The sequence below is a fragment of the Oenanthe melanoleuca genome, chromosome 3 (assembly GCF_029582105.1).
Source record: "Oenanthe melanoleuca isolate GR-GAL-2019-014 chromosome 3, OMel1.0, whole genome shotgun sequence".
Classification (NCBI taxonomy): Eukaryota; Metazoa; Chordata; class Aves; order Passeriformes; family Muscicapidae; genus Oenanthe; species Oenanthe melanoleuca.
This window is the reverse complement of record NC_079336.1, coordinates 806,432-947,252: the sequence shown is the minus strand read 5'-3', so window position 1 is coordinate 947,252 and position 140,821 is coordinate 806,432. Positions and strand designations below refer to the sequence as shown.

General features: G+C 50.7%; 4 protein-coding genes, 1 long non-coding RNA gene and 2 pseudogenes across 6 annotated transcripts in view; 5 read left to right on the top strand and 2 right to left on the bottom strand.

Moving 5' to 3' along the window:
- The window catches only part of LOC130250762 (interferon-induced very large GTPase 1-like), a 10,667-nt pseudogene extending 3,845 nt beyond the window's left edge, over positions 1 to 6,822 (top strand).
- Positions 1 to 21,326, top strand: part of LOC130250764 (interferon-induced very large GTPase 1-like) — a 30,471-nt gene extending 9,145 nt beyond the window's left edge. Inside the window, exons 2-4 of the mRNA XM_056486791.1 lie at positions 12,770 to 12,958; positions 14,009 to 14,111; positions 14,211 to 21,326. Coding sequence (XP_056342766.1) covers positions 14,213 to 18,823 — 4,611 coding nt within the window. The 5' untranslated portion in view covers positions 12,770 to 12,958; positions 14,009 to 14,111; positions 14,211 to 14,212 and the 3' untranslated portion in view covers positions 18,824 to 21,326. The remainder of the gene's footprint in view (positions 1 to 12,769; positions 12,959 to 14,008; positions 14,112 to 14,210) is intronic.
- Positions 21,327 to 27,725: 6,399 nt separating this feature from the next.
- Positions 27,726 to 28,345, top strand: LOC130250767 (uncharacterized). Its single transcript, XR_008840040.1, has 2 exons — positions 27,726 to 28,073; positions 28,164 to 28,345. It is a non-coding gene; the product is annotated as an uncharacterized LOC130250767 (long non-coding RNA).
- Positions 28,346 to 61,799: 33,454 nt separating this feature from the next.
- On the top strand, positions 61,800 to 70,258 carry LOC130250760 (interferon-induced very large GTPase 1-like). The gene has a single exon (XM_056486789.1). The coding sequence runs from the start codon at positions 61,917 to 61,919 to the stop codon at positions 69,222 to 69,224; it is 7,308 nt and encodes a 2,435-aa protein (XP_056342764.1). The 5' UTR covers positions 61,800 to 61,916; the 3' UTR covers positions 69,225 to 70,258.
- A 1,597-nt stretch (positions 70,259 to 71,855) lies between these two features.
- On the top strand, positions 71,856 to 89,604 carry LOC130250758 (interferon-induced very large GTPase 1-like; annotated as a pseudogene).
- Positions 89,605 to 92,370: 2,766 nt separating this feature from the next.
- On the bottom strand, positions 92,371 to 120,593 carry SELENOI (selenoprotein I). 2 transcript variants are annotated; one of them, XM_056486794.1, is made up of 10 exons: positions 120,420 to 120,593; positions 106,594 to 106,662; positions 106,231 to 106,339; positions 104,248 to 104,322; positions 103,215 to 103,477; positions 101,282 to 101,390; positions 99,818 to 99,866; positions 99,245 to 99,425; positions 98,276 to 98,458; positions 92,371 to 96,365 (listed from the first exon to the last, which is right to left on the bottom strand). In XM_056486794.1, exons 1-10 carry the CDS (start codon positions 120,465 to 120,467, stop codon positions 96,249 to 96,251), a joined length of 1,203 nt encoding a protein of 400 aa, XP_056342769.1. In that variant the 5' UTR covers positions 120,468 to 120,593; the 3' UTR covers positions 92,371 to 96,248. The 2 variants fall into 2 exon arrangements, with proteins under 2 accessions (XP_056342769.1, XP_056342768.1); XM_056486793.1 differs by having other exon boundaries at positions 96,300 to 96,365; positions 120,420 to 120,564.
- Positions 120,594 to 122,876: 2,283 nt separating this feature from the next.
- Positions 122,877 to 134,955, bottom strand: LOC130250763 (interferon-induced very large GTPase 1-like). Its single transcript, XM_056486790.1, has 3 exons — positions 134,892 to 134,955; positions 133,465 to 133,649; positions 122,877 to 129,941 (listed from the first exon to the last, which is right to left on the bottom strand). The coding sequence occupies exon 3, from the start codon at positions 129,937 to 129,939 to the stop codon at positions 123,796 to 123,798; it is 6,144 nt and encodes a 2,047-aa protein (XP_056342765.1). The 5' UTR covers positions 129,940 to 129,941; positions 133,465 to 133,649; positions 134,892 to 134,955; the 3' UTR covers positions 122,877 to 123,795.
- Between the last annotated feature and the right edge of the window lie 5,866 nt (positions 134,956 to 140,821).

The following is a 140,821-nucleotide window of genomic DNA, read 5'->3' as shown; positions in this document are numbered from 1 at the left end:
TGTGAAGATGTGTGAGAGCTTCTTCAATAGGTTTGGGTCCCACATAAATCAGGGTCCCCTCCACTTTGGGGGGATATTCTGGTGGAAGGCATCCACAGAAGGATTCCGAACTGAGCAGCAGGAAGAGGTGAAGCAACAAACGTCTGAAGCGCTGAATGGGTTTGTTGGGGCCAGCTGCAGTGGCTTCGGGGCCAGTGGAGGAGGGACCCTGGATGTTTCCAAATCCAGGTCAAAGCCTTCTGTCCATGGAAGAGCCACAGAGAATTCCCTTGCAGCCATTCAGCTCTATGTGGTCAACACAGGGGGCCCAGCAGACACAACTTCTCTTCCTCAGTGGAAAACAGGGCTCGTGTCTGATAACACAACGTGGTGCGTTATCGACCGTGGCTTTCAGCTGATCCCAGTGTGGGATGTCATCCAGTACAATCACTGTGGGGATTTTAAGTCTGTTGGTAAGATGAGAAGAGCCCTCATGGATGCGTACGAAGTGCTGACGAATCAGAGTGTCGGCACCATTTTTGGAGAGGATCTGGGCAGTGCAGTGCAAGAGGGCAGAGATTTCAATGCAACTATAAAAGGCATGGAAATGGAAGCGGCACATGAGGAGTACGTGAACCTGAAGGAGCAAGATGCTGACAGAGCTGAGGCCTCCCTTCTGCTGACAGGTCTGACTGTGACACCAGAAAGTCAAAAGCTGTCCCCTGAGCAGAAGAGGGAGCGTTTAGTTTTCATGGAAGATGACACGAAAGGTTTGTGGTCCACACAGATAAAGAACCTCCTCCAAAAGCATCGTGCTGGCACAGACTGGGAGAGGCTGGAACAGGACTTGAATTCCTTGATCAGTGGCTGCTTGGATGACAAATGGGATGAACAGAGGATGCAAAATATACTCAGAGATCTGGATGATATTTTTACAACCCATGAGCCAGCCAGTCAGCCTCAATCCAAGTCAGACAGCAGCCAATCTAAAGCAAATGAAGCCATTGCGGACCAGGAGTTCCTCCAATTGCTCAAGCGCCTTGGACTCGAAAATCACTATCCAAGAAAAATGGGTATGGGTGATTTCCACACCATCTGCAAGATCTCTCTCCAGGACAGCCAGCCCAGCAAGGACAAGGAACTGCCATTCTACTTCTTGCAAAAGCTGTTAAGTGTGGATTACCAGGTGAGGTACCTCACTTGTTGGGACGACAACAAACCAGGCCTTGCACACCTCCCAAAAATCAGGGAGCAAAAGGACAAACAATCAGACGCCTTTGAAAACGACCTTCATAATCTGTTGGGAGGAGCCTCAGAATGTGCAAGCTGGGACTGCCATGTGCACCCGATGGACCTGCAGATGGCCATTTTCCATTGTGCTGATGACTTCCTGAGACAGACCCTTGCAACCAAGCTGGCCTTCTGCCAACTGGCACTGCCTCTGCTGCTGCCCAACCCCTGCACTTCACACATCGAGTTCCCGCTCTACGCCCTCAGCCAAATCCAAAGGAGCTGGAAAGAGACACAGAAGTCAGGAAACCAGGCCCAAACAAAGAGTTACAACAACAAACTCATCTTCCAGGCACAGACTCCAATCGTGTCCTTCATCCGCATCGGCAGCTCGGCCTCCTCTTCCAAGTCTCAGCTCCTGAACGCTCTGCTGAGCAAACGCAAACACGACACTTTCTTTCACCGACACTGCAGAGGCAGCACCAGAGAGCGTTTGCTGATGGAAGGGGTGGTGGAGATCGCCTGGTACTGCCCTCGTGGAAGCCCTGATGACACCTTTGAGTGCTGTGTGGCTTTCTGTAACCTGCATGGAGATGCCAGGCATCACGGAGCACAGCTGCAGTTCCTGCAGGACATATCTGCTGTCAATGTGGCTCTTGTGTCTGATTCAGAACAGATGGACAACAGGGGGAAAAAGCTTTTGGAGGACCTTCAGCAGTCACAAAGGCCTTTGGTTTGTCTTCTTACAGAACAAGAGAACGCTGCAAGTGGACAATTCAGCAAAACCATAACAATAGGGATCAAGAACAGAAATGAAGCAGAACTGATGGACCAGATCACCAAAATTATCAGGGATCTCTTGGAAGGGTATAACCCATGTTTCAGCCTGGACACCTGCGCAGACAAAGCTCGCCAGCACGGATTCGTGGTGGATGCAGATCAACCCGCGTGTGTGACAGCCAAAGCAAAGGCAAAGGAGCTGGTGGACCTTCTGAAGAAAGAGAAGCTGTCTGAGATCAAATCCCAGCTGCTGCCACTTCAAGGAAAACTGTGGTACCAGTGGTGCAAAAAGGACAAAGAACTCACTCGCCTGGAGGAGAAGGGGAACAAGAGCATTGAGCATCATCGCAGCCAAATTGAAAATGAGAAGAAAGCAATAAGAAGAAAGCAACTTGACCAAGCTTTCCCTCTCAACCCGCTGATGAAATCATTCCTTGGCTTTCTCCATGCCCAGCCAGCAGATACCAAGAAATACTTCCTGCATTGGATGAAGGTCTTTATGGATGAGCTGTCCTGTGGTCGCCTTGAAGAACTGAGGAGAGACTATCACAGGTTATGGACTGAAATCGTGACAGAAAAGAAAAGCAAGAAAAAACCTAAGGTGAATGCTGTGTTTCTGAGCAGCTTGGCTGCCATCTCTGACGAAATCAATGATTCATCCATCGGACTGGAGCACCTCCTGAGGGAAACAGGGCAGATTTATGAAGCTCTGGAATTAATGAAGTCCAAGAAAGACAAATTTGCCAAACTGCCGGAAATTGCAGCAGAGCTGATGGTTTTGGGGTATCCTGTGGAGCTGATGGATGGGGACACTTCTTACCTGCCCTTGCGCTGGGTGGGAGCAATCTTTGACAGCTTAATTGAGAGGCTGGGGGACAAACGAGTGTTTGTGCTCTCTGTACTAGGCCTCCAGAGCACAGGCAAGTCCACCCTGCTGAATGCCATGTTTGGTCTGCAGTTCAACGTCAGCGCGGGGAGATGCACCCGCGGAGCCTTCATGCAGCTCATCCCACTGGGCGAGGAGCTGCAGCAGGACTTGGGCTTTGATTTTGTGCTGGTGGTTGACACAGAGGGACTTCGTGCCATTGAGATGGCCAACAAACAGTCCCTGAACCATGACAATGAGCTGGCCACCTTTGTCATTGGTGTCGGCAACTTGACTGTGATCAATATCTTTGGAGAAAATCCATCAGAAATGCAAGATGTTCTCCAGATCGCTGTGCAGGCTTTCCTGAGGATGAAGAAAGTCAATCTTTCCCCAAGCTGCCTCTTTGTGCACCAAAATGTGGGAGATGCAACTGCCAAGGAGCAGAACATGGAAGGACAAAGGCGTTTGCAGGAAAAGCTGGATGAAATGACCATGTTAGCAGCTCAGCAGGAATTCTGTGACATCTCCTCCTTTAGCGATGTCATTGGCTTTGATGTGAACACCCACATTCACTACTTTGCTCACCTGTGGGAAGGAAACCCCCCAATGGCACCACCCAACCCCACTTACAGCCAGAACGTTCAGCAACTCAAGAGCAAAATTCTCCAGGCTGCCAAGCAGCAGCCGTGGCGCAGCATTTTGAAGCTCTCGAGCCTGAAAGATCGTATTGGTGACCTGTGGAATGCTTTGCTGAATGAAAACTTTGTTTTCAGCTTCAGGAATTCCCTGGAGATTGCTGCGTACAGGAAACTGGAAAGTGCCTTTAGTGAGTGGACCTGGTGGCTGAGGAGCCACTTTTTGGATGTCCAGATGCGACTGAACAACAAAATTCAGAATGGGGACTTGCAGAATGTCACTAGAGAACACCTTGAAGGGCTGGTGCAAGAGACAAGTGATGCCATTGAGAAAGAAGTGGAAAAGTATTTCAGGGAAGACAAAGACCGTGAAACACTGGTCCAGTGGAAATCAAGCACAGAGCTGAAGATGAAAGAACTAAAAGAGACTCTTCTTCTTGAAACAAAAAAGAAATGTGAGAATCTTATTGACTTCCTGTAGCAGCAGAGGAAACTAGATGCAAGGAAGTTGGAATACGAAGATGAACTTTTAAATAGGAGTAGGGAGCTGGCTGTGAGTCCAAACGGGAAGAGCCTCAGTGAGAGAGAACTGAAGAACTACTTCACTCGTGTCTGGAACACCTGGATTGCTGAAGTCTCCCGTGCTGCTCGTCCACCTGAATGGGTGGATATCGATGCAGAAATTGAAGATGTCCTTCTAGAGCACTTTAAGGAGCCAGGTTTCCATGAACGGATCAGGTCATTTTCCAAAGACAGAGGATTTTCTTTTGACATGAAGAAACACATCATGCATAAAAAGTATTTAGACTTTATCCCAGATAACAAGAGCATTTACACTTCTCATGTGAACAGATTTCAGCACCTCAAACTGAAGGAGTTCCTAGACTTGACTGAAGAATCCAGGAGCATTTTGAATGCTGATATCATAAACCTTCAGCACATCACAGATGACATCATAGCGCGTGTGAAGGCAAATATTGATAAGAAGGAGCAGGATAAACAGGATTACAGTCAACATTTTTTTCATGAAATACTCAATATAGTGCAGAGAAGTGTGGAGTCTGTCCCCAGCAATGAATAATGGACTTTTAACAGAGAGTACAGTATAGATTTGTCCCTGTATCTGTGCAGAATGGCAGCTGAAAGGTTCAAAGCCATGCACGAAGCATTCCAAAGGGAAAATGATCCAGTTGTGTACCTGAGCAGCAAAAGAAATAATTTCTTCCAATGTTTCCAGATTTCCTACCAATGAGCTGCTTCAATCACTACTTTTGCTGGTTTCCTTTGTGACAAAATTGAACCAGCTCTTTGCAAGGCAGTCTTTGAGAGGACAGCTAAAGACATTGCTGAGGACATGGAGAGCAAATTCCCAGACTTCAGGGGCAATAGAGCCAATCTGGAAGTTTGCATTCTGAGATACCTGGCAGAACAAGAAAATTTTGAGGATTTCAAGTAGTACCTTATGTCTCCAAAACAGTTTTTTCAGAAATACATTGCGATACAAGTTCAGACTTATTGTTCACATGGGAGCAGGAGACTGGAGAAGTTTTTAGATTCCTCCCTTAATCTTCTGTATCAAAAAATCCTGTCAGCTGTTTCTTTATCAACCCAAATTGTCAAAGACAGGAAAGACAAGAGAAAATCTCTCTTTGGCTGGATGAATTTTGCAGGGAACTGACAGAGGTAATCAACTTGCCCAGAAGGGAGCTGAAGGTCATTGAGCACCAGGTGGTCACAGACATTAAGTTCCTGAGCAGTACCATGGTAAAAGCTCTTCTTGACATGAGGGACAGGCTCAAGGCAGAATTTCCTGGTAATGACTTGAGCTCATTTTCAAGGCAGCCTCACACCATCCTAGCAGAGCATTTTTCAGGGTGCTGGGAGCAGTGTCCCTTTTGTGGAGCTGTCTGCACAAACACCATGCGGGATCACAAAGGAGACCATCAGCTTTTCTTTCATCTCCCACAGGCTTTGATGGGAACCACATGGCATGGGACAGACCACCTGGTCATTGAAAATTGTTCCAGTCTTCTTGCAACTAAGCTCAAGTCCAAGTTTGATGACAGCAAATGGATCTCTTACAAGAGATACCCTGATACAGGACATCCCGTTTCCACTTGGAACATTCTTCCTGATTCATCCACGCAAGTGTACTGGAAATGGTTTGTGTCTCATTTCAGGACACAGCTGGAAGATTTGTACAATGGGAAATTTCACGGCAAAGGAGAAATCCCTGAGGATTGCCGGAGAATTACCAAGCAGGAAGCACTGTCTGAGCTGGAGCGTAGTTTGGTCACATCCATGGGAAGGAAGAACCACAGTGGCTTTGCAGTTTAGGAGAATTTTGTAACCATGCTCTCCACATAATGCAGTTACAGTGACAACGCTCTCAAGCTCAATGAAGACAATGGTATCCAATTGTTCACAAATTTGTTGAAACAAGGCACAATGCTACAGCAGTCACTCAGCAATCTCCTCGCTTCATGAGAAAACCAGAACCCTTCTGCCTTCTTGCCATAAACATTTCCCTCTGCTTTGTCCTAGAGCCAAACCAAAATCCCTCCTTGCGGCGATTGACCTTGTGGCCAAGCCTGAGCACAAGGGCCAGGGCAAAGGCAAAGGCAGCACTGAAAGCACCCCTTGGCTCAGCTGCTGTGAGACAAGGGACAGTGTCCCAGAGACAGTTTTCCTGCAGCAAGGAGCTGTCCTACTAAGAGAAAGGGCTGTGGGACATGAGGCCAGCTTCATGCTAGCTGCAAGTTGCACTGCTTAGCTTTTGGGTGTCATCCTTCCCTCCCTCATTGCAGCCTCCTGGATCAACTGAGGCTGTTCTCCCAGCAGGAGCTGTTGTGTCTCTGGTCTCAGGAAAGCAGTAACACGACCGCCCCAGGGCTCAGGCAGTGCTTTCACTCCCTGTCTCCAAGGTGCTGTGTCTGTGCCCAGGGCAGCCGCTCCTGCTCAGGTGCCTGGGGCTGCTGCCCTTCCCTCCAGCCCTCAGCCCCTGCAGGAGCTGTTCCTGCCCTTGGCCTTGCTGATGAGCAAAAGCCTTTGGAATGCCCCATGTGCAGAATCCTGTGTGCCAGCACCTTCCTCAGCAGCCCTCGGGGCAGTGCTGGTGCTGTCCAGGCAGGCTGGTGGCACCAGAGCCGTGCTCTGGAGAAGGTGGCACCAGCTGGCTCTGCCCCAGGGAGGTGTGAGGGGCTTTTTCTGTGCAGGTGCTGCAACCCCGCTGGAAATGCCAGGGCCAACCCTCCTGGAGAACTTGCTGAAGGGCTGCTTCAGCTTCATCCCCTGCATGGTCTGCTAATAAAGGAGTTCATTTGGACTGTACTGCTCTGTGTCTCCTTTGTGTTCAGTGGAGTTACAGCTGGGGCTGAGTTGAGCTTTGTGCTGCAGACAGGCAGGGGACAGGGTGGTGGTACTGGAGCAGGGAGTGTGGCAGCAGAGGCTCTGCTGCATTCAGGGTCGCTTCTCTAGGAATGGATTCACTGTGTGCAGGGACAGCAGAGAGGGCAGGAAGCCCTAAACCACAACATCTAAGGAAACCAGTGGCAGTGGCAGGTGCCAAGGGAGGCAGCACTGGGAACCAAGCCTGGCCTGTCACACTCACAGAGGACTGGGAACGTTGACCCCAGTGAGGTTCTGTGCTCTGGAGCTGCTCAGCTGGGAACCTGCAGGACCAAAGGGGACAGGGCCAATCTCTGCCAAGCCCAGCCCTGGCCAAGCAGACCCAGAGCCAGTGACAGGAGCCAGAGCTGGGCCATGTGAGCGTGTGCTGCAAGGGCTGAGTGCCAGGGACTGGGGACACCTGGGCTGGCAGAGGATTTGGGCTGACTCCCCCAGCCAGACTGGCAGTGGAGGTATCCCTGGCCATGGTGTCACCTCCTGGACTCCATGGGATCAGTTTGCTGCTATAGAAGTATAGGGGTCCCAGTTCAGTCTTTGGGCTTCTCAGTGAATTTTTTCCTAGTATCATCATAAAGTTGTTTGTGGGGGGGGGGGGAATAATGGATAGCCAGTTGTTAATTTTGCTAGTTTTGAATTGAAACCAAACCACAGAAGTGATTTTTCTGAAAGAAGCTGCTGATAAATCCTTACAAGACCTTGTAACCCTAAGTCTTGTTGCCGCTGTGCAGGGAGTCCAGTGCCGGTCTCCCCAGGCTGTCCAGGGACTGTCCTGGAGAAGCATCCAGCAGGGGACAGCTGGGAAGGCTGAGATCTCCTTCTCTTATAGGCAGCTCCACACAGTACACATTCCTCCACTTACAGCACCTCCACATAGCACTGACTCCTTCTTTCCAGTCTGCATCATGAATATACATGCATATACATGGGGATGTACCCAGTTGATGGATGTGCATAATTGGTGAAGATCTCTGAGGGTACTGGGGTCATCCTTAAGGGTAAGCTGCTGGGGCACAATGGTTCTGTCATGGATCTGGAGACCGAGGTAAGTCCAGAGGCTGGTGTACTGAAATTTGTCTTCACAAATCTCAAACCCAGGGTCCTCTAGGGCCTTAATGGTTTTTGGTATAGTCATCTGAAGATAAGTTTTCACCAGCGCACAGACCAAGATGCCATGCATATAGCGATGGATTGCGGCATCTGGGAACAGGCTTCTGATGGGGGACAGGATGTGGGTGACGTACCCTTGGCATATGGTTGGGTTGTTCTTCATGCCTTGAGGAAGGACAAGCCAATGGTATCTTCTGAGTGGGGCTTGTCTGTTAAGGGAGGGAATGGTGAAAGCAAATAGAGGGGCATCCCGGGGGTGGAGCAGGATATTGAAGAAACAGTCTTTGATGTCTATGATGGCAAGCATCTGGTCCCAGGGGAACATCACTGGTGAGGGAAGTCCGGGCTGGAGGGGACCCATGCCCTCAATGGTTTCATTGATCTTGCCAAGGTCGTGGAGGAGCCTCCACCTTTCCAACACAAAGACAGGGGAGTTCCAAGGGCTGGTGGTTTGTGTTATGTGGCCTTTGGCAAGATCTTCCTCCACAAAGTCTCCCAATTCTCACAGTTTTACTTTTGAAAAGGGACACTGCTTAACCCACACTGGGTCCACATGTTTTCAGGCGAGCCAAGAAATAGATGGTTGTGTGCACTCCTCAGTGACCCCAATCAGAAATCCCAGTTGGGGACTGAGATACCCCATTGGGATAGAAGGTCCCTGCCCCATAGGATGATGGGGGCCCTTACCCATACTCGTGTCTTGTTCCCAACTCAACAGAAAAAGAGAAAAAAAGCAAAAAATACCCAAAAACAAGTGCACAGAAAGACTGAGTGTAACTTACAATCCTCGGTTGGTTGGGCCGTAAGAAAAGTTGCTGGGGCAGGGGTCAGGCCTCTGGTGCGATCCTCAAGGCTTTTCTCCCAGGTGGTAACTGAGGGTCTTGGAGTGCCTTCTTGGATAGCTGCTGCTACAATGCCGCGGGTCTCCAGAGGAGTGACAATCTGATGGTGACTCAGTCCCGCCCCTGTTATGGTGCCACTTGTAGGCGGCTAGGGGATCCGTGGCGGGCTGTTGCTTCATCCCAGAAAGCCACAACCTTCCCAGAGAGAGGGTCCCGCAAGGGGCGGTCTTCTAATGGCGGTCTTCTGGCAGGTCTCCTAGCCACCAAATAAACCTCAACAAGTGGGCAGCGCGTGACTGCTACTCATCAGGTCTCAGTGAGATCAGCTCAGTGATTTCAGCTCTGCTTGTATGGTTATCCCAGGCCAACTCAGGGAGAGAGAGGCATCGTATGGCAAATTCAACAGAGCTTCCTTTATTACCCAGCAGCTCCGTGAAGGGGTCCAGGGATGACAGCTCCCTACTGACCAGGGCAGAGGCTGGGGTTTTTATGGAGGAAAGCATGGCTGGTACCAAAGGGGGAAAGACCACTGGGTTACAAAAGATTAATATTTGTACTAAGGCATGGTGGGATAACTGAAACCCTTGGGATAGCTCACCATGATAAGAGAGGATGTGCCTACTTAAGGAGCATCTCTCCAGGAACTTTGAGATAAACCAATCACAGCCCATTCAAGGGACATCCCTCCAGGGCACAGCTAGGGCAAGCTTACCTGCCTCCACAGCTTCCTACAACTTGGTAATGTAAGTCCCTATCAGGAGGAGCAAGCCTCCTGATGGGGCTTCCCAGGCTTATTCCCCATACTGGCAATCCCACTGCCTTACACACCAGAGAAATAGAAAAGAAAAGCAGAAGACCAGAATAGAAATCAGCACGCAGAAAACCCCAAGTTGAGAATTTACAGTCTTTTTTGGGAAAGGCTGGGGCCCATAGAGTCAATAGAAATCAGCAAGGAAGAGGTCAGCCTCGCCACAAACTGTAAGGAGACTCATTTCAAAGGTGTATCTCTGAGGAGACTTATAGAACCTTTTCCCGCTCAGGCCATGCTCCTCCAAGGGAGTGCAGAGTTCCTGTGTACAGGGCTTATTACCCTCCACATCTTGTGAGTTCTGAGCCATGCTGCTCCCAGGGAAGAGGGACAGGATAAGGGGAGATGGGCTGAGGCTGGGCCAGGGCAGGCTCAGGTTGGACAGCAGCAGCAATTTCTCCAGGGAAAGGGTGCTCAGGCCTTGGCAGGGGCTGCCCAGGAAAGTTTGGAGTGCCCATTCCTGGAGGTGTCCAAGGAAGGGCTGGATGTAGCACTCAGAATCTCTGGGCTGGGGACAACGTGGGGACCAGGCACAGCTTGAACTCCACGTTCTAGGAGGCATTTTCCAATCTCAGTGATCCTGGCATTCTGTGCCTGGAACCCGCCTGCAGCAGGGAATTCTCTGGGTGTAAGAAATATCCCTTTGGAGCCAGGCTAAGCTAACCTGGGCAGGGAGGGACCAAATCCATGCTCTGCAGCTGATGTGTCCCAGCCCTGCCTGGCAGGGGCTGAGGCTCCCCCTGAGGCCGGACAAATGCCACCTGTGTCTGCTCCAGCACTTGTGACTTGTCAGCCTGGGGCAGGGGGTGGCTGGTCCTGGCAGGCTGGAGGTCTCCATATCCAAACTCCAGAGCTTGTTTGGAGGCTGTGGAGTAGGATTTGTGTGTCCACATCCCAAGGGAAAAGCACTGCTCTGGTTGGGTGTTGAATGTCCTCTGCCAAACCCCAGTGCTCTGTTACTGTCAGGTGAGGGATGTTCCCTGCCAAGAAAGCTGCAGCCAGGCACTGTTGCTGTTTTTCATCCTCTGCTGGAGAGCTGTCCAAGGAGGGTCAAGGTGGATGATGTGGGGAGCCACCTGGGACAGTGGACGGTGTGCCTGTTATGGAATAGGGCAGCCACTGCTTCTCTGGGAATTCCATTCTCACAGATCTCCCAGGGAACAATTCCTTCATAATATCTCGTTCCACCCTTCCAAAGGGCAGTGCACATTCCTTCATGTTCTATCTCACGAGGCCCTTGTCCAAAGCCCTGCTCCTACTTTTTTTTACATGTATGCATATCCAATTATCACAGTTTACAATATTATAACCTGCAATCAGCAAAGAGGTCTTCAATAGACGAATGGTGACTGTGAGGCACCTGAATCAGAGCTGGCGTAGAATTTGGACCATACTTCGATAATCTGACTCCAGAAAAGTGGTTCCACTTTCAATTTCTGCTGCGTTCAAAAGCCTGATTGCCGGGAATTACCCCGCTGGATCTGGAGCCATTGAAGCCGCACCCACCGGAGAGCCAGGGCTGCATAAAGAGGGGCTCTGCTGGACTTGTCCCATCGCAGGAGCTGCGGGACACAGAGGAAAAATGTAACTGCTTCTGCTGTCTCTCATGGACTCAAAGAATCATTAACGTTGGAAAAGACATATAGCACCATCAAGCCCACCTCGCATCAAAATATTTTTCTCCCCAAACCAGGCAGCAGAAGTTTCACTTTCACACTGCTGCAGGAAAACACGTGATTTCCAGGAAATCAGTATTTCCTTCTGCGATGCCCCAATAAAAGGGGAAACAGCTCATTCTGAAATAGCCAGGCAGGGTTAACTGTTCTGGACTTGTGGCATCGCAGGAGCTGCGGGACACGCACGGACAAGGTCGGGCCCTGGGGATGAGCTGTGGGCTGGGAGCCGGGAGCAGCAGCGAGCGGGATCTTGTTGCTCTCCTGCCTCCTGTTGCGTGTGTTTGCCACGGCTGCGGAGATGGGCGGGCAGGAGAAGAGGGCTCTGAGGGCAGCGGGCGGGCGGTGTCTGCTCCGAGCGGGGGCTGCAGGAAGCCGCCTTTGCTGGAGCCGCTTTGGGGCAGCTCGGGGGAGCCGTGTGCGCTGCGGGGGGCTGAGCTGGGAGGGGGCCGGGCTCAGAGCTGGGGCCGGATGGCTGCGCTCCCCGCATGGCAGGAGCCGTGGCACTGATGCCGGGGGGCTCCTGGCCCCCGAGCCGCTCCTTCGGGAGCAGGGCAGCTCCGTGGGGATGAGGGGCACGCACGGCACATCCTGCTCTGTCCCCAGCCCAGAGTCACTTCTTCCTTTTCCTCCCCACGCACGGAGGGTGGGATTCTCCTCTCTCACAGTCTGAGCGTCACCACCCAGAGCGCTCTGGTCCCTGGGACAGCCCCACAAAGGTGTCAGTGTTCCCAGAGCCCCTTTCCCTGGGGCAGGGCTGGGGAAAACTCTCTCGGGGGGCTGTTCCCATGAAAGGGGGTGCGGGCATTCCCATGGCAGGTCCTGCTGTCAGCCTTGCGGCTTCCCTCGTTTGCTTCCAAGGAGGAACAGGATCCCGAGTTATGCCCTGAATGTGCTTAGTGCCTCTCTGCGGGCACTGACACAGTCGCTCGGGCTTTTTCCCTGTTCCTGCAGCAATGGGAAGCTGTGCAGGGACTGCCAAGGGTGCCTGGGGGCAGGATCAGGGTGTGGCAGGGTTGGATTTAATGTTGTCCAGGGCAGCCTCTGGCGCCTGAGACTGAACCAGTGCTGGCAATTCTCCAGTGGGAGAGAATTCGGGAGTGAACAGGGCTGGGACAAAAGGCTCAGGTGGACAAGCTCCAGCAGTGACCCTGAGCCAGCAGTTCCCTTCCTGAGCAGCTGCCCCACACTGGGGCTCTGCTGTCCAGGGAGCAGCTGGACATGTGCCCACCGAGGGCACTTGGTGCCCAAAGTCCCTGCTGTGCTCTGCCAGCACGCCCAGCTTTCCTCTGCTGCTGAACTGCCCTTCTCTCGAGCCAGTGGCTGTTCCTGTCCTGCTGTCCCCAGTGGAGGAGAAGGGTTGGCCTCCAGTGCTCCCTGCAATGAATCTGCCGTGCTCATGGGCTGCCTTCCCCTGACTGGCTGCTCTTCTCCTTTAGGATTTTGGGCCTTTCCTTTGTGGTGCTCTTCCTCCTGAATTCTCGAGTGGTTCCCATCTTCTTCTCCACACCCTGCCGTGTGCCCCAGGCCTGCCACTGCTGCTGTGCTGTGTCCCCCTGAGCTGGGGCCCTCGGCTGCTGGTGTCTGCTGGAAGCCAAGGCTGGGAGAACAGGACCATCTGCTGTGAGGTGGGTGAGGGGAATCAGAGTGCACAGCCCTTGCTCAGATTGCCCAAATCAGCAGGGATTCCCGAGGGAATGCTGACTCTGAAGTCTCTGGAAGGTTTCAGGAGCCCTGAGATCTCTAGCTGAGTCCAAGCCCCTGGAATCAATACCTGTGCAGGTAAGACGGTGGTGCCCTTGGTGGGATGGAGGCTGAATGCTCAGAAGGATTTTTTGCAAGGAATTAATGTCTCCAGTATCCAATGAACTGAGACTGGGACAATTCTTGCAGTTTTGTGACGCTATCAAAAACCTCAAGTGTTTCATTGTAGGTGCACAGTTGAAGGTTTGGAGGCATTTTTCCTTCTGTCACCAGACATTTTAAGCTCATTAGCTCCACAGTGGCTGTGGCTGAGATGGCCACCAATGGTTACTTTGCTGATGAGACCCTCTGTGGTAACGATCAGCAGATCACAGAGGGCACCTCTCTGAGTCAGTTGCCAAAGGCTCCAGTCTCCCCTGAAGGGCCACCAGGCTTCCCCAGGCACAACTGTGGGGAGGGACAAGGTGGGTTTCACCCCCAAGTGTGCCAGGAAGCAGCTCCTGGGAAGAGGCGTGAGTGGGGTGAGGGAGGGGCTGTGCTGGCAGCTGGAGCAGGAGCAAAGGTCAGAGCCCCTGTGGTCATGCTGAGTGGGGGGGGGAGTGTGTCTGGGGAGTGTGGGGTGCCATGGGGGGAGTGGAGTGTGTCAGCACTGCCCCTGGGTGCTGGGAGCAGCAGGCTGGGCCAGACAGAGAGCAGGGCAGCCTTGGGGCTGGGCAGAGGGTGCAGGATGCAGGCAGGGCTGCTGGGTGGGCAGAGGGGCTGTGCCAGTGCTCCAGGGAGCCAGGAATGCCCCAGGTGTCTGCTCTTGTGAATTAAGGAGTCCAGCTGGGAGGATGTGGATGATGATGAAGGCAGCATCTTTTCCATCACAGGTTGTGAGATTGAGTGGCAGTGTATGTGTGTCTCTGCTCTGTGTGTGTCTGTCTGTCTGTGTGTCTCTGTGTGTCTCTGTTGCCTCTGGGATCCACCCTCAGCTTCAGGGTCGATCCTGCAAACAGGAAAGCAGCAGGCACATCCAGGCTGCTGGGAAGGACACCCTGGCTCTTGTGCCAGCCCAGGCCAGGCTCCAGCAGCTGGGTGAGAACCAGCCCAGGGCTGCAGCTGCTGCAGAGCCTCTGCCAGGAGGCCGGGGCCTCTGACAACACCTTAGGGAAAGTCTCTTTGCTTCCTCCACAGCCATGGCCTCGCAGAAGGACACAAAAGAGGAAGATGCAAAAGCCCAGCTCCTGGCAGAGGCATTTCAGAAGGAAGGACTGGATGCTGGATTCTGGCTGCCCAAAATGTCAGAGATCCTGGGAATCAAATGCAGAGAAGCCCTGCAACATGTGGAATATGAAGACTACCTCAAGCTGGCGTGTAAAGCACGGAAGCCTTGGGAGAAAAAGGCGCTCCGGAAACTCCTGAACATAACAGATGACAAAACAGCCTTTAAAGAGCTGCAGAAAGAGCACGTGGAGAACACAAAGCAAAGGCAAGAAGTGGCCAAACAAGCCCTGAAAGATTTGACAGAAATGCTCAACAGTCGCAGCCACAGCCAGGATGCGCTGAGGAAGAAAGCAGAGACTCTGTGGCAAGCCATGGAGATTCCCAAAGAGTTCTGGCCATCTCCAAAGAAACCCTTGGCAGAAATGCTGGAGAGCATCCATAAGCAGCTGGAGCAGCAGCAGGAGCTGTCAGCAGGCAGGAGGGAGAACATCCCTGACACCGAGGTGCTGAGGCGGGCGTCGGGGGGACTGGCCCTGCAGGGCATCTACAGAACCAGCAGAGCTGGAGATGTGCTGGCAACACGAGAGCAGCTTCTCAGGGTTCCTGAGGGATTCCAGCTCGCTGGTCCAGAGCAGGGATCGCTGCTTGAGAGGAGGGAGTTCTCCTCCTCTGCAGAAGAATCCACTTTCACCAAGTCCATGGAGCAGCTGGGCTTCAGTATGAGTGTTTCTGCCAAATTTGCATTCTTGGGCATGAATCTGGGAGTGGGTGTAGATCACAGCAAGTCCTCACAGTCCCAGGTCACCCACCAGTCCCACTCTGAGCAAAGCTACTTCTGCACCACCAAGTTCCAGTACATCCCCCTGGCCTCCTGCTACTTCCAAAGGCATCAGCTTTGTCTTTCGGATGCGGCTCTGCGGGAGCTGCAAGACATGGAGCAGATTTTGGGGGTCACTGGGAAAGAAGACAACCCCAGCTTTGTGAAAATGTGTGAGAGCTTTTTCAGCAGGTTTGGGTCCCACATAAACCAGGGTCCCCTCCACTTTGGGGGGATATTCTGGTGGAAGGCGTCCACAGAAGGATTCCGAGCTGATCAGCGCGAAGACGTGAAGCAACAAACAACAGAAGCACTGAACAGCTTTGTCAGGAGGAGCTATGGTGACTTCCTGGCAAGTGCTGCAGCGGCCCTGGATGTTTCTAAATCCAGCTCACAGGTTTCTGTCTTGGGAAGAGCAAGGGAGAGATCCCATACAGCCATTCAGCTCTATGTGGTCAACACAGGGGGCCCAGCAGACGCAGCTTCTCTTCCTCAGTGGAAAACGGGACTTGTGTCTGATAACACAACGTGGTGCGTTATCGACCGCGGCTTTGAGCTGATCCCAGTGTGGGACATCATCCTGTGCAATCACTGTGGAGATTTTAAGTCTGTTGGTCAGATGAGCAGAGCCCTCAGGGATGCGTACAAAGCGCTGAAAAATCAGAGTGTTGGAACCATTTTTGGAGAGGAATTGGGCAGTGCAGTGCAGGAGGCCAGAGATTTCATGGAGAATGTGAAGGCCTGGGAAGCTACGGTGGTTGAAAGAAAGCTGTTCATGCTGATGGAGTTAAAAGACAATCTGAATGCAAAAACCAGGAACCACAGTGTGTGGATCAACATGTGCCTGTCTCACAAATCCCTGCAGGACTTCCTGGTGAACACCGTGCGGAGCTGCCAGGAGTCACCTCCAGAAAACACCACATTTATCAAGGTAATGTTGAGAAGCCTCCTGGATCCTCACATCTACTCTGTCAAGGACTTCACTGAGGCTTCCTTCATTATGCAATGGATCTTCCAGACTGCGCAGCCGCTTCCCAGACCTCCCAAAATCTCTGACCTTGAAGAACTCACTAACACACGGCGACAAGTGAATGATGACTTCCTGACAGAGACCCCTGCAACCAAGCTGGCCTTCTGCCAACTGGCACTGCCTCTGCTGCTGCCCAACCCAGGCACTTCACGCATCGAGTTCCCGCTCTACGCCCTCAGCCAAATCCAAAGGAGCTGGAAAGAGACACAGAAGTCAGGACAGCAGGCCCAAACACAGAGTTACAACAATAAACTCATCTTCCAGGCACAGACTCCCATCGTGTCCTTCATCCGCATTGGCAGCTCGGCCTCCTCTTCCAAGTCTCAGCTCCTGAACGCTCTGCTGAGCAAACGCAAACACGACACTTTCTTCCACCGCCACTGCAGAGGCAGCACCAGAGAGCGTTTGCTGATGGAAGGGGTGGTGGAGATTGCCTGGTACTGCCCTCGTGGAAGCCCTGATGACACCTTTGAGAGCTGCGTGGCTTTCTGTAACCTGCATGGAGATGCCAGGGATCACGGAGCACAGCTGCAGTTCCTGCAGGACATATCTGCTGTCAATGTGGCTCTTGTGTCTGAGTTGGAGCACATGGACAACAGGGGGAAAAAGCTTCTGCAGGACCTGTGGCAGTCACAAAGACCTTTGATTTGTCTTTTTACAGAAAAAGAGAATACTGCAAGTGGACAATCCAGCAAAACTATAACAATAGGGATGAAGAACAGAAACGAAGCAGAACTGATGGACCAGCTGACCAAAATTATCAGGGAAATCCTGGAAGGGTCTAATCCATGTTTCAGCCTGGACGCCTGCGCGGACAAAGCTCGCCAGCATGGATTTGTGGTGGATGCATATCAACCCGTGTGGGTGACCGCGAAAGCAAAGGCAAATGAGCCAGTGGATTTTCTAACGAAAGAGAAGCTGTCTGAGATCAAACCCCACCTGAAAGAACTAAAAGAGACTGAACTACAGGAGGAGCAGAGGGAACTGGATGCAAGGAAGTTGAAATATGAAGACGAGCTCTTGAGAAGGAGTAGGGAGCTGGCTGTGACTCTGAAAGGGAAATGCCTCAATGAGAGACAACTGAAGAGCTACTTTACTCTTGTCTGGAACTGCTGGATTGCTGAAGTCTCCTGTGCTACTGGTCCTACAAAATGGGTGGATATCGATGCAGAAACTGAACATGTCCTTCTAGAGCACTTTAAGGAGCCAGGTTTCCATGCAGAAATCAGGTCATTTCCTAAAGACAGAGGATTTTCTTTTGACATGGAGAAACACACCAGAAAGAAAAAGTATTTAGGCTTATTATTCCTAGATCTCAGGAGCATTTGTGATGCTGATGTGATCAAGTTTCAGCACATCTCAGATGACATCATAGCGCGTGTGGAGGGAAACATTGATAAAAAGGAACAGGATAAGCAAGATTACAGTCGAAATTTCATTTATGAAATACTCAATGAAGTACAGAGAGGTGTGAACTCTGTCCCCAGCAATGCAAAATGTATTTTTAACAGAGAGTACAGGATGGATTTGTCCCTCTATCTGTGCAAAATGGCAGCAGAAAGGTTTAAAGCCATGCACAAAGCATTCCAAAAGGCAAATGACCCAGTCATGTACCTGAGCAGCAAGAGAGAAGATTTCTTCCAATGTTTCCTGATTTCCTGCCAAGGAGCCACTTACATCACAACTTTTGCTGTTTTCCTTTGTGACAAGATTGAACCAGCTCTTCGCAAGGCAGTCTTTGAGAGGACGGCTAAAGACATTGCTGAGGACATGAAGAGCAAATTCCCAGACTTCAGGGGCAACAGAGCCAATCTGGAAGTCTGCATCCTGAGATACCTGGCAGAAAAAGAAAATTTTGAGGATTTCAAGCAGTACCTTACGTCACCAAAACATTTTTTTCGAAGTTACACTGAGAGGCAAGTTAAGAGTCAGTACTTAGATGGGAGTAGGAGGCTGAGGATGTTTTTAGATTCCTCCCTTACTGTTCTCTATCGAAACATCCTGTCAGCTTTTTATTTATCAACTCAAATTGTCAAAGACAGAAAAGACAGACAAGACAAAATCTCTCTTTGGCTGGATGAATTTTGCAGGGAGCTGGCAGAGGTGATCAACTTGCCCAGAAGTGAGCTGAAGAGCATCGAGCACCAGGAGGTCACAGACATTGAGTTCCTGAGCAGTGCCATGGCAGAAGCTCTGTATGACATGAGGAACAGGCTCATGAAAACACTGGCTGATGCTGACATGAGCTCGTTTGCAAGGAAGCCTCACACCATCCTGGCAGAGCATTTTTCAGGGTGCTGGGAGCAGTGTCCATTTTGTGGGGCTGTCTGTGCAAACACCATAGAGAACCATGATGGAGACCATCAGCCAGTCTTCCATCGCCCACAGGCTTTGACAGGACTTACATATAGGACATATTTATCTCCTAACATGGAAAATCCACTATCGCTGATCACTGATACTTGTTCCAGCCTAGTAAAAAGTGACGCCTTATTCAGAGCTCATGGTTGCCCATTGACCCCTTACAAAAAATACCGGGATGCAGGACCTCCTGTTTCCAATTGGAACATTCTTCCTGATTCATCCATGCAGGTGTACTGGAAATGGTTTGTGTCTCATTTCAGGACAGAGCTGGAAGCTTTCTACGATTGGAAATTTCAGGGCAAAGGAGAAATCCCTAAGGCGTGGCTGAGAATTACCAAGCAGGAAGCACTGTCTGAGCTGGACAGGCTTTAAGCCACATCCATGGGGAGGAAGAACCACAATGACTTTGGAGTTTAGGAGAGCTTTGTACCTGGGTCTCCACAAAATGCGGTTACAATGACAACGCTCTCAAGCCCAATGAAGAGGATGGTATCCAATTTTTCCCAAATTTGGCGCATTATGCAGCCATCACTTAGTAAATCCCCCGCTTCAGTAAAAATCCAGAATCCTCCTGCCTTCTTGCCATAAACATTTCCCTCTGCTTTGACTGAGAGCCAAACCAAACCTCCTCATTGGGGCGATTGGCCTTGTGGCCAAGCTGAGCCCAAGGGCCCGTGTTGGAGTCCAGGGTGTTCCTCTTGCTTCCCTGATCCTGGCAGGGATCTCAGAGGCCCAGGCATGGAGCCCAGGGATCCTGGGGGCTGGACTTGAGTCCCTGGAGAAATTTGCCAACATTGCAGGAAGAATTACAAGTCACAAAAAATAAGTAGAGTACAAATTAGACTGTTAGAAGATAGAAATGGTGGATTTCTAGGAATGTTTATATTAGAGGGTTCTTAGCTAACATGGAAGATTTGGGGCGTGGTATGTCTCTTCCTTCTTCCTCTCCATGCCATCCATGTTGGATGGCATGCTGGCGTCCTTGGATTGCATGGGGACAAAGTTAGACAGTGCAATAAAATTGTAGTGTACTGGAAAATAATTGTAACTATTAGGTATGTGGTTTGGAGTATAAAAGCATTTTCTTCAGCCCTAGGGCTGGGAAGAACACAGACTTTAAAAACCACCAACATGTCCTGCTGTGGGGATCTCAGGATCAGAAGACCACACAGACAGTGACAGGCCAGGGCAAGGGCAAAGGCAGCACTCAAAGCACCCCTTGGCTCAGCTGCTGTGAGACAAGAAGGGACTGTTGGAGTGTGAAACAGAGGCCTGTCTTAGTTGCTAAAGGAGAGAATGGTATGTAGGAATTGAACTAAAGTTTTTAGAGAAATTAAAGCATTTTAAGACACACAGGCATAAAGTAGAAGTGTAAGCTTTAGTTTTAAGTAAGTAGAAGTATTATTACGTTGCATAGATACAAAGCAAAAATATAAATCTTAGTTTTAAGTAAGTAAAAATATGTTTTAAGCGCCTTAAAGAGCAAAAGCCTTTGAATCTGGTGCAAAAAACAAGCTTCAAAATCAAGCTTCACTGTGAGCTCAAAAAGAAAAACAAAAGATTCAAAAAAAAGTTTCTGTGAGAGCTCAAAAACATAGTGTTAGACATTAAAAAAACATAGAAAAGGTATTGCTAACAGATAGAACTGATAGGATATATATGCAAATTAAATGTAACTTTGGTATTATAGAACCATAATTCTAATAGGTTTAGAAGAAATGCTTCATGTTTGTGTTTTTTAGCTAATTGGGTAATTTGTAAATAAAAATCTGTGCATTGGGGGAAGGCTCGCTCTCTCGCTCTCTCTGTTCCTCCAACATCATCATCATCATCACCACTACCAACACATGAAAGAAGAAGACGAAGAACAAGAAGAAAAGAATAGAAGAAGAACGACAGAAGCATCTGCCTCTACTCAGGACTCTGTATTAGATTGCAGCTTCTGCCTCAGCTTGAGACTCTGCACCAGGCCACAGCTTCTACCTCTACCCAGGATTCTGTACCAGAGAACTGCTGCTCCTGCCTCTGTCCAGGACTTTGCACCAGAGAGCTGCTTCTGCTTTCAAAGAGACACGATGCTGAAAGCTTTACCACAAACTTTATAGCTTCAGACTCTTGTAATTGAGTCTGATGTGCTCCTGTAATAAACAACTTACAGTAACGAACAACTGCTCTGCTCTTTTGAAAACACAAACCCATAACAATCCCAACAAGGGAAAGTGCCCCAGAGGCAGTTTTCCTGCAGCAAGGAGCTGTCCTGCCCAGAGAAAAGGCTGCAGGACCCAAGACCAGCTCCATGCTGGCTGCAAGCTGGGCTGCTTCGCTTTTGGGTGTCATCCTTCCCTCCCTCATTGCAGCCTCCTGGATCAACTGAGGCTGTTCTCCCAGCAGAAGCTGTTGTGTCTCAGGGCTCAGGAAAGCAGTGACACGACTGCCCCAGGGCTCAGGCAGTGCTTTCACTCCCTGTCTCCAAGGTGCTGTGTCTGTGCCCAGGGCAGCCGCTCCTGCTCAGGTGCCTGGGGCTGCTGCCCTTCCCTCCAGCCCTCAGCCCCTGCAGGAGCTGCTCCTGCCCTTGGCCTCACTGCTGTGCAAAAGCCTTTGGAATGCCCCATGTGCAGAAACCTGTGTGCCAGCACCTTCCTCAGCAGCCCTCGGGGCAGTGCTGGTGCTGTCCAGGCAGGCTGGTGGCACCAGAGCCGTGCTCTGGAGAAGGTGGCACCAGCTGGCTCTGCCCCAGGGAGGTGTGAGGGGCTTTTGCTGTGCAGGTGCTGCAACCCCGCTGGAAATGCCAGGGCCAACCCTCCTGGAGAGCTGGCTGAAGGGCTGCTTCAGCATCATCCCCTGCAGGCTCTGCCGATAAACGAGTTGATTTGGACTTTGCTGCTCTGTGTCTCCTTTGTGCTCAGGGGAGCCACAGCTGAGGATGACACCAGCTCTGTGCTGCAGAAAGGCAGGGGACAGGGGGGTGGACACTGGAGGAGGGAGTGTGGCAGCAGAGGCTCTGCTCCATTCAGAGTCTCTGATTCAGGAGCAACTTCACTGCCTGCAGGTACAGCAGAGAGGGCAGGAAGCCCCAATCCACAACATCCAGGGAAACCAGTGCAGTGGCAGAGGTCAAGGGAGGCAGCACTGGGAACCAAGCCTGGATTGTCACACACAAGGAGGGCTGAGAAGGTTGATCCCAGCAAGGCTCTGTGCTCTGGATCTGCTCAGCTGGGACCTGTGGAACAAAATGGAAACAAACCCAAACTTTGCAAAGCCCAGCCCTGACCAAGCAGACCCAGAGCCAGTGACAGGAGCCAGAGCTGGGCCATGTGAGCGTGTGCTGCAAGGGCTGAGTGCCAGGGACTGGGGACACCTGGGCTGGGAGAGCATTTGGGACGGCTCCCCCAGCCAGACTGGGAGTGGAGGTGCCCCTGGCCATGGTGTCACCTCCTGGACTCCATGAGTTCGCTTTGTTGCCACTGTAGTGTAGGGGTTCCAGTCCTGTGTTTGGGCTTAGCAATAAGTCTTTTCCTGTTATCACCATAAAGTTCTTGGCAAAGGGAATAATGGATAGCAAGTGGTTAAGTGCGCTGTTTTTTTATTGAAGCCAATCCATAGAAGTGATTTCCCTCAGAGAAGCTTCTGATAAATCTTTAAAAAGCTTAGCAACCATAAGTGTTGAGTGTCACGGTGCAGGGGACCTGGTGCTGCTCTTTCCAGTTTGCCATGACCTTCTTGCAGAGGCATCCAACAACGGACAGCTGGGAAGTCTGAGATCTCCTTCTCTTACAGGCAGCTTCACACAGTACACATTCCTTCTCTTACAGCACCTCCACATAGCACTGACTCCTTCTTTCCACTCTGCATCTGCATCTGCATCTGGCTCATCTCAAGCTGTCCCTCTCCCGGCCACCTGACAGTCCCCACACATCATCCTCTCACCATATCTGCCCCTTGCACGGCCGCATGTCCCTCACCTCCTCACAGCACAGCCAGCACACTCCTTCTCTTACTCCAGCAACTCTCGCTCTCATGCACCAGCTCGCTTACCGAGCACAAAAACAGAAAAGAAAAGCAGAAGACCCGAACAAAATTCAGTGCACAGAAAACCCCAAATTAAACAACTTACAATCTTTCTTCAGGCAGGGCCGGGCCCACAGGCTCAGAGGAAATCTGCTGGCAGGTGCTCAGCCCCATCGGCCGCTCCTCAGAGCTCCTCTTCTGCTCTCCCACGGCAGCCGAGGCTCCCGGGCTCTCCTCACATCGCCTCTGCTAAAACGCACAGGGCTCTCCTGGCACAAGCAGCGTCCCAAAGGCGGCTGAGTCCTGCAGCCACTGCAGCAGACGCTTCTCCAGGGACTCCCTGGCTACAAGCCCGAGGCCTTCGGGGGCCACTTGCCGCACTCCGGGGCTCCGCTGCTCTTCTTCCCGGGCTGCCGCCACCTTCCTGGAGAGGCGTCCAGCAGGGCATGTCCCAAGGGGCACAGGCACGTCCCTTAGCGGCGAGTGACTTCAGCTCTAGGCATTTCCAGCTCTCCTGTGGAGTCACTCTTACCGCGACACGGGGATAAAGGACAGGAGCCTCCGACAGGGTTCCACACACAGCAAAGCCTTTATGACAAGAGGCCACTCTGTGAACGGTGCCAGGGTGACACCTCACCCAAACTGTGGGGAAACAGAGATTTATATGGGATAGGCAGGGGGAGGGGAAGAGCAACAGGGCAAATAGTCTGAGGGCTCAGGAACCAAAACAAGGGCAAGGAACCAACGGGGTACAGGCTATTTACATGAAGAAACAGAGCACGGTGGGGGGTACTTTCATCTCTCTGCAGCCTCCTGGGGAACTCTCTGGGAGGTAAATCTCTGGAGAGGATTGTAGTTCCTTTGGGCCCTCAGGCCTTGCTGCACCAGGGAGCACAGAGAGTTCCTGTGCTGAGGGATTATTGCCCTCCACATCTTGTGACTTCTGAGCCATGCTGTGAAGGTCTGTAAGACGAGCTGGCACTTTCTGCCTGTGTAGAAGGTCATAAAAATAAACCACACTTTCTAAAGACGCAGAAGTCCCATCTATCTGCTTCGTGGGAACAATAAAACCACAGTTAAAATATGTGACATGGGAGCAGGAAACCCACAGGTAAAAAGCCTACTCAAATTAAACACAGGCTGTCTGTGTCATCTCATCTGCAAAGGGGCCTTGCAATCAAAATGACAAAGAGCAAGTTTAATCATTTTAATCTAAAAGAAACCTCTGATTATCACAGAAGAAGCTGAGTTGTAGCTAGGCAATTAATTCAGCCATAGATAAGAAATGCAATTCCATTAGCCTGGTTCAATAAACACACCCCTGGGTGTACAATGATAAGATATATTCAAACCCAAACAGATATTTCACCCAACTACATTCCATCCTAAACTGCACACACCTCACTGGTCAGAGAGCTGAGCAGCCTGAACTCCAAACCAATCATCTGTCGTGAGCCGGGAAATTTAAACCCTCTATTTAAGAAGGGTTCAGAAAAATAAAATGGCTTTCATTACATGAATCACAGAGGGTCCTGTTTTTGTCTCCAACCATGACCCCACATAATGACATAGGAGCCCAGGTGTGCCCAGGTGGGCAAGAGGCCAGTGGCCCCTGGGCTGTGCCAGCTCTGGGGTGGCAGCAGGGCCAGGGCAGTGCCTGTCCCCTGTGCTGGCACTGCTGGGACACCTCCAGTGCTGGGGGCAGCTCTGGGCCCCTCCTGACAGGAGAGCCCTGGAGGGGCTGCAGCGAGTCCAGGGAAGGGAACGGAGCTGGGGAAGGGGCTGGAGCCCCAGGAGAGGCTGAGGGAGCTGGGAAAGGGGCTCAGCCTGGAGAAAAGGAGCCTCAGGGGGACCTTGTGGCTCTGCACAACTCCCTGCCAGGAGGGGACAGCCAGGGGGGGTCGGGCTGTGCTGCCAGGGAACAGGGACAGGACAAGGGGAAATGGGCTCAGGCTGGGCCAGGGCAGGCTCAGGTTGGACAGCAGCAGCAATTTCTCCATGGAAAGGGTGCTCAGGCCTTGGCAGGGGCTGCCCAGGGAGCTTTGCAGTGCCCATCCCTGGGGGTGTCAAAGGAAGGGCTGGATGTGGCACTCAGGGCACTGGGCTGGGGACAAGGAGAGGATTAGGCACAGCTGGGACTGGATGGGCTGGGATATCCAAAGGAAGGTTGGATGGTGCTTGGAGCAATCTGAGACAGTGGAAGGTGTCCCTGTCTTGGAATGGGGCAGCGGCTGCTTCTCTGGGAATTCCATTTTCACAGACCTCCCAGGGAGCAATTACTTCTTAATATCTCATTCATCCCCTCCAGAGGGCACTGCACATTCCCCCTTGTCCTGTCTCTCCAGGCCCTTGTCCAAAGCCCCTCTCCTGCTTTTTTTACATGTATGCATATTCAACTGTCACATTTTACAATATTATAACCCGCAATCAGCACAGTAATTAAGGGTCAGAGGTCTGCAATAGACACATGTTGATTTGAGCCACCTGAATCAGAGATGGTGTAGAATTTCGACCATAATTCGATAATCTGACTCCAAAAGAGTGGTTCCACTTTAATATTGTGCTGCATTAAATTGCCTTATTTCCTGGAATTACCCCGCTGCCTCAGGAATGGGTGAAGCCGCACCCGCCGGAGAGCCAGGGCTGCATAAAGAGCCGGGGCTGTGCTGGACTTGTCCCATCGCAGGAGCTGCGGGACACGCACGGACAAGGTCGGGCCCTGGGGATGAGCTGTGGGCTGGGAGCCGGGAGCAGCAGCGAGCGGGATCTTGTTGCTCTCCTGCCTCCTGTTGCGTGTGTTTGCCACGGCTGCGGAGATGGGCGGGCAGGAGAAGAGGGCTCTGAGGGCAGCGGGCGGGCGGTGTCTGCTCCGAGCGGGGGCTGCAGGAAGCCGCCTTTGCTGGAGCCGCTTTGGGGCAGCTCGGGGGAGCCGTGTGCGCTGCGGGGGCTGAGCTGGGAGGGGGCCGGGCTCAGAGCTGGGGCCGGATGGCTGCGCTCCCCGCATGGCAGGAGCCGTGGCACTGATGCCGGGGGGCTCCTGGCCCCCGAGCCGCTCCTTCGGGAGCAGGGCAGCTCCGTGGGGATGAGGGGCACGCACGGCACATCCTGCTCTGTCCCCAGCCCAGAGTCCCTTCTTCCTTTTCCTCCCCACGCACGGAGGGTGGGATTCTCCTCTCTCACAGTCTGAGCGTCACCACCCAGAGCGCTCTGGTCCCTGGGACAGCCCCACAAAGGTGTCAGTGTCCCCAGAGCCCCTTTCCCTGGGGCAGGGCTGGGGAAAACACTCTCGGAGGGCTGTTCCCATGAAAGGGGGTGCGGGCATTCCCATGGCAGGTCCTGCTGTCAGCCTTGCTGCTTCCCTCATTTGCTTCCAAGGTGGAATTCGATCTCAAGTGTTGGTGGCTGGCTCTTTTTTTTTTTTTTTTTTTTTTTTTTTTTTTTTTTTTTTTTTTTTTTTTTTTTTTTTTTTCTTTTCTTTTTCTGTCTGTGAAATTTAATTTTTCCCATTGTGATGCTAAGGACTTTCTGGCTACACCCTAGCAGGGATGCGGGGGCTGTGGGCAGGTAAAGGAAGTGGGAGGTAGCTGGACTCCCTTTGCGCTCTTGCTCTTTTGGCTCAGAGGAGAACCGTGGCTGGAAAAACCCCGCTCTGCCACACCGACACCGAGAGCTGCCTTCCCTCGGCTGTGGAACCCCGCAACCCCCTGCCCGTACGCCCTCCCACCTCCACTCCATTCATTGTGTTGGGCACCAGAACCGACACTGCCCCAAGACCCGTGAGCAGCGTCTCTCCCCCACCCTTCCCATTTGAGAGACCATCACCCCCAGTGCCCTCCAGGCATGTGGGATCACCGCACCTCCTCCTGCTACCGGGAGCTGGCCGGTGCTGCCTGCTAGCTGGGATGGTAACGGCTCCGGAGGGAAAGGTGTCCACAAGCAAAAGAACTGTTACTGGGTTCCTGTTCTGTTTGCTGGCAATTTCCTAGCTGTTATAAATTACTCACCAAAATCGAGTAGGCCAATCAATAAAGCAATTTATTAGTTTGTTGATAAGGAACAGATAAGCAGCAGTGGGGACACGGAGAGTCTGCGCTCCACCAACGCCTCTATCTCGCCTTTGGTCACTGCCCCTTTTATGGGCAGTTTCTGGTGGGGCTGTGTCTTGCCTACTGTGCTGGGGTACACGTCCGAGCAAGCCCTAAAATGTTAGCCAGCGCTTAAGTAGCAGTGGCCACAAGCCTCCACCAGGTCTGGACAAGGCTTGAACATGTTCTCAGGTTACACTCCTAGCAAGCAGGTGAGAGCAGTGACAAGTTTGCTCATGTCTACACAAGTCTACGTTTTCCTTATACATAAAAGTGGATACAATTCATAATTATAGTGACAAAATAATAAAAATACATGTAAACAAAAAACCAACAATTTACAGCAAAGTGATTTAAACAAATATAACGAAATCATTAGATTTTCCTGAGTCTCATGTCCATGCTTTACTTCGGATTTATTACTCTTGTTTATATTGTTATAAATGCATGACATGTTGTTGGCTCTTTGCAAGTATTGGTATAAATGCTATATGTATAATGTTAAAATAACATTTCTCTATGGATATAGTCTTGGTTAATAGTAAAAGTTAGACATAAGTTTTTTAGAGATAGTCTGCTTAAACTACCCGCTTAGTCAAAGATAACAGCCCGTGAACATGTGATGGGGACCCCTGCAGCTGACAAGACAATTATCAACACTCACCGGCTAGAACCACTACCCAAATTAAAAGGGATAAGGAGAAGAATAAAACCACAAGCCAAGAAACACGCACGCTCTAAAAAGGCGGACCCGAGGTGTGGCCGTGCTAAACAGTTCCCAGAAACAGTTGACTATGCATGAAGGTCTATGAATATGTAACAAATGGATGGATTGTAAAACGTATTTAAAGGGGTGTTCTCCAACACCCAACGGTGTTGGCCGATTTTAACCCTTGGCTTTATGTATGTCTCCTATTGTCTTTTTTATTAAAGCCTTTAATTCTCCCAAAACAGTGAACCGTGTTTTTCACAATATTTATCCCATGGTGTATTTTCATAATGACACGAATCACGATGTAGTATCTCACATAGCTGTTGTTATTTTGTTTGCCTTGTTTTACACACACACACACACACACACACACACACATATATATATATATCAGTAAAGAACTGATATTCCTGCCTGACAGCTCCTGATTCCAAAATTATGATAATTTGGAAGGATGGGGGGGTCTGTACTCTCCATCTCAGGGAGAAGCTTCTGCCTTTCTTGGCTATTGGGGGTTGGAGCTTGTTCCCTTACTGTCCCAGTTTAAAGAATTTTTCCCGTTATTATGCTAAGGAAGCCTGCCGGGTTACGCCCAGGTTCTTTTTAGGACCTGAGACAAAGGGGTAGGTGGGGGCTGGCTTCCGGGGTTTTTCACTCTCGTCGGCGGGGTTTGAGGGAGGTCAGGACTGCTTGTCTCCAGCCCACGCAGTCCGAACGCCGCGGAGCGAGGTTCTCCGCGGTGGGACGTTGCCCTGCATCTCTTCAGCATCCAGCCTACTGCCTCTAAGACCACAGCTGACCACCAAAAACCCAAACAGTGAGCAGAGAGCCCTTCCTCCACCCTTTCTCCTATGTGGGACGCAGCTGCCGCTGCCGCCTTTCCGCACACCATCTTCCACCTCCGCAGCAGCGCGGACCCTGCCCCGCCTTCCACCACCGGGACCGAGAGCGGGGAGAGTGTGGCTGCGGCTGGAAGAAGGACTGGAACTGAGTTATTTGTTCTGTTTTGTTTTTAATTTTCATAGCTGCTGTTGTTTCTGTTTGTCCAGTTAGATATATTAGTAAATAGCTGTTTATCCTACGCCCTTATCTCTGCCTGAGAGTTCCTGATTCAAAAATTATAATACTCGGGAGGGAGAGGATTTACATTCTCTATTTCAAAGAGGAGCTTCTGCCTTTATTGGCAGACACCTGTCCTTCAAAATAGGACATTGGCAAATACCTGTCTTGCAAACCAGGATCCCGAGTTATGCCCTGAATGTGCTTAGTGCCTCTCTGCGGGAACTGACACAGTCGCTGGGGCTTTTTCCCTGTTCCTGCAGCAATGGGAAGCTGTGCAGGGACTGCCAAGGGTGCCTGGGGGCAGGTTCAGGGTGTGGCTGGGCTGGAGTTAATGTTGTCCAGGGCAGCCTCTGGCTCCTGAGACTGAACCAGCGCTGGCAATTATCCAGTGGGAGAGAATTCAGGAGTGGATAAGGCTGGGGAAAGTGGCTAAAGTGGACAAGCTCCAGAGTAACCCTGAGCCAGCAGTTCCTTTCCTGAGCAGCTGTCCCACACTGGGGCTCTGTGACACAGTCCAGGGGTTTGGTGCTGTTCTTCCTGGACAATCCTGAGGTGCCACAACCTTCCTGGAGAGGCGTCCAGCAGGGGATGTCCCAAGGGGCACAGGCACGTCCCTTAGCGGCGAGTGACTTCAACTCTAGGCATTTCTCGCTCTCCTGTGGAGTCATGCTTCGGGCGACACGGGGATAAAGGACAGGAGCCTCCTATAGTGTTCCACTGAGAGCAAAGCCCTTATTACAGGAGGCCACTCTGTGGGGGGTGACAGAGTCAGAGAGCTCCCCCAAACTGGAGAGAAACAGGGATTTATATGGGGAAGGCAGGGGAAGGGGTAGAGCAACAGGGCAAATAGTCTGACGGCTTAAAACTAAAACCAGGGAAAGAGACCAACGGGGTACAGGCTATTTACATGAAGAAACAGAGCACGGTGGGGGGTACTTCCTTCTCACCACCAACTATAATGGGACTCGCTTGGCAGCTCTGTCTCTAGGGAGAGTGATAAACCCTTTTGCCCCTCAGCACTTGCTCCTCCGCAAGAGCGCAGGGAGTTTCTCTGCTGAGGGACTATTGCCCTCCACATCCTGTGACTTCTGACCCATGCTATGAACATCTCTAAGATGAACTTACCCTTTCTGCCTGCGTAGAAAATAAGAAAAATAAACCACATTTTCTAAAGCAACCCAGAAGTCTTGTCTGCTTCATTCAGATAAAAGAAAAAATTTCCGCAAGATGAGGTATCTTGGGAGCAACAAGCCCACACTTCAAAGATGTCACATGGGAGCAATAAATCCACGGGTAAAAAGCCTTCATCCAAATTAAACACAGGCTGTCTGTGTCATCTCATCTGCAAAGGGGCCTTGCAATCAAAATGACAGAACAACTTGCATCTTTTAAATCAAAAAAGAAACTGGGAATTGTCACAGCACAAGCAGGCTTGTGGCTAGGTAATTAATTCAGCCATAGATAAGAAATGCAATTTTATTAGCCTGGTTCAAAAACAGCCACCTGTGTGAATAATGATAAGATATATTCAAACCCAAACACAGATTTCACCCAACTACATTCCATTCTAAACTGCACACACATCACTGGTCAGAGAGCTGAGCAGCCTGAACTCCAAACCAATCACCTCTCATGAGCAGGGAAATTTCAACCTCCTATTTAAGAAGGGTTCAGAAAAATAAAATGGCTTTTGTCATATAGATCACAGAGGGTCCTATCTTTGTCTCCAACCATGATCCCAGTTAAAGCCATAGGAGCCCAGGTGTGCCCAGGTGGGCAAGAGGCCAGTAGCCTCTGGGCTGTGCCAGCTCTGGGGTGGCAGCAGGGCCAGGGCAGTGCCTGTCCCCTGTGCTGGCACTGCTGGGACACCTCCAGTGCTGGGGGCAGCTCTGGGCCCCTCCTGACAGGAGAGCCCTGGAGGGGCTGCAGCGAGTCCAGGGAAGGGAACGGAGCTGGGGAAGGGGCTGGAGCCCCAGGAGAGGCTGAGGGAGCTGGGAAAGGGGCTCAGCCTGGAGAAAAGGAGCCTCAGGGGGACCTTGTGGCTCTGCACAACTCCCTGCCAGGAGGGGACAGCCAGGGGGGGTCGGGCTGTGCTGCCAGGGAACAGGGACAGGACAAGGGGAAATGGGCTCAGGCTGGGCCAGGGCAGGCTCAGGTTGGACAGCATCAGCAATTTCTCCACGGAAAGGGTGCTCAGGCCTTGGCAGGGGCTGCCCAGGGAGGTTTGGAGTGCCCATCCCTGGGGGTGTCAAAGGAAGGGCTGGATGTGGCACTCAGTGCTCTGGGCTGGGGATAAGGTGGGGATCAGGCACAGCTTGGAGTGGATGAACTAGGATATCCAAACTCCAGTGCTTGTTTGGAGGCTGTGGAGCAGAATTTGTGTGTCCACATCCTAAGGGAAAACCAATTCAGGCACCCTTCTCTGGTTGGGTGTTGAATGTCCTCTGCCAAAGCCCAGTGCTCTGTTACTGTCAGGTGTGGGATGTCCCCTGCCAAGAAAGCTGCAGCCAGGCACTGTTCCTGCTTTGCTTTCTCTGCTGGTGAGGTGTCCAAGGAAGGCCAGGTTGGACGGTGCTTGGAGCAATCTGAGACAGTTGAGGGTGTCCCTGTCTTGGAATGGGGCAGCCACTGCTGCTGTGGGAATTTTATTCTCCCAAATAACCCACGGAAGTTTTCCTTCCCAATATTATATCTATCTCAACCAGAGGGCAGTGGGAAGCAATCCACCCTTTTCCTGTTTGTCCAGGAAAATAATTCAATCATCTGACTCCACAGGGATGTCTCCACGTTCCCTTTATGCTGCAGTAAAATGCCTTATTTCCATGAATTATCCTGCTGCCTCTGAACAGGAAAAGCCGCACCCACAGGAGAGCCAGGGCTGCATAAAGAGCCGGGGCTGTGCTGGACTTGTGGCATCGCAGGAGCTGCGGGACACGCACGGACAAGGTCGGGCCCTGGGGATGAGCTGTGGGCTGGGAGCCGGGAGCAGCAGCGAGCGGGATCTTGTTGCTCTCCTGCCTCCTGTTGCGTGTGTTTGCCACGGCTGCGGAGATGGGCGGGCAGGAGAAGAGGGCTCCGTTATAGATAATAAAGAGATTAAGCTGAATTAAGTGTAATCAAAAATAAACGATAATTTATTTCTTGACCAGGATATGGTCCACAAAATCCACAATCGTAAGGGACGACGCCGAGCCCGGGGTCGTCACCAGGTGAACACACTCTGATCTGATCTCTATGGCACCAGATCCCCTAATGTTCACAAAACCGCTTTTGTTAGCCCAGTTTTTATACATCTTTTCTTCCCCGGAGTGGAGGTCTTTGTCTTCTTTCCTCGTTTCGCATATTCATGTGGTTTTCTTTCACTGTGTTGGGCTGGACAAAACTATATTCTGGGAGACAATGAATTCTGATGGAGGCATGTCCTGGCTTTCGGGAAGGTGGTATTGAGATGTAACTTGCCGGTCTTAGTTTATGGGAAACAGGGCATTCAGATGTATTTTTCCCCATGTCTCTGGGTATCTAGGTAGTGGGTGCTTATCAACTTCTGATTGCTTGGGTGGTCCCTGAAAGAGCCATCTCCACTTCGGCTAGGACCATTTAGTTCTTAATCTGGGCTGCCCTGTTTTTTTTGGAGGTTCCAATGATGTGATGAAGTCATCTGTGTCCTTTTTGGCTGGTCTTTTTTTTTTTGTTTCTGAGCTTTATTATTTCGTTCATACAAACATTGCTTATTCTACATTATGGTACAACTTTACACGAATTACATTATATCATATATCACAGGCTGTGTGGGGAGTGGGCAGGCAGTGTCTGCTCCGAGCGGGGGCTGCAGGAAGCCGCCTTTGCTGGAGCCGCTTTGGGGCAGCTCGGGGGAGCCGTGTGCGCTGCGGGGGCTGAGCTGGGAGGGGGCCGGGCTCAGAGCTCCGTGGGGATGAGGGGCACGCACAGCACATGCTGCTCTGTCCCCAGCCCAGAGTCACTTCTTCCTTTTCCTCCCCACGCGGGGAGGCTGCGATTCTCCCCTCTCACAGTCTGAGCGTCACCACCCAGAGCGCTCTGGTCCCTGGGACAGCCCCACAAAGGTGTCAGTGTTCCCAGAGACTCTTTCCCTTTGGCAGGGCTGGGGAAAACGCTCTCGGGGGGCTGTTCCCATGAAACGGGGTGCGGGCATTCCCATGGCAGGTCCTGCTGCCAGCCTTGCTGATTCCAGCATTTACATTCAAGGAGCACCTGGAACCGGAGTTAAGTCCTGAACGTGCTTAGTGCCTCTTTGCGGGCACTGGGGCTGTTTCTCTATTCCTGCAGCAATGGGAAGCTGTGCAGGGACTGCCAAGGGTGCCTGGGGGCAGGTTCAGGGTGTGGCTGGGCTGAAGTTAATGTTGTCCAGGGCAGGCTCTGGCTCCAGAGACTGAACCAGCGCTGGCAGTGCTCCAGTGGGAGAGAATTTGGGAGGGCACAGGGCTGGGACAAAAGGCTCAAGTGGACAAGCTCCAGCAGTGACCCCGAGCCAGCAGTTCCCTTCCTGAGCAGCTGTCCCACACTGGGGCTCTGCTGTCCAGGGAGCAGCTGGACATGTGCCCACCGAGGGCACTTGGTGCCCAAAGTCCCTGCTGTGCTCTGCCAGCACGCCCAGCTTTCCTCTGCTGCTGAACTGCCCTTCTCTCGAGCCAGTGGCTTTTCCTGTCCTGCTGTCCCCAGTGGAGGAGAAGGGTTTGTGAGGGTTTGTGAGAGTCGCTGGACAGACTCAGGAGCTTACTATTTTCTGTTCTTCAGGTTTGTATTTTATTATAAGGCATGGGTGTAAGAGAGAGTGTTGAGCATGGAGAGTGATAAGAGCAAGGGGGTAAGAGAGAGCTTAAAGAGAGAGGTAAGAGATTAGAGGTAAGAGAGCGATTTCCCGTTTACAATACAATAAGTGTTCTTCTATGGTGAATATTCTAATATCCAATAACCAATCTAATACAATATACTAATTTCCTAATATTTGCATGCAACCTTTAGGAACTACTAAATTACCATGTTTTATGGCTTTCTTATCTGTAACCCTTATCTTCAGATCTTTCCTGCCAGGCTTGGGACAGGATGTCTGTTGGTTCTTTGGTATTTGTGGCATTTGGTATTATCTAAACAAAGGAAGAGGCCTCAAGCCTTCACATGTATGTTTTCAGCGTCTATGTCAAAGTATGCTAACATCTCTATTTCAGAACTACTTGCTAGGCACTCGTAAGATTTTTCTATTCCCTCCCCAACATCTCCCCCATTTCATTGAACATCTAAAATGCTAGAAACTGTTTTACTCATTATTTTCCTTATACACTGGAGTATGCAGGGTAAAAACACTAATAACACAACTACTACTAATAGAATAAACAAGCCTATTTTACAGAGTGCTTTTAGCCAAGAGGCAAAGCTCCAACCTTCGAACAAACTGTCCAGCCACGTTTGATTGCTTGTAGTAATTTGGTTAGCTAAATTCTTTAAATTGTGCAACTGTTTATGAATGGAAACAGAATGATCTGATAAATTAATGCGTCACAACCCTTGAAAATCCTCACAGCCATGCCCATGAGCTAGTACAAGCAAATCAAGGGCAGCTCTGTTTTGTAAAGTGGCATGTTTGACTGCGTCTTCATCTGTCAACAAGTCACTAATTGTAATTGATGTTGCATTTACTTCTTTACTGAGCCAACATCCCAACTTGTTTAACTGTTTCAGAGCAAATGAAGAGCTCACCTGAGGTAAAAAAATGCTTGTGATAATTGAAGTTCCAGAGTTCCGTGGGTGAAAGTTACTGTCACAGTCACATTCAAACTGATGTCCTGTGGAAGATCTGATTTTTCTACTTTTCTTTTTGACTACCTCTTTAACGCTGGGGGCTATTATGGTAAGTTGTCCAAGCGCACAGGGGCCACCTTCTATATATGAAGGTATGCCCTGCCAGGCTCTGTCTCCACAAATGAGCCAAATTCCCTTGGAAAATCATATTGGAAGTTTGCTAAATCGACTTGCGTGTGGCTCAAAATATGTGATAAATTTAGTTTGATTACACCAAAAAGTCACATTGCGATAAACTGGGTGATATGGGGTAACATTTAAATGAGGACTGTCTCCTTCCATGAGATGAAAGAAGCAGCAACTGTTCATATTTACTGAACCTAAGATTTCAAGCTCTTGGAGATCAGATTTACCAACTTTAAAATTGTCAAAGTAAGTTTGATGTTTTTGGCTGGGAGTTGGAGATGCATGATGATCATCGTATGGCCAATACCTTTCAAGGGTAACATTGCTGAAACCCTCTGGAAAAGGTACTCCTACTAAGCAGGTTGAAAAAGATTTGTCAGGACTTGTGTTAGATATGAAAATGGTGTCAGAGCCTGCTGACTTGGCTAAAGTAACCCAGACATTTGTCTTGGGTTGATTCACTGGTAACGCTTCACTAAAAAAACTAAAGCAAAGGAAGAAAAACAACATGTATTCATGCAAACAACGAAACTCCATTCTTTTCTTGAACTGCTTCTGGCAGATCACTTTCTCTCGATGATTCTGCACAGTTCAGGTCTGGGTGCTTGCTTCCTGGCTGCTTCTTCCAGGATCACCAGCTGATGTGGAGGCTTCAGCAGGCTTCACAGAGCAGTAGGGCTTCACATTCTTCGCTGGAACCCTTGAGGCTTCCATCAGTGGAAACACACGCAAACCCTTTTCCCCATGTTATGAGGTTGTATGGTCCCTCTATTTGTCCTGTTTCTAAGTTTTTAACCAAAACTGGGGGGTGCACCTTCAGTTTTGCTTTTTTGTTATTTAAAAAGTGTCTATAAATAGGAGGATCTGGCTCTTCTGCAGAGCTGTTCAGAAAATTGTAGACATATAATGCTTTATTTAGCCTCCTTTGAGGTGAAGCCTGAGTATCTCCCCCTTTCTGTTGATCTAAAATGCATTTTAGAGTTTGATGTGTCCTTTCTATTATTCCCTAACCTGTGGGCGAGTGGGGAATGCCAAATATATGGCAAATACCCAGTCATTTAAAAATGCAACCAATTCATGGGAGGTATAAGAAGGACCATTATCAGTCTTGACTTCTTGGGGGATACCTAGATAAGAAAAGGCTTGTGAAAAATGCTGGTAAACGTGTAAGAGTCCATCTAAAAGCCTCTCGTTTGCTCTGCCCAACGACCCTCGCCTGAGGCCTAAGAAGACCCCTCAAACTGCAGTTTAAAGGCACTGGCCAGGGATGGGAGGAACACCAAGCCATTGTTCGCAGGTGGTGCCCATCGGACCAGGACTGGTTTCTCAGGAGACTGGTTTATGGATAGTCACGGTGCACTGAACTGTGTTTAGTCGACAAGGCTCCCACAGGTGCGAGAACAATGAACTGGTCAGAGATGGAGTGCCCTGTGTTTGTTTCATTGACAAGGACTCGCTTGGGCTTGTTGTGGGTTTGTTCCCCCCACGGAACCCAAAGCGTCCATGAAAGTTCTCACCTGTTTGGCCAGTCGCCCAACGCCTTGGAAAAGAGCATAATAGACACCCTCAAACTAAAGACCCCCGAGATCTCCCCGGACGGCAACGGACATCTATTGGCTGGTTCCACGAGGATCGTCTGCCCGTCTTGGTAGCTATAATCCCAAACCCTTTTCTCTCCCTCTGTCTCTCTCCGTCCCTCTATCGCATTTTGTTGGCACTAAATAAAAGTGCATCTTTTGCAAAAGTAAACTGGTTTTGTCCCCTGCTGTGTCTTTTGCACTTTGAGATCCCTAAAAGAACCTATCAGGACTCCGCATGTGGTGTGGACCCTGACAAGCCCCTGAAGGTGCAAGCAGGGATCACCCTGTTCATCCCATGGATCGGCAGATGGCCATTTTCCATTGTGCTGATGACTTCCTGAGACAGACCCTTGCAACCAAGCTGACCTTCTGCCAACTGGCACTGCCTCTGCTGCTGCCCAACCCGGGCACTTCACGCATCGAGTTCCCGCTCTACGCCCTCAGCCAAATCCAAAGGAGCTGGAAAGAGACACAGAAGTCAGGAAACCAGGCCCAAACAAAGAGTTACAACAACAAACTCATCTTCCAGGCACAGACTCCCATCATGTCCTTCATCTGCATTGGCAGCTCGGCCTCCTCTTCCAAGTCTCAGCTCCTGAACGCTCTGCTGAGCAAACGCAAACACGACACTTTCTTCCACCGCCACTACAGAGGCAGCACCAGAGAGCGTTTGCTGATGGAAGGGGTGGTGGAGATCGCCTGGTACTGCCCTTGTGGAAGCCCTGATGACACCTTTGAGAGCTGCGTGGCTTTCTGTAACCTGCATGGAGATGCCAGGGATCACGGAGCACAGCTGCAGTTCCTGCAGGACATATCTGCTGTCAATGTGGCTCTTGTGTCTGAGTTGGAGCACATGGACAACAGGGGGAAAAAACTTCTGCAGGACCTGTGGCAGTCACAAAGGCCTTTGGTTTGTCTTCTCACAGAAAAAGAGAACCTTACTGCTAGACAATCCAGCAAAACAAATAAAAATAGGGATGAAGAACAAAAACGAAGCAGAACTGATGGACCAGCTGACCAAAATGATCACGGATCTCCTGGAAGGGTCTAATTCAGGTTTCAGCCTGGATGCCTGCGCAGACAAAGCTCGCCAGCATGGTTTCGTGGTGGATGCAGATCAACCCGCGTGTGTGACAGTCGAAGCAAAGGCAAAGGAGCTAGTGAACCTTCTGAAGAAAGAGAAGCTGTCTGAGATCAAATCCCAGCTGATGCCACTTCAAGGAAAACTGTGGTACCAGTGGTGCATAAAGGATAAAGAACTCACTCACCTGGAGGAGAAGGGGAACAAGAGCATTGAGCATCATCGCAGCCAAATTGAATATGAGAAGAAAGCAGTAAGAATAAAGCAACTTGACCAAGCTTTCCCTCTCAACCCGCTGATGAAATCATTCCTTGGCTTTCTCCAGGCCCACCCAGCAGATACCAAGAAATATTTCCTGCAATGGCTGAGGGTCTTTAGGGATGAGCTGTGCTGTGTTTGCCTTGAAGATCTAAGAAGAGACTATCACAGGTTATGGACTGAAATCCAGCCAGGAAAGAAAAGCAAGAAAAACCCCAAGGTGAAGTCTGAGTTGCTGAGTTGCTTGGATGCCATCTATGAGGAAATCAACCATTCCTCTTTCGGCCTAGAGCACCTTCTGAGGGAAGTAGGGCAGATTTATGAAGCTCTGGAATTCATGAAGTCCAAGAAAGACAATTTTGCCAAACTGCCAGAAATTGCAGCAGAGCTGATGGTTTTGGGCTATCCTGTGGAGCTGATGGATGGGGACGCTTCTTACCTGCCCTTACGCTGGGTGGGAGCAATCTTTGACAGCTTAATTGAGAGGCTGGGGGACAAACGAGTGTTTGTGCTCTCCATGCTTGGCATCCAGAGCACAGGCAAGTCCACCCTGCTGAATGCCATGTTTGGTCTGCAGTTCAACGTCAGCGTGGGGAGATGCACCTGCGGAGCCTTCATGCAGCTCATCCCACTGGGCGAGGAGCTGCAGCAAGATTTGGGCTGTGATTTTGTACTGGTGGTTGACACAGAGGGACTTCGTGCCATTGAGATGGCCAACAAACAGTCCCTGAACCATGACAATGAGCTGGCCACCTTTGTCATTGGTGTTGGCAACTTGACTGTAATCAATATCTTTGGAGAAAATCCATCAGAAATGCAAGATGTTCTCCAGATCGCTGTGCAGGCTTTCCTGAGGATGAAGAAAGTCAATCTTTTCCCAAGCTGCCTCTTTGTGCACCAAAATGTGGGAGAAGCAACTGCCAAGGAACAGAACATGGAAGGACAAAGGTGTTTGCAGAAAAAGCTGGATGAAATGACCGTGGTAGCTGCCCAGCAGGAATTCTGTGACATTTTCTCCTTCAGCGATGTCATTGGCTTTGATGTGAACACCCACATTCACTACTTTGCTCACCTGTGGGAAGGAAACCCCCCAATGGCACCACCCAACCCCACCTACAGCCAGAACGTTCAGCAACTCAAGAGCAAAATCCTCCAGGCTGCCATGCAGCAGTCACAGCGCAGCATTTTGAAGCTCTCGAGCCTGAAAGATCGTATTGGTGACCTGTGGAATGCTTTGCTGAATGAAAACTTTGTTTTCAGCTTCAGGAATTCCCTGGAGATTGCTGCGTACAGGAAACTGGAAAGTGCCTTTAGTGAGTGGACCTGGTGGCTGAGGAGTCACTTTTTGGATGTCCAGATGAGACTGAACAACAGAATTCAGAATGGGGACTTGCAGAATGTCACTAGAGAACACCTTGAAGGGCTGGTGCAAGAGACAAGTGATGCCATTGAGAAAGAAGTGGAAAAGTATTTCAGGGAAGACAAAGACCGTGAAACACTGGTCCAGTGGAAATCAAGCACAGAGCTGAAGATGAAAGAACTAAAAGAGACTCTTCTTCTTGAAACAAAAAAGAAATGTGAGAATCTGATTGAGCTACAGAGGAGCAGGGTAAACCGGATGCAAGGAAGCAGGAATATGAAGCCAAGCTCCTGAGATGGAGCAGGGAGCTGTCTGTGAGTCTGAAAGGGAAGAGCCTCAGTGAGAAAGAACTGAAGGATAACTTCACTCTTGTCTGGAACACCTGGATTGCTGAAGTGTCCTGTGCTGCTCGTCCACCGGAACGGGTGGATATCAATGCAGAAATTGAAGATGTCCTCCTAGAGCACTTTAAGGACAGGGATATGGGTAAAAAGATCACATCATTTCCCAAAGACACAAAATTTTCTTTTGATTCAGAGAAACACATCATGAATAAAAAGTACTTACACGTCATCCCAAATCCCTGGAGTATTTTCACTGATGATGTGGACAACTTTCACCACACCACAGAATACATCATAGCGTGTGTGAAGGCAAACATTGAGAAGAAGGAACAGGAGAAGCGGGATTACAGTCGAAATTTTATTCATGGAATACTCAGTGAAGTACAGAGAGGTGTGGACTCAGCCCCCAGCAATGCAAAATGTACTTTTAACAAAGAGTACATCATAGATTTGTTTCTGTATGTGTGCAGAATGGCAGCAGAAAGGTTCAAAGCCATGCATGAAGCATTCCAAAAGTCAAATGACCCAGTTCTGTACCTGAGCAGCAAAAGAAAATATTTCTTCCAATGTTTCCGGATTTCCTGTCGAGGAGCCACTTCAATCACAACTTTTGCTGATTTCCTTTGTGACAAGCTTGAACCAGCTCTTAGCAAGGCAGTCTTTGAGAGGATGGCTAAAGACATTGCTGAGGACATGCAGGGCAAATTCCCAGACTTCAGGGGCAACAGAGCCAATCTGGAAGTTTGCATCCTGAGATACCTGGCAAAACAAGAAAATTTTGAGTATTTAAAATGTTACCTTAAGTGCTCAGGGGAATGTTTCCAAAAATACATTGGGAAACATGTTCAGAGTTACTGTTGAGATGGGAGCAGGATGCTGGAGAAGTTTTTAGATTGCTCCCTTAGTCTTCTCTACCGCAACATCCTGTCAGCTGTTTATTTATGGACCCAAATTGTCAAAGACAGGAAAGACAGAGAAGACACTCTCTGTCTGGATGAATTTTGCAGGGAACTGATGGAAGTTATCAACTTACCCAGAAGTGACCTGAAGGGCATTGAGCACCAAGCGGTCACAGACGTTGAGTTCCTGAGCAGTGCCATGGCCACGAAGGACAGGCTCAAGGCATAATTTGCTGATGCTGATATGAGCTCATTTTCAAGGCAGCCCCACACCATCCTGTCAGAGCATTTTCTGGATGCTGGGAGCAGTGTCCCTTTTGTGGGGCTGTCTGCACAAACACCATGCGGGATCACGATGGAGACCATCAGCTGGTCTTCCATCGCCCACGAGCTTTGACAGGAACCACGTGGCGTGACACAGACCACCTGGTCGTTGATATTTGTTCCAGTCTTGTTGCAGCTAATCTAAAATTCACATTTTATAACAGAAACTGGATCCACTATAAGAGATTCAAAGAATCAGAACCTGTGGTTTCTACTTGGAGAATTTTTCCTGATTCATCCATGAAGGTGTACTGAAAAGGGATTGTGTCTCATTTCAGGACAGAGCTGGAAGATTTGTACAATGGGAAATTTCAGGGCAAAGGAGAAATCCCTGAGGCGTGGCGGAGAATTACAAAGCAGGAAGCACTGTCCCATCTGGACAGGCTTTAGGTCACATCCATGGGAAGGAAGAACCACAGTGGCTTTGCAGGTTAGGAGAACTTTGTGCCAGGGTCTCCACAAAATGCTGTTACAATGAAAAACACTCTCAAGTCCAATGAAGACAATGGTATCCAATTGTTCCCAAATTTGGTGAAATAAGAATCATTACAGTGGCCATCTCTCTGCAATTCCCTTGCTTCATGAGAAAGCCACATTCCTTGCCATGAACATTTCCCTCTGTTTTGTCCTATAGACAAACCAAACACCCTCCTTGGGGTGATTGGCCTTGTGGCCAAGCCTGAGCCCAAGACCCAAGGACAAGGGCAAAGGCAGCACTCAAAGCACCCCTTGGCTCAGCTGCTGTGAGACAAGAAGGGACTGTTGGAGTGTGAAAGACAGGAGTTTCTGAGTCCTACAAGAGAGAATGGTATGTAGGAACTGACTTAAAATTTTTAGAGTATTTAAAGTATATTAAGCCACAGATGCATGAAACAAAGGTGTAAGCTTTAGTTTTAAGTAAGTAGAAGTATTATTATGTTGCATAGATATGGAGCATAAATCTTAATTTTAAGTAAGTAAAAATACGCTCTAAATGCCGTAAAGAGCAAAAGCCTTTGAATCTGGTGGAAAAAACAAGCTTCAAAATCAAGTTTCAGTGTGAGCTCAAAAAGAAAAACAAACGCTTCAAAAACAAGTTTATGTGAGAGCTCAAAAACAGTTTTTAGACATAATAAAAACATAGTAACAATATGGCTTACGTTTTCAAAGAGAACAGATAGGACATATAGGCAAATTAAATGTAAACTTTCGTATTATAGAACCACAATTCTAATAGGTTTAGAAGAAATGCTTCATGTTTGTGTTTTTAGCTCATTGGGTAATTCGTAAATAAAAATCTGTGCATTGGGGAAAGGCTCGCTCTCTCCCTCTCTCTGTTCCTCCAACATCATCATCATCATCACCACTACCAACACATGAAAGAAGAAGAAGAGGAAGACCAAGAAGAAAAGAATAGAAGAAGAAGGACTTTGGAGCATCTGCCTCTACTCAAGACTCTGTATTAGACTGCAGCTTCTGCCTCAGCTTGAGGCTCTGCACCAGGCCACAGCTTCTACCTCTACCCAGGATTCTGTACCAGAGAACTGCTACTCCTGCCTCTGCCCAGGACTCCGTACCAGAGAGCTGCTTCTGCTTTCATAGAGACAAAATGCTGAAAGCTGCAACATGAACTTTATAACTTTAGACTCTTGTATTTGAGACTGATGTGCTCCTGTAATAAACAACTTTACAGTAACGAACAACTGCTCCGCTCTTTTGAAAACACAAACCCATAACAATCCCAACAAGGGAAAGTGCCTCAGTGGCAGTTTTCCTGCCGCAAGGAGCTGTGCTGCCCAGAGAAAGGGCTGCAAGACCCAAGACCAGCTCCATGCTGGCTGCAAGCTGGGCTGCCTGGCTTTTGGGTGTCATCCTTCCCTCCCTCATTGCAGCCTCCTGGATCAACTGAGGCTGTTCTCCCAGCAGGAGCTGTTGTGTCTCAGGGCTCAGGAAAGCAGTGACACGACCGCCCCAGGACTCAGGCAGTGCTTTCACTCCCTGTCTCCAAGGTGCTGTGTCTGTGCCCAGGGCAGCCGCTCCTGCTCAGGTGCCTGGGGCTGCTGCCCTTCCCTCCAGCCCTCAGCCCCTGCAGGAGCTGCTCCTGCTCTTGGCAAAAGCCTTTGGAATGCCCCATGTGCAGAATCCTGTGTGCCAGCACCTTCCTCAGCAGCCCTCGGGGCAGTGCTGGTGCTGTCCAGGCAGGCTGGTGGCACCAGAGCCGTGCTCTGGAGAAGGTGGCACCAGCTGGCTCTGCCCCAGGGAAGTGTGAGGGGTTTTTGCTGTGCAGGTGCTGCAACTCCGCTGGAAATGCCAGGGCCAACCCTCCTGGAGAGCTGGCTGAAGGGCTGCTTCAGCATCATCCTCTGCATGGTCTGCTAATAAAGGAGTTGATTTGGCCTGTACTGCTCTGTGTCTCCTTTGTGCTCAGGGGAGACACAGCTGAGGATGACACCATCTCTGTGCTGCAGACAGGCAGGGGACAGGGGGGTGGCACTGGGGGAGGGGGTGTGGCAGCAGAGGCTCTGCTCCATTCAGGGTCTCTGCTCCAGGAGCAACTTCACTGCCTGCAGGTACAGCAGAGAGGGCAGGAAGTCCCAAACCACAACATGCAGGGAAGCCAGTGGCAGTGGGAGGAGCCAAGGAAGGCAGCACAGGGAACCAAGCCTGACCTGTCACACGCTGAGAGCTGAGAAAGTTGATCCCAGCAAGGCTCTGTGCCAGAGCTGGGCCGTGTGAGTGTGTGCTGCAAGGGCTGAGTGCCAGGGACTGGAGACAACTGGGCTGGGAGGGGATTCACACAGTAAAAATTCCTTCTCTTACAGCAGCTCCACACAGCACTGACTCTTTCTTTCCACTCTGCATCACTGGCTCACCCCAAGCTGGCCCGTTCTCAGCCACCTAACCCTGACAGTCCCCCACACATCATCCTCTCACCATATCTGCCCCTTGCACAGCTACATGTCCCTCACCTCCTTTTGGCCCTCAGGCCTTGCTGCTCCAGGGAGCACAGGGAGTTCCTGTGCTGGGGCATTATTGCTCTCCACATCTTGCGACTTCTGAGCAATGCTGTGAATATCTATAACATGAACTTACAATTTCTGCCTCTGTAGAAGATAAGAAAAATAAACCACACTTTCTAAGGGAACCTGAAAATCCCATCTCTCTTCTTCATTCAAAAAAAAAAGAAAGAAATAAATTTCACAAGAAGATGTATCGTGGTAGCAATACGCCCATACTTTAAAGACGTGACATGGGAGGAATAAATCAACAGGTAAAAAGCCTCATTCACAATAAACTCTGGTGACTGTGTCATCTTACCTGCAGAGGGCCCTTGCAAGTAAAAAGACAGAGAACAAGTTGAAACATTTTGGTAAAAAGAAACTGGTGATTGCCACAGCACAAGCTGCCGTAGCTAGGCAATTAATTCAGCCATAGATAAGAAACACAATTTGATTAGCCTGCTTCAATAAACAGGCACCCAGGAGAACACTGATAAGATATATTCAAACCCAAACAGATATTTCACCCAACTACATTCCATCCTAAACTGCACACACCTCACTGGTCAGAGAGCTGAGCAGCCTGAACTCCAAACCAATCATCTGTCGTGAGCCGGGAAATTTAAACCCTCTATTTAAGAAGGGTTCAGAAAAATAAAATGGCTTTCATTACATGAATCACAGAGGGTCCTGTCTTTGTCTCCAACCATGACCCCAGTTAAAGCCATAGGAGCCCAGGTGTGCCCTGGTGGGCAAGAGGCCAGTGGCCCCTGGGCTGTGCCAGCTCTGGGGTGGCAGCAGGGCCAGGGCAGTGCCTGTCCCCTGTGCTGGCACTGCTGGGACACCTCCAGTGCTGGGGGCAGCTCTGGGCCCCTCCTGACAGGAGAGCCCTGGAGGGGCTGCAGCGAGTCCAGGGAAGAGAACAGAGCTGGGGAAGGGGCTGGAGCCCCAGGAGAGGCTGAGGGAGCTGGGAAAGGGGCTCAGCCTGGAGAAAAGGAGCCTCAGGGGGACCTTGTGGCTCTGCACAACTCCCTGCCAGGAGGGGACAGCCAGGGGGGGTCGGGCTGTGCTGCCAGGGAACAGGGACAGGACAAGGGGAAATGGGCTCAGGCTGGGCCAGGGCAGGCTCAGGTTGGACAGCAGCAGCAATTTCTCCATGGAAAGGGAGCTCAGGCCTTGGCAGGGGCTGCCCAGGGAGCTTTGGAGTGCCCATCCCTGGAGGTGTCCAGGGAAGGGCTGGATGTGGCACTCAGGGCTCTGGGCTGGTGACAAGGTGAGGATCAGGCACAGCTTGTACTCTGTGTTTGGGGAGAGCTTTCCCAACCTCAGTGGTCCTGGGATTCTGTGCCTGTAACATTCCTGCAGCAGGGAATTCTTTGTGTGTAGGAAATATCCCTCTGGAGCCAGGCTAAGCTAACCTGGGCAGGGAGGGACCAAATCCATGCTCTGCAGCTGATGTGTCCCAGCCCTGCCTGGCAGGGGCTGAGGCTCCCCCTGAGGCCGGACAAATGCCACCTGTGTCTGCTCCAGCACTTGTGACTTGTCAGCCTGGGGCAGGGGGTGGCTGTTCCTGGCAGGCTGGAGGTCTCCATATCCAAACTCCAGTGCTTGTTTGGAGGCCATGGAGCAGAATTTGTGTGTCCACATCCTAAGGGAAAAGCAATCCAGGCATCCTGCTCTGGTTGGGTGTTGAATGTCCTCTGCCAACTCCCAGTGCTCTGTTACTGTCAGGTGTGGGATATTCCCTGCCAAGAAAGCTGCAGCCAGGCACTGTTCCTGCTTTGCTTTCTCTGCTGGAGAGGTGTCCAAGGAAGGCCAGGTTGGACGGTGCTTGGAGCAACCTGGGACAGTGGAAGGTGTCCCTGTCTTGGAATGGGGCAGCCGCTGGTGCTCTGGAAATTCCATTCTCACACATGTCCCAGTGAACAATTCCTTCCCAATATTACATCTATCTCAGCCAGTGGGCAGTGGGACGCCATTCCCCCTTGTCTTATCCCTCCAGAAAAATAATATAATCATCTGAATCCAAGAGTTGTTCCACTTTCAATTTCTGCTGCATTAAATTGCCTGATTTCCCGGAATTGCCCCGCTGCCTCAGGAACGAGTAAAGCCGCACCCACCGGAGACCCAGGGCAGGATAAAGAGGGGCTGTGCTGGACTTGTCCCATCGCAGGAGCTGCGGGACACGCACGGACAAGGTCGGGCCCTGGGGATGAGCTGTGGGCTGGGAGCCGGGAGCAGCAGCGAGCGGGATCTTGTTGCTCTCCTGCCTCCTGTTGCGTGTGTTTGCCACGGCTGCGGAGATGGGCGGGCAGGAGAAGAGGGCTCTGAGGGCAGCGGGCGGGCGGTGTCTGCTCCGAGCGGGGGCTGCAGGAAGCCGCCTTTGCTGGAGCCGCTTTGGGGCAGCTCGGGGGAGCCGTGTGCGCTGCGGGGGCTGAGCTGGGAGGGGGCCGGGCTCAGAGCTGGGGCCGGATGGCTGCGCTCCCCGCATGGCAGGAGCCGTGGCACTGATGCCGGGGGGCTCCTGGCCCCCGAGCCGCTCCTTCGGGAGCAGGGCAGCTCCGTGGGGATGAGGGGCACGCACGGCACATCCTGCTCTGTCCCCAGCCCAGAGTCCCTTCTTCCTTTTCCTCCCCACGCACGGAGGGTGGGATTCTCCCCTCTCACAGTCTGAGCGTCACCACCCAGAGCGCTCTGGTCCCTGGGACAGCCCCACAAAGGTGTCAGTGTCCCCAGAGCCCCTTTCCCTGGGGCAGGGCTGGGGAAAACACTCTCCAGGGGCTCTGTAACTATCTGCTCAACCCGAGCGGGAGTCGTGATGGTTCGTTCGACCCCAGGGTGCAAAAGACAAAAGCAAGAGACTCAGGTTAGTTTAGCAGAAAGCAGTAATGCAGTTTATTGAGTGCCAAAGAGAGAGAGAGAGAGAGAGAGAGAGAGAGAGAAAGGGAGAGAGGGTGAGAGAGAGAAAGGATGGGATATAGCTACCAACAGACGGGACGCATCCTCGTGGTCGGCTGGCCAAAAGGTGGTGAGATTTATGGACTATTGTATGTGGAGATCGTAGCCCCATGATGCAGGTGCAGGGACAGGGTGCGATAACCAGTACCCTGCAGCGCACCATGACAAGCACCAGGCACAGCTACAAACAGTCCTTGGCCCGCAAGCATCCACCTCGGCCAGGCCAGAGCTCCGGTTCAGGGCAAGTGGTGCAATCTCAGGTCCCAGCATCTGATGATGGTCGTGAGGCAGATACGAGAAAACTTTACACTACCCTGTGACTCACGATCATCGGCAAGAGCACTTTCTTTCGTGGTGCTGTTACAAAGTCTTCAGGACTCGTCCGAGTTGATAGCATATCCCAGAAAAGAGATAGAAAGTTGGACGGAGTAGGAAAGTAAGAAAAAGATAAGGGAAAGGAAAAAGTAGAGAGAAAACAAAACAAATAATCAATTTAACAATCAATTTTTAATTTCAATTTCTGATTACAAAAAGATAAATAAACAATCTAAATCAATGTTAATAAATTTTCAATTTCAAGTTTTTTATTTGATTAGAACCTAATAATCAATTTAACAATCAATTTTCAATTTTGATTTAATAATAATAATTTCTTTGTTAAAATATAATAATCAGTTTTAATCAATACTTTAAAAAATGCAACATAATTAAATAATAACTAAAAATCAATCTTAATCAATATTCATAATGCAATACAACAAAGATAAGCAATTTTAAAACTAGCAGTTTTTAAAATTACAAATCAAATAATCAATTTCATTTAAAAATATAACACAACTAAAATAAGCAATTTTTAAACAAGCAATTTTCAAATTTAAAACAGCAATTTTAGTAAAGTTACAGACACAAAGATTTAAATGATTTTTAGTACTCACTATCAAAATCTTCTATGAAAATACTATCACAGGCAGTTCTAACGCATGCACACCCCAGTAGTGTCAAGAATCTCCTTTGGATAACTTTCAAAGTTACAGACATTCTGTTCTATGTCTAAGCAAATAACTTGAGCTCTGATTGCATTACTTTCACAGATAAACCCTTGTTGTTCCCCGACAATGTAAGTTTCCAAATTAATAGTTTGTTACTTTTCACCAATTTGACGGACCCATTCTCTATGCTCAAAAGGATAGAGAATAGCTCCGTCATGATTCAGCCCTGATGCAATGAGAGGGAATATTGAATGTACTAAAGCATTACATATGGTCAGTGCAAAGGCTGTGGCTGTGTTTATGCTGGGGTAGTAGTTTCACTAGGATTGGAATTATTTTTCAAAATCATGGGCATTATCCCAAATTATTCTCCGAATTTCAGAAGGAAAAGTGGTTTCTTCGACTTCTCATATTATTGAGGCAGCAACTGACTGCATCCACAATTGAGTCTTGATACAGCAGAGAGCTAAAGAAATGTTAGCCAATTTATTCATTAATACTTCTAAATCAATACTATTCAAAATTCCCAATCTTGTTCCCACAACACCAGTTATGTCTCTTGTTTGTTTCTTGAAAGGATCCTCCTGGTTTTGCAACCAGGTTGTCCATCCCTAGAAAAGGTGAACAAGCCGGCTAAATTACTGAGACATTGTTTTGCATTGGCAATTTGACTTGTCTAAAAGACCATGCCGAATTAAACAATATTTGTTTTTGGCCAGTTTTCCGAATTACCTAGAGTCCAATTTCAAACATTTTCAGGCTCAGTATAACCAGCGGTTGGGTAGTAGGTGTTAAAACATTAACATCAAGTTCCCCTCAGCATTTTATATTGTTTTTACCACACATAATTTTATGGGAAAACTGTACAACAGCTCAATTTTGATCTTGAATTTTCACAAAATAAAGCTGTAAGGTCCTGTGCCATAACTGTATACAGGTTTGATGAAGGATTCAGCAATAAATCTTCATGTTCCATGGCGTTATTCTGTGAAAAGTTAACACAACAGAATCTGCCACAAAGAGGCAGGAGGTTAAAATGATGGAACTATTCAGCATGTAATGCAGACTGGAATTCTGTTAACTTCCCAATCATTTTGCTGCCAAAAAGGAAGCCACACTGTACCTCCTTTAAACACAGGATAAGGGTCAGTGTAGTTGCAAACAAAGGAGGCACTCCACAATTCAAGCTGGAAAAACAGTCCAAACAATCATCAACGCCCCAAGCCAAGAGCCCCCCCGTCCCCCAGCAACTGTGAACAAAGAATTGTTTGGGGGAGAAAGCAGAGGCTACTTTAATTACCGAGGCAGGTTTGTCGTAGCTGCTACCCAAGCTCTCAGTTTCTGATATTGTCAGATTTTTTACAGTTCCTTTTATTACTGAGAATTTCTGGGCCACCCCATCGGGGGGGGCAGTCCCAGTAGTGGCTGTCTTCAAAAACTTCACTTCCTGAGAAGGTTTTTGAATTTTCTCTGAGTCAATTTGCAAGTTAGGGCTTTCCAAATGGGAGATTATTTTTTGTTGGGTATCCCCCCCTACTTCTATTTCATCTCCTCCCACAAGGGTATCATCAATATATTGATAAACAGCCACATTGTCAGGTTTGGGTTTTTGGATTGGCCATACAGGAAAGTTTCGCAAGCCCTGTGTAACCAGTTTGATCCCTTCATTGGCACCAGAAGGAAGAGGGTATTGTTTTATATTTACAGGTGATTGCATAGGTGATTTATAGCCAGCAGTGAGTTTTATTTCATGTATAATTTGCATGCAAGCAGCTTTTTGAATGTTTTCTAGGAATTGGTCGGGAGTACCAACTAAAGTTACAAGGTCTCCCCTTTCCAAAGGGTTTAGCTCCCCTGCCCAAAAAACAGCATGCTGAGTTGGAGGCCATAAGTTAAATTTGTCACCCATTGTTAAGAGAGCTCCAAGGCCTCAGTGCTCACTAGCTTCTTGTTCTGATGATTCAGTAGCAGTGTACAGGATTTTTGTAGTGGTTATTTGTGGGTTAAAATTCTCATCATTGATAAAGCTGTATTCTGTTTTAACCAAAGGTCTCAAGCTAGGGTAGCAATATTCTCCATTATTTTTTGGCCAGAGTTACTTCCTTTTGAGGATATATTTGATTAGTTTCTTTCTCTTCTGTTTCTTTTGGTAAATCAGTGTCTTTTAAAGTGTTGGTGTGTTCTTGTCTTAGGGCAGCTCTTAAAGAATGATTCTCATTTCTTAAAGAATGAATCTCATCTCTCAAAGCATGATTGTGATTCCTTTCTTCATCTAATTGTTTTTGCAAAATTTCCACTAAATTTTGTGGGGAGTCAGTAATTGCTCTTTCTTCACTTCTTTGCGTAAAGCGAGTTTCTATAGCTGCCGTAAGACAGGCCCCCAAAACTGAGCAGAGAATGGTCTTATTTCTGCCCAGTTTGAATTTTGTTTCATGTTGCAAAGAATGTATCCTATCAATCACATTTTCTAAATTAAACCAGTTACTGTGCGCTTATCTTCTCCCTGTTGGGAGGATCTGGCATTATACTTAACTAGCAAAGCAAAAAATGCAGCTTTATCTTTAGTATTATGATTTTCAGTTATTTTGAAAGAAGGAAAGTAAAGCCACTCAAGGGAGATCAGCACTTAATTACACACACAGCTGTCTACAAGCCCCTTATTTCAGGGAGGGCAGACACACAGCCTGTGCAGTACCCCTTCCTAACTTCTTAGGAAAAGTTAGTACACATGCACACACACCCTACGCAGTTTTCCCCTTATTTCAGGAAGAGTAGACACGCAGCCTGCACAGTTTTTTAGGAAAGGGAAAAGTACACATGCACACACACCCCACGCAGTTTTCCCCCCCTTATTCAGGGCAGGGTAGACACACAGCCTGCACAGTACCCCCTCCTAATTTTTTAGGAGAGGTAAGTACACATGTATACACAGCCTACGCAGTTTTCACCCTTATTCAGGGCAGGGTAGACACACAGCCTGCACGGTAACCCCTTCCAACTTTTTAGGAGAGGTTAGTATGCATGTATACACACCCTACGCAGTTTTCCCCCCCTTACTCCAGGGCAGGGTAGACACACAGCCTGCACAGTACCCCCTCCTAACTTCTAACGAAAGGTTAGTATATATGCATACACACAATGCAGTTTTCCTCCCCTATTTTCAAGAAAGGCAGACACATAACCTGTGCAGGTTTCCCCCCCCCGCCTAATTTTTAGGAAAGGTCAGTTCACATATATACAGTAATAGATTAGAGTTACACACGCACTCCTCAGCCTGCACAGTATTCTCCCTAACTCAGGGAGGTCAGTGCACATTCACACACAGTAATAGAGTTACACACGCACTCCTCAGCCTGTGCAGTATTCTCCCTAACTCAGGGAGGTCAGTACACATTCATACAGTAATAAAGAACAAGAACAACGCAGTTCTGCCTTTTGCACCAAGAGATCATTTGTGAATTTCTGAAGACAGAATCCTCAAACGAGTGTAGGGATGCTTTTTACCTAGGTGTGTGCAGTTTGCAGGAAATCTGAAATGCCCCCATTGCTTTCTAATCTGGCTCACCCTGTCGAGGTGGCCAGCTAGGTGCAGCTGAGGCAAGACGTCCTTCCCCTGTTACAGACTACACACAACCAGCAGCCCTTCTGTCTGTCAGAAACCCTTCTGTCTGTCCGTGACACCAATTTATGTCACGATTCGCTCAACCCAAGCGGGAGTTGTGATGGTTCATTCAACCCCAGGGTGCAAAAGACAAAAGCAAGAGACTCAGGTTTGTTTAGCAGAAAGCAGTAATGCAATTTATTGAGTGCCAAAGAGAGAGAGAGAGAGAGGGTGAGAGAGAGAAAGGATGGGATATAGCTACCAACAGACGGGATGCATCCTCGTGGTTGTCCAACGAGACGTGTCCTCAATCTGTTGGGGAGAAAGAGATCTCCAAGTCTTCTCTAAGAAAGTCACTTTTTATAGTCCTTTTCCAAAGTGAGTGGCCTCTGGCCAAATGGTGGTGAGATTTACGGACTATTGTATGTGGAGATCGTAGCCCCATGATGCAGGTGCGGGGACAGGGTGTGTCACGGTGTGATTTGGGTTTGCCAACCTTAATATATTTAATTTCTTTTAGAGACGGGACCCAGGAGTAGAGACAAGGCAGGCTTAAAACTTAGAAAGGTACAAGAAGAAATTTATTAATAATACAAAAAAAAATATTCAGAATAAGATCCCTAGATTGTTCCCTCCTCCCCTTCATTCAACATTTCTTACCAACAAACATACAGAGAGCACTTCAGTCAGTGATACATTCAAATAATCAGTTCAGTTCACTTAAGAGAGAAAAGTCCCTTTTTGGTTATGGCTTAGGGGGCGTCTTCACCTTCACAATCCACATCCACCCGGGAAAATATTGCAAATGATGACTTTCCTCCCATTCTGTCACAGTCCTTCCAGAGCTGTGCAATGGGTTATGTTACACACATGGGGTATTACTTTTAAAGGCAGGCTGTTGAAAAACAAGATTCTCTTCATCTCCTTCACTATCAAATGTCTCTGTCCTTATTCCAGTCCCAGAACAGAGAGAGCTCCAAACCTCCAATGCAAAAAATTCTTCTTTTCAAGCACTCCAAACCTCCCCAAGTATATTTCACAGTTTAAAGGAATTTTAGTGAAGTCACAATCCCCTTAGCCCACAAAAAAGGTTTTCAGCTACTTATCAGTTTGCATCTTTTCAATCTCTTCCCACCAGGAACTTTATCTTCATTCCGCTGACTTCTGTAGTCTCCAGGCTTTATTTCTTCTCATTCAGGAGAGCTTAGAAAAAATCGAGGATCTTATCCAGGCATAAAGAAGTTACAATTGTATCCAGATCGTGAAGAACAACATGGGCAGCTAGAGGCCTCTTCTCTCAGAACGAGGAGGGGAGGGGGGAAGGGAGAGCCTTTGGTGGCTCCCCGATCCGCCCCCCCCCTCCCCCAGCTTGGCTATGCCACGTGCAGAGGGGAGCTCCGGAACTCCATGCGGTCAGGAAGGCGGGGGGAGCCGAGATCATGCGGCCGGGCTGGGCCCCCCACCAAGCCGAGGCCAGGGTCCCAAGCTGGGCCCCCCACAGAGCCGGGGTTGCGGGCTGGGCCCCCCGCAGAACCGGGGCACCGGCACGGACTCCAGGCCAAGCCTGGAGCCGAGCTGTAGCCCCCAGCCAGGGACCACCACCCCCAGAGACCGGAAGCTGAAAGAGAGCCAGCAAACCTGATCCACTGTGATTTGTGAAAGCGAAATAACTTTTCATTGGTTTTCTGAGCTGTCCATCACCAAATCAGCTCTCTGATTGGTGCCAGCAGCTCACAGGGGAAGCTCTCAGAGACAGGAGAGCCCCTCCCACTTCCTAGCCTCATGGAGCTTGCTCTGAAGTGAATCTACCCCTCCCCCCAAGCACGTGAAACCAACACAGGGTGAGATAACCAGTACCCTGCAGTGTACCATAACAAGCCCCAGGCACAGCTACAAACAGTCCTTGGCCCACAAGCATCCACCTTGGCCAGGCCAGAGCTCCAGTTTAGGGCAACTGGTGCAATCTCAGGTCCCAGTCTCTGATGATGGTCGTGAGGCAGATCAGAGAAAATTTCGGACCAACTCTTACAGGCTGTTCCCATGAAAGGAGGTGCGGGCATTCCCATGGCAAGTCCTGCTGCCAGCCTTGCTGCTTCCCTCGTTTGCTTCCAAGGAGGAATTGGAACCCGAGTTAAGCCCTTAATTGTGCTTAGTGCCTCACTGGGGCTTTTCCCTGTCCCTGCAGCAATGGGAAGCTGTGCAGGGACTGCCAAGGGTGCCTGAAGGCAGGATCAGCGCATGGCTGGCCTGGAGGTAATGTTGTCCAGGGCAGTCTCTGGCACCTGAGACTGAACCAGCCCTGGCAGTGCTCCAGGGGGAGAGAATTTGGGAGGTGCCAGGGGGCCAGGGCCGGGAAAAATGGCTCAAGTGGACAAGCTCCAGCAGTGACCCTGAGCCAGCAGTTCCCTTCCTGAGCAGCTGTCCCACACTGGGGCTCTGCTGTCCAGGGAGCAGCTGGACATGTGCCCACCGAGGGCACTTGGTGCCCAAAGTCCCTGCTGTGCTCTGCCAGCACGCCCAGCTTTCCTCTGCTGCTGAACTGCCCTTCTCTCGAGCCAGTGGCTGCTCCTGTCCTGCTGTCCCCAGTGGAGGAGAAGGGTTGGCCTCCAGTGCTCCCTGCAATGAATCTGCCGTGCTCATGGGTTGCCTTCTCCTGACTGGCTGCTCTTCTCCTTTAGGATTTTGGGCCTTTCCTTTGTGGTGTTCTTCCTCCTGAGTTCTCGAGTGGTTCCCATCTTCTTCTCCACACCCTGCCGTGTGCCCCAGGCCTGCCACTGCTGCTGTGCTGTGTCCCCTGAGCTGGGGCCCTCGGCTGCTGGTGTTCACTGGGAAGCCAAGCTGGGAGAACAGGACCATCTGCTGTGAGGTGGGTGAGGGGAATCAGAGCGCACAGCCCTTGCTCAGATTGCCCAAATCTGCAGGGATTCCTGAGGGAAAGCTTAACCTGAAGGCTCTGAAAGAGCAGGAGCTCTTGTATCTATATCTGAGCCCAAGCCCCTGGGATGAATACTTGTGCTGGTAAGAGTGTTGGGTGGGATGAAGGCTGAATGTTCAGAACGATTTTTTACAAGGAATAAATGTACCTAATGTCCAAATGAACTGAGAGTAGGACAATTTTCAGGGTTGTGTGACATTGTCAAAACCCCAAACGTTTAAAGGAAGTGTCCATTGAAAATGCCAGGTCCTTTAGTGTGAGAATCATGGAATTATAGGATGGCCTCAGTTTGAAGGGACACAGTAGGGTCCAAGGAGACGCAGGATCAAATCTTTACTGAAATCCAAAAAGCTCCAGTTAACTGGCTGTCCTTGATCAGCTCCATAGGTTAATATGTTGTGAAAAGAAATTTAAGGTGACGAGCAGCACTCTCTCTCTTAAGTCCATAGTGGCTTTGACCCATGACTGCCTTGTCCTTCAGGGGTTTTTCCATAAAAAGTGACTGGCAGTGATGGACCTGTACTAGTTTAAAACTCAGGTGTCTGCCAAGGAAGGTGGGAACCTTCGTGGAATGGAGAATATGACCCCCTTCTCTCCATATTTTTGTAACTTTGAAATTATTTCAGGCAAAGACATGGGAAAAAGAATAGCAGGTATTTACTAGTATACATATATATATATATATATATATATATATGTATGTATGCAGAGCAAAAAACAACAGCAGCAGTAACAAACAAAGCCAGAAACCCAATCCCACCCTTGTCTCACCCATCAGGTGCCCCTTGGTGCAGTTCCAGGCACAGCCAGCAGGGGTGCTGGTGGCTCCTGGCTGGGCAGGGTGGGTGTGATGATTCCTCCACGCCTCCAGGGGGTGCTGTTGCGCCTCTCCACTGACAATGGCGCCTCTGGCACAGGGGAGAGGAGAGCTGGCTTCCCCTGCACAGCCCACAGAGAGCACCGCTCTCAGTGCCACTGCAGACCTGGGATGGCGAATTGGAGTGTAGCAAAAGGAAGTGGGAACTGGCCTGGGAATCGCTGCTTTGCACAGCTCACTGGCAATGGCTGGTCCTGATGTCAGGCCTGGTGGGGCTGGGGGTGCTCCTGGCTCTGGGCTCCCAAGCAGCAGACTAGCAGAGAAGTAAGCTGCAAGCCCTGGTCACTGCGGTGAAGGGACAAAAAAAAAAATCCAGGAGGGGAACAAAAGAAAAAACCATAGGGCAAGAGGATCTCAGGTCAGACCCACTGTGGTGCACGGTTCCTGTACTGATCACCCCGGCTGGAGGGAAGAGCAGCCCCTGGTCTCCAACCACACACAGAATCCTCAGCCACTGTTCATCCATTGTCATATTCTTCAGTCAGTCGGGAAAGAGTGACAACTCCAGACACAAAACAAAACCAAAATCAACTTGGTTATGAGATAAGAACCGCCCCCAAGACAGGACACCAGCATCTTCCAGAGCCGTTTCCCTTAGGCCCTCTGTAACTCGCTCCTGAGCAGTCTGAAGTCTGCTCCTCTCAGGGCTGAAAGTTTGCAGGCACGTTTCCTCCTTTCACCAGACATTTTAAGCGCAGTGGCTCCACAGTGGCTGTGGCTGAGATGGCCACCAATGGTTACTTTGCTGATGAGACCCTCTGTGGTAACGATCAGCAGATCACAGAGGGCACCTCTCTGAGTCAGTTCCCAAAGTCTCCAGTCTCCCCTGAAAGACCATCAGGATGCTCCAGGCACAGCTGTGGGCAGGGACAAGGTGGATTTCCCCGCCGAGTGTGCCAGGAAGCAGCTCCTGGGAAGAGGTGTGAGTAGGGTGAGGGAGGGGCTGTGCTGGCAGCTGGAGCAGGAGCAAAGGTCAGAGTCCCTGTGGCCGTGCTGGGCATGGGGGGACTGTGTCTGGGGAGTGTGGGGTGCCATGGGGGGAGTGGAGTGTGTCAGCACTGCCTCTGGGTGGTGGGAGCAGCAGGCTGGGCCAGACAGAGAGCAGGGCAGCCGTGGGGCTGGGCAGAGGGTGCAGGATGCAGTCAGGGCTGTTGGGTGGGCAGAGGGGCTGTGCCAGTGCTCCAGGGAGACAGGAATGTCCCTGGGTGTCTGCAGCTGTGGATTGAGGAGTTCAGCTGGGAGGATGTGGGTGATGATGAAGGCAGCACCTTGTCCAGGCTGAGTGAGTCTGTGTGTGTGTATGGGTCTGTGTGTTCCTGTCTCTGTGTCCATGTGTGTCTCTGTAGCTGTCTCTGTGTCTGTGTGTCCATGTTGTCTCTGGGATACACATTCAGCTTGACAGTTGATCCTGCACACAGGAAAGCAGCAGGCACATCCAGCGTTGTAGGTAATAAACGAATCAAACCAAATTAAAAGGTTAAATTGACAAATTAACCGGAAAAAACAACACCGAGCCCGGGTTCGGAGTTGGGTGAACACACGATGTTACCCAGCCTCTATCGCACTGGGTTCCCCTGGTGTTCACGTCGCCGTCTTGGTTGGCCCCTTTTTATACTGTTTTTCATAGCCTGGAGCGGGACAGTCCTTTGTTTCTTTCAAATTCAGCTCTGGTGTCCACACAAGACAAAGTCCTTCCTGCTCTTTGACGAGATTTTGTGTCCGTTGTGTATTGCTTTTAGGTGGTTGATTTCATCTTTATGGGAACCAGAGTCGGGGAATGCAGTCCTGGTGATGGGTTTTTCGGGAAATGCTGCTCTCCTGTGAGTTTCCAGGCTTCCCCAGGAGATAGGTGCTTATCGGTAGCAGTCCGGCCTGTAGATATGTTAATTTACCTAGTTCTGAGGCAATCACTGCCTTTACCTGTGGCTCATTTATTTTGCAGACTTATTTTATACAAAACACGAATTACAATATGGTATATATATATATCACAATCCCTCCCCTTCTATATAAATACATTAATTCGTGTTCCCCTTTTTAATCCTCTTCAGATTCTTCACTGCCATTTTCTACTGACTCTTTTTGATAATCTGTATAGGGGAGCTGATTTCTTTCTATCTGTTCTTCAAATTTTGTCAGCGCCTGTATTGCCCTGGTGTTCATCTCCCCTCTCCCTAATTTCATTATTTTGGGGGCTCTTCCATTCACCCTTCCTGATGCAAGTTCAGGATCCATGGGCATAGCTGCAATTTGCATGCCCTGTACCATCGAATGTACTAGTCTAATAAAACAAGGTATTAAACATGATATGAATATTATTCCTGCCAATGAACACACAATAAAGAACACTACCTTTTTCCACCAAGCTCCTGATAATAACTGGTCCCACCAAGATGCCTGGAGAATGGAATTCCATTTTTGGACTGGAACGTGTGCTACCCTCTTTATCTCTGCTGCAAGACCCTTTATAGTTTCTCTGTAATCATCAATTTTGACACAGCATTCAGATTCGTTAAATTTCCCACAGACTCCCCCTTCTTCAGCTAACAAATAGTCTAATGCTATTCTATTTTGGTATACAAAAGCTCGCATCTGGGAGTGCTGTTTAGCCAACAATTCGAGGGCATCTGAGGTGTGATTCGACACAATCTCTACCACGGCCTGCAGCCTTATCAACCTATTCAACAGGTAAACTGGAGTCCGGTACCCCCAACTTCCATCTTGTGCCCATGTTGCAGGACCATAGTATTCTATTATTCTTTCAGCTGGCCACTCTTCCCCTCCCCAAACTTGGCTGCCACCCACATCGGGGAGCTTCTTCCTTAATTCCCTTTTTTCTCTATTCAGTGTCTCGTAGAGAGGTGCCCCCAGGAAAGTACTGCCGGACCTTGGTAAAGTAAAGAAGACCGGCTGAATGATCCCCAGAGTGCATGACCCCTTTCATTTTTGTGGTAATTCACTGTATGCTTTCTTCCCACATACCCAGTATATCCCATCAGGAGCTTTCCATGTACTTTTTGTTCTCCCTGGTTCAGCCCAGTAAGTACTTAATTCTCCTAGTGACTGGTAAGGGTTAGCTCCAGAGCCTTTATTCCAGCAAAGTCCAACCTTGTCACTCCACTCACAATTGCCTTTCTTTTCTAGGCTCCAGTACCCAGCAGGGGACTCTGGCTGCCAAATTTTACTTTTGTTATCTGAATTTACTGCTAAGGTGGAAACACACGGGGTGTATCCCACTACCTCAGTATATTCTCTTCCCTCCCGACTGATACAAATTGATCCAATTACTCTTTTATCTAAGACCCTGCCCTCAGGTCTTTGAAGTGTCTTTGAAATTTGGGTTTTATCCTCCCTTAGGAGTTGCTCTGGAGTTAAGCTCTCACCCTTCCAGGGCCATTTTTCTGCTGATTTAAGTCCTCCGCAAATCCAGCAGTTGGTCAATCCTAATTCGGTTGCAAGTATTAGAATTCGGTCAGTCAGAGACAGCTCTTTCTCAAGGCACTTAGTACAGAGACCTCTAGGCCTGGTTCCCCATATACAATGTGTGACCCAAACCTCACGACAAATCTGGCACCTGAAATGAACAAAAGGAAAAACACCTGCACTCAGGAACTGAACACTTTATCTGATCTAAGGTGCTCATTTACTTGTCCGACGCAATTTTAGCTTGAGGTTTCCAGGGTGGGAGATCACTTTCCACTCGGGTGTCTCTTCTCTTGTCTCGATCTTTTTCACTCTGGAGGCGTGTGTCCAGCCCTTTTCTGCTGTCCGGACTGCTGTGTCTGTGGTCAAAAGGACAAGAAAAGGACCCTCCCAGTGAGGAGAGAGAGAAACCTCTTTCCAGGTTTTTATGAGAACGTGATCCCCAGGTTGGATTTTGTGTATGGCGAACCCTAGAGAAACATTTTGTGTGACAATTCCCTGCTTTCGAAGATCCTGTAAATTTTTATTTATGGTTATTAGGTATGGTTGTATTTGTCCATCTTCTATTTTTGGGTGTCCCATGGGCATCCCATGATCATAGGGCATACCGTATAACATTTCAAAAGGAGATAACCCTGTCTCAGAATGAGGCATAGTCCTGATATTTAATGCTAAGGGGAGGCATTTTGGCCAGGACATTTTAGTTTCTATCATTAATTTTGATAACTGGGCCTTCAATGTCTGATTCATCCTTTCAACTTGTCTAGAACTCTGAGGATGCCATGGGGTATGGTATTCCCACCGAATTCCCAGAGCCTCCGCTAATTGTTTAATAATTTTTGAGGTGAAGTGTGTTCCTTGGTCCGAGTCTATATGATTGATTATACCATATCGAGGGATGAGTTCTTCCAGAAGGAATTTAGATACTGTCTGGGCGGTAGCCCTAGAGATTGGGTAAGCTTCCATCCAATGAGTTAATTTGTCCACTAATACTAGTAAAAACTTATACCTCCCAACCTTGGGTAATTCAGTGAAATCCACTTGAATTCTTTCAAAGGGACGATAGGCTATAGAGCGACTACCCCAGATTACCTGTCGTGTCCTGGCTTTGTTTACTTTCTTGCATGTTAGGCACCCTTGCACCTCTTGTTTAGCCAGCTCATAAATCCCTTTACACCGAAAGAATCTCAGGAACTGTTCTGCCAGAGCCTGGGATCCCCAATTAGTTTGCATATGCAATCTCCTCAGAATTTTTCTGGTGTAGTCCTTTGATATTAATTCCCTCCCGTCTGGTAACTTCCACTTACCATCTTCTAATGTCCCTCCTATCTTCTTATATTCCTCAACCTCTTTCGGAGAGGGACAAGGGGGATATTCCCAAGTACTGCTCCCCCCAACTTCTGAGGTACTTACTGTCATTAGTGCAGCACTTTTGGCTTCCTTATCGGCCAAATTGTTTCCCCGGATCCGAAATTGTATTCCTGTTTAGTGTCCTTTTACATGTACTACTGAGATTGCCTCTGGCTCTCAGATAGCTTCTAAGATTTGCTTTATTAATTCCCCATTAATTAATCCTCGTCCTCGAGTGTTTATTAACCCCCTTTCCTCCCAAATTTTCCCAAAAATGTGGACCACCCCAAAGGCATATTTTGAATCTGTAAAGATTGTTCCCCTTTTCCCTTTTAATTCATCTTTTTTTTTCATCTAACCGGTTTGCGACTCCTATCGGGTCATTCATTAGATTGCCCATTTCTTTCTTAAATGCTCTTACCTCTGCGGTGTTAATTGGTATGTGTACAAATCCGATGACCCCTGGGGCAATGGGCATTTCCCTTAAAGGAAGGAGTTAATGTCCATCCATGTTATCCCCACTATCGTCATTATATACTCCTTTTGTTTTGTGTCAAGTCCTGCTTGCTGGCGGGGATCCAATTTTTCCAGCAGCAGGAATTGTTACTTTATGTCCCAGGAGGGGGGGAGCAGGGGGTGGGTGAGGCGCCGCTGCAGCCGGTGCCTGGGGAATTGGGGTGGGGGAAGGGTGAGGCATAGGTTGGTATGAGGGGTTCGTAGGTGCGGGAAGTGGGGGTGGTACAGGAAGAGGTTGAGGAGTGGGATTTAGGTACGGGGGTGGGAGATTGTCCAGGGGTTCCCATGTTTCGCTTACAGATGTAATGTCCTTACAGTTCTAACCGGGTATAACCCAGTGCTAGTGTGTTTCCATAATTTAGCATAATCCCTCTCCTCCTTTACCTGTGGGTTTCTCTCATTCACGTGGTTAATCAGGGCCTGACAGACCCATCTTTCGAATGTACCGAAGATGGGCCACACTACATGTTCCTTGATCTCCTTCCCCCCCCAAACCTCTATGCAATAATGTATCAATTTTTCCTTAGACTTGGTTGTTTTATCTGGACCTTGCTCCCAGTATTCCAACATCCAACCCAGCGGACTATCCCTGGGGATTTAGGGTAACTTAGCTTTTCTTATCTTAGCTGACTTCTCTGGGGTTTTTCCCTGAGGTTTGCTCTTTTTCTATCCCATTTTCTCTAAAACGTTTCCTCCCCAAGCTACCTTTGTTATGCCTACTTACCGTGTTTGACGCCGGGACCACCGCCGGGTCTGGGTACGACCGTACTGAAGTTTAAACTTTATTTCAATATTTCTAATCTACTCACCTCACACGGAGAATCGTTCCATGGAGTTTTTCGAAAGGAGGCGAGCTCTCTTTTCCTTTTCCTGGGCTTGTCCTGCCCTAGGATCTGAGAGGTTTACCAATTCCCAATTCCGGACAACGTACCTTCCCTCCCAATCCTCCCCGTGACCGACCCACAAAACTTCCCAAGTTTTAGGCTTGAACCGAGAGAGAGAGAGTTAATACCACGTTACGTTTGCTTCCCTCGCAACCGATCACACCCCTCGCAGGATAATGGAACTGCGATTTTGGGGTCCGCACTTGCTTCGTGATAAAATCACATTTCAATCACGCGCACAGTCACACCTCACTCAACCACGCAATACTTACGGCTCCTTTTCCTGGGTGGATTCTTTGTGCACGTCGAGTTTTATGAGTGAAAAATGTTGCTGCTGTTATCTGAGAGCTCGGGGCCCAACTTTCCCTTTCCGATTGTGGCTTTTCGGATTTTTAATTCGAGATCCGGACTGGCTTCGGGGAACTCCCCAATTCCACCAGGCTGCTGAAATCAGCGAGGCACCTCCTGGTAGAAAAGGGGGACCCCCCGAACCCAAAATCAGGATCACGTCGGGGTCACCAAGATTGTTGTAGGTAATAAATGAATCAAACCGAATTAAAAGGTTAAATTGACAAATTTTATTTTCGTGACCGAAAATACGGTCCTGGAAAGCCACAACCGGAAAAAACAACACCGAGCCCGGGTTCGGAGTTGGGTGAACACACGATGTTACCCAGCCTCTATCGCACTGGGTTCCCCTGGTGTTCACGTCGCCGTCTTGGTTGGCCCCTTTTTATACTGTTTTTCATAGCCTGGAGCGGGACAGTCCTTTGTTTCTTTCAAATTCAGCTCTGGTGTTCACACAAGACAAAGTCCTTCCTGCTCTTTGACGAGATTTTGTGTCCGTTGTGTATTGCTTTTAGGTGGTTGATTTCATCTTTATGGGAACCGGATTCGGGGAATGCAGTTCTGGTGATGGGTTTTTTGGGAAATGCTGCTCTCCTGTGAGTTTCCAGGCTTCCCCAGGAGATAGGTGCTTATCGGTAGCAGTCCGGCCTGTAGATATGTTAATTTACCTAGTTCTGAGGCAATCACTGCCTTTACCTGTGGCTCATTTATTTTGCAGACTTATTTTATACAAAACACGAATTACAATATGGTACATATATATATCACATCCAGGCTGCTGGAAAGGACACCCTGGCTCTTGTGCCAGCCCAGGCCGGGCAACCCAGCCGGGTGGGAGCAACCCCAGGGTTGCAGCTGCTGCAGAGCCTCTGCCAGGAGGCTGGGGCCTCTGACAACACCTTAGGGAAAGTCTCTTTGCTTCCTCCACAGCCATGGCCTCGCCAGAGGACACTCCAGAGGGAGATGCAAAGGCCCAGCTCCTAGCAGAGGCATTTCAGAAGGAAGGACTGGATGCTGGATACTGGCTGCCAAAAATGTCACAGATCCTGGGAATCAAGTGCAGAGAAGCCCTGCAACATCTGGAATATGAAGACTACCTCAAGCTGGAGTGTGAGGTACGGCACCCCTGGGAGAAAAAGGCACTCCAGAAACTCCTGAAAATAACAGATGACAAATCAGCCTCTAAAGAGGTGCAGAAGGAGCACTTGGAGAAGACAAAGCAAAGACAAGAAGTGGCCAAACAAGCCCTGAAAGATCTGACAGAAATGATCAACAGCAGCAGCCACAGCCAGGATGCACTGAGGAACAAAGCAGAGACTCTGTGGCAAGCCATGGAGATTCCCAAAGAGTTCTGGCCATCTCCAAAGAAACCCTTGGCAGAAATGCTGGAGAGCATCCATAAGCAGCTGGAGCAGCAGCAGGAGCTGTCAGCAGGCAGGAGGGAGAACATCCCTGACACTGAGGTGCTGAGGCGGGCGTCGGGGGGACTGGCCCTGCAGGGCATCTACAGAACCAGCAGAGCTGGAGATGTGCTGGCAACACGAGAGCAGCTCCTCAGGGTTCCTGAGGGATTCCAGCTTGCCGGTCCAGAACAAGGATCGCAGCATGAGAGACGGGAGTTCTCCTCCTCGGAAGCAGAAAACAATTTCACCAAGTGCATGGAGCAGCTGGGGTTCAGCATCAGCTTTTCAACTAAATTTGCATTCTGGAGGATTAATCTGGGAGTGGATGTAAATTACAACAGCTCCTCACGGTCCCAGGAAACCCACGAGTCCCACTCTGAGCAGAGCTACTTTTGCACCACCAAGTTCCAGTACATCCCCCTGGCCTCCTGCTACTTCCAAAGGCATCAGCTTCGCCTCTCGGATGCGGCTCTGCGGGAGCTGCAAGACATGGAAAAGATTTTAGGGGTCACTGGGAAAGAAGACAACCCTACCTTTGTGAACATGTGTGAGAGCTTCTTCAGCAGGTTTGGGTCCCACATAAGCCAGGGTCCCCTCCATTTTGGGGGGATATTCTGGTGGAAGGCGTCCACAGAAGGATTCCGAGCCCAGCATAGGGAAGAGATGAAGCGACAAACATCTGAAGCGCTGAACTGCTTGGTCAGGAAGAGCTATGGGGACTTTTTGGAAAGTGCTGCAGGGGCTGCGGATATTTCTACACCCATCTCACAAGCTTCTGTCCTGGGAAGAGCCAGTGCTAGTTCCCATACAGCCATTCAGCTCTACATGGTCAACACAGGGGGCCCAGCAGACACAACTTCTCTTCCTCAGTGGAAAACGGGACTTGTGTCTGATAACACAACGTGGTGCGTTATCGACCGCGGCGCTGAGCTGATCCCAGTGTGGGATGTCATCCTGTGCAATCATTGTGGAGATTTTAAGTCTGTTGGTCAGATGAGCAGAGCCCTCAGGGATGCGTACAAAGCGCTGACGAATGAGAGTGTTTGCACCATTTTTGGAGAGGATCTGGGCAGTGCAGTGCAGGAGGCCAGAGATTTCATGGAGACTGTGAAGGCCTGGGAGGTGACAGTAGATGAACAGAAGCTGCTTATGCTGATGGAGTTCAAACATGATCTTTATGCAAAAATCAGGAACCACACTGTGTGGAACAAAGAGTGCCTGTCAGACAAAGCCCTGCAGGACTTCCTGGTGAACACCGTGCGGAGGTGCCAGGAGTCACCTCCAGAAAACATCACCTTTATAAAGGTAATTTTGAGAAGCCTCCTGGATCCTCATATCTACTCTGTCGAGGACTTTCCTGAGGCTTCCTCCGTTATGCAATGGATCTTCCAGACTGAGCACCCATTTCCCAGATCACCCAAAATCTCTGAGCTTGAAGAACTCATCAAAACACTGCAGCAAATGAAGGAGCACATCTATGCTGTCACGTATGCACCAGGAAGCTCTGCTTCTGAAGTTCACGAAGCAAAGACAGAAGCCACCCTGACCAGCCGCCTCGCCATTTATTCCTTACTCCAGTCTCTCCAGGAACGAGCTGAGAAGGACATGGAACTCTTGGTGCTCTTGACTGTGACCAGCACAGGGTACCAAGTGGAAAGCTGCACTTTTCAGCACCTCCTTGGCCACCCAGAAATTCAGTACATGGCCCAGGAAATGCAAGAAGCATATGAGAAGTTCTTGAAACTGAAGGAGCAAGATGCCGACAGAGCTGAGGCCTCCCTTCTGCTGACAGGTCTGACTGTGACACCAGAAAGTCAAAAGTTGTCCCCTGAGCAGAAGAGGGAGCGTTTAGTTTTCATGCAAGATCACATGAAAGGATTGTGGTCCCCACGGATAAAGAATCTCCTCCAAAAGCACAGTGCAGACACAGACTGGGCGAGGCTGGAACAGGACTTGCATTCCTTGATCAGTGGCTGCTTGGATGACAAATGGGATGAACAGAGGATGCAAAACATAATCAGAGACCTGGAAGACACTTTTGCAACACCTGAGGCTCCCAGTGAGTCCCAATCCAAGCCAGACAGCAGCCAATCCAAAGCAAATGAAGATATTGCAAACCCTGAGTTCCTCCAGTTGCTCAAGTGCCTTGGACTCGAAAGACACTACCCAAGAAAAATGGGGATGGGAGACTTCCACACCATCTGCAAGACATCTCTGCAGGACAGCCAACCCAGCAAGGATGAGGAATTGCCATTACACTTCTTGCAAAAGCTGTTAACTGTGGATTACCAGGTGAGGGACCTGACTTGCAGAGGTGACAGCAACACAAAATCTGCACCCATAGAACAAACCACAGCAAAAGATCGCCTGCACTCAGAGTCCTTTGAACAGTTTTTTTATGATTTGAAGGAAGCAGCCCCTGAACAAGCAAGCAGGGAGGGCCATGTGCACCCCATGGACCTGCAGATGGCCATTTTCCATTGTGCTGATGACTTCCTGAGACAGACCCTTGCAACCAAGCTGGCCTTCTGCCAACTGGCACTGCCTCTGCTGCTGCCCAACCCCTGCACTTCACACATCGAGTTCCCACTCTACGCTCTCAGCCAAATCCAAAGGAGCTGGAAAGAGACACAGAAGTCAAGAAATCAGGCCCAAACAAAGAGTTACAACAACAAACTCATCTTCCAGGCACAGACTCCAATCGTGTCCTTCATCCGCATTGGCAGCTCGGCCTCCTCTTCCAAGTCTCAGCTCCTGAACGCTCTGCTGAGCAAACGCAAACACGACACTTTCTTCCACCGCAACTGCAGAGGCAGCACCAGAGAGCGTTTGCTGATGAAAGGGGTGGTGGAGATCGCCTGGTACTGCCCCCGTGGAAGCCCTGATGACACCTTTGAGAGCTGCGTGGCTTTCTGTAACCTGCATGGAGATGCCAGGGATCACGGAGCACAGCTGCAGTTCCTGCAGGACATATCTGCTGTCAATGTGGCTCTTGTGTCTGAGTTGGAGCACATGGACAACAGGGGGAAAAAACTTCTTCAGGGACTTTGGCAGTCACAAAGGCCTTTGATTTGTCTTCTCACAGAAAAAGAGAACATATCACCTGGACAATCCAGCCAAAATATAAAAATAGGGATGAAGAACAGAAATGAAGCAGAACTGATGGACCAGCTGACCCAGGCAATTGGGAATCTCCTGGAATGGTCTAATCCAGGTTTCAGCCTGGATGCCTGCACGGACAAAGCTCGCCAGCACGGATTCATGGTGGATGCAGATCAACCTGCGTGTGTGACAGCCAAAGGAAAGGCAAAGGAGCTGGTGGACCTTCTGAAGAAAGAGAAGCTGTCTGAGATCAAATCCCAGCTGCTGCCTCTTCAAGGAAAACTGTGGTACCAGTGGTGCAAAAAGGACAAAGAACTCACTCGCCTGGAGGAGAAGGGGAACAAGAGCATTGAGCATCATCGCAGCCAAATTGAATATGATAAGAAAGAAATGAGACAAAAGCAACTTGAGCAAGCTTTCCCTCTCAACCCGCTGATGAAATCATTCCTTGGCTTTCTCCAAGCCCACCCAGCAGATACCAAGAAATACTTCTTGCAGTGGCTGAAGGTCTTTATGGATGAGCTGTCCTGTGGTCGCCTTGAAGAACTGAGGAGAGACTATCACAGGTTATGGACTGAAATCCTGTCAAGACAGGAAAAATACGAAAAACACAGTGAGAACAGTATTATGCTGAGTCAATTGGAAGCGCTCTCTGATGAAATCAACAATTCATCCATCGGCCTGGAGCACCTTCTGAGAGAAGTAGGGCAGATTTATGAAGCTCTGGAATTAATGAAGTCCAAGAAAGACAATTTTGCCAAACTGCCAGAAATTGCAGCAGAGCTGATGGTTTTGGGGTATCCTGTGGAGCTGATGGATGGGGACACTTCTTACCTGCCCTTACGCTGGGTGGGAGCAATCTTTGACAGCTTAATTGAGAGGCTGGGGGACAAACGAGTGTTTGTGCTCTCCGTGCTCGGCATCCAGAGCACAGGCAAGTCCACCCTGCTGAATGCCATGTTTGGTCTGCAGTTCAACGTCAGCGCGGGGAGATGCACCCGCGGAGCCTTCATGCAGCTCATCCCACTGGGCGAGGAGCTGCAGCAAGATTTGGGCTGTGATTTTGTACTGGTGATTGACACAGAGGGACTTCGTGCCATCAAGATGGCCAATAAACAATTCTTGAACCATGACAACAAGCTGGCCACCTTTGTCATTGGTGTTGGCAACTTGACTGTGATCAATATCTTTGGAGAAAATCCATCAGAAATGCAAGATGTTCTCCAGATTGCTGTGCAGGCTTTCCTGAGGATGAAGAAAGTCAATCTTTCCCCAAGCTGCCTCTTTGTCCACCAAAATGTGGGAGAAGCAACTGCCAAGGAGCAGAACATGGAAGGACAAAGGTGTTTGCAGAAAAAGCTGGATGAAATGACTGTGTTAGCTGCTGAGCAGGAATCCTGTGACATTTCCTTCTTCAGCGATGTCATTGGCTTTGATGTGAACACCCACATTCACTACTTTGCTCACTTGTGGGAAGGAAACCCCCCAATGGCTCCACCCAACCCCACCTACAGCCAGAACGTTCAGCAGCTCAAGAGAAAAATCCTCCAGGCTGCCAAGCAGCAGCCGTGGCGCAGCATTTTGAAGCTCTCGAGCCTGAAAGATCGTATTGGTGACCTGTGGAATGCTTTGCTGAATGAAAACTTTGTTTTCAGCTTCAGGAATTCCCTGGAGATTGCTGCGTACAGGAAACTGGAAAGTGCCTTTAGTGAGTGGACCTGGTGGCTGAGGAGTCACTTGTTGGATGTCCAGATGAGACTGAACAACAGAATTCAGAATGGGGACTTGCAGAATGTCACCAGAGAACACCTTGAAGGGCTGGTGCAAGAGAAAAGTGATGCCATTGAGAAAGAAGTGGAAAAGTATTTCAGGGAAGATGAAGACCATGAGACCCTGGTCCAGTGGAAAGACAGCACAAAGCTGAAGCTGAAAGAAGTGAAAGAGACTCTTCTTCTTGAAACAAAAAAGAAATGTGAGAATCTGATTGAGCTACAGACGGAACAAAGGAAACTGGATGCAAGGAAGTTGGATTATGAAGCCACGCTCCTCAAAAGGAGTAGGGAGTTGGCTCTGAATCTAATAGGGATGAGACACAAGTCTGTTTCACTGGAAGACACCTTTGATTCTGTTTGGAGCCAGTGGATTATTGAAGTCTCCCATTCGGCTCATCCTCCAGAAGGGGTGAATATGGATGTGGAAATTCAACATGTCTTTCTAGAGCATTTTAAGGAGCTGGATATCTGTGAGCAGATCACTTCATTTACCAATGACAAAAAATTTTCTTTTGTTTCAGAGAAACACATCATGAAGAAAAAGTATTTACACATTATCCCAGATCCCAGGACCATTTCCAGTGCTCATGTGAACAACTTGCAACGCATCACAGACAATATCATAAAGAGTGTGAAGGCAAATATCGATAAGAAGGAACAGGAGAAGCGGGATTACAGTCGAAATTTTTTCCATGAAATACTGAGTGAAGTACGAAAAGGTGTGAACACTGTCCCCAGAAATGCAAAATGTAATTTTAACCGAAAGTACATCATAGATTTGTCTCTGTATCTGTGCAAAATGGCAGCAGAAAGGTTTAAAGCCATGCACGAAGCATTCCAAAAGGCAAATGACCCAGTTGTGTACCTGAGCAGCAAAAGAAAAGATTTCTTCCAATGTTTCCAGATTTCCTACCAAGGAGCCACTTCAATCACAACTTTTGCTGCTTTTCTTTGTGACAAGATTGGACCAGCTCTTAGCAAGGCGGTCTATGAGAGGACAGCTAAGAACATTGCTGATGAAATGAAGAGCAAATTCCCTGACTTCAGAGGCAACAGAGCCAATCTGGAAGTCTGCATCCTGAGATACCTGGCAGAACAAGAAAATTTTGAGTATTTAAAATGTTACCTTAAGCACCCAGAGGAATGTTTCCAAAAATACATTGGGATACAAGTTCAGACTTACTGTTTAAATGGGAGCAAGATGCTGGAGAAATTTTTAAAGTCCTCACTTGATTATCTCTTCCGCAAAATCCTGTCAGCTGTGTCTTTATCAACCAAAATTGTCAAAGACAGAAAAGACAGAGAAGACAAAATCTCTCTCTGGCTGGATGAATTTTGCCGGGAACTGACAGAATTTATCAACTTGCCCAGAAGTGACCTGAAGGGTATCGAGCACCAGGAGGTCACAGACATGGAGTTCCTGAGCAGTGTCATGGCAAAAGCTCTGGCTGCCATGAAAGAGAGTATCGAGGCGGAATTTGCTGATGCTGATTTGAGCTCATTTTCAAGGCAGCCCCACACCATCCTGGCAGAGCATTTTTCAGGGTGCTGGGAGCAGTGTCCCTTTTGTGGGGCTGTCTGCACAAACACCATGCGGGATCACGATGGAGACCATCAGCTGGTCTTCCATCGCCCACGAGCTTTGACAGGAACCACGTGGCGTGACACAGACCACCTGGTCATTGATATTTGTTCCAGCCTTGTTGCAACTAATCTCAAATTCAAGTTTGATGACAGCAAATGGATCCACTACAAGACATACCGCAATGCAGGACCTCCTGTTTCCACTTGGAATATTCTTCCAGATTCATCTATGCAGGCGTACTGGAAATGGATTGTGTCTCATTTCAGGACAGAGCTGGAAGATTTTTACAATGGGAAATTTCAGGGCAAAGGAGAAATCCCTGAGGCGTGGCAGAGAATTACCAAGCAGGAAGCACTGTCTGAGCTGGAGCGACATTAGGTCATATCCATGGGAAGGAAGAACTACAGTGGCTTTGCAGTTTAGGAGAATTTTGTACCATGCTCTCCACAAAATGCAGTTACAATGACAATTCTCTCAAGATCAATGAAGACCATGGTATCCAATTGTTCACAAATTTGGTGAAATAAGGCGCATTACTACAGTCATTTCTAGGCAACTCCCTTGCTTCATGAGAAAGCCGGAATCCTCTTGCCCTTTTGTCATAAACATTTCCCTCTGCATTTTCCTAGAGCCAAACCAAACCCCCTCCTTAGGGCGATCAGCCTCGTGGCCAAGCTGAGTCCAAGGACCAGTACAAGGGCAAAAGCAGCACTCAAAAAACCCCTTGGCTCAGCTGCTGTGTTACAAGGAGGGACAATGCCCCAGCAGGAGTTTTCCTGCAGTAAGGAGCTATCCTGCCCAGAGAAAGGGCTGTGGGACCTGAGGCCAGCTCCATGCTGGCTGCAAGCTGGGCTGCTTGGCTTATGGGCGTCACCCTTCCCTCCCTCACTGCACAGTCCTGGATCAACTGAGGCTGTTCTCCCAGCAGGAGCTGTTGTGTCTCAGGGCTCAGGAAAGCAGTGACACGACTGCCCCAGGGCTCAGGCAGTGCTTTCACTCCCTGTCTCCAAGGTGCTGTGTCTGTGCCCAGGGCAGCCACTCCTGCTCAGGTGCCTGGGGCTGCTGCCCTTCCCTCCAGCCCTCAGCCCCTGCAGGAGCTGCTCCTGCCCTTGGCTTCACTGCTGTGCAAAAGCCTTTGGAATGCCCCATGTGCAGAATCCTGTGTGCCAGCACCTTCCTCAGCAGCCCTCGGGGCAGTGCTGGTGCTGTCCAGGCAGGCTGGTGGCACCAGAGCCGTGCTCTGGAGAAGGTGGCACCAGCTGGCTCTGCCCCAGGGAGGTGTGAGGGGTTTTTGCTGTGCAGGTGCTGCAACCCCGCTGGCAATGACAGGGCCAACCCTCCTGGAGAGCTGGCTGAAGGGCTGCTTCAGCTTCATCCCCTGCATGGTCTGCTAATAAAGGAGTTGATTTGGACTCTGCTGCTCTGTGTCCTTTGTGTTAAGGGGCGCTACACCTGGGGATGAGTTGAGTTCTGTGATGCAGACAGGCAGGGGACAGATTGGTGGCACTGCGGGAAGGGGTGTGGCAGCAGAGGCTCTGCTCCATTCGGTGTCTTCTGCTCCAGGAGTGGCTTCACTGTCTGCAGGTACAGCAGAGAGGGCAGGAAGCCCTAAACCACGATATCCAGGGAAACCAGTGGCAGTGGCAGGTGCAACAGGAGGCAGCACTGGGGAACCAAGCCTGGTCTTTCACACACAGAAGGCTTAAAAGGCTGATCCAAGTCAGGTTCTGTCCTCTGGAGCTGCTCAACTGGGAACCTGCAGGACAAAAGGCGAATGAGCTCAAACTCTGCCAAGCCCAGACCTGGCCAAGCAGACCCAGAGCCAGTGACAGGAGCCAGAGCTGGGCTGTATGAGCGTGTGCTGCAAGGGCTGAGTGCCAGGGACTGGGGACACCTGGGCTGGGAGGGGATTTGGGCCTGCTCCCCCAGCCAGACTGGCAGTGGAAGTGCCCCTGGCCATGGTGTCACGTCCTGGCTGAGTGGGGAATGTCCCAGTGCAGCTACTGGAGTGAGTGGGGGGACCCAGTGCCACAAATGAGTGCAGTGGAAAGGACCCAGTGCAGCAAAGGGCAGTGGCCTCAGGCCTGGGCTGGGGTATCAGCAGGCTGCAGGGTCTCTCACCTGCTCCCCTCACCTGTTCCAGCTGTCCCAGCTCCCTCTCCAGTTCAGCCAGGCTGTTCTCTGCACCTTTCCTTGTCTCTGCCAGGACTCCTTGGCCAAAGTCTCCTTCAGCGGGATCGTCTGGCACCTCCTTCCTTGCAGGCCCTGCTGTGGGGAGGAGCACAAACAGCTTAAAGGACTTTTCCAACACAAACCTCAATTTTTGGCTGTGGTGCCTTCCAGTGACACCTAATGCAGCAGCTCTGCCAGGCCGCACCAGTTGGGACTGGGGTGCGGTGATCCTGTATAAAACCCACAACATTGAAATGTAAGGGGCTAAACTAAAGTTCCTTTAGTCTTGGCTGGCACACAAGAGAAATATTGAGCTAATATTCCTAAGAGGTCATAATTACACAGAACTTTGGTGGCTAAAGATAAAAATTCAAGGAATTTGATTGACATTTCCAGTCTCTGACCCCCTGCCTGCCTGGGAGCTGCTGTTGCTGCTCTATCCCTGGCAGTGTTCAAGGGCAGGTTTGATGGGGCTTGGAGCACATTGGGATAGTGGAAAGAGTCCCTGCCCACGGCAGGGTGTGGAATTGGATGGGCGTTAGGGTCTCTTCCCACACGGAATCCACGAGGACTTAGGGAGAGGAGAATGGTACAGGGATAACCTTTGAGCATTTCCTGGTACCTAAAGGAGATCCAAGAGAGACGGAGAGAGACTTCTTAGCAGAGCTGGAGTGCCAGGACACGGGGAATCGCTGCACGCTGAGCCAGGGCAGGGCTAAGATGTGTTTTTTGGGATCTTTTTTTCCCGCTTTTTTGCTCCCCTCACGAGTGCGGCCCTCCCGGCCGCCAGGCGGCGCCGTCGCGGCGGGGCGGGGCGGGGCGGGGCGCGGTGACGTCACGGCCACGCCGGGTGGGCCGATGCGGCGGCGGCGGCGCCGGGAGCAGCGGGAACGGCCCCGAGAACACCGGGAACAGCGGGAATAGCGGCACCGGGAACAGCGGGAACGGCACCATGGAGTACGTGAGCCCCGAGCAGCTCGCCGGCTTCAGCAAGTACAAGGTAGCGGCGCTGACGGGGGCCGCGCTCGGGGCCTGGCGCCGTGAGGGGAGCGCTGAGGGGCGGCCGGGCCTGCGAGGGGCGGCTGGGGGAGGTTGGTGCGTGGAGGAGGGGAGGCTCCAGCAGGGCCTGGGAGCCGGGGTGGGATCTTCGGAGGGGTGTAGGGAGAGCCGGAGTGTGGAGAGGGGATGTGGAGGGAGTCCCGGGGTTTGGGGTGTAGGGAGGGACCGCGGTGAAACCCGAGATTTAAAGGGAGCGACGGCAAGCTGTAGGGCGGGCCGGGTTCTGTGAGGGTCTGCAGTGAGTTCTGGGGTTTTGGGGGCTGCAGTGAGATTGGAAACCCGGGTTTGGAGGGGGTGGGAGGTGCAGTGAGCCCCAGGGTTTGGTGGGTTTGCAGTGACACCCAGGGGGTTTGGGGACGGGGCTTGGTGCTGCAGTGAGAGCTGGGATGGTGGCAGGGGGCTGCAGGGGAACCTGGAGTTTGGGGAGGGGTGGGTTGTTGGTTTAACACAGCCTTGTTAAAATTACTCGCCATAATCAAGCTGGTAAATCAATATGGCAATTTATTAATCCGTTGATAAGAAACGGGTGGCAGCGCTGGGGACAAGGGAAGTCTTCGCTCTACCAACCCTTTTATACGCAGTATCTTGTTGGGCAGTGTCGTGCCTACTGTGCTGGGGTACACGTCCAAGGAAGCCCGAACATGTTGGCTAGCTCCCAAGCAGCAGCAGCTCCCAAGCCCCTACTAGGTCTGGGCAAGGCTCAAACATGTTGTCAGGTTACACTCCTAGCAAGCAGGTAACAGCAGTAACAACGGTCTTCCTGTCCACACAAGCCCGCGTTTTCCTCATACATAAAAAGTGGTTACAATTCATAATTACAGTGGCAAAAAATGCATGACAGCAAAAAGCCAGCAATTCACAGCAAAGTGATTTTAACAAATATAACGAAACAATTATATTTTTCTTTGTCTCATATCCATGCCTTACTTTAAGTTCATTATTCTTGTTTATAATGGTCCCATAGTGTGTTTCCATAATGACACAAATCACTATGTAACATCTCACAGCCTGGCTTTTAGTGGGGGCAGGAAAAACCACTGAGGCATCTTTTGAGAAAGAAGCTGCTCGAAGCTTCTGCTATGTCCAGCAGAGCTAATCCCTGAAGGCTCTGACTATAGACATATTGCTAGCCCAGTTAGAAAAGTTGGTAATGCCTCTGTGATTACATATTTAAAAAGGGGAAAAAAACGTGCATACCATGTTTCCTCTCCCGAGGGGCAGCAAGGCAGCCACGGGGGCTCATCCTGGCACAGCTGCCAGGGCCCATCTGGTTGTGGCTGCCAGGGGACCATTTCAGAGCAGCCTCCGGGGGCCATCCCAGTGCCACAAGTGGCCACACAGCTGGGGTCTTGCAGCTGGGGCTGTCTCAGCACTGTCTGCAGTGAACTGTGCCTTCTTGACTGCTTTTGTCCAGCTGTGCTGGGGGCAGAAGGGCAGGGGCGGAGGCAGCAGCTTCTCGTTTTCGGTGCCCTGCATGAAGAGAGGCACTGAATGGAGCCAGCACCGTGGTGGCCAGCACTGCCCACGTGGCACTACAGGGGACCGTGTGGCCGACAGCAAAGGGCATGACAAGCAATGCCCCGATATGGAATCCAGACAAGATCAACCTTTCAGTGCTGCAAAGCCCTAGAAGAACTTTTCAATTAATATAACTTGAGAACTAACAAACTACTGTTGGGGGTTAGGTTTCTTTTCTTTTGTTCCTTCTTACCTATAGAATTTTTACCCAGGAGTTGCTGGGAAACAATGATTGCTTGTACTTGCTTACAGGTACTTGAGAAGACAAAGGCTGTCACAGGATCGCTGGTTCTCTTTGTTATTAATTCCATAGTTGTTGTTTTTGTTTGCCTTGTTACACATACTAGTAAAGAACTGTTATTCCTATCCTCATATCTTTGCCTGAGAACCCCTTAATTTCAAAATTCAACTGACTGGGAGGGAGAGGGTTTACATTCTCCAATCCAAGGGAGGCTTCAGCCTTGCCTAGCAGACACCTGTCTTTTCAAACCAAGACACCTATGGACAACAATCTTCTTTGGAGTCACAGAAAAGGACAAGGTGAAGAAGACACGTGAAGACAACCACACAGCAACACTAAGGTCAGTGAAAAGGAAAAAGGGGGAAGTTGGTGCTCCAAACATCAGAGCTAATATTCTTCTGCTAGCCGTGTTGAGGACTATAACACAACAAACTGTTTTTCCCTGTAATTCATGAAGTGCATGCAGGGATGCTGAGATCCACTTGCAGCCTGTGAGAAGAGGTGCTCACGCTGGAGCGAGTGCATGCTGGAAAAGTGTAATCTAGTGGGAAGCTCAGAGAGAGAAGACCCTTACTTCCACAGATAGCAAAAGACACTTGCTTCCAAACTGCAACAGCTCATCCTTGAAAGACTAAACCCCATAAGCTAATGAGCTGTGAAAAAACAGTTGTGGGAAGTCTGCCTGTGAGAGGAACTCATGTTGCAGCAGTTTCGGTGGGACTATTACTTGTGGAAATTAAAAACATGCTGGAAAAGTTCACAGAGAACTGTCTCTCCTGGGAAGGACCCCAGAGAACAGCAGAAAAAAGAAACTCCTTTCCCTAAGCAAACTGAAGAAAGATTTTTAGGAAAAACTGATAAAGATTGCCATGATTTGTCTCTCTGTGCTGCCAGTGAGTAGGAAGGAGGGACTGGAGGGAGGAAAAAAATATTCAAAGGTTTATTTTAGTTCTCACCATCCTCCGTTAATTCTCTTAATAATTTTTTTTCTACAATTAAAGTTTAAGCCAGTTTTGTCTTCAGTGTTTTCTCCTAATCCTTATCTCATCTCATGAGCTCTGCAGTTTTTTCTTTCCCCCTCTTCTGCTCAACTATAGCAGAGGAGAATGAGTGAATAGTTTTGTGGGTGCCTGGCTTTGGCTGGTGTCAAACCATGACAAGGGGTTGCAAAGAAACCTGATTTTGGGGTGAGGCTCCAGGAAGACATTGGGGTTTCAGGGTAGGGGGTGCTCTGCTGTAAGAACCAGGTTTGGGATGGTTGCAAGGAAACACAGGTTTTGAGGGGGATGGCTGCAGTAAGACCCGCGGTCTGTGGGTTGGGGGGCTGCAGAGAGAGCCGGGGTTTTGTGGCAGAGGGATTGCAGTGAGTGAGAGCCGGGATTTGGGGGGCTGTGGGTGCAGCGAGGACCAGTGTGGTAAAAGGGGCACTGTGTGTGTGACATGGACTCCCATGCTGGGATGATCAGGGTGTGACTGGCAGCTTCCCCTCCAGGGAGGCAGTGGTGACCTGTCCCCACACCCAGGGAGATCTGGGGCTGTCCTCCCCATGAAGGGACTGCAGAGGGGGCTGTGGGTTACCTGGGAGCAGGGCTGGCCCAGGAATTCTCCCTGTGGAGCTCAGGAATGCTGTCCTCCTGCCCTGTGGCTGCTCCATGCAGTCACACCCATGGGACCCATGTCCTTCCCATCTCCTTGTGCCAAACGTTGTCTTCTTCTTGGCTATTTTAGCTTTGGGAAAGTGGCTGATCCAGCACAAATCTCAATACTGGGTCACATATTCCAGCCTTGATTTAAGCATTGAGGCTTGGTGTGCTCTGCCCTTTGCAGCTTCCAAAGCTGGGTTACTGTGTTAGAATCACAGATGGGGTCAGGAGATACCTAAAAGCCCATCCAGTGCCACCCCCTGCCATGGGCAGGGACGCCTTCCATTGTCCCAGGGTGCTCCAAGCCCTGTCCAGTCTGGACTGGAACTCTTCTAGGGATGGAGCAGCAACAGCGTCTCTGGGCACCCTGTGCCAGAGCCTGGCTGTGCCTCAGCCTTTAAACTGTGCCTGGCAGAAGATCTGCGGTGTCCTGGATTAGGGTAAAACTTGGGAGGAAACCTGCAAATGGGGTCCCTCTAGAAGGCAGACACTAGTAGGCCCTCCCCAATTGGTTTGGGAAAATATTTCCATGGAGAAAACGGGAAAAAATGTTCATTCAACAAGCAAAGCACTCACAAGCACAAAAAATGAATCATATTTAAAAATAAAACTCTCTGTTCTGAAGATATGGCACATTCAGGAAGTCCTTGTCATGGGGGTGTAGCTCAGCGCGCTCACTCTTATCAGTCCCTCCTGCACGGGAAAACGCTGCATCCTGGCCCTTGTCCAGAGTCCCTCTCCTGCTTTTACTACACGTATGCATATCCAACTATCACACTTCCCAATATTATTACCAGCATTCGGCACAGTACTCAGACGTCTGCAACAGACAGGTCTTGAATGTGAGCCACCTGAATCAGAGCTGGAGTGGAATTTGGACGATAATTCGATCATCGGACTACAAGAGTTGTTCCCCTTACACTTTCTGCTGCCGTACATTGCCTGATTTCCCGGAATTACCCCGCTGCCTCTGGAACGAGTGAAACCACACCCACCGGAGAGCCAGGGCTTACATAAAGAGAGGCTGTGCTGGACTCCTCTCATCGCAGGAGCTGCGGGACACGCACGGACAAGGTCGGGCCCTGGGGATGAGCTGTGGGCTGGGAGCCGGGAGCAGCAGCGAGCGGGATCTTGTTGCTCTCCTGCCTCCTGTTGCGTGTGTTTGCCACGGCTGCGGAGATGGGCGGGCAGGAGAAGAGGGCTCTGAGGGCAGCGGGCGGGCGGTGTCTGCTCCGAGCGGGGGCTGCAGGAAGCCGCCTTTGCTGGAGCCGCTTTGGGGCAGCTCGGGGGAGCCGTGTGCGCTGCGGGGGCTGAGCTGGGAGGGGGCCGGGCTCAGAGCTGGGGCCGGATGGCTGCGCTCCCCGCATGGCAGGAGCCGTGGCACTGATGCCGGGGGGCTCCTGGCCCCCGAGCCGCTCCTTCGGGAGCAGGGCAGCTCCGTGGGGATGAGGGGCACGCACGGCACATCCTGCTCTGTCCCCAGCCCAGAGTCCCTTCTTCCTTTTCCTCCCCACGCACGGAGGGTGGGATTCTCCCCTCTCACAGTCTGAGCGTCACCACCCAGAGCGCTCTGGTCCCTGGGACAGCCCCACAAAGGTGTCAGTGTCCCCAGAGCCCCTTTCCCTGGGGCAGGGCTGGGGAAAACACTCTCGGGGGGGCTGTTCCCATGAAAGGGGGTGCGGGCATTCCCATGGCAGGTCCTGCTGTCAGCCTTGTTGCTTCCCTCGTTTGCTTCCAAGGTGGAATTGGATCCGGAGTTATGCCCTGAATGTGCTTAGTGCCTCTCTGCGGGAACTGACACAGTCGCTGGGGCTTTTTCCCTGTTCCTGCAGCAATGGGAAGCTGTGCAGGGACTGCCAAGGGTGCCTGGGGGCAGGATCAGGGTGTGGCAGGGTTGGATTTAATGTTGTCCAGGGCAGCCTCTGGCGCCTGAGACTGAACCAGCGCTGGCAATTCTCCAGTGGGAGAGAATTCAGGAGTGGACAGAGCTGGGACAAATGGCTCAAGTGGACAAGCTCCAGCAGTGACCCTGAGCCAGCAGTTCCCTTCCTGAGCAGCTGTCCCACACTGGGGCTCTGCTGTCCAGGGAGCAGCTGGACATGTGCCCACCGAGGGCACTTGGTGCCCAAAGTCCCTGCTGTGCTCTGCCAGCACGCCCAGCTTTCCTCTGCTGCTGAACTGCCCTTCTCTCGAGCCAGTGGCTGTTCCTGTCCTGCTGTCCCCAGTGGAGGAGAAGGGTTGGCGTCCAGTGCTCCCTGCAGTGAATCTGCCGTGCTCATGGGTTGCCTTCTCCTGACTGTCTGCTTTTCTCCTTTAGGATTTTGGGCCTTTCCTTCGTGTTGCTCTTTCTCCTGAGTTCTCCAGTGGTTCCCATCTTCTTCTCCACACCCTGCCGTGTGCCCCAGGCCTGCCACTGCTGCTGTGCTGTGTCCCCTGAGCTGGCGCCCTCGGCTGCTGGTGTCTGCTGGAAGCCAAGGCTGGGAGAACAGGACCATCTGTGAGGTGGATGAGGGGAATCAGAGCACACAGCCTCTGCTCAGATTGCCCAAATCAGCAGGGATTCCTAAGGGAAAGCTTAACCTGAAGGCTCTGGAAGGGCCTGGGAGGCCTAGGATTTCTAGGTGAGTCCAAGACCCTGAGATCGATAACTGTGCTGGTAAGAGTGTTCTGGCCTTGGTGGGAAGGAGACTGAATGCTCAGAAGGATTTTTTCCAGGGATAAATCTGTCCAGTATTTAAGTGAACTGAGACTGGGATAATTCATGGTGGTATGTGACATTGTGAAAATCTCACACTAGGTGCCCAGTTGAAGGTTTGCAGCCACTTTTCCTTCTGTCACCAGACATTTTAAGCTCATTAGCTCCACAGTGGCTGTGGCTGAGATGGCCACCAATGGTTACTTTGCTGATGAGACCCTCTGTGGTAACGATCAGCAGATCACAGAGGGCACCTCTCTGAGTCAGTTCCCAAAGTCTCCAGTCTCCCCTGAAGGGCCACCAGGCTTCCCCAGGCACAACTGTGGGGAGGGACAAGGTGGGTTTCACCCCCAAGTGTGCCAGGAAGCAGCTCCTGGGAAGAGGTGTGAGTAGGGTGAGGGAGGGGCTGTGCTGGCAGCTGGAGCAGGAGCAAAGGTCAGAGCCCCTGTGGTCATGCTGGGTGTGGGGGGAGTGTGCCTGTGGAGTGTGGGGTGCCATGGGGGGAGTGGAGTGTGTGAGCACTGCCTCTGGGTGCTGGGAGCAGCAGGCTGGGCCAGACAGAGAGCAGGGCAGCCGTGGGGCTGGGCAGAGGGTGCAGGATGCAGGCAGGGCTGCTGGGTGGGCAGAGGGGCTGTGCCAGTGCTCCAGGGAGACAGGAATGTCCCTGGGTGTCTGCAGCTGTGGATTGAGGAGTTCAGCTGGGAGAATGTGGGTGATGGTGAAGGCAGCATCTTTTCCAGGCTTAGTGTGTCTGTGTGTGTGTATGGGTCTGTGTGTTCCTGTCTCTGGGTCTGTGTGTCCATGTTGTCTCTGGGATACACATTCAGCTTGATGGTTGATCCTGCACACAGGAAAGCAGCAGGCACATCCAGGCTGCTGGAAAGGACACCCTGGCTCTTGTGCCATCCCAGGCCAGGCTCCGGAGGCCGGGTGGGAGCAACCCCAGGATTGCAGCTGCTGCAGAGCCTCTGCCAGGAGGCTGGGGCCTCTGACAACACCTTAGGGAAAGTCTCTTTGCTTCCTCCACAGCCATGGCCTCACAGAAGGACACACAAGAGGAAGATGCAAAGGCCCAGCTCCTGGCAGAGGCATTTCAGAAGGAAGGACTGGATGCTGGATACTGGCTGCCCAAAATGTCACAGATCCTGGGAATCAAGTGCAGAGAAGCCCTGCAACATCTGGAATATGAAGACTACCTCAAGCTGGAGTGTGAGGTACGGCACCCCTGGGAGAAAAAGGCACTCCAGAAACTCCTGAAAATAACAGATGACAAAACAGCCTCTAAAGAGGTGCAGAAGGAGCACTTGGAGAAGACAAAGCAAAGACAAGAAGTGGCCAAACAAGCCCTGAAAGATCTGACAGAAATGATCAACAGCAGCAGCCACGGCCAGGATGCGCTGAGGAAGAAAGCAGAGACTCTGTGGCAAGCCATGGAGATTCCCAAAGAGTTCTGGCCATCTCCAAAGAAACCCTTGGCAGAAATGCTGGAGAGCATCCATAAGCAGCTGGAGCAGCAGCAGGAGCTGTCAGCAGGCAGGAGGGAGAACATCCCTGACACTGAGGTGCTGAGGCGGGCGTCGGGGGGACTGGCCCTGCAGGGCATCTACACAACCAGCAGAGCTGGAGATGTGCTGGCAACAAGAGAGCAGCTCCTCAGGGTTCCTGAGGGATTCCAGCTCGCCGGTCCACAGCAAGGATCGCTGCTTGAGAGGAGGGAGTTTTATTCCTCTGCAGCAGAATCCACTTTCACCAAGTGCATGGAGCAGCTGGGGTTCAGCATCAGCTTTTCTGCTAAATCTGCATTCTGGGGGATTAATCTGGGAGTGGGTGTAGATCACAGCAGCTCCTCACAGTCCCAGGACACCCACCAGTCCCACTCTGAGCAGAGCTACTTCTGCACCACCAAGTTCCAGTACATCCCCCTGGCCTCCTGCTACTTCCAAAGGCATCAGCTTCGCCTCTCGGATGCGGCTCTGCGGGAGCTGCAAGACATGGAGCAGATTTTGGGCTTCACTGGAAAAGAGGACCACCCCACCTTTATGAAGATGTGTGAGAGCTTCTTCAATAGGTTTGGGTCCCACATAAACCAGGGTCCCCTCCACTTTGGGGGGATATTCTGGTGGAAGGCGTCCACAGAAGGATTCCGAGCCCAGCATTGGGAAGAGGTGAAGCAACAAATATCACGAGCACTGAACAGCTTTGTCGCCGCCAGCTGGGCTGGCACTGGGGCCAGTGCAGAAGAGACACTGGATGTTTCTAAAGCCATCTCACAAGCTTCTATCCTGGGAAGAGCTGCAGAGCGTTGCCATACAGCCATTCAGCTCTGTGTGTTCAAGACAGGGGGCGCAGCAGACACATCTTCTCTTCCTCAGTGGAAAACGGGACTTGTGTCTGATAACACAACGTGGTGCGTTATCGACCGCGGCTTTGAGCTGATCCCAGTGTGGGATGTCATCCTGTGCAATCACTGTGGGGATTTTGCGTCTGTTGGTCAGATGAGCAGAGCCCTCAGGGATGCGTACAAAGCGCTGACGAATGAGAGTGTTTGCACCATTTTTGGAGAGGATCTGGGCAGTGCAGTGCAAGAGGCCAGAGATTTCATGGAGACTGTGAAGGCCTGGGAGGCTACACTGGATGAAATGAAGCTGCTCATGCTTATGGAGTTCAAACATGATCTGAATGCAAGAATCAGGAACCACAGTGTGTGGATCAATGTGTGCTTGTCACACAAAGCCCTACAGGACTTCCTGGTGAACACTGTGCAGAGCTGCCAGGAGTCACCTCCAGAAAATATCACCTTTATAAAGGCAATGTTGAGAAGCCTCCTGGATCCTCATATCTACTCTGTCAAGAACTTCCCTGAGGCTTCCTTCATTATGCAATGGATCTTCCAGACTGAGCACCCATTTCCCAGATCACCCAAAATCTCTGAGCTTGAACAACTCATCAAAACACTGCGGCAAATGAAGGAGCACATCTATGCTGTCACCTACCCACCAGGAAGGTCTGCTTCTGCTGTTCATGAAGCAAAGATAAAAGCTACGCTGACCACCAGCCTTGCCATTTATTCCCTACTCCAGTCTCTCCAGGAACGGGCTGAGAAGGACATGGAACTGTTGGTGCTCTTGATTGTGACCAGCACAGGGTACCAAGTGGAAAGCTGCACTTTTCAGCATCTCCTTGGACACCCAGAAATTCAGTACATGGCCAAGGAAATGCAAGAAGCACATGAGAAGTACTTGAAACTGAAGGAGCAAGATGCCGACAGAGCTGAGGCCTCCCTACTGCTGAGGGGTCTGACTTTGACACATGGAAGTCAAAAGCTGTCCCCAGAGCAGAAGAGGGAGCGTTTAGTTTTCATGGAAGATCACATGAAAGGCTTGTGGTCCCCACGGATAAAGAATCTCCTCCAAAAGCACAGTGTAGACACAGACTGGGAGAGGCTGGAACAGGACTTGAATTCCTTGATCAGTGGGAGCTTGGATGACAAATGGGACGAAAAGAAGGTGCAGAACATATTCAGAGACCTGAAAGACACTTTTCCAACACCTGAGGCTCTCAGTGAGTCCCAATCCAAGCCAGACAGCAGCCAATCCAAAGCAAATGAAGCCATTGTGGAGCTACAGTTCCTCCAGTTGCTCAAGCGCCTTGGAATCATAGGTCACTATCCAAGAAAAATGGGGATGGGAGACTTCCACACCATCTGCAAGACATCTCTGCAGGACAGCCAACCCAGCAAGGATGAGGAATTGCCATTACACTTCTTACAAAAGCTGTTAACTGTGGATTACCAGGTGAGGTACTTGACTTGCTGGAAAGAGAACAACCCAGGCCTTGCACCCCTGCCAAAAACTGGAGAGCAAAAAGACCAACAATCAGAGTCCTTTGAACAGTTTTTTTATGATTTGAAGGAAGCAGCCCCTGAACGAGCAAGCAGGGAGGGCCATGTGCACCCCATGGACCTGCAGATGGCCATTTTCCATTGTGCTGATGACTTCCTGAGACAGACCCTTGCAACCAAGCTGGCCTTCTGCCAACTGGCACTGCCTCTGCTGCTGCCCAACCCCTGCACTTCACACATCGAGTTCCCACTCTACGCCCTCAGCCAAATCCAAAGGAGCTGGAAAGAGACACAGAAGTCAGGAAATCAGGCCCAAACAAAGAGTTACAACAACAAACTCATCTTCCAGGCACAGACTCCAATCGTGTCCTTCATCCGCATTGGCAGCTCGGCCTCCTCTTCCAAGTCTCAGCTCCTGAACGCTCTGCTGAGCAAACGCAAACACGACACTTTCTTCCACCGCCACTGCAGAGGCAGCACCAGAGAGCGTTTGCTGATGGAAGGGGTGGTGGAGAAAGTGTCGTGTTTGCTGATGGAAGGGGTGGTGGAGATCGCCTGGTACTGCCCCCGTGGAAGCCCTGATGACACCTTTGAGAGCTGCGTGGCTTTCTGTAACCTGCATGGAGATGCCAGGGATCACGGAGCACAGCTGCAGTTCCTGCAGGACATATCTGCTGTCAATGTGGCTCTTGTGTCTGATTCAGAACAGATGGACGACAGAGGGAAAAGGCTTCTGCAGGGCCTGTGGCAGTCACAAAGTCCTTTGGTTTGTCTTCTCACAGAAAAAGAAAACATTGCAACTGGTCAAGCCAGCAAAAACGTAAAAATAGGGCTGAAGAACAGAAACGAAGCAGAACTGATGGACCAGCTGACCAAAATTATCAGGGATCTCCTGGAATGGTCTAATTCAGGTTTCAGCCTGGATGCCTGCACGGACAAAGCTCGCCAGCACGGATTCATGGTGGATGCAGATCAACCTGCGTGTGTGACAGCCAAAGGAAAGGCAAAGGAGCTGGTGGACCTTCTGAAGAAAGAGAAGCTGTCTGAGATCAAATCCCAGCTGCTGCCGCTTCAAGGAAAACTGTGGTACCAGTGGTGCAAAAAGGACAAAGAACTCACTCGCCTGGAGGAGAAGGGGAACAAGAGCATTGAGCATCATCGCAGCCAAATTGAAAACGAGAAGAAAGCAATAAGAAGAAAGCAACTTGAGCAAGCTTTCCCTCTCAACCTGCTAATGAAATCATTCCTTGGCTTTCTCCATGCCCAGCCAACAGATACCAAGAAATACTTCCTGCAGTGGATGAAGGTCTTTATGGATGAGCTGTCCTGTGGTCGCCTTGAAGAACTGAGGAGAGACTATCACAGGTTATGGACTGAAATCCAGTCAGGAAGGAAAAGCAAGAAAAATCCCGGGTTGAATGCTGAGCTGCTGATTCAATTGGAAGCGCTCTCTGATGAAATCAATGATTCATCCATTGGCCTGGAGCACCTTCTGAGGGAAGTAGGGCAGATTTATGAAGCTCTGGAATTCATGAAGTCCAAGGAAGACACTTTTTCCAAACTGCCGAAAATTGCAGCAGAGCTGATGGTTTTGGGCTATCCTGTGGAGCTGATGGATGGGGACACTTCTTACCTGCCCCTGCGCTGGGTGGGAGCAATCTTTGACAGCTTAATTGAGAGGCTGGGGGACAAACGAGTGTTTGTGCTCTCCGTGCTCGGCATCCAGAGCACAGGCAAGTCCACCCTGCTGAATGCCATGTTTGGTCTGCAGTCAACGTCAGCGCAGGGAGATGCACCCGTGGAGCCTTCATGCAGCTCATCCCAGTGGGCGAGGAGCTGCAGCAGGACTTGGGCTTTGATTTTGTGCTGGTGGTTGACACAGAGGGACTTCGTGCCATTGAGATGGCCAACAAACAGTCCCTCAACTATGACAAGGAGCTGGCCACCTTTGTCATTGGTGTTGGCAACTTGACTGTGATCAATATCTTTGGAGAAAATCCATCAGAAATGCAAGATGTTCTCCAAATCGCTGTGCAGGCTTTCCTGAGGATGAAGAAAGTCAATCTTTCCCCAAGCTGCCTCTTTGTGCACCAAAATGTTGGAGAAGCAACTGCCAAGGAGCAGAACATGGAAGGACAAAGGCGTTTGCAGGAAAAGCTGGATGAAATGACCGTGTTAGCTGCCCAGCAGGAATTCTGTGACATTTCCTCCTTCAGTGATGTCATTGGCTTTGATGTGAAGACCCACATTCACTACTTTGCTCACCTATGGGAAGGAAACCCCCCAATGGCACCACCCAACCCCACCTACAGCCAGAACGCTCAGCAGCTCAAGAGCAAAATCCTCCAGGCTGCCAAGCAGCAGTCACAGCGCAGCATTTTGAGGCTCTCAAGCCTGAAAGATCGTATTGGTGACCTCTGGAATGCTTTGCTGAATGAAAACTTTGTTTTCAGCTTCAGGAATTCCCTGGAGATTGCTGCGTACAGGAAACTGGAAAGTGCCTTTAGTGAGTGGACCTGGAGACTGAGGAGTCACTTGTTGGATGTACAGATGAGACTGAACAACAAAATTCAGAATGGGGACTTGCAGAATGTCACCAGAGGTCTCCTTGAAAGGCTGGTGCAAGAGAAAAGTGATGCCATTGAGAAAGAAGTGGAAAAGTATTTCAGGGAAGATGAAGATCGTGAGACCCTGGTCCAGTGGAAATCAAGCACAGAGCTGAAGCTGAAAGAACTAAAAGATACTCTTCTTCTTGAAACAAAAAAGAAATGTGAGAATCTGATTGAGCTACAGAAGGAGAAGAGGAAACTGGATGCAATGAAGTTGGGATGTGAAGATGAGCTTCTGAGAAGGAGTAGGGAGCTGGCTGTGACTCTGAAAGGGAAGCGTCTCAGTGAGAGACAACTGAAGAACTACTTTACTCTTGTATGCAACAACTGGATTGCTGAAGTCTCCCATGCTGCTCGTCCACCAGAACATGTGGATATCAATAGAGAAATTGAAGATGTCCTTCTAGAGCACTTTAAGGAGCCAGGTTTCCAGGAACGCATCAGGTCATTTCCCAAAGACAGAGGATTTTCTTTTGACATGGAGAAACACATCATGAAGAAAAAGTATTTAGGCTTTTTCTCAGATCCCAGGAGCATTTCCAATGCTGATGTGATTAAATTTCAGCAGATCACAGATGACATAATAGCATGTGTGAAGGCAAAGATTGATAAGAAAGAAGAGGAGAAACGGGATTACAGTCAAAATTTTTTTCATGAAATACTCAATGACATACAGAGAGGTGTGGACTCTGTCCCCAGCAATGCAAAATGGACTTTTAACACAGAGTACAGAATAGATTTGTCTCTGTATCTGTGCAAAATGGCAGCAGAAAGGTTTAAAGCCATTACCAATGCATTCCAAAAGGCAAATGACCCAGTTCTGTACCTGAGCAGCAAGAGAGAAGATTTCTTCCAATGTTTCCAGATTTCCTACCAAGGAGCCACTTCAATCACAACTTTTGCTGATTTCCTTTGTGCCAAGATTGAACCAGCTCTTAGCAAGGCAGTCTTTGAGAGGACGGCTAAAGACATTGCTGAGGACATGCAGGGCAAATTCCCAGACTTCAGGGGCAATAGAGCCAATCTGGAAGTTTGCATCCTGAGATACCTAGCAGAGCAAGAAAATTTTGAGTACTTCAAGCAGTACCTTACGTCTCCAAAACAGTTTTTTCAGCGTTACATTGGGATACAAGTTCAGGGTTACTGTTTAGATGGGAGTAGGAGGTTGGAGAAATATTTAGATTCCTCCCTTAATCTTCTGTATCGAAAAATCCTGTCGGCTGTTTTTCTATCAATCCAAATTATCAAAGACAGAAAAGACAGAAAAAACAAAATCTCTCTCTGGCTGGATGAATTTTGCAGGGAACTGACAGAAGTTATCAACTTGCCCAGAAGTGACCTGAAGGGTATCGAGCACCAGGAGGTCACAGACATGGAGTTCCTGAGCAGTGTCATGGCAAAAGCTCTGGCTGCCATGAAAGAGAGTATCGAGGCGGAATTTGCTGATGCTGATTTGAGCTCATTTTCAAGGCAGCCTCACACCATCCTGGCAGAGCATTTTTCAGGGTGCTGGGAGCAGTGTCCCTTTTGTGGGGCTGTCTGCACAAACACCATAGAGAACCATGATGGAGACCATCAGCTGGTCTTCCATCGCCCACAGGCTTTAATGGGAGACACTTGGTGGATACGTTTTCCTTTCTTCGAGTATGATACACGTCAACTGAACATTGTTACTTGTTCCAGCCATGTTGCAAGTGACATTGAATTCAGAGTTGGTCGTCACCAATGGATCCCTTACAAGAGATACCGTGATGCTGGACCTCCTTATTCTACATGGAACATTTGTCCTGATTCATCCATGCAGGCGTACTGGAAGTGGTTTGTGTCTCATTTCAGGACAGAGCTGGAAGATTTGTACAATGGGAAATTTCAGGAAAGTGGAGAAATCCCTGAGGCGTGGCGGAGAATTACCAAGCAGGAAGCTCTGTCTGAGCTGGACAGGCTTCAGACCACATCCATGGGAAGGAAGAACCATGGTGGCTTTGCAGGTTAGGAGAACTTTGTACCAGGCTCTCCACAAAATGCAGTTACAATGACAACGCTCTCAAGCCCAATGAAGACCATGGTATCCAATTGTTCCCCAGTTTGGTGAAACAAGACGCATTACTGTGGGCATCTCTTTGCAATTCCCTCGCTTAATGAGAAAGCTGGAATCCTCCTGCCTTTTTGCCTTATACATTTCCCTCTGCTTTTTCGTAGAGCCAAACCAAACCCCCTCCTTGGGGTGATCAGCCTCATGGCCAATCCTGAGCCCAAGGGCCAGGGCAAGGGCAAAGGCGGCACTCAAAGCACCCCTTGGCTCAGCTGCTGAGAGACAAGAAGGGACAGTGCCCCATCAGCAGTCTTACTGCAGGAAAGCGCTGTTTTGCTCAGAGAAATGGCATTTACTCCCAGTTTTCTCCTCCCCAGCCCACTTTTGTTTTTACTTTTTGGGACCTGAGACAGTGAGGTGTCCTTGAATTTCAGGCCTAGAAGAATTGTTTTGTCTGAATAAAACGGGAGAATTTGAGCTGACAGGCCATGGAGTTTTAGAATTTTACTCTAAACCATTATAGGATCGAAAAAAGGTAAAAACTAAATCCTAAGGCATCAGTGTCCCTTCTCTGGACCCGCCTTAAAGCTACAGGAACCATTTTTGGGCAGAAAGGAGAAAATAAGGGAGTAGAGTATCATCATAAAATCACTCCTACACCCTGTACATTGATCTTTTCCTAGTGGTCGTCATTGAAAACATATTCAACCTGCTCTGCCTCTTCCCCAGTAACTCCTCTCCCTCCTCTGGGACCCATTAGAGCAGCCATGAGTTTTCCATTTTTACCTCCCCAAGCCAGCCTTAGGTTATTACATAATTTCCATGCAGTTTCTAACAATTTTTGTGGAGTCCTCTGCCCCTAGTCTCTATAACTTTCTTATAATGTCAGGAGCCAATTCTCCCATAATTATGGCTGCCCTTTGTAATACATCTTCTTTGTCAGGATCCATGTTAGCAAATTTCCCACTTGTATCCATTAATTTCCAATTGATGGAACTTGGAAGGAGACTTGTTCTTTCCTTGGACTACTTGATACACTTCCAACATAATTATAGCCTTTGGAATTGCATGTTTCATACAAAAAAAAAAGGTTAATCTCCAATATCTGGTCAAAAAATGGCTGTGTCCTAGTTGGTTGTGAAAGGAATGAGAAGGAGGTAGATTTACAAACAAACTGTGGGCCTGCTGCTAATGAAGCCAGATACTGAGAACTGAAAGGAGGAATGGAGGAACCACAAATTCTACAAGAATTGTTACTCCAGGCTGTACTAAGTCCCTGAACTTAAAGAAAAAGAACAGAGACACCAGGAAGAAGAAAAGGAGGATCAGTTACACATTAGAAGGGAGTCTGTATTAGGTAATTTGGGAAGTCTGTACCTGTCAAGTACCTCAGCCAATGGGGAAAGAGAGAGGGAAATGCAGCCCAGAAATTAGGATAGAAAGGAGGCTGCGTCCTCCAACAACTCAAGACACCCCAAGGGAAATGCCCATGACCTTTCCCTTTATTCAGATAAAGTAACAGGACACCTCTGTCTCATTTTTGGACACTAATCTCTGGTGTTTGTGGATTAATTTCCTGACACTTGGAATCCAGTCTTGGATCAGCAGGTGGAAAACATTGATCTGCTTTTCCTGGCCACACATTTTGGGCATGAACTTGTTCTGCCTCTTCCCTTGACTTTGCTACCACTGTCTTCTCATCTACATTCAGCAGTGTATCTAAAACCACCTCAGTATCATTCCAGTCAGGATCCTGGGTCCTTACAGTGGTCTCAAAGGCCTTACTTCTTAGGATTTTCCCTTCAAGTCCCTGCCAAGTCCTTCCAAGACCTCAGCTCACTTACTGAGAAAGGCATCATTATCATGCCCAGTCCATCTGCACCTACTGCTCACCTGACAGGAGCTTGAATTCCTTTTTCTCATTTCTTCTCTCTCCTCCTCTGCATTTTCTCCCTGCTACTGGCCTAAATTCATCTAAATCCATGGCTGCCCTCCTTCCTCTTCATCTGCAGGGCTGGGGAGCTACCAACATTTTTAAATCCTCTTCCTCTCTGTTTTAGGTTTGGGTTTTTTCAGGGAATTTTCTCCCATCTCTTACCTGGAGGAAAGATGCTGTGAGGGGAGGGGGTTATCCAGGAGACAAATTGGGGGCAATTAAGAAAGAAAATAAAATGACCAAACACTCTCACATACCACTGTAGTGGCTGGGCTAGGGGAACAAGGGTTTGGGAGTCATGCCAGGGAAAGGCAGGTTCTTCAGGAGTTGTGGCACAATACTGTGAGATGTATTGGAGTGGACTCCAGGACTCTTGTCTGGGGAGTGGAGAGCTGGTTTATGGCCACATTTTTGGCATAGCAGTTGAGGATAGCAGCTGTGTGTGTTACAGACAGCATTTGGCTCTGCCTTGGCTTGCAAAGAAAGATGTGACAAGAGGTGTGTATTTATCCCCATCTGTTAAAACCAGGTGGGGTCGTGCTCTTTATCTTTTCCACAACCCATCATCCCTCCAGGAGATATCTCCTGTTAATGGGCCATTGAGTCCCACTTCATGACTGATAACATTACTGATAAAATTATCATCCCATTGGGAGATGCTCCACCCAGTGGGAGGAGCCAAACCTTTCCTATCTAGATAGAATCTGATATTTGGAACATCAGAGCAGCCTTTTCCACTGGATTACAGAGGAAAACCAAACCCTTCTACATCATCCCTGGACCTTCAGAGGAAAACTGCACCTACTACAGGAGCACTGCTCCAGCTGAACCACATCTGTCACTGCAGGAGGATGCAGCCACCATTTAATGGGACTGCTGCCAACACCCTGACTGACTGACAGGGTGTCAGGTTGTATCCTGACTCTGGCAGTGTTTTGGGTTTAGGTTTTTTTGTATTGCTGTATTTTTATTTTAATTTTCTTAGTAAAGAACTGTTATTTTTATTCCCATATCTTTGCCTGAGAGCTCCTTAATTTCAAAATGATAATGATTTGGAGGGAGGGGGTTTACACTGTCCATTTCAAGAGAGGCTTCTGCCTCTATTAACCAACACCTGTGGGGGCACCACTCCAGTTTAGCTCGCCACCACTGTTCCAGCCTGCTGCTCTGGGGATACAGTTTAGCCCCTTTGCCCCATCTCAGGAAAGACAGGCACTTATGCCTGCACCACACGTGACCATCACCTATCTTTTCCCCTTGCCCAGGCTCCCACTGTCACTTCTGGAGGTTTCCGAGCCCACGTTGGAGTTCCCCTGAAGCCACAGGGGAACCCTTGGGGACCCATTATGGCCCCTCTGCCTTGCTGGGATCCAGCAGCGCCCCCCGGAGCTGCAGGCGTGGCACTGCAGACTTTTTTGTACCAACATGAGCCAATGGCGCTCCCTGCTGGTTGTGCTTGGAACTGCATCACAGGGGAAATCGCTGACAGGTGAGGAAAGGCTGGTGGTGGGTAGTCTGGGGTTTGGTTAAGTGGTTGGTTTTTTGTTGCTCTTTGTCTCATTTATCTATATCTATATCCATATCTATATCATCTATAGCTCTACATCAATCTCCATATATATCTCTATATCTCTATATTATCTATATGTCTCTATCATATCTGTATCTACATTATCTGTATCTAGGTCTACATCTATATCTATCTATCTATCTATCTATCTATCTATCTATCTATCTATATCTATATATCTATATCTATCTATATATCTACATCTGTATCTATATCTACATCCACATCTACATCTATAACTACATCTATATCTACATCTATAGCTATACATGTCCTAGTGAAGAACATGTATTCCTTTTCCCATATCTTTCCAAGAAGCCCAGTAATTTCAAAGTTATAATAATTTGGAGGGAGAGGGTCATCTTTCCATTCCAGGAGGGTTCTCACCTCCTTGGCAGACACCTGTCTGTTAAACCAGGACATTCTCTCTTTCCACTTCAAGACAACACCCTCCTGTAGTTCAGGCTGAACAAAATCTTCCAGGTTTCTGCACTTGCTCCTTTTCTCCTGGTAACACCAGGGCATCTTTAGGTACTACACCACCATCCTTCTGCTGTACTAGATGATGGCACAGTGAGAAATAAATTGACGTCCGATACTTCATCCCATTTTCCTTCCCAGTGACAAAACAAAATTAATTATAATAAGGTGTTATGTGTCAAAATACCATTCTTTGCCTATTTTTCATTGTTTAACACATGGATTGGCCACCAGTGGTTACAATATTCAACCAATTGTTTTATTGTCAAGGAGAAGACCCATCCCCTTTCCCCAGTGCTTCAATATACAGCTAAAAGGGAACTTACTTTGGATTCCTGATTTAGATTAGATTCTTAGATTCCGAGAGGGTGGGAGCAGCTCCAGGAAGGTGAGGGCAGCCCCGAGAAGGTGAGGGCAGCCCCGGGAAGGTGAGGGCAGCCCCGGGAAGGTAAGAGCAGCTCCAGGAAGGTGAGGGCAGCACCAGTAAGATGAGGGCAGCACCAGGAAGGTGAGGGCAGCCCCGGGAAGGTGAGAGCAGCTCCAGGAAGGTGAGGGCAGCTCCAGGAAGGTGAGGGCAGCTCCAGGAAGGTGAGGGCAGCCCCGGGAAGGTGAGAGCAGCTCCAGGAAGGTAAGAGCAGCTCCAGGAAGGTAAGAGCAGCTCCAGGAAGGTGAGGGCAGCACCAGTAAGATGAGGGCAGCACCAGGAAGGTGAGGGCAGCTCCGGGAAGGTGAGGGCAGCCCCGGGAAGGTGAGGGCAGCTCCAGGAAGGTGAGGGCAGCACCGGGAAGGTGGGAGCAGCTCCAGGAAGGTGAGGGCAGCTCCGAGAAGGTGGAAGCAGCTCCGAGAAGGTGGGAGAAGCTCCGAGAAGGTGGGAGCAGCCCGCGCCGCCGGCACCCGGTGCGCTGCCGAAACCCATTGTCATTAGCAATCCTTTAATTCCATTACACCTACCGCTGCAATCCGCTTAGGGGAAGCTGTGGAGAGGCTGAAGGAGGAAGCATCGCTTAAATACACCTAGGCTTTATCCTGGGGGAAAGCGTATGGCTCAGGGCACGGGAGAGGCCGCAGGGCTCTTGAGCTCAAGGCTGGCCACCAGCCTGCAGCCTCCTCTGCTGCTCTTGGGACAGCTCCAGCCGTACCCCATCACTGCTGTCACTGCTGTCACTGCTGTCACCTGTGTCCCTCGTGCTTCTCTAAGAGTTCCCAGCCCAGCTGCTCCCGCACATCCTGCAGAGGCGTTCCAAGGGCTTGAGCCCCTCTGCTCTGGAGCCAGGCTGGGAGAGCTGAGGATGTGCAGCCTGGAGAGCACAGCAGGAGATCTGCAGAGCTCCTTGCAGGGCCTAAAGGGGCTCCAAGAGAGTAGAGAGGGACTGGGGACAAGGCCTGGAGGGACAGGAGCCAGGGAATGGCTCCCACTGCCAGAGGGCAGGGCTGGGTGGGATCCTGGGCAGGAATTGTTCCTGGCAGGGTGGGCAGGGCTGGCACAGGGTGACAGAGCAGCTGTGGCTGCCCCTGGATCCCTGGCAGTGCCCAAGGCCAGGCTGGACACTGGGGCTGGAGCAGTGGGACAGTGGGAGGTGTCCCTGCCCATGGAATGAGATGCTCTTGAACATCCCTTCTCACCCAAATCACTCTTGCTGAATCTCTGCCTGCTGCCCTCCAGCTCATTCCCTGCTCTACCTTTTCCTCCTCACCAAGTTCAGCAGAAAGAAAAGACCAACAACAGTAAAAGGTGTGGAAAATTTTATTATTTTCTGAACTTTATTCATTTTCTGTTTGGCTTAAACACAATAAATATTTCAGCAGTAGCATTGAACAGACTGGAATTCACACCCACTGCAGTACCTGAACCCCCAGACTCTGGACTCTGGGAAAGCCATTGGGGCCCATGGGACCACAGCACTTCCATGTGGGCCACTGCCAGCATCAGTGTCCCCTTCAGCCCAAGGGACAGGAGCAGAGTCCTGTCTCTGCTGGCAGGGAGGGATGGGGGCAGACTTCGAGGTCTCAACCAGCTCTGACCAAACAGGCTCCTGGGGTGCTGTGGGCTGGGGCAAATCACCCCAAGAATTTCTGCTCCTGGGGCAGGGATGGCCCAGCCACTTCCCTGGAGACCAGCCTAGGGACTTCTCCAGCCAGGTCTGAGCACACCTGGATGGGCCAGAGTCTTTTCCACAGGCAAAGAGGTCAGCATAGCTCCCATTGTCAGCATGGAATCATTGGGGTTGGAAAAGCCTCTGAGCCCATCAAGTGAAACCATCCCCACCACTGCCAAGGCCACCAGTGTCCCGTGTCCCCAAGTGCCACATTCACAGAGCTTTTAAATCCCTCCAGGGATGGGGGCTCCACCCCTGCCCTGGGCAGCTGTGCCAGGGATGGACAGTCCTTTCCAGGCAGGAATTGTTGCCAATATCCAACCTGAGCCTGCCCTGGCACAGCCTGAGGTCATTTCCTCTGTCCTGTCCTTGTCCCACCAAGAGCAGCCTCTGTCACCTCAGCCACTGCTTTGACACAGCTCAGAGGTAGAGAAGGGCAACATCAGGAGGAGCCAAGGCTGGTTTCTGAAAGCATGCCTTCCCTAGGGACTTTCCAGCTCTATCTGAAGTAGGCATGGATGCTCTGGGAGGACAAGAGTTCAGGGGCCTCACTGGAGCCAAGATCAAACCAACTCTGACTCCCAGCTGCAGATCCTTGATGGGCCAGGAGGTGACACTAGGCCAACTCTATTTAAGGAGCTTAAAGGTGTTCCCAGAGCTTCGGGACCTCCCACTTCCAGTGGAAAGCTGCTCCCAGTTCTGGAAAAGCCTTGGGGCAGGTGGATGATGGTTATGAGGAAAGGCAGCTGTCAAACTTCACTGTGACCAACCAGGGGCTCCAGGAGAGCTGGAAAGAGCCTGGAGGGACAGGGAATGGCTTCCCTCTGCCAGAGGGCAGGGATGGATGGGATATTGGGAAGGAATTGTGCCCTGGCAGGGTGGGCAGGGTGCCCAGAGCAGCTGTGGCTGCCCCTGGATCCCTGGAAGGGTCCCAGGTTTGGACTCAACACTATCTCTGGAAGAAGAGACAACACAGATCAGCTCTTGGGCACCAGGCAGGAGGAGCTGAGAGCCAGGACCTGCCCTCTCCATCCCCAGGAGCACACCCCGTGGGAAGGACAGAGCCAGTGACCACCAGCACAGAACATCCCCCTCAGGGGCTGTGGCCCAGCAACACTTTAACTCTTAAGACCTAAACCCATGGTGGACAATATAAGGGTTTTTTTCTCAGCTGCCACACAGGGTTTGGTCTGTTTCTATTCCCCTCTCAGAATCCAGGAGCAGAAATCACTGGAGCCCAAGGAGAACCCCCCTCCCCAGCAGCTGCCTGGGCACTGGGATGGGCTGTGCTCCATCTTTGTCCCACCAAATACAAGCTAGCCCAAAACCCAGTGCTGATTTAAGGAGATTTTTTTCTACTTTCAAGGTGCAATAAATTTAAGGCACCAAAGAGCCAGAACTCCCCCAAAATAAAGCCTGTGCTGAGGAAGCAGTTCCAGTTTTGGAGAGGGTTGTTTTTCCTACACACCAAGTCAAGACAATTCCTCCCAGCCTCAGCAGCATCCCAGTCCTCAGGGGCCAGCAATGCCCATGGGAAGTGCCAGGTTTGGGAGCCCAGAGTTCAGCTGGAAGCCCGAGGGAACAGCTCAGTTCTTCCCTGATTGGGGAAACACAAAACTAGACAGAAAATCATCCAACATCCACATTGTGCAGTGTTACCAGCCCAGCTCTGCTATCTGACCAAATCCCACAGGAAGCTGTGTCCCAGATGAAAATTCCCTCTGATTCCTGTGCGAGCAGAACTTAAATTTATCTCCATAATTCTATTTCATGAAATAGCAGGAGTCAAAAACTCGGTGCAGCTGAAGTCATTTGTCCATGGAGGTTTTTTGTTTTCTTTTTTCTGTACAACATCAGTAAAATGGATTGGAGGAAGCTACTTTATTAAATAAATTCTGAAAACCATCTGCCCCCTCTCCCAGCCCCAGGGGCACGTGAGCACACGCAGAACTGGAGCCTCCCAGGAGAGATGGCAGCCCTGGCAAGGGCCCAGTTTGCTCCTCACAGGCTGTACCGTGACCAGGGGCTGACCAGGGGCTGCCCATGAGCTGCCCAGGGCTGATCAAGCAACCCCTGAACTCACGAGCTCGACCTCAGGGGTTTCCAGTCTCCTCATCGGCGTGACAGTGATTCCGATTTCCAAAAGAAAAAGCATTAAATATCAGTTACACATCGAAGGTTTCCCAGAGCAGGAGATTGCTCTGACCAGGCTGTGAAGCCCCACGTTGCACAACAAAATCAGTGTCTGGAGGACTTTGTTCCCATGGTAGTTCCACCTGCACAATCAGCTGTGCTTGTTCGCTTCCGGATGCAGCCTTTCCAGAGCCTGGGTTTAAGCTACACTCTTCATTCAAGCACAGGTCTTCATTGAATCAAGCCAACAGGAAAGAAAATCAGCATTCAGTCTTCACCACCCCACTCGAACTCAATTATAAAAACAAATTAAAAAACCAAATCAACACAAACACATCTCTGACAAGTGGACAGTAAACAAAGAGATGAGACACGCGGGTGCTGGGGACAAAGAGAGGGAGATCTGGAAATGTTCCCACTCCTGGGAGCATCCTGAAGGTGCAACAGGACCAACACAGGGCTTCAGGTGCTTCTCCCAGCGGTGCAATTGCAGTTGGGAAGGGCCAGGCTGTTCCTGGCTGTGGAAGAGGGGTCAGGCAGCAGGAAGGGACCCATGGAGCCATAAGAGCAAATCCATGCTGGTAGGAATGGGAAGAGCTTGGCTCTGTAGTCTCAGCCACCTTCCATAGCCTAGACCCCATGCCCAAACTGGGAACACACATGGACACACAGGAACATGTTGAGATGTGGCCCCAGGTACCACCAACCTACAGAAGCCACATTCCCATTCCCTCAGGAAATTGAGCCCTGATTTTCCAAGCCCCCCAGTTAGGATTGAACTACAAGTTTTGAGTGTCTTTTTTTCCCCGCTCTTTAGAGGAAAAAAAAATTAAAAAAAAAAAAAAAAAAAAAAAAAAAAAAAAAAAAAAAAAAAAGACAACAAAGGTGCTAGTGAGTATTTGCCCAAAAGCAGGAAGGCAGGACAGAATGTGGGAGAACTGTCACCATCTGCTCCCAAAGTACCAGCCCAGCTCAGGGGCTGTCCAGACAGCAGGACTGGGGACAGCCAGGAACCACCCCAGGATGTCCCCCTGCCCTTGGAGCAATCAGCTGTGTTGGTTTTGGTGTTAGGCCAAGGTGCTTTGCTCAGGTAAAGCATTTGCATCCCCAAGCAGCTTTCCCTGAGCAAGGGCCGGAGTCAGAGGCTTCTCTGGGAACATTCAGCTGGTCTAAGGTACAGTAACAGCGACCTGAAAGGCTCCTCCTCCTCCAGCTCCACCCAAAACCCGAAGCTTGCAGGGATGGAAGAGCAGCAGGAGCCGCCCCGGCCCAGCCCCGCCCCGGCTGCAGCGGATCCCGCGTGTCCTTGGCCCTGTCCAGAGGATAGTTTGATCTGTGGTGATGGCTGAAGTATTTACAGGTATTTGCAGCAGGTATTTACAGTCCTTCTGCAGCCCGCAGGCCGATTTTCTCCTCCTCTGCTCCCAGTCAGTCCGGAGTGGGTTTCCGTAGGGAGAAGGGCCGGATGTTGAAGTGCCTGCTCAGCTGGCTCACCTGGGGAGAGGCAGACGTGGAGTGGGTTATCCTGGATCCTGAGGGGTCATCCCACATCCCGGGGGGTTATCCTGGATCCTGAGAAGTCATCCCACATCCCAGGGGGTTATCCTGGATCCTGAGGGGTCATCCTGGATCCTGAGAAGTCATCCCACATCCCAGGGGGTTATCCCGGATCCTGAGGGGTTATCCCACATCCCAGGGGGTTATCCTGGATCCCAGGGGGTTATCCCACATACCAAGGGGTTATCCTGGATCCTGAGGGGTTATCCCACATCCCAGGGAGTTATCCCAGCCCACAGACATGAGCATCAGAGCAGGCAGAGCTCCAGGCCTGCTCCCTGTTCCCACCAAGCCGCTGCCACTCACTCTCCCCACGTCACCCCAGCCCATGTCCTTGTCCCTGTCCCCAGGCAATGGCTCCACAGGCAGCAGCCCTGCTGCTTTCCCAGCCTTTCCAAACAACAGTCTGGTGTTTCTGGGAGCAGGCTCACCCTCCATTCTTGCCCTCTGCAGGGGCAGGAGTTGGGAATGCTGAGCCCAGGCCTGCAGGATTTTACACTCCTCCTTTATTATTCTATTTAAATTAATTTGGTCATCTCAGAGATCTGTATAAAATATTCCTGAATCCATTCAAAGTGGGAGCTGGATAATTTACTGCCTGCAAAAGGAGGCTGAGCTTGACACAGTCAGGGCAGAGGCTTTATTCCTAATCATTCTTCCCAAATTCAGAACAGTTTGGGATTATGGCCCAATCCCAAAGCCTTTAAAGGCTCTTCAGCTCAAAGTGACTTTCCTCCTGGAAGAGGAGCTGGCACAGATGGACCCTTGGAAAGGCAGAGGGAGGGAAAGACAGAGCAGAGAGGAGCAGAGCACTGGGAATCTCCTGGGAGGATTACACCACCTGCTCAGCCCCATCTCCAGCTGTGATTCCAAGACCAAATTTATTTAAGCTTCTTACTAATTCAAATCCGTCTTGCACAGAAGCCTCATTACACTAATTGGAAAGACAAGACAACCTGGCTACTACTCCTTGGCTGTAATTACAGCTGGGACTCGACTCCACAGGCTCTGGGGTACAACTGGGGCTCCCAGGAGAAGGAGCTTCCCAAGGAGGGTGGCCCCACTTCAGGTGGGACATGTGGTCCCTTGTCCTCCTTCCTCAGCAGTTTCCCAGAGCATTCCCAGCAGGACTCTGGGCTGCTCCAGGTTTGTTCTCTCTGTTAATCAAAACTCAGGGAGCCAGGCAGAGCATGAGCAGGGAACCAATCCCTGATCTGTGCACAGCCCATGCAGCAGGGGAGGCCCTGGAGCTGCTGTGTTCCCACTTTCCCCAGTAGGAAAATGTTCCCCACTCCAACCTGGCTCTCCCAGCACCTTGGAGACCTCAGTGGGAGATTCACAGCCCCTTGCAGGGCCTGAAAAGGCTCCAGGAGAGCTGGAGAGGGACTGAGGACAAGGCCTGGAGGGACAGGACAGGGAATGGCTCCCACTACCAAAGGGCAGGGCTGGGTGGGATCCTGGGCAGGAATTGTTCCTGGCAGGGTGGGCAGGGCTGGCACAGGGTGACAGAGCAGCTGTGGCTGCCCCTGGATCCCTGGCAGTGCCCAAGGCCAGGCTGGACACTGGGGCTGGAGCAGTGGGACAGTGGGAGGTGTCCCTGCCATGGCAGGGGTTGGCATGGATGAGCTTTCAAGTCCCTCCCAATCCAAACTATTCCAGAATTTTGTGCTTGGTTTCCAACTCTGACACACCCCAGGGGAAGGACAGGCCCTGTCACATCCTGTGCAGTCCCTTTCAACCCTGTGCAACCTTCCCAATCCTCTCCCTCCAAACTCCACATGCTCACAGAACCCTTCTCTGCCCCACTCCCAGCCACAGCCCAGCCCAGCCCAGGAGCTGCCACCTACCACGACCACTCCGTAGTGGATGTGTGCCAGGGTGAGGAAGGCAGTCAGCAGGTACAGCAGGAGCGTTTCACTGCCAGGAGCCAGCCCAGACACCACCAGCAGCAGCACGGCCGCGATGGGGAGCAGCATCCAGTTGAGGGGCTGGCACCGAGTGCTGCTCATCTGGCACACAATCAGCTGGCACTGAGGGGACAGGGACACAGCCTGAGCCTGCTGTGGGCTCTGGGAGCCACAGCTCATTGTCCCCAGAACAGAGGGGATGGTCACTGGTGTGATCTGTCACTGTCCCCTATGCTGGCACTGCTGGGACACCTCCAGTGCTGGGGGCAGCTCTGGGCCCCTCCTGACAGGAGAGCCCTGGAGGGGCTGCAGCGAGTCCAGGGAAGGGAACGGAGCTGGGAAGGGGCTGAAGCCCCAGGAGAGGCTGAGGGAGCTGGGAAAGGGGCTCAGCCTGGAGAAAAGGAGCCTCAGGGGGACCTTGTGGCTCTGCACAGCTCCCTGCCAGGAGGGGACAGCCAGGGGGGGTCGGGCTGTGCTGCCAGGGAACAGGGACAGGACAAGGGGAAATGGGCTCAGGCTGGGCCAGGGCAGGCTCAGGTTGGACAGCAGCAGCAATTTCTCCATGGAAAGGTTGTTAAACACTAGAAAAGGCCCAGGGCAGTGGTGGAGTCCCATCCCTGGATAGATTTTAAAACCCTCTGGATATGGCACCCAGGGTGACCTTGGCAGTGCTGGGGGCCAGTTGGACTCGATGGTCTCAGAGGGCTTTTCCAACTCTAACAATCCCATAGCTCTACCACTATGCAGCTAAATTAAATTTTGACCAAAAATTTAGTCCTCCCATTTTAAATTTATCCGATAAAGGAGGCAGGAACTCCTTTCCCATCAGCACTTTGCTGCTGACAGCACATGTGAAAACTCAATTTAACCAATTCTCCAGTTTTTCAAGCATAAAGTAGAAGCTCTTACAGAGATGTTGGCGAAGGCTGTTCCAACCATGAAATAGAAGAGCCTGGGCTGGACCTCCAGGATGTCAGTGGGGGACAGGAAGATCCAGGTGGTGCAGAGCAGGAACAGCAACACCGGGGACACGAGGGGCAGCAGGATTTCGTACACAGAGTGGTGCTTCAAGGTGTTATTTTTATAGGCCCTGAAACACAAGCAAAGAAATAAAAATAAATGGAATCACTGAGAAATCCCTGGTGCTGCCTGCAGTAAGTACCTGAAGGGATCCAGGAGAGCTGGAGAGGGACTGGGGACAAGGATGGAGGGACAGGAGCCAGGGAATGGCTCCCACTGCCAGAGGGCAGGGCTGGGTGGGATCCTGGGCAGGAATTGTTCCCTGGCAGGGTGGGCAGGGCTGGCACAGGGTGACAGAGCAGCTGTGGCTGCCCCTGGATCCCTGGCAGTGCCCAAGGCCAGGCTGGACACTGGGGCTGGAGCAATGGGACAGTGGGAGTGTCCCTGCCATGGCAGGGGTGGCACTGGGTAAACTTTCAGGTCCTTTCCCACCCAAACCCTCCTGGGATTCTACAAACTCACTTGTAGAAGTTGTACAGGCTCATGGGCAGGGTCACAGTGAGGGCACAGACTGGAAGAGAAAAGTGACATGTTAGTACCCCAGGGCAGAGGGGACAATCCATGCACCCCCAATCAGGAGGCTCTGGCTGGGCTCTAATTTAAGTTCCCTGCACCAAAAATAGCTCCAAGGGTGCCCCAGGAATAGCTCAGCACATTTGGAAGTAGCTGATCCCAAGCCTGGCCCAAAAGCTGTAATTAAAAGTTAAAGTCTGCTCTAAGTTGAAGACATTTCCATTTGAAAGGGCTGCATTAAGGAGCTCAGTTTTGTGCTTTCAGCAGTGACAAAGCTTAATCATAACATAACCCTAATGAGACATGAGTCCACACTCCTCAAATGACATGGCTGGGGACAAGAATTTTGACAACAAAGGCAATTTGCTGTTTCTCTGGCTGTGTGCAAAGATTTCCAGTGGCCACACTGCCAAGAAGTTGACATTTAACTGGATAAACAATAAAAGACACCCAAATAACTGAAAAATCCTGACCTCAATCAGAACCATCAACACCACCCATGATGTTCCAGCACAACTCCTTCCCTGTTTATCCAGCAGAAGGTGTGTGAACAGAGCTGGAAATATTCCTGCTTTAATAACCCAGCTCCTCTCCCCCGTGTGGGAATTGGGCTCAGTTTCTCATTTAGGAAAAGCACATCCATTATTCATGTCAAGTCACACAGCTGTCAAAGGAAAGCTGGCAACATCCACCAGATACAAGTGCAAGAAGTACATTTAACACACCAATTAACTCAAAATTAAGCAATTACAAAGAACACCTGAAGGGACACAGAAAATAAACTGAGCAGAACTTGTGAATTAATGGAATTGAAGAACATCAGCTCAGCTCTACCCTTTGCAGTTATTTTGACTGACCACAGGAGAGCAAGGCTGGGCCTTTATTTCAATTTTATGATGATGATGATATAATGTTCAGGTGGGTGGATGGAGGGCAGGATCCCCAAACACAGAGCTCCCACCCACCTCTGTGGCTGCAACCTCCCTCCCACACAGTGTTTGGGCTCTGGGGTGAGAGGGAGCCCCAGAGCAGCAAAACAAAAGTGTCCTGACCCTCCAAAACCAGCCCAAGGCTGGAGAGGCTCCACTGAGAGCCAGGTCCCACCACCCCCTGCACACTTTGGGCTTTATCCCCTGGAAATTCTGAGTTTATCACACTGGCTTTATCCCCAGGCTCTCACTGAAGACAAACTAAGCTCCTCTGGAGTGAAGTCAGCACAGTTCTCCAGAACAACTCTGCAGGAGACAACCCTGTTTTGAAATGCTGGGAAAGGGCAGGCTGTGAGAACACCCTCAATTAGTCACTTCAACAACAGCCCGGGGCAGCAAACAGAGCAGTGTTAGCAGGTCATTAGCAAGGGGTTTGGGAAAAAGGTGCAGGTTAAAAGACAGGCTTCAACATGGAGTTTCTTACCAATAATCATTGCAGTGAATAGGTCTCTATATAAGAAATTAAACAGGAAAGGTGCATACCAGGCCTCAACTCCCACAAAGGCTGTCACTATGTAGACAATTGAAATGGTCTGAAAGAAAGCACAGGACAAGCAGGGGTGAGAAATGTGATGGGCAAGGCTGGCAGCACCTGGGCTGGCAGCACCTGGTTGGCAGCACCAGGGAAAGGCAGCTCTAAGCTATGACTGTTCAGTCCTACCCACCAGCAGGAAAGGAGAAAAATAAAACAAATCCACAAATACCCCACGTTACCAGGTGTAGGAAGTGTGAGTGAGTTGGACTGGGAGGTGCCTGTCCCCTGTGCTGGCACTGCTGGGGCTGGGGGCAGCTCTGGGCCCCTCCTGACAGGAGAGCCCTGGAGGGGCTGCAGCGAGTCCAGGGAAGGGAACGGAGCTGGGGAAGGGGCTGGAGCCCCAGGAGAGGCTGAGGGAGCTGGGAAAGGGGCTCAGCCTGGAGAAAAGGAGCCTCAGGGGGACCTTGTGGCTCTGCACAGCTCCCTGCCAGGAGGGGACAGCCGGGGGGGTCGGGCTGTGCTGCCAGGGAACAGGGACAGGACAAGGGGAAATGGGCTCAGGCTGGGCCAGGGCAGGCTCAGGTTGGACAGCAGCAGCAATTTCTCCATGGAAAGGGAGCTCAGGCCTTGGCAGGGGCTGCCCAGGGAGGTGGTGAAGCCACATCCTTGGAGGAATATAAAAACCACGTGGAAGTGGCACTAGGGGACACGGGACAGTGGTGGCCTTGGCAGTGCTGAGGACATGGCTGGACTCAATGGTTTCAGAGGGTTTTTCCAACCTCAGTGATTCCATGAGAATCCATGAAATTCCATGAGATATGACCAGGAGCTGCAGGAGAGATGCCCTGGCACAGCCTTGAACTCTGGAGGTGACCAAAGCACAGGTTTTACACAGGCTGCAGTGACCCTGGAGGGGTCACTCAGGGACTCTTCCTTATCCATCTGCTGCTGGATTATAGGGAGAAGCTCACCAGGGCTATTTCAGCTTTAATAGTCCCCTGAAGCTGGGTGGAACACGCTGCTCTGCCCTCCACCCCTGCCTTTCTCCAGCAGGCAGCTCAAAGACCTGGGTTAAGCAACATTTTGGGAGAAAGGATCAGAGTACAGTCAGGGACCAGCTCCGATCTCCTTTTAGTAGGAGAGATGATTATTCCAATTAATGCATCTGCATTAATTGAATGCTTCTTCCAACTCAATTCTATTTCCCACCCAGCATCTGACAAGCCAGAGGATAAATAAATGGATATAACGAGTTCTAAGGAAGAAGATTTTTTACAACGAGGGTGGTTGCCTAGAGAAGCTGTGGCTCCCCTGTCCCTGGAAGTGTCCAAGGCCAGGCTGGACAAAGCTTGGAGCAACCTGGGCTGGAGGAAGGCACTTCCAGAAAATCCAGGTGAGCTGCCTCATCCCCAGGTCCCAGTTCTCTTCAGGAAGAGCTTCCTACAGGGAATTCCTTAAGGAGGGATGGATACACCAACACCCCAAGGGATTCATCACCATCAGTCTCCACACCCACTGCCCAGGGACCATGGTCTGGAGGGGCAATTCCCCAGGAATCTTTGCTCCAGGAACAGAAATTAACAAGGCAATTACCTCTGCTGAATTTCTGACCCAGATCCTGGTAGTGCCAAAAGGCATCCCTAACTTGCAGGCTTCACTTTACCTACACTGGTACCATGTAGGGAACTACTTAAAGCAACAATTCCAGTGGGTAGAACCAGGGAGAGGAGAGCCAAGGCAATGCCCATCCTTCAAACCTTGTTTGTCATGGAGAGTCCATCTCCATGGACTGGCTCCATGATTTCCAAGGCTCTGGGTCCACACTACACCCATCAGTGGGCAGCACTGCACCCCTCAGCAGCTTCTCAGGGCATGTACTCACCACCTGGCTGACGTCATATCCCCAGGGCAGGAAGAGAATCCCTGTGTTATACTTCTCCCAGTGGGAGAGGATGAAGGAAAACAAGACCACCCAGAGCAGGAGGTAGAGGACGAAGACGCTGACGCCGGTGGAACCCCGGCCGAAGGTGGAGTACACGGTGACCACGAAGTACACGCAGGCCCAGCTGTCCAGGCCGTGGTCAAAGAGCTCTCCCAGGGGGGTGCTGGAGTTGGTCCTGCGTGCCTGCTTCCCATCAACGCCGTCTGGGAAAAGGGGGAGAAACATGGGAGCTTTCCTGACATTCCTCACAAAGCAGGGCCAGGGAACGGCAGATTTCCCCACCTCCGTCCTCGATCAAGGAGTGGGCTTCCTACCCCCTGCTCCATGGGAGGCTGAAAAATGCAACAGTCGGATGAGATTGTATTTATTTCCTTGTGTTTCCTTTCTATTCCTTAAAACAGCCTTTTCCTGTGCCTAAAGAAGGTCCAAGAGAGCTGGAGAGGGACTTGGGACAAGGGTATGGAGGGTCAGGACATAGGGAATGACTTCCCACTGGGAAAGGGGAAATTTGGGTGGGATATTGGGAAGGAATTCTTGGCTCTGAGAGTGGAGAGGCCCTGGCAGAGGATGCCCCTAGATCCCTGGCAGTGTCCAAGGCCAGGCTGGATGGAGGTTGGAGCAGTCTGGGATAGTGGGAGGTGTCCCTGCCTGTACCAGGGGATAGAACTAGAGGATTTTGCAGGTCCTTTCCACCCCAAACCATTCTGGGACTCTCTGATTATTTAAAGCAGACGCAAGGCAGAGTTTCACAGTTCATCTCAAAGTAAGTTCCAGTATCCTCCTTTCCGATCAGATGCTCTGGGACAACTTCCTTGTCTGCACATTGCAGAGCAGATGTGGAGATCAGATGTGCATGTGGATTGTAAAGCTCCCAGAAACTGCTCCTGGCAAGAGCAGAATCCAACACTCCCTGTGGGCTCAGGGAGGGGACAACACAACCAAAGCACGAGGGGCTGACCCTGACAACTCTTACCTAATGTGTAGGCCATGAAGTTGAGGAGTCCCACCACAATCCACACGCCATTTGGAACATGCTGGTGATCAGGAGCTGCAGGGATCAGACAGACCCAAGTCAGGACAGCTCAGCATGTGCTTGCAGAGGGTTTATTTTGTTTTTATTTTATTCACACAAACAGTGAATCTGGGATGTGAGCTTTGCAAGATGTGATGGCAGAGCTGCCCCACAACAGCCATGTCAGTGAGGACTTTGCCTTCCAGGATATATTTGTCCTTTGTTCCCAGCTCTCCAAAGCCATGGGATCTGAGAACTGGGGCCAGTTCTGTAGTGCCACTGAAGGCCATGGAAGTGTGTGCAGAGGACACTCTCAGCCACTTGCTCACAGAGCATCAAGTGGAACCTCTTTGATGTGGCAACTCCCTGCCCCCGCAGGAACATGCCAGCATTCCCCGCCCAGTCTCCAGTCCCATCCTGCCAATGGAAACCGAGCTCTTCCCTAATAGCACCTCCACCTCCTGCAGCACGGCTCAGGCAGTGAGCCAGCAGAGCTGGCTGCAATCAGGGAGCCCAAAGGGGCACTGAGAAGGGCATGGAGAGACACAGATCATCCAAGTGCAGCAGGATCTCCTGAGGGAACAATGATCCCGTGAAATGTGACCTCCTGTTTCCTCAGGGCAGCAGGATGGTGCCTTTCCAGCAGCAAGGGGAGGGAGGGCATCACTGCACAGCCATCCAAGGAGGAGGGAAGGCACAAAATTCACCAGCACTGGGAAAAATTCTCTCTTCAAGCAGGACATGCAAAACGTGTATGTGAAAGGGTTATGAGTTTCTCCATCCTTCCAAAGGCAGTTTTTGAGAGGCTGGGAGAGTTGGGGATGTCCAGCCTGGAAAAGAGAAGGCTCCAGGGTGCTCTTAAAGCCCCTTGCAGGGCCTAAAGGGCCTCCAGGAGAGCTGGAGAGGGTGGGACAAGGGATGGAGGGACATGACACAGGGAATGGCTTCCACTGCCAGAGGGCAGGGCTGGGTGGGATCTTGGGGCTGGGAGCACCCTGGGATTGTGGAAGGTGTCCCTGTCCCTGGCAGAGTGTGGGACTGGATGGGCTTTAAGGTCCCTTCAACCCAAACTATTCTGGGATTCCATGACTGTGGATGTCTGATGTCCTGAGGGTTTTCACCTTGAGCTACTGACAGCTTTTCCTCTCGTGGCTCATGGACCATACCAGCCCAAATCCTGGCCAACAGCCACAGATGCCACCTGAGCCTTCAACAGCCTTGACTTGACTACCAATAAAGGCAACCCCAAGAAACCAGGATTTTTGCCTGTAACTGTTTTGATGATGGATCTAGTTTAGAAGAACTACACAAACTCTCCTGAGCAACCTAAACCAGACCTGGCAGGGTCTAAGGGAGAGAAAAACACAGAGAAGCTCCTGAGAATTATCACACTGCATGAATCCTTTCCCTAGGACTCCTCCATGCACAAAGGGACACAAGTGAACCACTGGATTCACAGACAGATGAACATGGGGACTGTTAGAAAGTTTAAAGCTGTGATAGTGAAGCTCAGAAAGCAGACTGGGCCTTGTTAGTCTGATGTGGTGATGGTTTTGCCAAGAGGGGAATGAGCTGGGATATGAAAAACAAGGCTCTACCTGCTGATTTCAGGGAAGTAGCACTTCCTAACATTTTCCTGACAGATTTTCGAACAAGGGCACTGGGTTGTTTGCTCTGCAGGCAGAGCCAATTCCAACCCAGGATTCCAGCTGTTTCCTCCTCTCTCTCCAGCCTGCTGCCTGCCAGGAGCACCTTTCCCTGGCAACCAGAGGGAAGCTGTCACACCCAGACAAGTTCTTGTCACAAAACCCAGCAAGTTCAATCCCCTCCTCTGTCCCAGCCACTTTGGGAAGGCCCAAACCCAGAGGCCTCACCAAGGAGCACTGGAATTCCCAGAAGAGGAGGTGACAGATTTCCCACCTGACCAGGAACATGCAGCCTTACCAGAAGCATAAAAGTCAGGGTCGAAGTATGCCATGAGGAAGAAGTTGAAGACAAGCAGCAGGAAGCCAGAAAACGTTATCAAATTTGGGGCCAGCCAGGTAGGGAAGATCTATGGGAAAGCAGCAAAAGAACAGATGAACTCATTAAAATATGGACTGAGGAGCAGGTGCTGCTCCAGGCACAGTCTGGGTGTTAGACAACACTGCCAGGAGCATCCTGGGGCAGCAGGAAGAGTGGGGCTGGGATGCAGGAATTCAGGGATGTGGAGCAGGCTGCAGGCAGCCCCTCACTCGTTAGTGGCACCACAAATGAAGCAGCTGATGGTGTTACAGAGGTGAGCTGGGCTGGGGGACAGGGACTCACCTTCACAACGGCGTTCCAGAAGGGATGCATGACATACAGGGACAGGGGGTTGCTGTCCACGGCGCTGTACTGGGAAAGGGAAACAAAACCCAACGTTTAGGGAAGGCTCCAGCAACTCCCAGAGATCTGGAAGCTTCTGAGCCCCATCCTGTGTGGAACCCCCACAGGACCCCTGATGTAACCCCTCCCCACCAATCCTGCACCCTTTGGAAATGCCAATCCAGCTCTCCTGGACACAGGCAAGGAGTAAGATGCTGATCCTTTCAACTGCTTCTAATTGCTCTGCCCCACCTGGATGAGGAGAAATGCTCTGGGTCCTCCTCCCAACAGTGTCACCTGCTCTGTGTGACCCCTCTGCTCCCTTGCTGGTCCCAGTCTCCATCCCTACTTCACCCCATTGAGCACAATGGGTCTCAGAGGGCCCCTCTCCACTGAGGAGCTGAGATTTCACCAGATGTAGCTCAGGGAATGGGGAGGGAGAGCTCTTACCCCTCATCCCATCAACTTTTACATTTGAGGTGTTCAGGGTGTGTTTGTGGTGAGGGAAATAAAAATAGAAATAAAAATCAAAGATCTAGACAAGGCATGAAACAACTTCCAGTGAGAAAGTTAAAATTTGACATCATTTGGCTCGAGAGCAGCGTGAGCTGTTATCTGCTCTCACAGCCCCTTCCAAACACAGATTGCCCTGGCTAAAGTCCTCTTCTCCCAAGAACACTTTGATAAGAATCCCCAGAACAATTCCACAGGCTACCAAACTCCTGGTACACATGCTTGGTGCTGGGTTGGGCAGAACCTGCTGCTCACCCACCTGCTTGGGACAACACCTCCAGCTCCAGCACAGGCATCTGCCCCGGTCCAACCCCAACCACAGAATCCCAGAGTGGTTTGGGTGGGAAGGAACCTTCCAGGAACTCCAGAGCCACCTCCTGCCATGGGCAGGGACACCTTCCACTGTCCTAGGCTGCTGCAAGCCCCAGTGTCCAACCTGGCCTTGGACACTGCCAGGGACCCAGGGCAGCTCCCCTCCCCATCCTTCCAGGGAACAATTCCTGCCCAAGATCCCATCCAAATCCCCTTTTCCAGTTTGAAGCCATTCCCTGTGCCCTGTCCCTCCATCCCTTGTCCCCAGACCCTCTCCAGCTCTCCTGTTTCCCTGGAAGCAGAGAAGTGGAGGGAAAGGGCAAAGCAGCACCTCCCAAGACAGGCAGCAGGACCAAGAAGGGGCACCAGGTCTCGCTGGGGTTCCATCTCACAGCATTTGTTCCCATCTGGGTGAATCCCATCCCTGGCAAGGATTTCTGTACCCTGTGCAGAGTCAGTCCATCTCCCTGGGATTCAGCCCCAGAGGTTGTGTCCCCACACCAGCAAAGCCACAGGAGCAACAAACCCCAAAGCCATATGGAGGCAACTCTAAGCCACAAGGAATTTCCATCTCAGCTTAATGCAATTTTGGGGAGGCAGAATTCCAAATGCTTTACAAGATAATAGGATTTGAAGCACCAGTTAGAGGAGGAGGAGAGACTGATTTAATCTCATTATCCCCAAAAGAGCCTGGAACAAGAGAACAGATGCAAGGCTTGGAGTGAGGCAAGGGAAGGGCTCTGGAGCCTCCATGCCCGTGCTTGGAAGAACTCAGGGAAGTTTCATTGCTTGGGAAGTTTTCCTCTCTCTTTGCAAGGACTGGGGACAATATTCAATAATATTCCCCACAGCCACACGTGTTCCCACCTTGCTTGCAGAACTCAAAGACCTGGGAAGAGCCATTTCTTGGAGAAAGGGCAGCTGGCTCTGCAGAGCTTTGCCGATACCACCATGGAATCATGGAATATTCTGGGTTGGAAAGGACCCACAGGGATCATGGAGTCCAACTGCACAGATACCCCAACCATCCCACCCTGTGCATCCCTGGGAGTGGTGTCCAAACTCTCCTGGAGGTCTCATTCCCTGGGGAGCCTGGGCAGTGCCAGGGGGAAGAACCTTTCCCTGATCTCCAGCCTGAGCCTCCCTGACACAGCTCCAGCAGTTCCCTTGGGTTCTGTCCCTGTCACAGAGAGCAGAGATCAGAGCTGCCCCTCAGGAGGAAGTTGCTGACATCCACGAGCTCCCCTCTCAGTCTCTTCTCCAGCTGAACAAGCCAAGTGCCCTCAGCTGCTCCTTGTGTGGCCCCTCCAGATCCTTCCCCATGTCTGTGCCCCTCTGGATGCTCTCCCACAGCTTTAGATCCTTCCTATGCCCCCCAGCTCCTGCCAGGCTCCAGCCAGGATGCTTCTCTGTGCTGTGCCCACTCCAGGAACACCCTGGGGCACAGGGACAGACCCAGGGCTGGCTCTGGTGCCAGGTTGGCTGCTACCCTTGGGAGCAGCACTCTGATCTGCCAGGACATGGCTGCCTGCCCAGGACAGCTGCTCCCAGAATATCAATGAGCTGCCAGGCATATTCAGGGGCAGATCCCAAGAGTGTCCTGCCCATGCCCAGCCTCCTCCAGCTGCTTTTCCTTGTCAGGGTCTTCCTTACAAACATTACTAAAGTTGTCCCTTCACTTCTACAGTTCATCATTCCCTCACCTCATCCTCACTGGAAATTAGTGTCATCTTCTGCATTTTGGATCTCCACACACTGGTCTAGTGACTCACATCCCTCTGTAAGTCGTTCTTCTATCACAGTGATTCCCGTCAGCCTGGACTGTGGATTTCTGCCTTTTTTTCAGGGAAAGAAGGTTAAAGGAAAAGCAGAAGTGCCCAGAAGGAATTTCATACACCTGAGTCTCCTTCCCAAAGCAGGCAGGCATTTGTAAAAAGCTCTGCTCTAAAACAGCTCCATGTTCACAGATATAGCTTCTCCTCAGGGCTGCAGGGAGGAGCCAATCCAGCCCAGACAGCTCCCTGAGGATCTGGGTCAGAACTCCTTAGGGAAAGAGCTAAACCAGCAGCAACAATCTTACCACTGGCACTACACAGGAGACTCTGGGCCATGCCAGGATGGCTCCAGGGAGCCACAGGCACCCCAAGAGCTGGGGACAGGCCGGGTGGCTGTGGTGTCATTGCAGACGAGCTGGCTGGTGTCATTATGGGATTTACAGACACAAATGGCTTGTATGGCTTCAACCCAGCATTAATCACGCAACCAGGGTGCCTCTGGGAGATCCAATTATGTGTCCAAAGAGGAAAAAAATACAGATTTATAGCCCAGATTCTACTAATGGTCTTCCTGTCCCGGAAAAAACAATTCTGCTTTGAAGTAATCTGGTTACACAGAGCCAGCAGCAGACCAAGCACTGCCATAAAATCCTGGAGTATCCTGAGTTAGGAGGGACCCACAGGGGTCATCAAGTGCAGCTCCTGGCCCTGCAGAGGACATGCCAAGAATCCCACCATGTGCTTGGTGTGATTCACAAAATCACCAGTGTCTGGTGTTGGGCTGTGACACCCAGCTGGGCTGGGGCAGCACAGCACTGTGGCACCTGTGCTGAGGACAGCAAACAAAGACGGGTTTGTACATCCCATCATGCTCACAGGTGCTCCAGACAGATCAGGGCACTCAGGAGAGCAGCCCAAGCAGGTCCATGAGGCTCTTCCCTACAAATCTCCTTAAACACAAAGAGGGCATGAGGCTAAGAACCTTCTCCCCTCAGGCTCTAGATAAGCCAGGAGGCAGAAAACTCAACCAATCCCAGCAAATGGAAGTGAGCAGAGCTGTGCCAGGAAAAACAAGGCACGTTTGCCCTATGCCCACCCTTGGCCAGCGTGTAAGGAGTCACCTCACCCTTTAATGGTACTGATTAACTCGAGCCCTGTTTGTCTTTTCCAAGGTCATTTCTCAGCTGGCACCAGAAGGGAGCACGTTGGCAGTGGAGAGCTGCACCCACCACATGAGCCCAGGGGTTTGGTTCCCATCAGGAAGCTGCAGGAAGGATGTGGATGTCCTGGCTGTGTGCCCCAGCTTCAGCGTGTCCCCTCCTCCTAGCTGGGTTTCACTGGGCTGGTTTTTGACATCCAGCAATGAATGCTGCTCCAAAACACAGCAAAAAGTCACAGAATCACTGAGGGTGGAAAAGTCCTCTCCAAATATTGAGTCCAACCATCCCCAGCACTGCCAAGGCCACCACTGTCCCATGTCCCTAAGTGCCACATCCACAGGGGGACTCCATGTGATGGGGACTCCACCACTGCCCTGGGCAGCTGTGCCAGGGCTGGACAGCCCTTTCCAGACAGGAATTGCTCCCAATATCAAACCTGAGCCTGCTCTGGCCCAGCCTGAGCCCATTTCCCCTTGTCCTGTCCCTGTTCCCTGGCAGCACAGCCCGAACCCCCCTGGCTGTCCCCTCCTGGCAGGGAGTTGTGCAGAGCCACAAGGTCCCCCTGAGGCTCCTTTTCTCCAGGCTGAGCCCCTTTCCCAGCTCCCTCAGCCTCTCCTGGGGCTCCAGCCCCTTCCCCAGCTCCGTTCCCTTCCCTGGACATGCTCCCACCCCTCCAGGGCTCTCTTGTTGGCAGGGGCCCAGCACTGAACACATGAAGGGTCCCAGCAAGGCCAGAGCCCCATTCCTCAATAAGGAAATGCCACACTGAGCAGAAGCCCCCCTCCTGCTCCCCAATCCCCACAGCACGTGCTAGCTCATAAGGAAAACCCCATTCCTGCCCTGCCAATACACTCTGATATTCACAGCCTTGGTTCTCAGACACCAGTTGGGAGATTCATGGAATCCCACATTGCTTTGGGTTGAATGGACCTCAAAGCTCGTCCAGTGCCACCCCCTGCCGTGGGCAGGGACATCTCCCACTGTCCCAGGTCACTCCAAGCCCTGTCCAACCTGGCCTGGAACAACCACAGCTTCTCTAAGCACCCTGTTCCAGGGCCTCCCCTGGCCCTGCAGTCTCTCTCTGCAGCAGAGCAGCTCCAGGTGGGACACTGAGCAGGCTGTGGCTCTGTCCCAGCACTGGAAACACCCCAGGGTGGGACAGAGCTGGGATTTTCCCCACCACCATGGTGCCAAGTCCTGACCCCATCCCACTGTTGTCTTGGTGCAGGGGAAGTCACTTCCCCAGGGAAACATCATGTGGAGCAACACTTGATGTTGATGGCAGGCTTTGGGAAGCAGCCTGCCAATTCCAGCTGCATCCAGGAGCTCTCTCTGTTTGGGAGTATCAAACATCCATGAATGTGGGTCATGAGCACAGGGTGATCAGCTGCACAGGGCTGGGAATGATGAACCTTCAGGGAAGCAGTCAGGAGAGGATCAGTCAGCAGTGAACCTCTGGAGGGGCAATCCAGAGGGAAGGATGAGAACACTCATTTGGGGGAGGATGACTGGGGGAAGGGGGGAGAAAAGGCAGAGTCAAAAATGCAGGAACAGGAAACTTGTTACAATAACTCTGGGACTGCCCGGAGAATTTCCTGTGTTGCCAGAGCTGATTTGGGCTTCAAAAACAGGAGGAAGGAATTATTCCCTTTGAGGGTGGGCAGGCTGTGGCTGCCCCTGGATCCCTGGCAGTGCCCAAGGCCAGGCTGGATGGAGCTTGGAGCACCCTGGGACAGGGGAAGGTGTCCCTGCCCCTGGCAGAGGGCTGGAATTAAAAGATCTTTAAGTTACTTCCCATCCAAACCAGTCTGGGATTCTGTGATAATGCACAAGTCAGTGGAAGAAAAGAGAACTTCTTACAATCTCTAGAAAAAGAAATTAAGCTGAACTTTTCCTTTCAAGGAAGCCACAAGCCCAAACACATCAGGAGATGGTTCCAGGTAAAGCAAGGCACTACAGGGAAGGAGGAGCAATGCTACCCCTAAATTTCAACAGAGCCTTTGTGAAGGACACAAATAAAACCTTTCTTTCCAAAGCACATTTCTGCCTCTCCACAAAGAAGAAATTCACAATTAACAGGAAAAATCCCACACTTGACATGCAGCAAGATGTGAAGCAGAGCGAGCCAGGTCACTGACACAAGCCCTTGTAATGTGGCCACTTTTGGAGCCAGCCATGGGAAGTGATCCTTGAATTTCCACAATGCCCTCCCAGTTCTCTTCCAAACCCTCTGTCCAGCCAAAGACTTGCTGCTCATTAGCAATGAGTAACTCTTCTGGTGGAATTCCCTGTAGCCAAGATTCAGCAGGCACCAATAAACATTGCAGCAAACTTTCAGTGCAATTAAAGAGCCCCAAGATGGGCTGACAAGCAGCCCACGCTCTGTTTAAGTGATAGCTCTGCACACCTTGCAACACTCAAGGCACGAGCTGGGACCCAGCCAAGGACAGAGGCTTTTTCAGCACATGAAAAAGCCACACAGCCAAAGGCACCAGCAGGCTTAGCACTGTCACCACTTCAACCACTCCTTCCCCTCCACAGGTCTGTGGCTGCTCATCATGGCACCTCTGTGCCCAAACGAACAGCTGGGATTGGGAATGCAGCTTCCTGCTGCTCCACTGTGCTCACATCCATGAGAAAGGCACCTGCTTTTAGCAGATGTCTCCAGCCACCAGCTGGGAACAGCAACCTCCTGCTCAGGTAGGCCTGAGGATGCAGGATGTGTGCAGCAGGCACAACAGGTTGGCACAGGGTGGGCACAGCAGGAGTTGTGTGCTTCACCTGCACCACAAGGGAAAAGCCCAGAGGGTTCCTGCTGTGGGACAGGACAAGGAATCCAGGAAGATGGACAGGACCTGGCTTTGTGTGCTGACACCTGAAACCCCCAGTCCTGGGCTGGTCCCCCAGTGTGGGCAGCAGGAAAGGGGGGACTGTGCCCCTGTGCCCAGGTGAGACCCCACCTGCAGAGCTGCCCAGCCCTGGGGATTCCAGCAGCACAAGGAGCTGGAGCTGCTGCAGAGAGCCCAGAGGAGCCCCAGAGCTGCTGCAGGGCTGGAGCCCCTCTGCTCTGGAGCCAGCCTGGCAGAGCTGGGGGTGCTCAGTGGAGAGGAGAAGGGTCCAGGGAGAGCTCAGAGCCCCTGGCAGGGCCTGAAGGGGCTGCAGGAGAGCTGGAGAGGGACTGGGGACAAGGATGGAGGGACAGGACACAGGGAATGGCTCCCACTGCCAGAGGGCAGGGCTGGATAGGATTTTGGGAAGGAATTGTTTTCCCTGAGAGGATGGGGCAGGCCCTGGCAGAGGGTGCCCAGAGCATTGTGGCTGTTCCATCCCTGGAAGTGCCCAGGGGAGGTGTGGCAGCCAATACAGCCACCAGCTGCCTGTCCCTGAGCCAATCATTGTCCCATACAAAAACCCACAGAGGTCTGAAGCTCCTCCTGGAAACTCTGCAGGACCCACTGGGGACTGAAGCTGCAGTAGGTCCTGACCACAATGAGCTTCATCACCACCACTGCATGGCTAAAACAAGCAAGTTTGGGAACCCCCTTCCAAAACATGGTTCAATACCTTTGACACCCTGTAGAGCAAAGGCCACTGCTCAGAAACCAGCAGCATTCCAGCAGCAATTTCAGGGTTGTTCTGGATGAAGAGATGTAAACACAGCCAGAGCAAGTCCTGGGAATGGCACCAGCTCATCACTCATCAAAACCTTCCAGCACGTCAGAAGTGTCTCTAGAAAGCTGCATAAATCCCTTCCTTCCCCTCATCCCATCGCTTAGCACAGGGGAAAAGCTCAGCCAAGGCTCATGAGCTGAGTTGCTCCCATTTAATCCATAAGCACTGCTGCTGTCTCCTCCAACCACGGCACTTTTCAGACCATGAGAGCTGCAAGGGACAAGCTGAGCTGGGCAGTGGTTCAAACCCCTGAATTTAACCACAGAAAAGGAGGAGAAAGAAGAAAAAAAAAATGCCTCTAACTTGGAAATCACAGAGTCTAGGAGGTGCTCAGCAGGTGCCAGGCAGCACCTTGGGAAGCTGCGTGTGTTTAAAGGCAGCCACACACCCGGCTGTCTCAGAGTAATTAAAAGAGCCCCTGAGGAAAGAGTTAAGTGATTCCAGAGCTGGGCTCAAAGGCTTCCCCTCCTTCTCACCCTTCCTGCTAAGGAGAAGCCGAGCTGGCAGGCTGGGGGGAGGCACTGGCCTATAATGAATCACTGTGGCCTTGAGCCTCATAGCCACAGCCCAGCAGCGAAACGCTTCCCTTGCTGCTTCCCTTGCTCCCAGTGTTGTTGTTCTGTAAGTGTGAGCTGCCATCAATGTTTCTGAACACCCTGCAGAGATCTCTTCAGGGCTCCTGTTTCCAGAGCAGCCTAGAGAATCCTGCTAGGAACAGCTTCCAGCCATCTGCTTCCCAGCATCTGCAGCCCTGCTCCCTGTGGCACTCCCAGTCTGGAGGCAATGGGATTTCTGGTTGAGGGCAGAGCACCCTCTTCTTCAGGGCACAGATGGAACCAGCAGCTGGGCTCCCACCTGGAACCAAGGTTCCCACCTGGAGTGTTGGAAGAGGGTGCAGAAAAGGGAAGACAGCATCCAAAAGGAAAATGCTCTCCCCACTAAATGGAAATCCCTGAAGCCTGATCCTTGGGTGCATTCAGTGCCCCAGGTCTCCAAGCTTTCCCTTTCCATCTAACACTGGAAATGAGGAATAGAGTTGTTTTCCTGTAACAAAACCCTTTAAGAACTTGAATAATCAAATGTGGGAAGGATTTTCTACAGATGGGGCCTGCCAATCACATGGATCAGAGGTCCATTTGCTGCTCCCCCAATCAGGATTCCCACCATTCAAATGGGTTCAGTACTTCACTTTTCCCTCCTCAGAGTGTCAGCTCTAACAAACAGCATTTCAGAGAGCACCTTTAGGTCCCTTAAGGCCACCACCAGCCCCTGCTCAGATACAAGGACACAGAATGGAAGTGTTTGAGGGTTTTTGGAGCAGCAGCAGCTTTGCTACAGAAGGTCCTTCCCAAGCCTCATTTGAGTTTCTTCCTGCTGAACTCACGCTGGTTCCCGAAGTTTCTGGGGTGAGCCACCAGCCTGGTCCACCTTTGGACTCAAACATGACACATGTCACCACCTTCCCTCTCCATTCCTCCTGTGCCTCAGGTAAGGAGTGGCATTCCCATCTCCTCCTTCACTGGCATTTGCCCCAAGATCCCTGAGGATAAGATTCCAGGTATGCCTGAGGCCCATGTGGCATCATGACAAAACCTTGTAATTGCAGAGAAAACCAGGGCAGCAAACAGTCACATACAGCCAGAGACTCATGAACAACACTTGTCACTCAAGCACCTTCCCTGCTTCTGTGGGACCTGGATCAAAGAGCCACACATAGATCACTGCCCCACGAATAGTGGGAATTAACACCAGTGGCTCCATCACACCAGAGACACCAGCAGAGGACAGGATCCCTCAGGGTAGAGCTGGACAACACAGAATCATGAGCAGTTTAGACAAGGCTGGGTGAGAAAAGGCTACAGAGAAGGCAGAGCACGTGACCGGAATAGGGAACAACAGGGACAAACCATCTGAGCTGGCTGCAACTGCCAAGGACATGTGAAGCTGCAGAGCTGTGCCCTGACTTAGAATCATCAAATCCCAGACTGGCTTGGGTGGGAAGGGACCTGAAAGTTCATCCAGTGCCACCCCTGCCATGGCAGGGACACCTCCCACTGTCCCAGGCTGCTTCCAGCCCCAGTGTCCAGCCTGGCCTTGGGCACTGCCAGGGATCCAGGGGATCCTGCCCACCTGCCCACCCTGCCAGGGAACAATCCTGCCCAGTATCCCATCCAACCCTGCCCTCTGGCAATGGAAAGCCATTCCCTGTGTCCTGTCCCTCCATTCCTTGTCCCCAGTCCCTCTCCAGCAGAGGAAGCAAAGCAGACAGCTCTGAACACTCCCAAGGGCCCCATTTCCCCCTCTCCCACACATTCACAAGAAGTAGATTGCCCAGAAGATGGCCACGAGGCCATCTGCAGACAGTTGTTAAGAAGCTGACCTCTGGCATCCAACTGCAAGCTTCCACTCAGAAATAGCAGTGCCTGAATAGAATTGCCTGGCTGCAGCTTTCTTGGCAGGGGACATCCCACACCTGACAGTAACAGAGCTCTGGGGTTTGGCAGAGGACATTCAACACCCAACCAGAGCAGGGTTCCTGGATTGCTTTTCCCTTGGGATGTGGACACACAAATCCTACTCCACAGTCTCCAAACAAGCACTGGAGTTTGGATATGGAGACCTCCAGCCTGCCAGGACCAGCCACCCCCTGCTCCAGGCTGACAAGTCACAAGTGCTGGAGCAGATACAGGTGGCATTTGTCCGGCCTCAGGGGGAGCCTCAGCCCCTGCCAGGCAGGGCTGGGACACATCAGCTGCAGAGCATGGATTTGGTCCCTCCCTGCCCAGGTTAGCTTAGCCTGGCTCCAGAGGGATATTTCCTACACATAAAGAATTCCCTGCTGCAGGAGTGTTAAAGGCACAGAATCTCAGGATCACTGAGGTTGGAAAAAACCTCCCACATCATGGAGTCCCAGCTGTGCCTGATCCTCACCTTGTCCCCAGCCCAGAGCCCTGAGTGCCACATCCTGCCCTTCCCTGGACACCTCCAGGGATGGGCACTCCAAACATCCCTGGCAGCCCCTGCCAAGGCCTGAGCTCCCTTTCCATGGAGAAATTGCTGCTGCTGTCCAACCTGAGCCTGCCCTGGCCCAGCCTGAGCCCATTTCCCCTTGTCCTGTCCCTGTTCCCTGGCAGCACAGCCCGACCCCCCCTGGCTGTCCCCTCCTGGCAGGGAGCTGTGCAGAGCCACAAGGTCCCCCTGAGGCTCCTTTTCTCCAGGCTGAGCCCCTTTCCCAGCTCCCTCAGCCTCTCCTGGGGCTCCAGCCCCTTCCCCAGCTCCGTTCCCTTCCCTGGACTCGCTGCAGCCCCTCCAGGGCTCTCCTGTCAGGAGGGGCCCAGAGCTGCCCCCAGCACTGGAGGTGTCCCAGCAGTGCCAGCAGAGGGGACAGGCACTGCCCTGGCCCTGCTGCCACCCCAGAGCACAGCCATTGGCCTCTTGCTCACCTGGGCTCATGTCCAGCTGCTGGCACCAGCACCCCCAGGAAATGTCTGGCACCATCAAACCCTGACACCCTCTCTGCCAGCACTGCACCTTGTGCTGCACACTCCCTCGGGCTCAGGAGCTCCTCAGCGTCCCTTCATGAGCAGCCTGAGCACCATTCCCTCTCTGTCCCTGCCAGTCTGGGACAGCAGGAGCACACTCCTGCCTCGCCCCCAGCCAACAGGAATGTGCACACTGCAAACTGAAACCATCTGGACTCCGGACTCCATGGCAGGAGTGACCCAGCCAGGCCTGGAAAAGGCTGTGTATCATTCTGCATGAAACTCCTCAGCTCCAGAGACACCAGCTCCTTTCCAAGAACAGGCCTCTTCCCTGGGACATGCTGCCTCCTCCACATCCCTCCAAATCCACTTGCTCTTCTCCAAATTGATGTGTGGCTGGAGAGCTTCTGCCAGGCACAGCTTAAAGGCTGAGGCACAGCCAGGCCCTGGCACAGGGTGCTTACAGAAGCTGAGCTGCCACATCCCTAGAAGAGTTCCAGTCCAGACTGGAGAGGGCTTGGAGAACCCTGGGATAGTGGAAGGTGTCCCTGCCCATGGCAGGGGGTGGCACTGGATGGGCTTTTAGGTCCCTCCCAACCCCATCTGTGATTCTGACAAGGCAACCCAGCTTTGGAAGCTGCAAAGGGCAGAGCACACCAAGCCTCAATGCTTAAATCAAGGCTGGAATATGTGACCCAGTATTGAGATTTGTGCTGGATCAGCCACTTTCTCAAGGCTAAAATTGCCAAGAACAAAGCTCCCCAAGGAAACAAGACATGGAGGAAGCACAGAAGGCAGCAGGGCAGAGACATGAGTGGAGCACAGATGGTGCTCCTGGAGTGAACCCACCCATTCCTGTCACAGTTTCTATTGACTCAGTGACACCACAGGCTCTGGGGCAAAGCTCCTCCTGTCCTCAGGACACAGCTCCATCAGAGCTCTGCTCCCACATTCCAGCCCTGTGCCCCTAAAGCAAGGCCAGGAGCACCCCACCACTGACCAACTGGGACAGGGAGCAGCTGATGCTCTTTGTGCTGCATGGGACTCTCCTCCTCACCCCAGGTGCCTTTCAGGGTTCTGCTCCCAGATTTACCTGCAGCAGCATTTCTGTCAGAGGCATCTTCAGGAAATTATCTGGGAGCAGTTTTGGTCCCTGCCACACGATCCAGAAGGGTTGGAGACCCCTTTGTGCCTGCACAGGTGCTGACAGGGACAGCAGCAGCCCCACCAATCCCTCCAGCACAACAGGAAAGAGGCTGAACATCCAACAGTCTCCCTCTTGGAGCAAAATAATTGTCTCTGTAGGAGCTTTGGGAGGCCTGGCTCACAGCTGAGTGCTTGGATTAACTTTCTCCAGCACCCACACAAACCCACGATTGTTTACTGCCTTTCTAAACATGTGGAAATTTTCCTGATGAATCCTCACACAGCCAGCCTTCCACAGGGAATCTCCTGCACCCTGACACATTGTTCCAGGTCACTCTCCCAAGTCCATTTCTCTCCACCTCACCAGGGTGCAAAAGGAGTGTGAGCAAGCCCCACAGACAGCTCCAGGAGGAGCTTTGCTCCCTGAAGGCGTCAGACTTGTCCTGATTGTCTCACACTCATAAGTGACACCCCACAAACCACCCAGGAAGGACGACTGGAATGTGGGCCCACAACAAGAGCAAAGCAAAGAAGGTGAGGTGAAGCCATTTTACTTCACTGCTGGTGTGGGATAAGAAGCAAATATGGAAAACACCCCCCTCTCCACATAAACACAGGACCCAGCATTCCCCAGTGTTAAGGATGTCACCTACTTTGGCCCAAAATCAGCCCCCGGGGATTTAAATTCCACAGCAGAGACATTTGGCACTTCCAGCACTTCCTTCCAAGGTGCCCAGGGCTTTGAACAAGACAAGGTTTGGCACAAGGAGATGGGAAGGACATGGGTCCCATGGGTGTGACTGCATGGAGCAGCCACAGGGCAGGAGGACAGCATTCCTGAGCTCCACAGGGGGAATTCCTGGGCCAGCCCTGCTCCCAGGTAACCCACAGCCCCCTCTGCAGTCCCTTCATGGGGAGGACAGCCCCAGATCTCCCTGGGTGTGGGGACAGGTCACCACTGCCTCCCTGGAGGGGAAGCTGCCAGTCACACCCTGATCATCCCAGCATGGGGGTCCATGTCACACACACAGTGCCCCCTTTACCACACTGGTCCTCGCTGCACCCACAGCCCCCCAAATCCCGGCTCTCACTCACTGCAATCCCTCTGCCACAAAACCCCGGCTCTCTCTGCAGCCCCCCAACCCACAGACCGCGGGTCTCACTGCAGCCATCCCCCTCAAAACCTGTGTTTCCTTGCAACCACCCCAAACCAGGTTCTTACAGCAGAGCACCCCCTACCCTGAAACCCCAATGTCTCACTGGAGCCTCACCCCAAACTCCAGGTTCCCCTGCAGCCCCCTGCCACCATCCCAGCTCTCACTGCAGCACCAAGCCCCGTCCCCAAACCCCCTGGGTGTCACTGCAAACCCACCAAACCCTGGGGCTCACTGCACCTCCCACCCCCTCCAAACCCGGGTTTCCAATCTCACTGCAGACCCTCACAGAACCCGGCCCGCCCTACAGCTTGCCGTCGCTCCCTTTAAATCTCGGGTTTCACCGCGGTCCCTCCCTACACCCCAAACCCCGGGACTCCCTCCACATCCCCTCTCCACACTCCGGCTCTCCCTACACCCCTCCGAAGATCCCACCCCGGCTCCCAGGCCCTGCTGGAGCCTCCCCTCCTCCACGCACCAACCTCCCCCAGCCGCCCCTCGCAGGCCCGGCCGCCCCTCAGCGCTCCCCTCACGGCGCCAGGCCCCGAGCGCGGCCCCCGTCAGCGCCGCTACCTTGTACTTGCTGAAGCCGGCGAGCTGCTCGGGGCTCACGTACTCCATGGTGCCGTTCCCGCTGTTCCCGGTGCCGCTATTCCCGCTGTTCCCGGTGTTCTCGGGGCCGTTCCCGCTGCTCCCGGCGCCGCCGCCGCCGCATCGGCCCACCCGGCGTGGCCGTGACGTCACCGCGCCCCGCCCCGCCCCGCCCCGCCGCGACGGCGCCGCCTGGCGGCCGGGAGGGCCGCACTCGTGAGGGGAGCAAGAAAAGCGGGAAAAAATGATCCCAAAAAACACTTCTTAGCCCTGCCCTGGCTCAGCGTGCAGCGATTCCCCGTGTCCTGGCACTCCAGCTCTGCTAAGAAGTCTCTCTCCGTCTCTCTTGGATCTCCTTTAGGTACCAGGAAGGGCTCAAAGGTTATCCCTGTACCATTCTCCTCTCCCTAAGTCCTCGTGGATTCCGTGTGGGAAGAGACCCTAACGCCCATCCAATTCCACACCCTGCCGTGGGCAGGGACTCTTTCCACTATCCCAATGTGCTCCAAGCCCCATCAAACCTGCCCTTGAACACTGCCAGGGATAGAGCAGCAACAGCAGCTCCCAGGCAGGCAGGGGGTCAGAGACTGGAAATGTCAATCAAATTCCTTGAATTTTTATCTTTAGCCACCAAAGTTCTGTGTAATTATGACCTCTTAGGAATATTAGCTCAATATTTCTCTTGTGTGCCAGCCAAGACTAAAGGAACTTTAGTTTAGCCCCTTACATTTCAATGTTGTGGGGTTTTACACAGGATCACCGCACCCCAGTCCCAACTGGTGCGGCCTGGCAGAGCTGCTGCATCAGGTGTCACTGGAAGGCACCACAGCCAAAAATTGAGGTTGGTGTTGGAAAAGTCCTTTAAGCTGTTTGTGCTCCTCCCCACAGCAGGGCCTGCAAGGAAGGAGGTGCCAGACGATCCCGCTGAAGGAGACTTTGGCCAAGGAGTCCTGGCAGAGACAAGGAAAGGTGCAGAGAACAGCCTGGCTGAACTGGAGAGGGAGCTGGGACAGCTGGAACAGGTGAGGGGAGCAGGTGAGAGACCCTGCAGCCTGCTGATACCCCAGCCCAGGCCTGAGGCCACTGCCCTTTGCTGCACTGGGTCCTTTCCACTGCACTCATTTGTGGCACTGGGTCCCCCCACTCACTCCAGTAGCTGCACTGGGACATTCCCCACTCAGCCAGGACGTGACACCATGGCCAGGGACAGCTCCACTGCCAGTCTGGCTGGGGGAGCAGGCCCAAATCCTCTCCCAGCCCAGGTGTCCCCAGTCCCTGGCACTCAGCCCTTGCAGCACACGCTCACATGGCCCAGCTCTGGCTTCTGTCACTGGCTCTGGCTCTGCTTGGCCAGGGCTGGGCTTGGCAGAGTTTGAGCCCATTCCCCGTTTTGTCCTGCAGGTTCCCAGTTGAGCAGCTCCAGATCACAGAACCTCACTGAGATCAACCTTCTCAGCTCTCCTTGTGTGTGACAAGCCAGGCTTGGTTCCCAGTGCTGCCTCCCGTTGCACCTGCCACTGCCACTGGTTTCCCTGGACGTTGTGGTTTGGGGCTTCCTGCCCTCTCTGATGTCCCTGCACACAGTGAAGCCACTCCTGGAGCAGAGACCCTGAATCTAGCGAAGCCTCTGCTGTCACACCCCCTCCCCCATGCCACTCCGTCCTTCCCCTGCCTGTCTGCAGCACAGAGCTCGAGTCAGCCCCAGCTGTGGCTCGGCACAGTCCAAATCAACTCGTTTATTAGCAGAGGTTGCAGGGGATGAAGCTGAAGCAGCCCTTCAGCAAGTTCTCCAGGAGGGTTGGCCCTGGCATTTCCAGCGGAGTTGCAGCACCTGCACAGCAAAAGCCCCTCACACCTCCCTGGGGCAGAGCCAGCTGGTGCCACCTTCTCCAGAGCACGGCTCTGGTGCCACCAGCCTGCCTGGACAGCACCAGCACTGCCCCGAGGGCTGCTGAGGAAGGTGCTGGCACACAGGTTTCTGCACATGGGGCATTCCAAAGGCTTTTGCTCATCAGCAAGGCCAAGAGCAGGAGCAGCTCCTGCAGGGGCTGAGGGCTGGAGGGAAGGGCAGCAGCCCCAGGCACCTGAGCAGGAGCGGCTGCCCTGGGCACAGACACAGCACCTTGGAGACAGGGAGTGAAAGCACTGCCTGAGCCCTGGGGCGGTCGTGTCACTGCTTTCCTGAGCCCTGAGACACAACAGCTCCTGCTGGGAGAACAGCCTCAGTTGATCCAGGAGGCTGCAATGAGGGAGGGAAGGATGACACCCAAAAGCCAGGCAGCCCAGCTTGCAGCCAGCATGGAGCTGGCCTCAGGTCATACAGCCCTTTCTCTGAGCAGGACACCTCTTTGCTGCAGGAAAACGGCCTCTGGGGCACTGTACCTTTTCAGGATTGTTATGGGTTTGTGTCTTCAAAAGAGCAGAGCAGTTGTTGGTTGCTGTAAAGTTGTTTATTACATAAAAAACGTGAAGCATTTCTGAAGCATTTTTTTCTAAACCTATTAGAATTTTGTTTCTATAATATGAAAGTTTAGGTATAATTTGCATATATGGCCTATCTGTTTCATCTGAGAAATATAAGCAATATTCTTCCTTTTTTTATATGTCTAAAACTGTGGTTTTGAGCTCTCACTGAAACTTGTATTTCATGCTTGTTTTTCTCCGTGAGCTCTCACTGAAGCTTATACTGAAGCTTCTGTTTTTTGTACCACATTCTAAGGCTTTTGCTATTTAAGGCACTTAAAGCATACTTTTACTTGCTTAAATCCAAGATTTGTACTTTTACTTCATATCTATGCAACTTAATAATATTTCTACTTACTTGAAACTAAAGCTTACACCTCTACATCATGTCTGTGTGGCTTAATATACTTTAATTTCTCTAAAAACTCTAAGTCAATTCCTACATACTGTTCTTGCTCTGAGGGACTCAGAGAGGCCTCAGTTTTCACAAACCAACAGTCCCTTCTTGTCTTGTGAGACTCCTTCTTGTCTCACAGAAGCTGAGCCAAGAGGTGCTTTCAGTGCTGCCTTTGCCTTTGTCCTTGGGTCTTGGGCTCAGGATTGCCCACGAGGCTGATCACCCCAAGGAGGGATTTGGTTTGGCTCTAGGTTAAAGCAAAGGGAAATGTTTATGGCAAGAAGGCAGGAGGATTCTGGCTTTCTCATGAAGCGAGGAGGTTGCTGAGTGACGGCTGCAGCATTGCGCCTTGTTTCACCAAACTTGGGAACAATTGGATACCATTGTCTTCATTGGGCTTGAGAGCATTGTCGTTGTAACTGCATTTTGTGGAGACCCTGGTACAAAGTTCTCCTAAACTGCAAAGCCACTGTGGTTCTTCCATCCCGTGGATGTGGCCTAACGCGTGTCCAGATCAGACAGTGCTTCCTGCTTGGTAATTCTCCGCCACGCCTCAGGGATTTCTCCTTTGCCCTGAAATTTCCCATTGCAGAAGGCTTCCAGCTCTGTCCTGAAACGACACACAAACCATTTCCAGTACGCCTGCATGGATGAATCAGGAAGAATCTTCCAAGTGGAAAAAGGAGGTCCTGCATCCCGGTATTTTCTGTAACGAATCCATGGGCCACCACCAACTCGGAATCTACCTCTACTAGCAACACGGCTGGAACAAATATCAATGACCAATTCGTGTGAATCATACCACCAAAAAAAAAAGAAACGTTTACACCATGTGAATCCCATCAGAGCTTCTGGGCGATGGAAGACCAGCTGATGGTCTCCATCATGGTTCTCTATGGTGTTTGTGCAGACAGCCCCACAAAAGGGACACTGCTCCCAGCACCCTGAAAAATGCTCTGCCAGGATGGTGTGAGGCTGCCTTGAAAATGACCTCATATCAGCATCAGACATGTCTTTCATGAGCCTGTCCCTCATGTCAATAAGAGCTTTTTCCATGGCATCGCTCAGGAACTCAATGTCTGTGACCTCCTGGTGCTCGATGCCCTTCAGCTCACTTCTGGGCAAGTTGATCACCTCTGCCAGATGCATGCAAAATTCATCCAGCCAAAGAGAGATTTTGTCTTCTCTGTCTTTTCTGTCTTTGACAATTTGGGTTGATAAAGTAACAGCTGACAGGATGTTTCCATAGAGAGATTCAAGGGAGGAATGTAAAAACATCCCCAGCCTCCTACTCCCATCTAAGCAATGACTCTTAACTTGTCTCTCAATGTAACTCTGAAAAAACTGTTTTGGAGATGTAAGGTACTGCCTGAAATACTCAAAATTTTCTTGTTCTGCCAGATATCTCAGGATGCAAACTTCCAGATTGGCTCTGTTGCCCCTGAAGTCTGGGACTTTGCTCTTCATATCCTCAGCAATGTCTTTAGCCGTCCTCTCAAACACTGCCTTGCGAAGAGTTGGTTCAATCTTATCACAAAGGAAAACAGCAAAAGCTGTAATTGAAGTGGCTCCTTGGCAGGAAATCTGGAAACATTGGAAGAAATCTTCTCTCTTGCTGCTCAGGTACAGAACTGGGTCATTTGCCTTTTGGAATGCTTCGTGCATGGCTTTAAACCTTTCTGCTGCCATTTTGCACAGATACAGAGACAAATCTATGCTGTACTCTCTGTTAAAAGTCCATTTTGCATTGCTGGGGACAGAATTCACACCTTTCTGTACTTCATTAAGTATTTCATGAATAAAATTTCGACTGTAATCCCGTTTCTCCTGTTCCTTCTTCTCAATGTTTGCCTCCACACGTGCTATGATGTCATCTGTGATGTGCTGAAAGTTCATCATATCAGCATTGGAAATGCTTCCTGAGAAAATGGCTAGTAATGCTTTCTTTGAGATGTATTTCCCCATGTCAAAAGAAAATCCTACGTCTTTGGGAAATGACCTGATCCGTGCATGAAAACCTGGCTCTTTAAAGTGCTCTAGGAGGACATCTTTGATTTCTGCATTGATATCCACCCATTCTGGAGGAGGAGCAGCACGAGACACTTCATCAATCCAACTGTTCCACACAAGAGTAAAGCTGTCATTCAATTCTCTCTCACTGAGGCTCTTCCCTTTCAGACTCACAGCCAGCTCCCTACTCCTTCTCAGAAGCTCATCTTCATATTCCACCTTCCTTGCATCTAGTTTCCTCTGCTCCTTCTGTAGCTCAATAAGATTCTCACATTTCCTTTTTGTTTCATGAAGAAGAGTATCTTTTAGTTCTTTCAGCTTCAGCTCTGTGCTTGATTTCCACTGGACCAGGGTCTCACGATCTTTGTCTTCCCTGAAATACTTTTCCACTTCTTTCTCAATGGCATCACTTGTCTCTTGCACCAGCCCTTCAAGGTGTTCTCTGGTGACATTCTGCAAGTCCCCATTCTGAATTCTGTTGGTCAGTCTCATCTCTACATCTAAGAAGTGACTCCGCAGTCTCCAGGTCCACCCACTGAAGACAGTTTCCAGTTTCCTGTAGGCAGCAATCTCCAGGGAATTCTTGAAGCTGAAAACAAAGTTTTCATTCAGCAAAGCATTCCAGAGGTCACCAATACGATCTTTCAGGCTTGAGAGCCTCAAAATGCTGCGCTGTGACTGCTCCTTGGCAGCCTGGAGGATTTTGCTCTTGAGTTGCTGAACGTTCTGGCTGTAGGTGGGGTTGGGTGGTGCCATTGGGGGGTTTCCTTCCCACAGGTGAGCAAAGTAGTGAATGTGGGTCTTCACATCAAAGCCAATGACATCACTGAAGGAGGAAATGTCACAGAATTCCTGCTGGGCAGCTAACACGGTCATTTGATCCAGCTTTTCCTGCAAACGCCTTTGTCCTTCCATGTTCTGCTCCTTGGCAGTTGCTTCTCCCACATTTTGGTGCACAAAGAGGCAGCTTGGGGAAAGATTGACTTTCTTCATCCTCAGGAAAGCCTGCACAGCGATCTGGAGAACATCTTGCATTTCTGATGGATTTTCTCCAAAGATATTGATCACAGTCAAGTTGCCGACACCAATGACAAAGGTGGCCAGCTCATTGTCATGGTTCAGGGACTGTTTGTTGGCCATCTCAATGGCACGAAGTCCCTCTGTGTCAATCACCAGCACAAAATCAAAGCCCAAGTCCTGCTGCAGCTCCTCGCCCAGTGGGATGAGCTGCATGAAGGCTCCGCGGGTGCATCTCCCCGCGCTGACGTTGAACTGCAGACCAAACATGGCATTCAGCAGGGTGGACTTGCCTGTGCTCTGGATGCCGAGCACGGAGAGCACAAACACTCGTTTGTCCCCCAGCCTCTCAATTAAGCTGTCAAAGATTGCTCCCACCCAGCGTAAGGGCAGGTAAGAAGCGTCCCCATCCATCAGCTCCACAGGATACCCCAAAACCATCAGCTCTGCTGCAATTTTCGGCAGTTTGGAAAAAGTGTCTTCCTTGGACTTCATGAATTCCAGAGCTTCATAAATCTGCCCTATTTCCCTCAGAAGGTGCTCCAGGCCAATGGATGAATCATTGATTTCATCAGAGATGGTATCCAGGCGACTCTGCAATGGATCATTCACCTTGGGGTTTTTCTTGTTTTTCTTTCCTGACTGGATTTCAGTCCATAAAATGTCATAGACTTTCCTCAGTTCTTCAAGGCGGCCACAGGACAACTCGTCCAAGAAGACCTTCACCCATTGCAGGAAATATTTCTTGTTTTCTGCTGGCTGGGCATGGAGAAAGCCAAGGAATGATTTCATCAGCGGGTTGAGAGAAAAAGCTTGGTCAAGTTGCTTCTTTCTTATTGCTTTCTTCTCATTTTCAATTTGGCTGCGATGATGCTCAATGCTCTTGTTCCCCTTCTCCTCCAGGCGAGTGAGTTCTTTGTCCTTTTTGCACCACTGGTACCACAGTTTTCCTTGAAGCGGCAGCAGCTGGGATTTGATCTCAGACAGCTTCTCTTTCTTCAGAAGGTCCACCAGCTCCTTTGCCTTTGCTTTGGCTGTCACACACGCGGGTTGATCTGCATCCACCACAAATCCGTGCTGGCGAGCTTTGTCCGCGCAGGCGTCCAGGCTGAAACATGGATTAGACCCTTCCAGGAGATCCCTGATAATTTTGGTCAGCTGGTCCATCAGTTCTGCTTCGTTTCTGTTCTTGATCCCTATTGATATGGTTTTGCTGGATTGTCCACTTGCAGTATTCTCTTTTTCTGTAAGAAGACAAATCAAAGGCCTTTGTGACTGCCACAGTCCCTGCAGAAGCATTTTTCCCCTGTTGTCCATGTTCTCCAACTCAGACACAAGAGCCACATTGACAGCAGATATGTCCTGCAGGAACTGCAGCTGTGCTCCGTGATCCCTGGCATCTCCATGCAGGTTACAGAAAGCCACGCAGCTCTCAAAGGTGTCATCAGGGCTTCCACGGGGGCAGTACCAGGCGATCTCCATCACCCCTTCCATCAGCAAACGCTCTCTGGTGCTGCCTCTGCAGTGGCGGTGGAAGAAAGTGTCGTGTTTGCGTTTGCTCAGCAGAGCGTTCAGGAGCTGAGACTTGGAAGAGGAGGCCGAGCTGCCGATGCGGATGAAGGACACGATGGGTGTCTGTGCCTGGAAGATGAGTTTGTTGTTGTAACTCTTTGTTTGGGCCTGCTGTCCTGACTTCTGTGTCTCTTTCCAGCTCTTTTGGATTTGGCTGAGGGCGTAGAGCGGGAACTCGATGTGTGAAGTGCAGGGGTTGGGCAGCAGCAGAGGCAGTGCCAGTTGGCAGAAGGCCAGCTTGGTTGCAAGGGTCTGTCTCAGGAAGTCATCAGCACAATGGAAAATGGCCATCTGCAGGTCCATGGGGTGCACATGGCCCTCCCTCCTTGCTCGTCCAGGGGCTGCTCCCCTCAGATTCTCAAGAAAGTTTTCAAAGGACTCAATTTTTTTTTCCTTTTGCTCTCCAGTTTCTGGCATGGGTGCAAGGCCTGGGTTGTTCTTCTCACAGCAAGTGAGGTACCTCACCTGGTAATCCACAGTTAACAGCTTTTGCAAGAAGTAGAATGGCAGTTCCTTGTCCTTGCTGGGCTGGCTGTTCTGCAGAGATGTCTTGTAGATGGTGCAGAAATCTCCCATCCCCATTTTTCTTGGATAGTGATTTTCAAGTCCAAGGCGCTTGAGCAACTGAAGGAATTCCTGGTTTGCAATGGCTTCATTTGCTTTGGATTGGCTGCTGTCTGGCTTGGATTGGAATGGAGCGGGTGCCTCAGGTGTTGCAAAAGTGTCTTTCAGGTCTGTGAGTATTTTCTGCATCTTCTGTTCATCACACTTGTCATCCAAGCACCCACTGATCAAGGAATTCAAGTCCTGTTCCAGCCTCTCCCAGTCTGTGTCTGCACTGTGCTTTTGGAGGAGATTCTTTATCCGTGGGGACCACAAGCCTTTCATGTGATCTTCCATGAAAACTAAACGCTCCCTCTTCTGCTCAGGGGACAACTTTTGACTTTCTGGTGTCACAGTCAAACCTATCAGAAGAAGGGAGGCCTCAGCTCTATCAGCATCCTGCTCCTTCAGGTTCACATACTCCTCATGTGCTTCTTGCATCTCCTTAGCCATGTACTGAATTTCTGGGTGTCCAAGGAGGTTCTGAAATGTGCTGCTTTCCACCTGGTACCCTGTGCTGGTCACAATCAAGAGCACCAACAGTTCCATGTCCTTCTCAGACCGTTCCTGGAGAGACTGGAGTAAGGAGTAAATGGCGAGGCTGCTTGTCAGGGTGGCTTCTGTCTTTGCTTCATGAACTGCAGAAGCAGAGCTTCCTCGTGCGTAAGTGACGGCATAGATGTGCTCCTTCATTTGCTGCAGTGTTTTGATGAGTTCTTCAAGCTCAGAGATTTTGGGAGATCTGGGAAGCGGCTGCTCAGTCTGGAGGATCCATTGCATAATGAAGGAAGCCTCAGGGAAGTCCTTGACAGAGTAGATATAAGGATCCAGGAGGCTTCTCAACATTACCCTGATACAGGTGGCGTTTTCTGAAAGTGACTCCTGGCACCTCCGCACGGTGTTCACCAGGAAGTCCTGCAGGGATTTGTCTGACAGGCACACGTTGATCCACACACTGTGGTTCCTGGTTCTTGCACTCAGATCATCTTTGAGCTCCATCAGCATGACCAGCTTCCTTTCATCCACCATCACCTCCCAGGCCTTCACAGTCTCCATGAAATCTCTGGCCTCTTGCACTGCAGTGCCCAGTTCCTCTCCGAAAATTGTGCTGCCTCTCTGATTCGTCAGCGCTTTGTACGCATCCCTGAGGGCTCCACTCATTGGGCCAATGGACTTCTGCACCGCTTTACAGGCTGTTTTGTCATCTGTTATGTTCAGGAGTTTCTGGAGTGCCTTTTTCTCCCAGGGGTGCCGTACCTCACACTCCAACTTGAGGTAGTCCTTATATTCCAGACGTTGCAGGGCTTCTCTGCACTTGATTCCCAGGATCTCTGACACTTTGGGCAGCCAGTATCCAGGATCCAGTCCTTCCTTCTGAAATGCCTCTGCCAGGAGCTGGGCCTTTGCATCCCCCTCTTGTGTGTCCTCTGGCAAAGCCATGGCTGTGGAGGAAGCAAAGAGACTTTCCCTAAGGTGTTGTCAGAGGCCCCGGCCTCCTGGCAGAGGCTCTGCAGCAGCTGCAACCCTGGGGTTGCTCCCACCCGGTCGCTGGAACCCGGCGTGGGCTGGCAGAAGAGCCAGGGTGTCCTTCCCTGCAGCCTGGATGTGCCTGCTGCTTTCCTGGGTGCAGGATCAACCCTAAAGCTGAGTGTGGATCCCAGAGACAACACAGACACACAGAGACACAAACACAAAAACAGACACACATGCACACACACACACACACACACACACACACACACACACACACACACATTCTCTCACTAAGCTACACAGCCTGCCCTGAACAAGGTGCTGCCTTCACCATCACCCACATCCTCCCAGCTGGACTCCTCAATCCACAAGTGCACACACCAGGGACTTTCCTGGCTCCCTGGAGCACTGGCACAGCCCCTCTGCCCACCCAACAGCCCTGACTGCATCCTGCACCCTCTGCCCAGCCCCATGGCTGCCCTGCTCTCTCTCTGGCCCAGCCTGCTGCTCCCAGCACCCAGGGGCAGTGCTGACACACTCCACTCCCCCCATGGCACCCCACACTCCCCAGACACACTCCCCCCACACCCAGCACGGCCACAGGGAATCTCTGACCTTTGCTCCTGCTCCAGCTGCAATTGCAGCCCCTCCCTCACCCCACTCACGCCTCTTCCCAGGAGCTGCTTCCTGGCACAGTCGGGGGGAAATCCACCTTGTTCCTGCCCACAGCTGTGCCTGGGGCATCCTGGTGGCCCTTCAGGGGAGACTGGAGCCTTTGGCAACTGACTCAGAGAGGTGCCCCCTGTGATCTGCTGCTCGTTTGCTGAGAGGGTCTTGTCAGCCCAGTGACCATTGGTGGCCATCTCAGCCACAGCCACCATGGAGGCACTGAGCTTAAAATCTCTGGTGACAGGAGGAAAATTGCCTGCAATCCTTCAACCCTGGCCTTGAGGGCAGCTGACTTCATGCTGCTCGGGGGTGAGCTACAGAGGGGCCCTGGAAAACGGCACTAGAAGGTGCTGGGGTCCAGCCTTGGGGATGGTTCTTATCCCATAGACAGGTTGGTTTTGGTTTTGGTTTGTGTCTAGATTGTCGCTGTTCTCCCGCTCCCCCAGACTCAGGAATATCACGATGGGTGAAGGATTTTTTTGGGTTTGGGGCCAGGGCCTGCTCTTGCCCCCAGCAGGGGTGACCAAGACAGGGACCATGCACAACAGTGTGTTTGACCTGAGATCCTCTTGCCCTATGGTTTTTTTCTTTTGTTCCCCTCCTGGTTTTTTCGGCTTCAGCACTGTAACCAGGGCTTGCAGCTTGCTTCTCTGCTCCTCTACTTGCATGGGAGGCCAGAGCCGGGAGCACCCGCCCAGCCCCACCAGGCCTGACCTCAGGTCCAGCCATTGCTGGTGAACCGTGCAAAGGATCAATCCCCCAGCCAGGCCCCACTCCTTTGGGGTGTTTTCCTACAGCCCAATTCACCATCCCAGGTCGGCAGTGGCACTGAGAGCGGTGCTCCCTGTGGGCTGTGCAGGGGAAGCCAGCTCTCCTCTCCCCTGTGCCAGAGCTGCCATTGCCAGCAAAGAGGGGCCACAGCGCCCCCTGCAGGCGTGGAGGAATCATCACACCCACCCTGCCCAGTCAGGAGCCACCAGCGCCCCTGCTGGCTGTGCCTGGAACTGCAACGAAGGGCAGCCACCTGACAGGTGAGGCAAGGCTGGGATGGTGTAGGAAATGGAAAGATAGAAACTTCCACAGACACTGAAGGGTTTCATTTGCTGACTGAGAAGAGACTTTGAGTGATGTAAAAATAAAAGTACATAGACATTAAGCAAAAAAAATTATAAACTTTGTTTTCTATAGTTGTAAGTGAGAATATGGCTTAGGTGAATAAGAAAGAGGGTTTTATAGTGCAGTAATGTAATTGTATAGGTTAAGCTATGTGTTTAGATGTTGGAAGTATATGTGTGTACGTGTAATAGTAGACCTTTGAATAAAAGTACCCGCAGTGCAGCAGAATTAAGTAAAGGTGATAGGTTAGAAAAACAAAATGAACTTCTTTGGAAGTTCATTGGATTAGAATGTTATCTAGTGCCTTGTAACAAAGAAACTTGTGGGTGCTTTGAACTATGGCCAAATTTTTGCCCCTCTAAAATCTCACGACTTTTGAGGCTGATGTGTATCTGAGTAATAAATCATTTTAAGCCTGATAGGAGTCCCATCCCTTCATTAAAGTGATGATAATAGGATGGGGTTTCTAGTTTTATTTGTTGCTTCTGCTATTGTTCTTTCTATGGGTATATACAGGTATCTATACTCCAGTAAATACCAGCTATTCCTTTTCCCATATATTTGCCTGAAATAATTTCAAAGTTATAATAATATGGAGAGAAGCTATAATATTCTCCATTCAAAGAAGGTGCTCAGATTCCTTGGCAGACACCTGTCAGTTAAACCAGTACAGGTCCATCACTGCTGGTCACTTTAGATAGAAAAACCCTTGAAGGACAAGGCAATCATGGGTCACAGCGACTATGGATGCCTTAAGATCACAGTTTTCTGTTTTGCTTGGGTATGCTTTCCGTTGTGCTTTAGGGTGATAAAGGCAAAATAGTCCAATACCAGCTATGGACTCAAGGACAGTTTCTTCAGACTCCAAGTCCTAAGTATAAACAATGTGAGAAGAGGAGGGCAGGCCAGCCAGGAGAAGAGGAGGAGGACACCTTACAGTTTGAGACTATTAATTGGATGGTGGACTCCTGTATGCAAATGGACTGAAGTCTATAAAAATGTGAAATCATGTGAGCAAGCCCTCTTTTACTTCCATCTTGGAGCCACTCGGGCAGGGCAGGGGCCACACTGTGCCACCGGTACTGCGAGAGTGTGGTCTTTGAAGGCCTTTCAATAAATACCCATTTTATTTCCCCTAACTCTTGGTGATGTCTGTTCCAGCTCCTAAAGGCAACACTATGGACTAAAGAGGGAAAGTTCCTGCTCGTCCTACCCTAAATTTCCTTTCACAACACATTAACTCACGGAGTTGATAAAAGACAGCCAGTGAATCAGAGCTTTTTGGATTTCAGTAAAGCTTTCAGACCTGCCTGTCCCAGGACCATGGTGGATCTCTTCCAACTTAGGCCATTCCATCATTCCATGATTCTCACCCTAACGGATCTGGTGCTTTCACTGGGAACTTGCCTTTAAACCCTTTGGATTTTTCGCCTTGTCACATAACCTTCAAAATTGTCCCAGTCTCACTTCACTTGGACAGGAGACATTTATTCCTTGCAAAAAAATCCTTCTGAGCATTCAGCCTCCATCCCACCAAGGCCACAAGACTCTTGCCAATACAGATATCAATCCCAGGGTCTTGGATTCAGCTAGACATCTAAGCGCTCCTTAGCCTTCCAGAGCCTCCACGGGAAGTTTTCCCTGGGGAATCCCTCCAGATTTGTGCAGTCTGACCAAGGGCTGTGTGCTCTGATTCCCCTCACCCACCTCACAGCAGATGCTCCTGTTCTCCCAGCCTTGGCTTCCAGCAGACACCAGCAGCCGAGGGCCCCAGCTCAGGGGACACAGCACAGCAGCAGTGGCAGGCCTGGGGCACACGGCAGGGTGTGGAGAAGAAGATGGGAACCACTCGAGAATTCAGGAGGAAGAGCACCACGGAGAGACCCAAAATCCTAAAGGAGAAGAGCAGCCAGTCAGGGGAAGGCAGCCCATGAGCACGGCAGATTCATTGCAGGGAGCACTGGAGGCCAACCCTTCTCCTCCACTGGGGACAGCAGGACAGGAACAGCCACTGGCTCGAGAGAAGGGCAGTTCAGCAGCAGAGGAAAGCTGGGCGTGCTGGCAGAGCACAGCAGGGACTTTGGGCACCAAGTGCCCTCGGTGGGCACATGTCCAGCTGCTCCCTGGACAGCAGAGCCCCAGTGTGGGACAGCTGCTCAGGAAGGGAACTGCTGGCTCAGGGTCACTGCTGGAGCTTGTCCACCTGAGCCTTTTGTCCCAGCCCTGTCCCCTCCCAAATTCTCTCCCACTGAAGCACTGCCAGCGCTGGTTCAGTCTCAGGAGCCAGAGGCTGCCCTGGACAACATTAACTCCAGCCCAGCCACACCTTGATCCTGCCCCCAGGCACCCTTGGCAGTTCCTGCACAGCTTCCCATTGCTGCAGGAACAGGGAAAAAGCCCGAGCGACTGTGTCAGTGCCCGAAGAGAGGCACTAAGCACATTCAGGGCATAACTCCGGATCCAATTCCTCCTTGGAAGCAAACGAGGGAAGCCGCAAGGCTGACAGCAGGACCTGCCATGGGAATGCCCGCACCCCCTTTCATGGGAAGAGCCCCCCGAGAGAGTTTTCCACAGCCCTGCCCCAGGGAAAGGGGCTCTGGGAACACTGACACCTTTGTGGGGCTGTCCCAGGGACCAGAGCGCTCTGGGTGGTGACGCTCAGACTGTGAGAGAGGAGAATCCCACCCTCCGTGCGTGGGGAGGAAAAGGAAGAAGTGACTCTGGGCTGGGGACAGAGCAGGATGTGCCGTGCGTGCCCCTCATCCCCACGGAGCTGCCCTGCTCCCGAAGGAGCGGCTCGGGGGCCAGGAGCCCCCCGGCATCAGTGCCACGGCTCCTGCCATGCGGGGAGCGCAGCCATCCGGCCCCAGCTCTGAGCCCGGCCCCCTCCCAGCTCAGCCCCCGCAGCGCACACGGCTCCCCCGAGCTGCCCCAAAGCGGCTCCAGCAAAGGCGGCTTCCTGCAGCCCCCGCTCGGAGCAGACACCGCCCGCCCGCTGCCCTCAGAGCCCTCTTCTCCTGCCCGCCCATCTCCGCAGCCGTGGCAAACACACGCAACAGGAGGCAGGAGAGCAACAAGATCCCGCTCGCTGCTGCTCCCGGCTCCCAGCCCACAGCTCATCCCCAGGGCCCGACCTTGTCCGTGCGTGTCCCGCAGCTCCTGCGATGCCACAAGTCCAGCACAGCCCCGGCTCTTTATGCAGCCCTGGCTCTCCGGTGGGTGCGGCTTCACCCATTCAGGGGCCCTGGGTTAATTCCGAGAAATCAGGCAATTTACTGGAACAGAATGTGGATGTGGAACCACTATTTTTGGAGTCAGGTGATTGAATTAGATCCAAATTCCACACCAGGTGTGATGCTGGCTGCTTACAGTCAAGACCTGTCTGTTGCAGACCTCTGACTACTGTGCCAGTTCTGGTAATAATATTGGGAAGTGTGATAGTTGGATATGCATACATGTAGAAAAAGCAGGAGAGGGACTCTGGACAAGGGCCAGGATGCAGCGTTTTCCCGTGCAGGAGGGACTGATAAGAGTGAGCGCGCTGAGCTACACCCCCATGACAAGGACTTTCTATAGTTGCCATCTCTTCAGAACAGCGAGAACCTTTATTGTTTAATATTATTCATTTTTTGTATTTGTAAGTGCTTTACTTATTGAATGAACATTTTTTCCACTTTTCTCCATGGAAATCTTTTCCCAAACCAATTGGGGAGGGCCTACTAGTGTCTGCCTTCTAGAGGGACCCCATTTGCAGGTTTCCTCCCAAGTTTTACCCTAATCCAGGACACCGCAGATCTTCTGCCAGGCACAGTTTAAAGGCTGAGGCACAGCCAGGCTCTGGCACAGGGTGCCCAGAGACGCTGTTGCTGCTCCATCCCTAGAAGAGTTCCAGTCCAGGTTGGACAGGGCTTGGAGCACCCTGGGACAATGGAAGGCGTCCCTGCCCATGGCAGGGGGTGGCACTGGATGGGCTTTTAGGTATCTCCCGACCCCATCTGTGATTCTAACACAGTAACCCAGCTTTGGAAGCTGCAAAGGGCAGAGCACACCAAGCCTCAATGCTTAAATCAAGGCTGGAATATGTGACCCAGTATTGAGATTTGTGCTGGATCAGCCACTTTCCCAAAGCTAAAATAGCCAAGAAGAAGACAACGTTTGGCACAAGGAGATGGGAAGGACATGGGTCCCATGGGTGTGACTGCATGGAGCAGCCACAGGGCAGGAGGACAGCATTCCTGAGCTCCACAGGGGGAATTCCTGGGCCAGCCCTGCTCCCAGGTAACCCACAGCCCTCTCTGCGGTCCCTTCATGGGGAGGACAGCCCCAGATCTCCCTGGGTGTGGGGACAGGTCACCACTGCCTCCCTGGAGGGGAAGCTGCCAGTCACACCCTGATCATCCCAGCATGGGAGTCCATGTCACACACACAGTGCCCCTTTTACCACACTGGTCCTCGCTGCACCCACAGCCCCCCAAATCCCGGCTCTCACTCACTGCAATCCCTCTGCCACAAAACCCCGGCTCTCTCTGCAGCCCCCCAACCCACAGACCGCGGGTCTCACTGCAGCCATCCCCCTCAAAACCTGTGTTTCCTTGCAACCACCCCAAACCTGGTTCTTACAGCAGAGCACCCCCTACCCTGAAACCCCAATGTCTTCCTGGAGCCTCACCCCAAAACCAGGTTTCTTTGCAACCCCTTGTCATGGTTTGACACCAGCCAAAGCCAGGCACCCACAAAACTATTCACTCATTCTCCTCTGCTATAGTTGAGCAGAAGAGGGGGAAAGAAAAAACTGCAGAGCTCATGAGATGAGATAAGGATTAGGAGAAAACACTGAAGACAAAACTGGCTTAAACTTTAATTGTAGAAAAAAAATTATTAAGAGAATTAACGGAGGATGGTGAGAACTAAAATAAACCTTTGAATATTTTTTTCCTCCCTCCAGTCCCTCCTTCCTACTCACTGGCAGCACAGAGAGACAAATCATGGCAATCTTTATCAGTTTGTTTTTCCTAAAAATCTTTCTTTAGTTTGCTTAGGGAAAGGAGTTTCTTTTTTCTGCTGTTCTCTGGGGTCCTTCCCAGGAGAGACAGTTCTCTGTGAACTTTTCCAGCATGTTTTTAATTTCCACAAGTAATAGTCCCACCGAAACTGCTGCAACATGAGTTCCTCTCACAGGCAGACTTCCCACAACTGTTTTTTCACAGCTCATTATCTTATGGGGTTTAGTCTTTCAAGGATGAGCTGTTGCAGTTTGGAAGCAAGTGTCTTTTGCTATCTGTGGAAGTAAGGGTCTTCTCTCTCTGAGCTTCCCACTAGATTACACTTTTCCAGCATGCACTCGCTCCAGCGTGAGCACCTCTTCTCACAGGCTGCAAGTGGATCTCAGCATCCCTGCATGCACTTCATGAATTACAGGGAAAAACAGTTTGTTGTGTTATAGTCCTCAACACGGCTAGCAGAAGAATATTAGCTCTGATGTTTGGAGCACCATCCTCCCCTTCTTCCTGCATTCCTGTAAATCCTATGTTTTCCTGGAAATTATATGTATTCCTGCAGCAGTGGGAAAGTGAAACTGCTGCTGCCTGGTGTGGGGTGAAAAATATTTTGATGAGAGATCGACTTGAGGGTGCTGGAAATCTTCTCTAACTGTAATGAGTCTATGATCCCATGAAAGGCAGCAGGAGCTGGGCAGAGCCTGGAGCTTTGATTGGTGAGAGTCCTTTGAAAAGAAATCTCAGTTCTTCAGTGAGAAAAGTGCCCACAAAATACTACCTTAGACAATAACACTCTGTTACAACTGATGTTATTCTGGCATTGAGAGCAACAAAGGGATGAAGTGATGTTTGCTGAAATGTTTTTCACTTTGAAGAAATCACCCTGAATGGCCAAAGGATTGTAGAGTTAATTCTGAACCTTCAGACCCTTTGGTTTTGGATTTAGAGAAGGAAAATAAGAATAAGAGGATTAAATTTTTATGTTCAATGTCTGCCCTAAGCATTTAGATTGCCAAGAAAAGGAATGGTTAAATTTCGCTGCAATCCAGTGTACGCAGGACTAAGAAGGGCAGCTGCAGCCACAGATAAAAAAACAATAAATGTAAGAGAAAGTTCAGGAGGAAGGTAAAAGTGGCAAATTGAAAAATGGATGGCCATCAGAAGCAGGACCTTTTGTGCCTGCCTAACTCTCCAAAACCATTATTAGGAGGAATCTCACTGAAAAAATTGGGTGCAGAGATAAAATCTCATGAAGGGGATATTCAAATTAAAAGCTTTTGGAGCAATCAATAAAGTAGCATAGTAGTAAACCTATACACTCTTAAGCATGCTAAAAGAAAATTGTGAATGTTGCACTTGTACTGCATTCAAAGGACACTTTTCACTGCACACCTCCAAGCTGTGACAGCCAGGAACTATTCACATTAGAGTGGGAAAATCCACAGGCAGGACTGCACTGCCACAAGGATTTTAAAAATTGCCCCACAGTTTGGGAGATACTGGCAAAGGAATTAGAAGAACAGAAGTCCTTTAATCCACAAGGGGCTCATGTCCTGCTAGGCACTGGAACTAAAGAACAGGACCAAGACCTGTTGAATTTTGGACCTTCTTAAAATTAAATAGTTACAGGCTCTTGAGGGAGAAGTGATGAAGATGACTGTGATCCTCCCTGGGCTTTGAAAGTCTCTGAGGTCAAAGGAAAGTGAGCATGTGCCATGAACTGTAAGGGAAATGTGTGCCTTTCTCAAATAGTCAGGGAGTGGATCAGTAATTTTGATTATTGGCTCAACCTCTGTATAAGCTTTTAAAACTGCCCATAAAGACTTTATTAGATGGACTGATGATACTTGGGCTGCTTTCAAATTATTTAAGGAACACTAATGAGGACTCCATCTTTGGGCTTGGCATGTCCCACGAGACCTTTTGAATTATTCCCTTATGCCAAGGATGGCCCAGCTACTTGTAGCAGTCACAACTATGGTGCTGTTGATTCAGAAAGCTCCTAAATTGACTCTGGGACAAAGCTGGACAGTCTCTGCACCACAGATGGGCTTGGAAAAAAAAGGGGATCACTCCCTTCTACCAAGGGATATTTTGGACCCACACCCCAGTCACAACTGGTGCGGCCTGGCAGAGCTGCTGCATCCTGGTGTCACGGAAAGGCACCACAGCCAAAAATTGCTGAGGTTGGAAAAGACCTTCAAGCTGGTTGTGCTCCTCCCAATGATGCCTTAAGATCACAGTTTTCTGTTTTGCTTGGGTATGCTTTCCGTTGTGCTTTAGGGTGATAAAGACAAAATAGTCCAATACCAGCTATGGACTCAAGGACAGTTTCTTCAGACTCCAAGTCCTAAGTATAAACCATGTGAGAAGAGGAGAGCAGGCCAGCCAGGAGAAGAGGAGGAGGACACCTTACAGTTTGAGACTATTAATTGGATGGTGGACTCCTGTATGCAAATGGACTGAAGTCTATAAAAATGTGAAATCATGTGACCAAGCCCTCTTTTACTTCCATCTTGGAGCCACTCGGGCAGGGCAGGGGCCACACTATGGCACAGGTACTGCCAGGGTGTGGCCTTTGAAGGCCTTTCAATAAATACCCATTTTATTTCCCCTAACTCTGTGTGATCTCTGTTCCAGCTCCTAAAGGCAACAGTTTTGGCGAGCCAGCCAGGAGAGGAGGCATCTGGAAAATCCTTTGACTGAGGCTGGCAGCTCTGGAAAGGCCCAACGGAGGTCCAGAGATATCAGAGCCAAGAACCCTGGGAACAGAGACATGTGAATGATGGAATAAAAGGGTATTCTGTTTGTTTAGCATCTGGGTTAGATGCTAATAGGATTTGTAATTTGTAATTAATAATTTTGTAAAGTGTGAATTTGTTTTGGAGAACCTCAGCACAACAATTCTGCTCTTTATCTGTAAGAAGGACTGCCTTCATAAAGAGCAGGTTTGAATTGCAGCACTCTTGGCTTGAAGCCAAGGAGTGGTGCAGTTAATTAGTGTCTGTGCTGTGGCTCAGAGAGTTGACAGGTTCAAATCCTGACTGTTTGTGCTTTGCTGTACATTTTAGGATATCAGGATGGGTTGCACATCCTCTTCTGAATCTGTTAATAATAGCATCCCAAGAGATAGCCCTTTGGGGCTAATATTGAAAAGCTGGGCAAATCTGATTGGAGAGGAGTCTAAGCTTTCAAAACCTAAACTTATTAGACTCTTGGAAAAAATCTGGCCAGTGTATGAATTAGACAATGGAGAAACCTGGCCTAAGTTTGGAAGTTTAAATCGAAAATTAATATCAAGTTTAATATCTGAAATACGTAGATATAAATTTTTTGAAGAGCTAAAATATGCCCGGCTTTTCCTGGTATTAGCATGTGAGCTGGACTGTGATAAAGAAAAATGTGAAAAACACGGTTCACTGTTTTGGGAGTATTAAAAGGTTTAATAAAGAGACTATAGGAGACATACATAAAGCAAAGGGTTTAAACAGCCACGTGCTTGGCATGCTGCCGAGAGCACACCGCTACTTTGGGAACACCCCTTTAAATACGTTTTGCAATCCATCCATTTGTTACATATTCATAGACCTTCCTGCATAGTCAACTGTTTCTGGGAACTGTTTAGCACGGCCACTCCTCGGGTCCGCCTTTTTAGAGCGTGCGTGTTTCTTGGCTTGTGGTTTTATTCTTCTCCTTATCCCTTTTAATTTGGGTGGTAGTCCCAGCTGGTGCATGTCGATAATTGTCTTGTCAGCTGCAGGGGTCCCCATCGCATGTTCATGGGCTGTTATCTTTGACTAAGCGGGTAGTTTAAGCAGACTATCTCTAAAAAAAACTTATGTCTAACTTTTACTATTAACCAAGACTATATCCATATAGAAATGCTATTTTAGCATTATACATACAGCATTTATCCAATACTTGTGAAGAGCCAACAATATTTCATGCATTCATAACAAAACTCCCCATCTTTATTTTTACACATCATTTGGCTTGAGCAATATTCCTTGTTTTCTAGTCTCCTTTTTTTCCTCATTTTCCTCATATATCATTTTTGCTTCTTTCAA

Coding starts and splice junctions, on each gene's coding strand:
- LOC130250763 (XM_056486790.1), bottom strand. CDS start 129,939: ATGGCTTTGCCAGAGGACACACAAGAGGGGGATGCAAAGGCCCAGCTC.
- LOC130250760 (XM_056486789.1), top strand. CDS start 61,917: ATGGCCTCGCCAGAGGACACTCCAGAGGGAGATGCAAAGGCCCAGCTC.
- SELENOI (XM_056486793.1), bottom strand. CDS start 120,467: ATGGAGTACGTGAGCCCCGAGCAGCTCGCCGGCTTCAGCAAGTACAAG. Junction 103,478..104,247: donor CTTCATGGCCTACACATTAG/GTAAGAGTTGTC, acceptor CCCTTTTCCCAG/ACGGCGTTGATGGGAAGCAG. Junction 99,426..99,817: donor AGCCTGTACAACTTCTACAA/GTGAGTTTGTAG, acceptor CTTGTGTTTCAG/GGCCTATAAAAATAACACCT.